This window comes from Rhodamnia argentea, chromosome 11, assembly GCF_020921035.1.
Source record: "Rhodamnia argentea isolate NSW1041297 chromosome 11, ASM2092103v1, whole genome shotgun sequence".
Taxonomy (NCBI): domain Eukaryota; kingdom Viridiplantae; phylum Streptophyta; class Magnoliopsida; order Myrtales; family Myrtaceae; genus Rhodamnia; species Rhodamnia argentea.
In genome coordinates, this window is record NC_063160.1 from 20824477 (window position 1) to 20944677 (window position 120201).

Here is a 120201-nt window from a genome sequence, read left to right on the forward strand (position 1 = left end):
ACTTATGATCTAAATGGATCCAGGCACGGGAGCCAAAGTCCCGAGGCTCGGTGTCGATATTACTGTGTATGAAGTCTCAAGCACGGGCACTAGTGTCCCGAGCCCGGCCTCGATGGACCCGAGCCTAGGCGCCGAAGATCCGTTCTCACTGTCAAGAGCAATGAGAACAAGCATTGGGATTTTCTTCCCCAAGCTCAAAGCTACTTGTCCAAGCCCGAAAAATGTTTTCCGCTTTTTAAAAAGAAATTCATTTTCCTAAATTTAAGCTTTGATAAGGAAACATTTTTCATCGGCCAGTAGAAAAGTATTTTCGGTCGACTCATTTTCTCAACCAATCGGAACGAGGGAGATGTTTTTCCAATAAAGATTTCTCCCGAAACAAATAAAAGAAAAACCGTAATTTCATGCATTTTCTCGGGATTTGGCCAATTAAGCAAGCGCCACGAAAAATATCCATAAATAAGGCGGTGCATCATGATGAACGGGTGCAAAGATGGCCCTTCAATAACATCGGGTCGAAATCAAGGGCCGAGGATGCAGGGGACGGGTGCGAATACTCGGGCGAGAAATCAAAAAGGGGGCCCCGACCCGACACCAACTCACGCGCCTGTCCCTACAATCCCATTAGATTTTGCTTTTCCCAACGTGATCGCGTCGCGTCACTGATTCAGTGTACGTCCCCTACGTTTTCGTTACCCAATTATTTTTACTTCCCCCCCTCCCCCCACACAAAAAAACAAGTGATCTCCGGATCTACTGCAGTTGCGGTGAAGCATACGAAGCGCTCCCGGCAACCATGTCCTTTCTCCTTTTACACTCTATTCTAAGCTATTAAACTAATTTGAAAACAAAACCTTATTAACAAAAATGTCCTAATTCCTAAAACACATTTATTAAAGGGTTAATATCGCGAAAACCTCTAAATTGATATACCCGTGAGAAATTTATCCTAAATTGATTCTTGACCATCAAAAATTCCCGTGTCGATATATCCGTGACAAATTTACTCCAAAACTAATTTTTTTCACCACGAATAATTCCAAATCGGTACATCTGCGACAAATTCGCCATTCGTTAAATTGGATTAATACCACGAAAAATTTCCAACCGATGCACCTCTATCCCAAACTAGTACGTCCGTGAACCGCCATGTGTCATCTAATTCAAGAATTTGACGTTAGATTTAACGAAAATAAACGGAGGGTAAATTTGTTATAAACGTACCAATTTGAGATTTTTTATATTCAAAAAATAATTCGGGATAAATTTATCACATGTGTATGGGGTTTTCCGTGGTAACCCTTCATTGAATGCCGCGTGAAAAGAATCCCATCTTTCCCTAACATCTTTGAAAAATGATACAAATGATTTCTAAACTTTGACTCAATATGCAATGTAATCTATGATTTTTAATTTGACAAATAGAATTTAAGAGCTTTAATCCAATATGCGATGTGATTCCTAAACTTTTCATTTGTTTAATGTGATCCTCGAATTTTTGGAACATATTCAACTAAGTCCCTAAACTATAAAAAAAAAGTGGTCAAAGTCTTCCCCGAACTTGAATTAGTGGAAGGACTACATTAAACATCTTTCTATGGTTTAGTGGCTAAATTGAACATGTTCTAAAAGTTCATGATCATATTAGCCAAATTGAAAGTTCATGTACTAAATTATATACCGGGGATAAAATTAAAAGTTCGGATACCACACCGCATAATAAATCAAAGTTGAATGACCATTTATATGATTATCCTCATTTTCTCATGTCGTGCATAGTATATGTAGATGTACCAAACTGAATTTCAAGATTTGATCTACATATTAGTCAGCTCCAATCAGCATAAGAGATTTGGCGTCTCGTTTCTATCAACGTAAAAGACTGATTTGGTCATAATGACGTCAAAATTGCGCACGTAACGTAAATTCTGTATGATTCATGATAGACCCACGAGAGGCTGTAGCATCTTAAAACTGCTTAACAAGACCAAACGAAAATCACATGTTAACCGCACATCCCTATGCTTTGTTATGAAAACAATGCTGTTTGGTTAGATAAGTTAAAGGAGGGTTACGTAAGTTCAGCCAAAATTTGAACTGTTTCTCGACAAGAAGCTGCAGACCCATTAAGTGAATGTGCGCATTGACATTTTTTTCCTCAAATCCATCATTTTGTACGTGCCCTAAATTATTTCTGTTCTTCTTTTTTTGTCGGAAGCCCTAAAGTATTCATACCATCTTCTTCTTTTTTTTTCCGTAGGCGTTCACAAGAACGGACGCCTAATTTCGAAACAGCCGAATTTAGACAAATTGCAGAGCGGGTCGCGCTTTGAAAACGACGTCAGTCGAAGTGACCATCTTTATGATTACTGTCGAGAAACCTAGGTAAGATAATTACTCCAAGTGCTTAATTAACATCGTCTTTCTCGGACCAAGAGGAAGAGACAGAGAGACAGAGAGACAGAGAGAGCGCTCTGCAATATCAATGAAAACGACGCAGTCAGTCAATAAAGATGAAAACTTTTACTCGCCAGTACCGTGCCGTCGAGACCTGGTACGGGGTTTAGCATCCGTTCTCGAACAAGAATCGCGAGAAACATATGGCGATGGAGATGGAGCTCTCGCAACCTTTTGTTTTTTTTTTTACAGTTTGGCTTTCTCCCGATCGACAGTTAAACCCAAGCTGCGATGGTGATCTGAGGAGAAGGGAAGGGGAGGGGGGGTGGCGTTTGTCGTTGTTGGTGACCAGCTGGATCTGGACGGTTGTGGAGTCTTCTCACCCCACCCAAACCTCACATGTCCCATCACCTTTTGCCAGCAACTTTTCCTTGCCATAGATTCCGAACTTCCTTCTCCTTTTTTTTCACCCCCATCATTTTCTCATTTTCACAAAAAGAATTCTCTCCCCCTCAATAATTTCATCCTGGTGACTAGTTGGCCTTGGCTTTGTCTATAAAATCCACACTCCAACGTGATGAGCCCTCCCCCGCTTTTCCCATTTCCCGAGTGATAATCTGCAGCATCGTCCCTCTGTTCCTCTCTGCTGCTCCTTCCACTGCCAGGAGGGCCCCCATCTTCTTCCTCTTCTTCGTTGTTCTCTCTGGTTCAGGGTCTCGACTCTGGTTTCTTGAATCAGATATCGGACTACCCGTTTGCTCCGTTAAGCTATTTAAACGTTCTTGGTTTCTGGGCAGTTCCAAATTCCTGGAGAGATATCGTTTCTCGACCCATGAAAGTTGAATCTTGAACTGATTTTCCATGCTGGGTTGAAGATTTCGAGCCCAGTCCGTGCCCCTACTACCCCACCTTTGTATTTCTTGGAAAAGTTGCGGTTCTTCTTCTTCTTCTGTCTTCATGCTTAACCTCTTGTTCTTGATGTTTGAGATCCATGTCTCCAGTTCTTTGTGAAATCCTCCTCTCCGGGTGTATGATAAGTTCCTTATTCAGGCGCAGGACCCACCTAGTTCAATCCTTCTCCGTCGTCTTCCTCTACTGGTTGTACTACGTTTCATAACGTCTGCAGAAATTCCCCATTAATCTAGCGACTCTATATCTATCTCCCTATTGTATCGCCATATCTATTTTCCCGAAATAATCCCAAATATTTGCATAACTAGTAGCTGGGTCCTGCTATAGGCCTTATAATTAATCTACCATCTGCTGGATATTGGGTCTCAAACAATCTGCTCAAAGCCACAAACTATTGGCAATCAATCTCATGGGTTCCTCGAGTGGGACATCTTCAGGATCAACCCTGATCCAGAACTCGGGATCAGAGGAGAACTTGCAAGCCTTGATGGATCAGAGGAAGAGGAAGAGGATGCTCTCCAACCGCGAATCGGCGAGGCGGTCTCGGATGAGGAAGCAGAAGCACCTGGACGAGCTGGTGGATCAGGTGGCCCAGCTCAGGAAAGAGAACCACCAGCTGGGGAACAACGTGAACATCGTGAGCCAGCATTACCTGAACCTGGAGACCGAGAACTCCATCTTGAGGGTCCAGAAGAACGAGCTCACCCACAGGTTGGAGTCTCTGAACGAGATTCTCGGTTTCCTGAATGCAGGAAATGGTGGGTTCGGATCATCTGAGGAAGTTGGTGGCGGCGTCGTGATAGATCAGCCCATCGATTGCTTCTTCAACCCAATGAGTTGTGCTTATGTGGCGAACCAGCCTATCTTGGCATCTGCAGACTTGTTTCAGTATTAATCTCAGACGAGAGAGAGAGAGAGAGACAAGTTGAGATCTGATCTATATTTTTCATGAAGCAGCTAGGCGGTGAATTTTAGCTTGTTTGGTAAGTAAGTGTGTGAGAGGATAAATGGGTTTTGGACTGTAAATGGGGGTGTTGCTTGCTATTGGTTGAAGAACTGTGCTCTGTAATTGGCCAGTTCAGTAATGATAACTACTAGATGTTAATCTTAATTTCTCGCTTAATTTAAGCTCAGTCCATGACCATGATGCCGCATCAAATCAATTTAGTGAAGGAGTGAAACTTCTATGGTTCTAGCATTATAGCTCTTCTCAGTCTATCCAGCATTCACCGGGGTGGGTGTTCCAGTTCCAACTAAATCAATTCTGAAATAAAGCCAAGAAAAGTCAAAGGTCAATAATCAACTCCATCTGAGAGATGAAACGTTTTTTTTTTTTTTTTTTTTGGCTATTCATGAAATACAATATAGGAGCAACTTAAAAGTAATAACCCCAGTTGAAAAATAGCGCGTGTAACCAATGAATTATTGTCCATACGAAACGTGCCACAACTGATCTCCATTAAGGTTTTTTTTTTTTTTTTTTGTCGACCGCACTAATGTTATGTTTATTTCGTGAAAAAATGAGATATGTTTATAAATTATTTTTGTGAAAGTTATTTCCCGTGAAATATACGGAATCTCAATTTCCTAGGACTCATCATATTAACATGTCAAGAGCAATGTGGTCAGTTCCTCTTATGGAGGTATTATTTGTCAAGTTGGAGTTATTCTCCTATGATCTTGTAGCCCGGAATTGATTTTTCCCTGCGGACTTTGGTATTGAGCTAATAAAACTTACTGTGTTGTTAGGAACTGGAAGGATGATCAACCATAGGAAGCATGCATGTTAGCTTATGTTTTGGTCTTGTCCGATTTTTGCTAGGAGAACTATTTAAAAAGTCATAAATTTATTATAATTGTGCCAATTCATGCCTTTTTTTTTTTTTTACCGATTAAGTCTCGCACATTTTACAATTGTACCAATTCAATCTATTTGACCGGTCGGCACCGGCGTGATCATTTTTAAATAATTTTTAGTAACTTTTGAATTTATGAATTATTTTTTAAATAATTTTTTTATCCTTTTTTCTTTTTTAGGGTTTGGGCCAGCAGGAGGCCGCCGATTGCGGAGAGAGTTCGTGACCCTCGCTAGCAGTTGGCAAGGGCCGTGACCCTCGCCCAGGGGCTACCGGCCCAAACCCTAGAAAAGACAAAATAAAATAAAAAAGATAGAAAAAATTATTAAAAAATTAAAAATAAAAATTAGAAAATTTAATAATATTATTAAAAATTGTCACGTCAAGATCAACCAACCAAATGGATTGAATTGGCACAATTGCAAAAATTTTAGGATCGAGTCGAGAAAAAAGAGTTTTAGGATTAAATTGGCATAATTGCAATAGATTTAGAATTTTTTTTTGATAATTTTCCCGATATTCGCTAATTAAAGCTAAAAGCCACGATTCAATGGGGACAAACGTTTGTTATCACCTCATCTCAAGATAGACATTGCTTAATTAATGTCTAACGATGAAAGGAAAGCTCACCACTTCATGTTGATCTCTCCTTCTTCTCAAGTCCTCCAATTCAACTTTTCACTGAGCAAAGAAAGGGCCTCATCACCATCCAGCAGGGAAAAAAAGCGAAAGGACATCACGAAATCGAAAGCTGAATAATCTACAAATCCATGCACGAAAGCTCCACATTAGTACAAGATAGAAAAGTAAAAAAGGAAAAAAAAAAAGATAAAAGAAAAGGTGCGTGAAACTGTAAATTGAGATAGATGAGATGTCACTTTCTTCATATAATGTAGCACCGATGGCCTTTCATGTTGGACCCCCAGTCTTCAATCCAAGTGGCCCGTCCTATCAATGCAACTATTTACCCCCATAAAAACACCTTTGTTACCCACCCAAACATCATAACTTCATAGTAATCACCTTTTTGAAATCAGACTTCTCATTTCTTCAAACTTCAGAGCGATTAAGATTAAGCTTCCGAGCGCGCGGCTGAGGCGTCGGTATTTCCGTCGTGGTGGTGGGGGGTTAAAATGCATTAGGAGGCGAACCTTTTTCCGTTGCATTACCAGTCGAAATAAGCGGGCGATGGCAGAATCATCGTTTCAAAGGCATTGTTTCGCCGTTGCCAATTAGATCTTACAATGCACCCTTAGGAGAACGTGTCTTCCCCACATGCTCATTAGTGAAATGGGGACAAACAATTTGGAAGATGCGCTCATAAACATGTGACTCTTAAAGAGGCAACAAAGCCATCAGCGACCAGATTTGGAAAAAGCAAGAGGACAAAGACAGAGCGCACACTTGGGTGCGGGAGTGACGAAAAAGCCAAAAGCGGGACATTTGCAAATGGGCTCCAACCAGATATTATCATACGCAACATTGGAGGCTCTTGGCCTTCTTAAGATTCCCTCGTTAGCTTTTTGTACTTCCCCATCTCATACGACCAAACAAAGGCAAAAATGACCACATGCTCCCAATTTTTTTTTCCTTTTTTTATATAACGTGTTGAATCCATATAAATAAGAATATTTCATGCGTTAATTTAAATTCCAAAATGGTTCCTCGAAATCAAAACCTCAAAATGGGTCTAACACCCATCTTTTATTTTAGGTTCTTTTGTCCTTTGACGCCGCCGTTTTTTCTCGCGTTAAACGAAACAGTTTTTGGATAACTGTGAGGGTAATTGCATATTATTGGCCACAAATTTTTGATGGAGCGGAGCGGACCTCGTAATAATTTTTAATTATTTTTTTAATTTGTGGTCCATAATAAATTATTAATCTCACAATGAATTAAGGACGGTCACATCACCATTTCGTCATCAATTGCCCGAGGCATGCGAATACAAAAAGGAAAAAGAAATAGAAAAATGTTAGATAACATATAAAAATGATAATCATAGGAAATATATTGAAAAAAACGAGAAAAGTAAGAACAATTGCCTGAGGCATGCGAATATTGTCCTTAAAGATAATTCTACCCTTTGAAGTACGAAACTCGGTGCGTAAGGTTTCGAACGGCTATCCTCTCAAGATACAACGTACCTTCTTCTATATTTCGCACTGAATATTAGAAAGAACAGGAACAACATTATGTGTATAACCCAATGAAGAAGAGAAACTAAAGAAGGGAAAATTCTCTCTTGTAATTTTTTTGAGACACACTTTTGTACTTGTAATTTGCGAATTTATATTCAAACAAAAAACAGCCGTTAAGAAAGAACAGTTAAGAAAATCATTACAAGACCATTAGTGAATGATTAGAACACTAACCGTCAGAAAGCCGTTGTACGTCCATTGGAAATCTGATCGTTATAAACTGTTATACGACCGTTGGAAATATTGATGGCTAATCATTATTGTCATAATTTTATTAAAATCATTATAAAATAATATTTTAAAATTAGTGAAATAGCCAACACTTTTCTCCTAAATCGTAGTTTCGTAAGCATTTAAAATATGCGATTGCTCCTCACTTTCCTCCCTTGTCTCGAGAGTCAAGAGTTCCACGCCAAACTTAGCCAGTCAAGTGGATGGATCAAGTGGATGGTCGCGTAAAAACAAAGTTGTCCAATCATGCAATGACAAGTTTGCCCTCGTTGCTTTCATTTTTGAAATTATAGCCTTTCTCGTACGTGCGATCTATATTCAGAAAATTGAAATATTTGCGTCCTAAAAATTATCAACGAGGAATCCTAATTTGATCCTCTGTCTCTCTCCATCGATACCGACAAATCTTCTTAACTAAAGTTCCGTGAATGGACTGATAAGTCCCGCTTGAAGACAGATGAAGTGTCGAGCCAAGAATGGAACACACACACTCTTTCTCTCTCTTGAAACAGCCGAAAGAGACTCAATTAAGCAATAAGCAATTAAGGACGCGCATGGTAACACTTCTCATAAAAGAATCAATTTCTAATTAACAGTTGATTTCTCTATTTCTCCTCAAAAGTAGAAGTTGATTTTTCTACTTTTGCTCCAGTTTAACTTCCGATTAGAAAAATTCATTTGGTAATGGTTGGAAATTTATACTTTTGAAACATTATTAACAAAATCTTCGGCAATGATGGTGGATGATAGCGATTAGCAGGCGGTGGCGACCGTGATAGGGCGGCGGTGGCGGTGGGGGCGGGCGGCGGTGGTCGACGGCAACGGTGGTCGGCGGTGGTCGGGCGGCGATGGCGATGGAGGTGGGCGGCGGCAGCGGTCGGCAGTTGAGCAGCAATGAGGGGGGGTGGGTGGTGGCGGCGGCGGTAGGCGACAACGGTGGTTAGCGATCGCGGTACACGGCAGAGGTGGTTGGCGGCAGTGGGTGGCCGGCGATCGGTGGCGGTGGGTGGGCGGTGGCCGGTAGTCGCAAGAACGGTGGTCGGCGGAGGCGAGTGTGGTTTAAGAAGTGATTCTGGAGCCGAGAAGTTAAAATTTTTTACTTCTCAAAATTGACTAAAAATCTTATCAGAAGCGAAAAATCTTACCAGAAGCGAAAAATCCTACCATAAGTCAATTTTTTTACCAAACATATTTCTACTTCGATCGGGTTTTTATCAAACGCATTTCTCTGTCAAATGGGCTTTTGGCGAGAAAAATGCAATTTCGAAGTGTTTTCATGCGGGCCCTAAGCATCGTCACAAGAATGAAAATCCTTCCCTGAGCACACGCATGCCCATATTGTAAAATGGTGAAAACCTTGAGGTTGCGTTTGGCAATCGGGATAAAATTTAAAATAAAATAAAATTTATCCTATACTATATTTGGTGCATGTCTAGGAAATATCATAGTGGGATATAAGAAGGATATAACTTGAATAAAATTATCCCAAGGGGAAAGGTGGAATAAATGTAGATATGATTTCTAATGACCCTAATACATAAGTTATTTTTTTTCGAATAACAATTTTCTCAAACTAATAAAATTAGAGTAGTGTTAGAATATAAACAATATTTGATTTCTACTATAAAATTTTCAAAATAAAAAAAATTCATTATTATTTATTCCCATTTTTGTTTATGTATTAGAATTTATTTCTATCTTATAATATAAATTATGCATATATATAGTTTTTTATATTAATTACATACTTTAGTTATTTTAGTAATTTATAATATTAGTATAGTTTGCTATTTAGTAAAATGTTATTAGAGAATGATGGAAGGGCAAAAATAAATAAAAAAAAGAAAAGGAAAAATAATTAAAAAATTAACAATAAAAATGAAGTAGGCAAGAGTGTCACAAGGGAGTCTTATCATTTTCGTTTGTGCAACTTTTATGTCCATTTATACTAATATGTCATTCATACCAAACAGTAGACAAAATACAAAGTGAAAATATCCGGCTTTATTATTGCCATGCACTAACCAATGGATAGGATATAGCAAAATCCTTGGATTCTTTAATCCTATCTTAAATAGAAATTCGACTATATTTGGTCGTCTGAATTTCTATTCAAGATAGAATTGGATAGGATAGGATAAAGAATCCAATGATTTTGTTATGTTTTATCTACTATTTGGTGAACTACAGATTTAAAATTGGATAAACAAAAGCAAGGCGCGACCGAGATCGACTCTATTTTGTTGAAACATCGGAATGCATTAGAAATTATTCAATGATGAATTCTGATGAGTGAGTGTTATTATTGAGTAGAGGATTGTGCCGTCCGAATTTGGGTCCAACATCAATGGAGCAAACCCCGTAGAATTGGGGGTCTTGATTTGGAGTCGAATCCTTTGAAAATGATCTACTACCCATAGGTTGCGTTTGATCGTCAGGATTTCTGGTCATGATAGGATTGGATATGATAGGATAAGAAATTCGGGGATTTGGTCATATCTTATCCACTGTTTGATGAACTGCGGATTTAAAGTCATATATCCTCATATCTTATTATATATTGCATTTGCTAGAAACTTTATATCAATATAAAGGACATATATGCTCCTACGTGATGTTCATGAAATATTTCGATCTTATTACTATAAAAATAACGTTCTCATACACAAATAAACTTGAAAATATGTACATTTTATTAGATTTTCAAACCTCTTTGCCAAAAAATAAATAAAATGAAAATAGAAACAAATGAAACAAGAAAGTTGTCATCATCGTTTTCATGTTTGCCCCATGAACTTGAAGCCTTTTCCATACACAATCAGGCAAAGGTTGCAATCTATGGAAAATAGAGCGCCCACCCGGAGGAAACCTTTTCACGTGTAACAGCACAAGATCCTTAAGAATAATGAATAAGTTTTTCTTGGCGTTATCTTAGCGAGCTGACCTTCTCCAATCTATACTAACTTTCACCGTTGATTCGATTAAGGGGATGCAATCAACAAAAAAAATAGAAGGCGATTTAGAGAGAAAAACAAAAGAACCAGAGAGCGAGTGAGAGAGAAAAGAGGAAGGAGAGAGAGCTCGGGGATGCCATTAACGCTCTACAACCCAAGAGCATCCAACTTCTGGCCGGGCATTTGAGGACGAATCGAGCTTCAAAGTTTAGCTCACAAGCTCCTTGAAGTCCTGTAAAGCTTTCCAAACCCACTCCGTCACCCCTACGACCTACTCGAAAGGGGAGCTCAATTTCACCCCTCTCGAGTTGGTTTTAATGGCATCTCACGATTTAGACTAGGTTTCTTCAAGATTTTTTTATTAATTATGCTCCTAGTGCTCCCCTAATCTCGAATCCCCGTTTATTTTGCATTTTGGTTGCGTGAAAATCACCGAGTCGACCCCAAGCCCAAAAACCTATCCCGAACTCGTGAGTCCGTTATTCACGAAATTGAACCTTGGCGATAATCGGGTAAGTCCCCTCTCACTCCTTGGATGTTGTTTGACGTGTTAGTGTAGAGATTTAACGTAGAAATTGCTCTGTTGTTTCTTCACCGGAGATTAACTCTCGGCCGAATCTAGTTAGTGTAGTTCAAGGTTGATTCAAGCTTCAAAATATTCTGATTTTCCAAAATTAAAAAACATTACAGAAGCAAGCTATAGCGTGGGTGAAGGAGTGCGTGAATAAAGGGGTAGGGTTTCTAAAAATTAGCTTTTATTTATGAGAGATAAGAGAAATATTATCCGACCTTATCATACCCCCTCCTCTCGAATTTTTTTTATCCTAGTTATGTCTCCTCTATATCCAACATTGTACTATCCGGGACACCTACCAAACACGGGATATAATAAAATATATCATATCTCGAGTTTTATACGGATGACCAAACGCAGCCATAGGGTTTGACTTCATGGGCATTAACTTGCTCCGTCTTCTTCTTCCTCCAAGAAAAATGACACAATTCTAATTCTAATTAGATCGATATCAAGACTCAAGAACCCATCACGAGCGTGCACGCTTAGTTAATCATTATGTACATGTTAGTGAAACGTTGCTAGGTAAGTATGATGATTCGATTGGCGTGGAACGATTACATATTGGAATAATTTCGAGATTTCAATATCCTATCTCGACAAGGACTTGCTTAATATATCAATAATTAGTCATAATCCAACTTGCAATCGATACCGACACGACTAGGTACCTACGACGTTAAACAAGTTAGAAGGGAATTGCAACTTTGATGCCCTTCTTTTCTTCCCCCCTTCGATGACTAATTAACCTTGTTTTTTGCTCTGTTTTACAGGATATCGACACCAACGAAAATGATTGAATCATCCGATTAGAATTATAGGAGTGGAAGGGTCTCGTGAATGCCATTATTGGGTCTCGCCAGTATATATATCAAGAGGCAACAAGGGAAATTAGTTTAGGCATGTAAATACAACATGTAATCCAATCGAAACTTTTTTGACCGATATTCAAGAAAAGAGTGTTCTAGAAAAATTCATAGAATTGGAAGAACTCTTACTATGACCGCCTGCCTGTTGAAGAATGAGCCGACCGATATCAAGAAAAGGGTGTTCTAGAAAAATTCACAGAATTGGAAGAACTCTTACTCTGATAGCGTGCCTATTGAAGAATGAGCCGGCGACTCATACGTACCGACTTGTATTATCGGCCGTTTTTTGCGTATATGAAGAAATCTTTCTCATTATCACAGTGGATCCTACAAAAAAAAAAAATTATACTGAATTGCTGTTCGTAAATTCGATTATTCGACTAGTTGAACTAGGCTGATGTAAGGGGACAGGAGTCCAGCAAAAAAAATGTTGTTCAGTGTGGGATTTTCATGATTCGAAAGGATCAATCAGCTGCTAATGAAAAAAGTCAAAGAGAAATAACAACAAAAGAATGTGATGCTATAGTCTAGATGCGCCCCAGCACAAAAGCACAAAGAAGACAGGTACTTACCCCTCTTGAGAAAAGTAAAAGGGTCGGTGCAAATTAGGTATGTGGTGGTTTCAAATCTAATTTTTGGGAAGCGTGCAAAAGTAATCTTATAATGTTTCTTGAAAATTCAAAAAGCGTTGTACTCAATTTAGTAGAGGAGTCATCACCACCAAAGGCCAATCATGATGACGAAATCACCCATCACACCTTTCTCTTTTCTTTTCTGTTTTTTTCACTTGCTTTTCTTTTTCCTTTTTGGATCCGATTGCATGCTGGAAAAGAACTCCTTATGTTTTTTTTTTTCAAAGAAAATATACATGTACATTCATATGCACGGATAAATAATTTAAGCGATGCTGTGTTCTGTTTCGTGAAAAGGAAGCTATTACTTAGTACATAAGGACGTCCATTACAACACTTCTAGAGTACAATTCATGTTTCACAAGTGTTTCTGGATCAGAAATCCATTTGATAACGCAACTATCGAAGCATAAATCTGTTTAGTTACGCAACTTTATTTTTGCATTTCAAGGGCAACTTGAAAAAGTTAAAAAAAAAATTATTTTTCTCCAAAAGTAGAAAAATTAATTTCTGCTCGGAATCAGAAATTGATTTCTCGGGCAAAGTGTTGCTATGCGCGCCCAAATTTTCTCCAAACTCTATAATACAAACTAGGAATCTAAATCTGATAAGTAAAGCATTGCTTTGAAGGTTTATGTCCTCGTCATGGCCCACCACCTTTTTTTTTTTCGATTGTATGTAGTGTTAATGGCGGAATGGCTTGCAGCTCCTTGAGGGTCTCTGATGGTTACTTGATCTGAAGACGATAACAGCGTCCCGAAGATGACGAGTTCAGTCGGCCAAGCCGGGTTAATTACGACCGTGCTTCTAAATTATTCGAAAAGAAAACCAATAATAACATGTTCCCATGCGTGCAATCTTCGATAGATGCTCCGGGCTACGAACAAAATTCGATCTATGGTAAATTTATCGAGCAAGTTAAGCTGCGTTTGCGCAAAAGTGACGAACTTTTCGTCAACCTAAAACACATTTGGGGGGCTTCACTGTGCTGTATCTAAACGTAACTTCATTCACTATCTTCAATAACCACCCTTTCCATCTACTTCCTTGGAGCGATTAGATAAGGAAAGGAATTACTATCAAATTCGGCCACTTACTTTAAAGACCACAAATGCTTCTCTTGATACAAAACCATCTCACTTCATGTTAGGGACATAGAGCATGCCTTTGCTCCGATCAATTTGAAATGACAGGTCGGGTCCGGTCGAATGAGTTCGAGAAACAAAGGGCGCCATGGCCAACTCGGGGAGTCGGGATGCAAGATCGCTCTCATTTAGGAGGAGGGAGCAACATGTCATCTTGAATCACCACGCGAAGACGCTCCTCCTACGTCGCTCAGAAATGACTGGCTAGATTAAAGGTTGGATGATCGCTGTATCATTGGTTTAGGAGCATTGTGACGGGGTAATTTAAGCATGGTTCAGCGGGCAAATCAGGTGAATTTTCACCCAGATTAAATGGGCTAGAATATTGGGCTGCAAAACTTCTGCCGTTGGCTCGAGCCATCAGCCACGAACCGTTCTAATTAGGCAGTGAACATTATTACTGGGTCCGGCCGGACCTCGCAATTGATAGCATATTGTCAACTTTTCTTGGGCCCGGTAAGGTTCCCCAATTCATGATCGTTAGCCGACAATTCATCTCTGCAATGAAGAAATGTTGTCAAAGAAGCAAGGAAAAGTTTCTGTCAAATTCATGTTTCACCCGCTAAGCTTTGGTGATTGTATGCTCTTGTGGCTGCACTGCAAGTCTGCAACACATCTCTTAAAATTCTGAAAGCAATGGCAAAATCGTTGAAGAGGAGGAATTCAGGAGCAGTCATCTACATGTGGTAGCCCAACCTATCCACATTCTCGGCTGCAAATATTTCCAAATCTCCTCCATCTCTAGTCAGTAGTCCCAGGAATACTCGAGATGGGTTCTTCGATTCTTTCCACTTTCCGATGTAACAGAAACGATACGTCATCACCAGCAGTCACCGCAAGAGCATTCCCCATGCCTGAAATAGTGGAAGCGTACGCGATCCCTCATTATTATCTCCCTCTGGTATATCTTGGACAGCAATTTCATGACTGCATGGCAGTCCTCACAAGACCGCAAGTTCTTCACTATCCGTATTTCGGAGTCCGGATTGGTCTTAATCAACCCGAATGCGACGGCAAGCTTTTCGCTGTGATGGCGCAACTGAAATGCTTTATCCTCGTCATCTATCTCGAGCAGTACCTGCGAAAGTTTAGGACTATACCTTTCTGCGATCAATTTCTCTTCAATCTCATCCAATTTCTCGTATATCTTCTCCGCTTCAGGGTGACTTGAATCTCCTGCCGCAAATTCATGAATTAACCCATCGACCTCAATCCTACTGGATCCTGGTGGTTTCCTGAGTCCCTTCTTATCCATCAATTCCCTAACCCTCGCCTTATCACACCATTTTCCGGCTGACGCATAGACATTGCTGATGAGCACATAGCTCCCGCAATCATCAGCATTTGTCTCAAACAATTGGAGATGCTTCATTAAGCGTTCGCCTCTTTCTATGTCTCCGTGAACTTTACAAGCCCAAATTAAGTTTCTCCACATCGCCGCATCTGGTTCAATAGGCATCTTCCTTATGAACTCTTCAGCTTCTTCCAATTGCCCTGCTCGGGCAAGAATGTCCACAATACATCCATAGTGATGAATTGTTGGTCTTACCCCGTATTTCCTTCTCATGTTCTTGAAGTACCGCAGACCTTCATTACCCAAGCCCTCATTTCGACACGCTGATAAAACTGCAGTCATTGTCCTTTCATCTGGTTTTATGCTCATTTTCCTCATCTCGAGGAATAAATTGATAGCATCCATGCACTTCCCATGACTGGCCAGGCTGGATATCATTGCAGTCCAAGCAAAAGCATCCTTTTCTGCAATGTCATCAAAAACTCGCCTTGCGCTGTTTAGATCCCCGCACTTTGCGTACATATCAATGAGTCCAGTGCTGACATTAGCCTTCGAATCAATCTCTATCTCCTTAGCAATCACATGTACCTTCTTCCCCATTCCCAATGCCCCGGTGTCAGCACATGCTCTCAAAACCGAGACCACCGTCGCATCGTTAATCCCTACTCCTTCCTTTCTCATCCTCTCGAACAACCTGATCGCCTCCACAGGACTATCATCTTCAACCATCCCATCGATCATGCAAGTCCACGAGACGACATCTCTCTGCGACATTCTATCGAACACCTTACACGCACAAGCCGACTCGCCGCAAGAAGAGTACATATGGATCAGGGCGTGCTCTATATACTGATCCGAAGCGAGACCCGACTTGGCAACCAACCCGTGCACTTGCTTTCCCAGGCGGGTCGACCTCGAGCGAGCGCAGAACTTGAAAATGAAAGGGTAAGTGAACTTGTCGGGTCCAGGGGTGAGGCAGGCCGGGTCGTGGAGCATGGAGAGGAAGAGGGAGAGAGCACGGGGAGGGTGGTCGGGGTCGGGGCTCTGGGAATAAGCGCGGATCATGGTGTTGAAGTAGTAGGAGTTTGGGGCGGAGAGCGAGTCGAGGATGAGGCGAGCGTAGCTGAGGTCGCCATGGGGAGAGAGAGCCGAGAAGGTGAAGAGCTTGGAGATATTGAGGTCAGGGCTGGTGGTGTTGGGCGATTTGAGGATCTGTGCATGGAGTTGCATGACCTGCGGCATCGTGGTGATCTCCATTGCGCATCTGTGAACGAATTACTCGGTTGCCGTCCGTCCGCTGCTGCTTCTCCTTCTTCCTCCTCTTCTTCTTGCAAAATCCGCTGAAACATATTCAGACAAAAAAAAACATGGATATCTGCTAGCCCAGCCCACTCGTGTTAGTTTATTGAGCTGGGCCATGGCCCATGGGCCATGTTGGTCAGAAATTGTGAATCGCACATGAACTGTCAAAGGTGCGAATTTGTTCAATCCAAAACCAAGCCTATATTTTTACAGCCGAGAAGGAAGAATGTTGCGTCCGGATCCATCCATTCTAACGAATAAGCCCATCATCAACTTGTGCGTTTCGCGGAAAATATAATATTCTTGATCAAGAAGTCATTTTTAAGGAAAATAATAATTTCTCTCGATTGTCAGTCGAAATCTGAAAATGAACTGAAAAATATTTTCGATGTTTGGTATGAAAAATTAGATTTGATTTTCCCTTATGCACTCCTTTAAATAATTTTTTTATTTTTTCTTTTTCTTTTCTTTCTAGTTATATTTAATTTTTATCTTTTAATTTTTTTTCTTTCTTTTTTGTTTTTCCTCCTTCCTCCAATCCGACTAGCCGACGACGATCGTTGATGAGCTTGAGAATCGCCGGGCAACAATCGCTGGCAAGCCCAAGGCTCATCGGGCCGTTAGCTGTAGTCAAGGTTCGGTGACCTGCGGAGGAAAAAAAAGAAATAGACATTAAAAATAATAACAATTAAAAAAATTATTAAAATATAATATTATTATAAAATAAAATAAAAAATATTGAAATTTAGAAGCATGTAGCTAAAGAGAAGTTAGAAGTTGGTCTCTACAGAAAATGATTTCCTCTTTTTGAAAAGAGGAAATTATTTTCTTCACTTTTTGAAGGTGTTTCTTCTATTAACGGAAATTTTTTTCCTCGACTCATTAATTTTCCATGAAACTAAAGTAAAAAAATTTGAAAGACATTTTCTGAAAGTTGCTTTTTGCTAAACGAATGGAGCCTAAAAGATAAAGAGAAATGAACATCTTCATCTGCAAAAATAAGACGACCTAAGGTCGCACAAGTGTGTTAATCTATTTCAAAATTCTCATTTCCCTCTCTATTTCTGATTTTTTGACATAATTTTTTAGGCCAAGTTTGAAATGTGCGCCGATATATAATATAAGAATTAATAAATGCGAAAATTTTAGTAATGTATTCATATAAAAGTTAGGAAGTTAGTACAAAAATCGATAATTTGTGAATTGCCTAGAAAAAGTTGATAATTTTGTAAAAGTGGTTTTAAGTACAAACAAATTGGAATCGGAGTAAAGTCCTGAAACGTAAAATTCGGGGTATTCTCTGGAATGAAGGGAAGAAAAATATTTTTTCTCAACTTAGGGGGTGATGGTGGAAAAGGTAGACTCCACGTCATTTTCGGATGGCTATCACAGTATAGTAGTGTCTCACACCTGGGTTGAATCATCAGAGCTTCGGCTCTTGCGTCGTCGACATGTACTTTGCACAATATCTTTGAACCGATTTATTAGTAAAAAGTTGATAATTTTGTAAAATCGGTTTTAAGTACAAACAAGTTATCCGGAAAAGAAGTCGGGTGTCGGGAGCAAATGAATGCTGCTTTGAAGAACGGTGGGAGCGCCGGTTCTCTTTGGCGTTTCAGATGGGTTCATGTCACAACTCCTCTAGTCCCACATTGCCTAGGAGGAGGTCTTGGGAAGCCTTTATAAGGCTTGGGTGCCCTTAGACTTGCAAGACGCGTTTTCCGGGCGTTATATGGGCGACGCTCGGAGGAACAAAACCGTGAGGACTGTGTGTCCAAAGCGGACAATATCTTGCAGAGTGGCGCAATGGAAGCGCGTGGGGCCCAAGGCCGTTACAATTGGTATCAGAGCCGACCTTCGACCGCGTGTGGGGCCACAGCGGGCGCTCGCCAGTGCTAGAGGGCACGGCGAGGACGCCGTGCCTTTGAGGGGGGAGTTTGTCACAACTCCTCTAGTCCCACATTGCCTAGGAGGAGGTCTTGGGAAGCCTTTATAAGGCTTGGGTGCCCTTAGACTTGCAAGACGCGTTTTCCGAGCGTAGTCTTGGGAAGCCTTTATAAGGCTTGGGTGCCCTTAGACTTGCAAGACGCGTTTTCCGGGCGTTGTATGGGCGACGCTCGGAGGAACAAAACCGTGAGGACTGTGTGTCCAAAGCGGACAATATCTTGCAGAGTGGCGCAATGGAAGCGCGTGGGGCCCAAGGCCGTTACAGTTCATGTCCGTCAAGTGTTTGCGATAAGTCCAACGTGCATGACCTATCTGTTCTCCATTCATTTCCTGCTCGTGTCCCGCAATTCATTGGCAAGATGACCCTGCCTGCAGCGAAAAAGATTGAAGAATGCTGTAGGGGGAGAGATAATAGAGGTTTCCCTTTTCCTTTTTTTCAATCTTTTCCTTTTCATATCTCCGTCTGCAAAAGGTGCCCGTGCCCATAAACTAACACCCCGCCGCTTGATCTTTCTCTAGGCAAAAGAGACGCCGGTATGAATAGTTTAAGCTCGGAGTTTCCATGGAAGTGCTCCTCTTTATTTCCCACCAATGTCCTTTCAGCGACGTTTGGTGCGTTGTCCTTGTCATGGAAGGAAGGATTATTGGAAGCACCCAGGTCGTCCACATTGGGCTTTTAGGACAACCTAATCGTCCCCTCTAACCAGCACGACTCCCGATGATTAATTCTATCTTAATGCTGATGCATTCTTCTTGGAAATCTCCAATCTTCTCCGTTCGTCTTGCAGTTGATATATGAATGAACTCCACATGAATTGTGATCTAAACCTAATCTCTCTCTCTCTCTCTCTCTCTCTCTCTCTCTCTCTCTCTCTCTCTCTCTCTACTTTGCTAGCATTTGGGTCATTGCAAAGATAAGGGCAAAAGCTTAGACAGAATTCACAGACACTTTCATTCTTAGCTTGATTCTTGAATAATCACCATGGTTTTGGGGGGGCAGGGGGAAGGATGTGTTTAAACCAGACTAATGGCCCACTTTAGGTATTATTAGACTTGAGGGGTCATCACGCTCAAGACTAGCTTCACGATAAATTAATGATGTAAATCAATCCACTAACTTCTTAGACTTTGTAGTGCTGGTTTTCCAAGAGAAAAGTGGTCTCTTTTCACCTTTTCGCTTTTAAGTTTTATAATCCAAAGCACTGACGACGACATTTGTAAAGGTAAATAAACTATTTATTTCCCGTTATCTCCATCCACTTCCACTAAGCGTTGTCTTAATGTTTCTCAAAGGTACAGAGCAAAAGAAACATTACTCTCTCTCTCTCTCTCTCTCTCTCTCTCTCTCTCTCTCTGAGTGAGTTTATACACTTGTGAGTGCCAAAAAGACTTGGGAATTTCACAAGAAAGGAAACATCAGACATGGGACTCATGCTCCTGAAGAAGATTAGTCTTCTGTTTCTCCTCCTCTCAGCTTCTCTTTTATCAACTTCTCTGGCAGGTTTGTCTTTTTTAAGTCTCTTTTTCGCGGCTTTCTTTTGCCAAAAACTACTTGTAGTCTCATTAATCTTTCATATAATAGAGGTGACCAACCACCATGAAAGTCAGGAGTTGGAAATTCTGCTAACATTCTGATAACTAGAGATGTCAATGTTCTAACGTGTCTGCATGCATGGGAAGCGAAAGCTTTGAAGCTCATCTTCATAGACTGTCTGCTTAGTGATCATTTTTTCTTCTTGTGAATTCTTCAGGCCGACGGTCCAAGATCATGTTGGCCGAGGGAGTGAATCAAAATGCTGCTCCTTATGAGGTTATCATTTGTTACCTTCTGGTTAATTTTTATGCGCGGCGAATAGGATCATCATGCGTGTTGCCTAGGCTTTTTCTACCTTCTTCCTGCTTATTTTCACTTGACCATTTGAGACGGTATCACCGAGCTTATTTTCTTTTTCTTTCTTCTCACCGAACTTTAGTTTGAAACTATATGCCGAATTGTTTGCTCCAAAAGCTTTAAAATGTTAGATGAAGGTGTAGTTTTATATTATAGTTTCAAAGAGAAACGGTGAGTAATTTCGTGCAAGTTACACGATTTCTCTCACTGATTTTTAGTTTGATGGTTTAGTGGGTGATGTTATTGTTAGGAGGGATCACAGGATGAAGATGAGGCAACTGCTGTTCATGGAAGGATTCTGAAAGTGAGCACCAACGACTATGGCAAGTACGATGCTGCGCCAGCACTTGTTAGGCCCCCTTACAAGCTCATTCCCAACTGAGAGCCGGCGCCTGTTTTGTGCAAAATCAATAAGCTGTGACGTGTAAGAATTTACCTAATTATGGATAATGTAAACCTTAATATCTATATATATACATATATATATATATACACATGTAATAGAGAATCTTGTACTATTGTATAATATGGTGGTCATAATGAGTGCGTAGTTAAATTTTGAATCTTCATTATATAGGGATCTGTCTTGTATTTGAAGGCTTCGTTTGTTTTGCGAAAATAAATAATTTAAAAAATATTATTCTCAAAATGACCGCTTGTATTGCTTGAAATAATTAGTCAATAATCTTTTTTTTTTCATTGTCATCTTTAAAATTGTTTATCTTTCGTGAAACAAACGAATCCGTAGATGTGTGCTCTCTTTGCCTGCCGACTTGATAAAGTCATAAGTGCAGCCACTTATACTAAAAAAGAGCACACAGGTTGCATGTCAAGAAGAAGAGGTGAAAAAAAGTGAGAGAACAAGATAGTATATAATTTCAATGATAAAACGAGATAATTACGTAATACTTAACCAGTATTTTGAATTCGAATTTACATTGCGTTTGTTTTAGTGAAAGTATTCTTTGAGAATTGATTTTTCGGACTTTCGCTTATTTGGTTCGTTGAAAATGATTTAATCAACAGAAAACACTATCTGGTCAATGAAACATTATTGCATAAAATAAGGAAAGTGAACTCCTAAATATAGCCGAAAGACATGCGGCCCAACTCATAAATGGATTGGGGTGGGGATGCTAGTATTATAAGTACATAGTTCAACTCCCGCACTCTGCAAAAAGGCCAAGCAAAAATCAGAGAGAGGAGAGTTAGATATAGGACAGACAAAAAAATCCTAAATATAAATTTAATTTCATAATTTTGTATTTCATATTATAATTTTTTTCTTCTTCCTCCTCCGCCCGTTGTTGAGCCTCAGCAACCAACCATAGGACGTGGGCCGGTGAGCTCAAGACTCGCTAGATCCCACTGAGCTTTGCTTGAGGGTTGCCAACGACCACAGGTGAGCTTGTAGTTGCCTCCAACCGATCACGGTGGAGGGAAAAGGAAATAAAATAATTTACAATTTTGATTTTTTTTAACATGAGATAAAGTCATGATATTGAAATTATTTTCTAAATGAGATTGAAATACCAAAAAATATTTTCGGTCACATATCACAAACATAGAAAAACTAACCATTTTCCTGGAAAATGATTTTTTCGAAAAATATTTTCCTTTTTCATGAAATCTTTCCCAACCAAATGTAGCCTTAGATGATAGTAATCTCCGCTGCTTATTACTTATTAGCCAGCTAGCATATAGTAAATTATGATGTTATTCCTGAGCGTTTGCTCTCTCTCTCTCTTTACTTTTTTATTCAAACGATATTTGATAAAAATGTCTGGAAATGATTTTGAATTTGAATATTATTTTAAGCTTCGAGCTTCGTTGGGCCTTAAATCACAGACTTCGGGCCGGACTAAAAGACCAGAAGCCCAAAGTCAAATCTTTTCATTTTAGTTGCGCGCTCTGATCTCCACTGTACTCGGTCATTAGTCGAGTACCCCGCACACTTCACTTCAATAGTCGTTTCCTATGATCTTTCGAACGGAACTTTTTCAATACGTGAGACTTTAAAAAAAATTCTTAAACATCACTTACTATTTAGCATCTGTTTGTTTCCGAAAAATGTGATATTTTAGAAACATTCTTTTCTATAAGTCATCTTTCTAGAAAATGACAATATTTAACAGGAAAATATTTTCCATCGTTTGATAAGGAATTTGATTTTTTGTGTCATCGTTTGTCCGGAAATTACTGACGTGGATGTTGGCTTTGCTACTTGGTATGGTAGGCGCTAACGTGGATAACTAACTTTTATGATATTTTTTAATGCGATTTTTTAAAATAATTTTGTATTTTATATATTGTTCTTTTTCCTTCTTTCGCCGCTACGACCGGTTGGCGACAGCCACAGGTGAGCTAGAGCCTCGCCGGCCCGCATCCGTGGCTGGTCGCCTGTCGTCTTCAAGGCCCAGCGATATGCAAGGGAAGAGGAGAAAGAAAAGAGAAAAAATAATAAAAATTAAAAAGAAAATAAAAATAAAATTTTGATTTCTTTTTTAAAAATAATTGGCCTCAATGGATCTGAGCACGGGGGCTGAAGACAAGAGACTTTTCCTCAATACTACCGAGCCTAATATCATCCCGGACATAAGCACTAGTGTCCCAGGCTCGACGTTCATGGACCCTAGCGTGGCAGCTGGGGTCTGGAGAGCGACCTAGATGGAATCAAGCTAGGGCATTGAAGTCTCTTGATCATGTCCTGGGGACCTGGCCCCACTACCATGGGTCCGAGAACGAGCATTTGAGTTCCTGTCCCCAAGTGCAGAGTTTTTGGTCCAAGCTCAGAAAATTATTTTCATTTTTTTAAAAGAGAAAATCAAATTTCTGAATTTAAGTTTTGGTAGGAAAACATTTATCGTTGACTCATTTTTCTAAGTAATCCAAACATTGGAAAATGAGGAAAATATTTTTCGTGAAACAAACGGAGCCTTAGGCTCCATTCGTTTCGAGGAAAATAATTTACAGGAAAATATTTTTTGCATTTTTCAGCATTTGATTCACGGAAAATAAACTAGTTAAGGAAAACATTATCGGTCGATAGAAAAAATAACTTCAAAAGTAGGGAAAAATGATTTCTTCTTTTCACATTCCTTTTCTTTTTAATTATTTTTAGATTCCTTTTATTTTTTCCTTTGCTAGTTGCCAGCTACGATGATGTTGGCGAGGCCGAGCCTCACCCGTGGTCGCAATGGAAGAAATAAACGAAAAAAAAAGACAGTAAAAAAAATAAATATAAAAAAATTACAAAATATTAAAAAGGACAAAAAAAAAATGATATGTTCACTAGAAGTCTCAAAACTCGTCACAAAAGTTCAATTGAATATAAAAACTTGCAAAAATTACAATCGAGTCTTGAAACTTGTCAAATCGGTGCAATCGAGTCCTTACGCTAACTCTATCCATTTGGCTAACGAAAATTGCAAACATGGCATGTTGTAATATTCTATCTCCATTGTGGCTATGACATGGCTAAAATGACATTATTTTAGTCCAAGTTAAATTTTTATTTAAAAATATTTAAAAAATAAGGTTAAAAGAAAATAGAACCAAGATCAAAACCAATGACAAGGCCTTTGACGCCGATTCAAAGCCCTCACCGCCGCCACCCAACCACCGTCAACAAGGTTGGTGATGGTGGGAAAGTGGTCGATGGGGGTTGCAAGGCTCCGGCTATGGGCCGGCGACCCTTCCCCAATACGGGAGAGGGTCGTAGCCGCGATCCTCACCCGGATCCGGATAAGGGCCAATTAGCCCTCGCCTACGATCGGCAACCTTGCCGACCACTTCCCCACTATTGCCAACCCTTCTCAGCAATGGTGGGGTGGTGGCAGCAAGCATTGTTGGTTCTTTTCTTTTTCTTTTTTTTTTAAATTTGGGCAGCGTGGAACTATAGATACATTCATTGCACTTTGTGTTATGAAACGAAGTTTCTAAGATTTTTATGTTAGAATAATAAATAATTAATCATGCATTCATCTAACAGTTAAAACTTTTTAAATAATCAATACTAATTCTACAAAATCTATCATGTTTTTAGAGTATGAGGCCATAAATTCAAGTAAGACCTCACTTACCTCCCTAGTTGAATATTTCTATGCTTAGTAGCAAAAAAGACCGGACTAAACTAAGCAAGAAAATAAATAAATATTAAATCACGTTTTCACCTTAAATTTTAAAAACAATCCGCAATTCATCACATCCGTTCCGATCGGATCCCTCTGAAACTTCTGCCTTATCTCATCATCGTGAATCTGTTAGCTCGACACCTCAGAGCTGGAAGAGAAGAAGAAACATACGAACCAGGCCGGTTCAGAGAAACTCGTGACTCGGTGAGCCGGACGGACACGGAAATGCGCCACGCACCCACGGTCCTGCCACGTGGAGGCATGTCATTTTGTCGCTTTCATCCCCCTCGACAACACGCGTGCAGCTTGCATGTGTCCACCGTCGTTGCATCTTCCTATTAATGGTAGGGGGGTCTGATGAAGAGCTTCTTGTGAGAGCTGGCTTTTATAGCTTCTGGTTTTTGCGGAGTGAACGAAAGGGAAATGGCTGATTTGAGAGACGAGCATGGGAATCCGGTACAGCTCACCGACGAGCGCGGCAACCCCGTGGAGCTGACCGACGAGTTTGGCAAGCCTGTGTGCCTCTCCGGCGTCGTCGGAGGCCAGAGCCACCCCCATGAGCAGCAGGAACGCGGCGAGGCCGAGGCCGAGGCCGGAGAGCACCGTCGCTCTAGCAGTTCCAGCTCCAGCTCGGTGAGTGTTGGGTTTTGGCAATCCCGGAGGAAAAAGAAAGCTCGCCCACTTTTCTCCCCCCTTCATTAACTATCAGCCGCTGCTATGAGCAGCCCTTTCTTCACTCTCGATTTTTGGGGGAATATTATGCGTTTTTCATGATCCTGTTTCCGTTAAAGAGTTGTTTAACAAGGGCTAAAGTCACCAGCAAGATAAACCAAAAGAGCGCAAAACCCTAATCGAACTACGTGGATTGCGATTCATAATGAAAATGCTTGCACAACCGTGCCGTTAAGGTAGAAATGAAAAGGGAGACTCGCTTAACAGGTTTTTTATGTTTTTGCACACATGAAAAGCCACGAGAAGAGAATGATAAACAAATCAAACTGATAATATTCAAATAATTTGCAATTTTTAGAACAGTGAATATTAGTCTTCGGCTAAAGAACAAAAAAAAGTTGGTAAATATTCTTTCCAAATAGAGGTTTTGTACGTATCTTGTGTATATTGAACTTTCAATTACTGCAAGGTGGTTTTGTAATCGATTAAATCAAGAAAGATTCGTTAACTTATTTGATTTTATATATATATAATGTTCAATTTTTTTTAATCTCGTTTAGATGGGTGGAGTTTCAAATTGAAAGCATTTTTACTGATGAAAATCATGGTCACTCTCGATGAAGACGAGATGAGCAATATTCATGGAATTAGTTGCAAATTGAAAATTGAACGATTCAAGTGTTTTTAATCTTTTGAATTCCATAGATCTTTATAATAACATTAAAGATGTCTTTTTAGGACTGAACTGCCTAATTGCAATACGACTATTTTTTTAGCAATTTTATCCTCTCTTTTTTTTCAGATGTAATTACTTGTATTGTGGTATCTAATTGCAGTCGGAGGACGATGGACAGGGTGGGAGGAGGAAGAAGAAGAAAGGCATGAAAGACAAGCTCAAGGAGAAAATCACCGGAGGGAAGCACGGGGACGAGCACTCGGAGGACGCCACGGAGACCGTCGCCACCACCGAGGGCGAGCAGCAGCAGCAGCAGCAGCACGAGAAGAAAAGCATGATGGAGAAGATCAAAGAGAAGCTGCCTGGCCACCATGGCCATTAAGAAGATTTGGCCTTCCGTCTTAAAGATATGTACGTAGCATATATGCAGATGCTTGTGGCTTGCATGGGGGTTTTGATTTGTCGCTTTGTTGCCCGCGGCGACTGGCGATAAGACTTGGATTTTATGTAAGTAGACGGTCGTGAGAGGGTTTGTGGTGTGTCTTGTAATAAGTCTGTGGAGGACAAGGTCGGATGGAATATTTAATTTGGTGCCGTTTTGCCCTCTTGTGTACCAAAGAGATTTTTTTTTTCTTTTTCCTTTTCGGTGATTTTATTAGTGCCGTTAGCCTAATGCGTGGCTCGGATCGCCGGGCTTTTTGGCAGAAAATAATTTCGAGTCGAGAAAAATATTTTCCGTTAATGAAAAAAAAATACTAAAAAAGAGGGAATCATTTTTCCTCAATTTTTTCTCCCTCCACTTTTTTTGCTTTCATTTTCTTTTAATTGTTTAAAGAGAACACATTTTTTTAAGTATTATTTATGTTTTTTATTTTTATTTTTTATTTTTTTCCCTTTTTTGTCAGTCGCATGCCGGCTAAGTAATTTGGAAAGAAATAAAAAATATTTAAAAATTTAAAAATTTAAAAATATAAACAATTATATAATAAAAGATTAAAAATATTTAAAAAGTTTCGGATGAGTAATTCTGGAAAGTATTTTCACATCTTTACATTTAAGAATTTACTTTTCTAATTTTGTGCATAAATTTTTGGGAAAAAAAAAGCCCCTAGTACCTTTATTTTTTCAAATAAAGATTTGGAGTGGATTTAAATAAGGGCCTCAAGTGTCATTATCGTCTCAAAAAAAGGCTTGAAGTGGCTATAGTTATTTCAAATAAGGGTTTGACTTCACCGATTGGTTGGCCGACCAAATTTTCTGGTCGATCAAGGACATTTTTGTAAAAAAATAAATTTAATATAATTTTTTGTTAAATTAAATTAAAATAAAAAATAAGAAAAAAGGGAAAAAATCAAGCGGGAGGTCAGACCTCCCACCCGTGGCCACCATTCCATAGCTGGTGGGGTGGTGGCGATGGCCGTCGGGATCGCCGAGAGAGGGTCATTAGGGTCCCCGCCGAGGCGAGGGCCACTGGTCGGCAGGGTTACCAACCACAAGCCGCCTGTGTTTTTCTTTTTTCTTTTTCAAAATCTCTTTAAAAAAGGAAAAAATAAAATAAAATGATAAATGACCAAAATGCCCTTAACTAAAGTGAGTCCGGTCCTTTTTTAAGACTAATATAGTCATTTCGGATCTTTTTTTGAAACAATGTGCACTTCAACTCTTATTCGACATAATAAATGAGGATACTTCAATCTCTTATTTAAGAAAATAATGACACTTAAGACTTTTTTTTTTTAATTTTCCCTACATTTTTCGTTGAATAAAAATTATTTTTCGGTGACCAAGTCATTTTTCACGAATCAAAAGGTGAAAGTTTAGAAAATTAATTTTCGAAAAACACTTCTACTCAAATAAAGTCAAACGCGCAGCGGGGAATTCTAACGCCGGCGAGGCTACAGAGTCCATGATTGGTCCAATTCTATATCCGGCAATGATTGCCCACATGGTCCCGCACGAATTGGCTGGAATTTGGACAAAAACATTCAAACCCCAATGTTCGGTTTTAGCGTACCGGAGGACGCATTCATGCCCGTCACGAGGAGAAGGATCGCTTCCCCAATCACAACCCCCATTCAAAGTTTCAACCCCAACATCCCCTCTGTTTTTTTCATTATTTCTGTACTAAGCTTGGCTTTGATTAGCCCTACTTATACAATTCCCAGTTCACATATTTAACAAATAGTGCGTGAAAATCTTTAATCTTTACAAATTTCACTAACCCTTCCACAAAAAAAATACAATATCATACAGACTTGTGTGCTGGTGCCACAATATATGTCATTTCCTAAGTTTCACGCCACGAAATCGTGTAACAAATGCGTGGAACCGAACCTCTGCTGTTGGTTCCCGATGTTGATGCTTTCGAATTCCGCCGTCCCGGGGCCTATAGAGGAAGCCGCCTGGTTGTAGAGGTCATCCCCTCTCATGGCCAGGAAGCCGCTATGGGCCCCAGCAGAGACGGGCAAGGCGCCCCCCTCGCAATGCTGCAGCCCCAGAGTAAGGGACACCCCGCTTCCTCCCCCGAACCTCCCCAGCTCGGCCATTTGGTAGGCAGCGGCAGCAGCCATGAACCTGTCGTTGTTGCTGCTGCCGGATTGGACCATGGGATTCTGGAAGAGACCGCAATCGTCGACACTGGGCGCTTGCTCTCCATTTAACTTGATGTGGCCATATTCGGCTTCGACATCTCCGTGTCTCCCATTTAGGTAGTTGAATCCCACTGGGTGGCCCGCCATTTCGACATCCGGAGTCCGGTCGAACGTTGAGTCCATGAGCTGGCCCGAGCCGCATCTCTGTGTAGCTGTTGAACTCTGTTGCACTTCTTCCACCCGGTCCTCCATGGAGGACTTGACGTCTCCTATTTTCAGCTTGGCTGTGTCGGAGGATGAGTTGGAGTCCATGTCCGCATCCCCAGTCTCTTCTTTGTACATTTCTTCAACCATGGGTTTCCAGAGACGCACTCTTGCATTGATGAACCAATTCGAGACCTGTGGCAAACAGCAAAACCCGGTCGATCAGTTAAATACACGACACAGCTACCGTATCTGCTACAATGTATCTTACACTATGGAAAGGAACTAATGTCATTCCGGTGTTGTAAATTCTATAATATAGTTGTTTGTCAATGCATAGGAGAAACTAATGTCTACTTTAATTGGAGAATCTGTGGATCTTTTCCTCTAAATGACAGGCTATGACACAATCAACAAAGCAAGCACCGCCACGGTTAATGAATAATGATAACAACGGGCATGGCAGGGAGAAGATGACTGTTCTCCTATAAAAACTGCCTCATCCATTAGCCTTGCGTTCAAGCATTTCCTTGTGAACAAGTGGTTTCATATCGGTTGGTCCTTGAGTCCAATTTTGTTTAATGTTAAACCACCCACCCATCCCAACCTAATCATTCTCAAACTGTAATAACATAATTGATGATATCAGACTGCTGGTTTGCCTCCAGCAATGTTTTTGAATAGAGCTCCAGGAATTAGGATGTCTCGATTAGCTCATGCTTTCACCCAGTTCATGTTTGGTCTCTGATTAAGCTAGAATTCATTTCTCACCTGACTTCTTGTCAACCCTGTCTGCCTTGCGAGCAGGATTTTGTCAGAGTCCTTTGGGTAACTGCAAAAGGCCAAGACTTAAATAAGATATGAGGCATGGAAAATACTCGATGACAAACAATGGGAAAAAAGAAAAGACATTTGAAGACATAAATGCAGTTGCCTTACGGATGAAGAAAATGCTCAAAAAGCCAGGCCCGAAGAATAGAAACAGAACTCTCAGGGAGTCCTCTTTGCGGCCTCCACGCATGCTGTTGCATCATCCCAAGCTGCTGTAGGGCCCGTTGCTGCCTGAGCTGCTGGTCCAAATAGCGAAGCCGAGGTATTCCCACTCCTTTACTGCTTCCGGAAGCATCTTGTTCCCCGAGACTCTTACGGGTTGCTTGAATTTGGGTGGTGATTGCATCTCGCAAGCATCGAAAGTGGCGTGATATAGTCTGAAGGGCAAGAGCAGTGTATGGTTTAGCAGCACCAGGTCCCGCTATCATGTCGAAGGATGACACTACAATCTGCATCTGATAGTAATACTGTTTGTACCTTCTATCAACCTGCATCCGTGAACGGTTCATTGATTCAAGATTGTGAAAAGAAGAGTTGCTCGTCGCACTATAACAGAAGATAAGGTTCAACAAGACAATGATATTAATGTCCCAGGATGTAGAAAAAGAAAGCATCGGAGTTACAGTAAGATTGTGCTTTGTGTAATTATTTTTCAGTTCCTTACTTGATCATTTAAGTAAAGAAGAAATTCTACAAAAGGAAACAGGTCCTGTCCAGAAAGAAAACAACCATCTGCAGCACATTAATGAAAGAAGACAGCAGGATATGGCACAATGATTACCAGTCCCCACATGATCAATATGAATATTTGCCAGTTGTATACTAGCATGGAAGCTCAACATGCATACAACATGTGTTTTACTGGTTACACAAGAGGCACAGAAGCATGTCAATCAATAATTTAGGTTAAACGGATACTAGATGACAACTTTAAAGTCAAGTATTGGCAAAAGTCCTATGACAGAAAACAGCGGGCATTAGATCTGCTCCCCCAAGTTTTTCTGTCACTGCAAAGAACTTCTACCAATGCATGAGAGGAAGATAATCAACTTGGCATCTTGACTAGAAAGAGGGATGCTTCACAGAAATCAACAGGATTTTGCATTAATCTCGCTAAATTTACTGAGTGAGTAGAGTCTCTATGTACTTCCATCTCGAATCAGCAAGCAGACCAAGGTCCCATGTTCCATTAACCATAAATTTCACCCTTGGCTACCTTTGATTTTGACCTTTTAAGTTCCTTGAGTAATCGAGTCTATTTTGCAATGCTAAATCTCTTGTGATCTAACATTCTTCATTTGGCTGTAATGTGGTCTATTCTTAATTCAAGATGACACCTCCATCTAATAGCATAGTAACATAATAAAGTGAAAGAAAGCAACAAAAACATACAAAGTGAACTGGAAGTTCTTCAGAGCAGAAACCACATTCAAGAGACATGGAATGAGGAAACAGCTCTAATGATAAGACAAACTTAGATTAACTAAAATGAGAGTATACACCAAAATGTAAGCAATACCAACAAACATACCGCATCCAACATTGACGAAAGTTTGGCCAACTTGCTCTGCAATTCTTGTCTTTCAGCCTGTGAAAGGTCGCCAGCGGAATTACCATCTGACTCTTGAGGATTTGAAGCAGCGTCTTTCTTGGAATCGTCATCTCCCTCTTCAGACCGCTTAATTTTCTCACTATCAGATTGCTTCAAAGCTTTCCGAACATTAACAACTTCATCAAGCAGCTGTTGAGCTGCCCTTAGGTATCTAGAATTCGGAATCATTCTTGACACACTTGCCATTCCATTTACAGAAAAGTTCGCAGTGTTCGGGTCTTGATTGGCTCCCACTAGACTCTGAGGGAAGAACTCAGCACTTCTTGGTTGTTCATCTACATTGGAGCCATTTCTGCTATTGCTTTCAGCCGATTTCGACGAATTAGGACTTAAGAATGCAGTTAAACCCAAGTTCTGAGTCCGATATTGACTCGAAGGAATGTGGATGCCTGAGGGAATATGCGTCCCGAGACTAAGTGAAAGTCCCTGTCCCTGCAAGTTCTGACCATCTTGAAGGACTGCCGAGTGGCTGGCCATTGGCTGCATAAAGAGCATCTCATTCCTCCCATCTCTCCACCCAGTCAAACCATGATCGCTCATTTGGGACCCACCGAGGCTAGAAAACATGGCTTGGTGCTGCGGCATAGAATCCAGACCTCCAACGGACGACATATCCATGCCGGTACTTTGCTGCTGAGGATTCCCGGCCAATGCACTCGAGAAGGATCCGGAACTTACATACATCATATTATGGCCAGGAAGAAGAGGTTCCTCAGCATGCGATGTGGGGGCGTGTTCTCGTAAGTATAGAACAGGTGCAGCATCTCTTTGATCGCTGGAACTGGTATAGTAAGTCGACATGCTACTTGCACCTGGTTATCCGAGTAAGCCTTTCATAATCACTGAGAGAGCTGAAAAATGGGAAAAAGAACATTTAGTTGAGTTTATGTAGATGCGCTAGTAACCCGAGATTCAATTCCTAAAGTTTTTGTATCACTATCGGCCATGTAGCTAATTGACAATATAACTACTCAAGACGAGTGATAACCCTGCCGTCTCCGATTGCATATGACTACTGCCGCAATTTATCATATGCTAACTACGTTTAGCTTTGGATGATTTGTCGGAGATGCCATCGCAAGAGTAGCTTAAAGTCAATGGGAAAACTGAAGGTCGCTCCTTACGAATCAAATAGGCAGCTCAACATAGAAGCTCAACAATCAGAAGACTACCTCCAGGCATGAGATGCCAACAGTGAAAGAATCAAATACTTAAGGACGATCCTTTGATAAATTTTAGACCAGTACCGTTTCGCCAATCAAACCAAGTAAGGAGAGAAGTCAAATCCAGCAAATAAACACGCCAAAACACCAACAAAATAAATCAGATGAGATAATCCAATCAAGTACGAGAAGACGTGCTATGTTGGACACAACAATCTCGAGAACAAGCTTGGTAGCAACAGGCAAGTAAGAGGTCTGCTTAGTTAGCCTCAGAGGATGAAGTAGCTCGCTCGATAAGGACTTGCTAGGATAGAAGGACAATTACAAGAGAAGTAGAATAAGTCGTTAGCTTCATCGTCTCCATTCCAGAGTTGGAGGAGCATATGCAGAGACGAATAAAACAAGAAAAGGAAAGAAAATTCCCCTCATCCACGGAAAAGGGTGGAGAAAAACAAGTGAAGAAGAAGAAAAGTCAAGATCATTGGAAACAAAGAGAATCTCTGAATCCTGTATCAGTAGAGGGTTTGCAACAGAACGGCCTAAAAACTCTTCCAACAAACAGACCAAAACTCCCTCCGATCCCAAGAATTCAGCAGAAAGAAAGACTCCAATTTGCGTTGAACTATCGAAGAGACCAGTTCACACCTAGAAGAACCCCAAAACCCAGATGAATTAAAAGCCGGAAAAGAAGAAGAAGAAGAAGAAGAGAGAAATAACTTCTTCATATTTCAGAGGAACGACAAAGTTTGAATTTTTTGTTGCCTGTTGAAATCATACTAGCATGCAACCATCATATCCAGCAATCCCCACCTGAGAACCACACAAGACCCTCTTTCTCTCTCGCTCTCTCTCTCCGCAAAGGTTGGTTCTTTCTTCCTTGACCCACACAAACACTCTCTCTTTCCGAAACGGTCGCTGCTCTTAAAGCTCCGAGGATTGCTTAGCTTTGGGTTCTTGCTTGAAACAGAGCAAGGCTGAACAGTAGTAGTTGGTGTTTAACCTGCAATGTTGCTTCTCCTCCTCCTTCCTCCCTCTAAATTCTTGGCTGGTGTTTGGTTAAGGTGCTCAATCTCTAACCACCAGTTGGTAGACCTAAACCCTCTCTTAAACCCCCCTTCTCTCTCTCTCTCACACCATCTCTCTCGCTCTCTACCTGTGGCTGTCTCTCTCATCCATGAGCCTGGAAGTTCTGTTCTCTCTCTCTCTCTCTATCTCTCTCCTTCTGTGTGGTTGCTTCAATATCCACCATATAAACCCATGAGCATATTCTATTCCCTTTTATCTATTGGTTTTATTTGTTTGTTGTGGTTAGTTGCCCAATTTTTTTTAATTCCCATTTGAAAATGTTTTTGTTCATGGAGGAGGTGCAACAGCAGGTGTCCATTTGGCTCCATATTTCTCATTTTTTGCTCAATTTCCCCCCTTTTTTTTCCTTTTTTTTTTTTTTTGCTCTCCGAGGATTTCGTCCGTAAAGTTCGTCCACGGAGAGTAAGTCAGGCTCTGAGATCAGGGTGAAAAGCATAGTCGATAGATAACAGATGAATATGCATGTACTACCTCTTATTGATCTCTCTCGAGAGATGTGTTTATTTATGTATTTGTACTTTTATTTAATTGTAATAAGAATTTTCGTGCGTGGATGTTAATGAACCTAAAGTACTGTAAATATTATGGCTCATGCGTCAGCATCAAGCATCAAACTCTTCTTCTTTTTTGCCTTTAGAGCAACCCATTGAGTCGGTGTCGTGCTCATACTCTTCAAGTACGCAGTTTCCTGCCGTCGTACCGGATGGATGTTGGAAGCTGCATGCTCCGTGGGACAATAAAAAGGAAGGAAGAAAGAAATCCACTTTATCCTTGGATAGATGACGTTGTTGGGAAAATAATACAAATAGTGCTTAATATTGACTCAATATATAATATGATTCTTAAATTTTTAACTTGTCTAATGTGATCTCTAAACTTTCACTCAATGTGTAATGTGGTCTATAAAATTTTGATACATGTTTGACTTAGTCTATGGCTTGTATGAAAACCTTAAATATTGACCTCCTATTGATTCAAGTTTAGATATAACATTGAACATTTTCACGCAGTTCGGGATCTAAGTTGAATATGTACCAAAAGTTCATAAACCACATCGAACGAATTAAAAATTCAGATACCGCATTGAACATTGAGCAAAAGTTCATGGACCATACTGAATAAATTAAAAGTTCACATATCACATTGCTCATTGAGTCAAATTATTGGGACCATCCGTATCATTTTCCCGATATCGTTAATTCAATTTAAATATATTTTCTAGCCTTTGATGAAATGCGTGCGTCGGATAACTTTTCAATGGGTAATAAGATGAAAATTGCAAGTCACGAAACTGAGCACAATCGCAGGGTAAGAGGCCTAGCTTATTTGAAAATCCCATCTTTCATATTGGTAATACAACAAAGTTGATTTAATGGCCTCTGCAATAAAGCAATAATAATCAACAACGTCCCCTTCTCTCTTTTCTTAACTGCATTTTTTCTCATCTGCGAAAGAGCGATTTTCATTGATACGAAGCGTTAACATAAGCGTTTTAAACAACTCGTCGTGTCTCGAAAAAAAAAACTCGCCTTCGAATTCGCCGCGAACTTCTACCAGTTCTCGTGTTCAACTGAATCATGTTGAGAAATTGGAACGACAATCGTTTTCATGTTTGTGAATGTGAAATTTCCACGGATTCCCCGATGATTGCCGAGCGGACATGATGGGAGTCCTTTTCTTTGCTTTTGTACACCTTCCCGTTCTAAAGTTCACAGATCGCTTCAAGCGAAAAAGGAGCGGGGCCCCCGAAATTTCCCCTCCCAAAAAAGAAAATTTACTTTCCCCTTTTGGGGGTTGTAATCAAATGGGGTTTGAGAAGATGGAGAAAGAACTGGTTGGCACGTGCGGATAGGTACGTTTTTTTTTTTTTTTTCGTGGAAATTGGGGCACGTGCCGAGTTCAGTAGGTAACAAAAGGCTTTTTAATTACGGAGGAAACCTCGATTCTTCAACTCGGTAGCCATCCTTAGCCAAAACGCATACATTAACCCTAACCAGATATCTGAGTAATGTCTCAAACAAGCACCAATGTAGTAGACCGTGTTCCACCATTAAATCGGGAAAATGAAATAGTCAATCATATTAGCCGCCGAAGGAGCGACAATTTCACCTAATTGGAAGCCGTTCAAAAAAAAAATTAACTCCGAAGTTGTAACTAGCATGCGGCCAACATTAGGGTATAGAATAAGCGCGTCGCATTTTCGGTATCCGGATACGCTAAGAGAGGCTTTTGGGACCAATTAATCTTACGTAGGCACTACCTTCTCCTTATTTGACAAATGAAAAGCTCTCATTCTAAGGCATCACCATCCGTTGCTTCCTAGGCATAATGAGAGGGGCAGTACGCTGTTCCTGCTTGCCCAAACGACATGCTTTTTGTATGGATGATGTGAAGTGTCGATGTAAGACTAACCTTTTGGATCCATGGACTCAATCAATCCGAAAAAAGATTACGCAATGTATTTCATTGGACGACGGTGACTTAGACCCTATCCGTCGAACCGATTCTCTATTTTTTGAAGCTTGAAATTTATCTTTATAACCCGAAATTTACTTTATTGTAGGTTCCAGGATTCAAATTCACATGTATTTTTAATTGAACACCCGTAATGATTGTTACCTTTAATGATCATTATTTGTTGCTCCTACGATCCACCGATCGTGACTTATATTTAACATATGAAAAATATGAAATATTAACAAAGTAAAAAATCTCAATCATGAATATCGCCAAAAAGAGAAGCTCGGACTGATGGTTCCATGTGATACACTCATCATAGAATGCCATAAAATATCCCAGGATCATGCGAAGATATAAAATAAAATAAAATACAATAAATTATTCTAGATTCCATCTCCTGAAAACTAGAACTTAATAGCCACTTGTCCGAATCGGTTTCCCAAATTTTAAAACCTGAAACCTACTCTGTATATCCTATAACCCACCATGTTTTCACCAGTGCTAATTATGATTTCTGGTTGTACCTTGAAATCACGCTTACCCTTATTTTGTATGGCGCCATTCATATTGAGCATGAACTGTCGCTCGGTATAAATAATTTTCTTTAAAGTTTTACATGCGCGGCTTCGATCGCCGCTCTTTCCGGCAGAAGATTAGACCCACAAACAAAGTGATGAAGATCGAGGAAGAAGAAAGTTCCGAGAATAGATGCAAGTCGAGTAGCTGTCGATGATGTTCACTACGCACGGCGGATGTCCCAGGTTTTGTCATTCTCTTTTGCCCTAAGAAGATCGTGCATGACTACTTCGATAGGGACATTTGTGATTTGCTGTTCCCACCGCTTCTTGTTGCGTTGCTTTCCCCTGGTGAGGTTAGTCATTTTTGTTTTTTAAATTAAACCCGTTTGCACAGTATTTCTATTTACTCCGGAAATGATTGATTTTTACAAAACATATGGTCGAATTGATCAATTAATAAAAATGATTGATCGATGTATTTTGAATATGTCGAACAAAATCATCTCGGGACTCATTAATTATGAGAAATTTTGAACCTTTTAATCACTTGATGAGTTTATCAAAGGATTAGGCATCTTCCTCTTTTTCTTTTTTCTGTTTTTAATTTTTTTAACTTTGCACCACGTGTTATAGATGCCTTCAAATTTCTTTTCAAAATGATATTGTAGGTGAAGATGACCATCAATTATGTGGTTATAGCTACCCTTAATCACACTATAATGATACGAAGCACCTAGAAAAGCCAATTTCCTAAATACAAGCCAGCGTCCATCGTCGTAATAAAACATAAAATGAAACATGAACAATTATCTAACTTGCTCAGGTATGTTAACATCGCACAATCATCGAAACTTAATATGTTATGATTATTCGGCCTATCAATTGCTCTTTTCTATCTGTGGACAACATAACGTTTTATTTCCCTTTCCAATTCACGGAATTGCAAGAAATCGCATTTTCCACAAGTTGTCTTTAAAAACAAAAAAAAAAAAAAAAAATTAGGTGGGGGCACGTAATACATGGCATTCGTCCTAATTGGGTTGCTTAAAAGACAAACCGAAGGTCCAATAATTGCAACGTAATCGGAATTCGTGGGGGCAATATCGGTAAATAGCGGCGGAAACGAAGGGCCAAAAGGAGCGTCGAAAAAAGCTGCCTAGGATCAGAGGAACAGAACAGGAAAACAGGAACAGGGAGCGAAATCTAACTGCGTTTGCAGAGGAGGGGTGCGGGGGGGGAAAAGATGACACACGGGGATTCGCGAAAAGGACAAATTTCGACGGCTTAGATTAATCGGAACGCGCTGCGATTGGTGGATAGGCGTGGAAAGCCAAAAGGGCGAATTTAAGGAGATTTTTTTATTATTGTTTTATTTTAAAGAGGAGAGGGGAAGGGGAAATAGGAAAATGTTTCTGACACGACAGACCTGAAACCTGCCCTGACTAGGCAATGCTACTGTCGTTAGCATTATCCCTGCGATCAGGTGGGTCATTTGGCTCGTAATGACCATAATTAATTGTGATAATCTTGTTTATGTGCGTTTCTTCCATGACTTTCACAAGTCATTTGATACTCCCCCTTTCTCTGTTTCGTAAAACATTTCTTTTTTCTTTTTTTTTTCTGGACGCTCTTGGAGAGGAATTCTTTTTTCGTAATTTTGAAGCTTTTTTAAGATTTGGTCAAACTTTTTTTGTTTTAAATTTCGACGATAAAGCACTTTTTTTTTTTGTTTTTGCCGAAGCGTAAATAAGCATTCCCTCGATGATTTCTTTTGCGAGTCTCAGTATTTCTTTTTTGTTTTTGAATTTGACGGGTTTTTCTCTAAAGAATACTTGGATATTTGCTCATTCTTGTGAGTTATTGTAATTATTTTTTTATCAAGGGCTTTCCACAAAAACCAACCATTGAGTAGATATGAAGAAAAGTTAATAAGCATCCAATACCACGAACAATATCAAGTTAGTTTCGTCAATTTTGGACAATGTTGGAGTTAAAAGTCAAAGAACCTATGTTTGCAATTTCGCATCATCTCTACTTGGCTACTCAAAAGATTTCTTTGAACTCGATTAATGTAAAGTCAATGCACATTACAGATCCAAAGGTGCTCTACACAAGCTAGATGCACGCGGCGGTTTTTGCAAAAGACTCTAAACCCTTCATTAATTTTTCGAGAAAAGAAATCATCCATATTATTTTACCTCGCCAGTTCACCTTTCCGAATCGTTGATCATTTGAGGATGCCTCTGCTCGACATACTACTATCGAACCTCTTCCAATTTCGTTCTACTTTCGATTTCTTCGACCATGAAAGAAGAAGTCTACGATTCTATTTTGTACACGCAAATATATAACAACAAACAATCCGTATGTGCAGTGAAATAGAAGGGAACATCAAGAAAACCCAGCATGGGACAATAAGTGCTGTTGAATAAAAAGACTAAAGGTATCTTTAAATTGTCGCCATTAGCAGTAGAAGAGGATATTAAAGAGTGTCATTGCGTTTTGTGAATTTCCAGACAACGAGATTTTTCACCATTCATTTTATGGCTAAACAAAGTAATAAACATTAAATCGAGATAGTAAGCGAATAGTCAAACCTTTCTCGAAAGTCCTTATGTCCCACAAAAGAGAACAAATCAAGAAGTCCAGGGAAGCAACGTTGTCCATATATTATACAACCCACATCAATATCAACCATTTTCAAAAGTTTGAAAAAATATGTTAGTTGAGCCAGCCTTTTACTCCAAACTCTCTGTAAGTTAATTGCCCATGGGGGCCAATTAGGTGCGCTCGGGGCCGGCACTTAGAATTAAGACAAAGCAAGAACAGCAATATCCCCGAAATACCATTTATTATTTAATTATACCTGTTTGCCAAAATTTATAAGCACACAACAAATCAGAACAAAACATAGTATAAGTGCGATGAGGTTGCCAGCTGTGAGTTAATACGCGTAGGCAGTCGGTAATGAAGAGATTAATAATTGGTTAGGGATCGACAAATCTTTTCTTAATCCGTCCAATGGATTAGCAGCACATGACGGAGGCGCGGGGGACACGTGGCGAGAGGTGATTGCTGGGATTGAGAAGGTTGGGGGTTCGAGACAGACCGAACAAACAAAAATAGCGTTTTTTTTTTGGGTTGTTTTTTGGCCTTTCGTGCGATTAATCAAACTTTGGCGGGACCCACACGTTGCGCTAAGGAAGATTTCAGGAACCAGCAGACGATAATAGGAAAGCTGATCCCGAGGGGAGGGTGTGGAAATGGAATGGAAATGCCCGTCTGGGACGCGTCATCGTGACGTGGGACGAGGAGGGGAGGGCCCCACAAAGGGCATCGCGGTTCGTGTCGCTGGATTGCTTGTGCAGAAACATGCCTCTCGCGGAGAGGGAAACGTTTGTGCAGACGTCAGGTAAGCGTTCGAGATTAATTCCCGAAAACAATACACTAAGTACGTTCAAATTTACAACATTACTTATTTATTCGATAAAGAAAAGGGAATTACGAATTATTATTATTTTTAAATGAAAGAGTCGTACTCAACAGTTAATAAGGCTTTATTTTATTACTCGATGTGTTGAAAATGTCTAACATATTGCCTGATAAAGTTTCGATTACGTAATTCGTTTTTAATACTCCAAATCTTGCATTACGAAATGCGAGTCTGACTTCAATCTGAGCAAAGGTAACTTTCTTAAGACCATTGTTAGCCGTGTCGGATTTATGTTTCTTTCGACTCTTTTACCCATCCAAATCGGAATATAGTTCTAATGCCGTTATAAGTCGTTTTATGTTTGGCTTAAAAAGCAAAAAAAAAGTTGGTACAGAGTTAGGATCGACTGAAGATGGGATTTATTTTAAGGGAATTGGCCTAAATTATCACATAGACTCGGATTCGTATAAATCGGATGGATCTCAATCGTCAATCAATCAAGTCCCGTCCAATCTCGATGATCCAACAATCGGACGGCTGGGATCAGAACAGCCCGTCCGAGTTTTAGTCCAGGCAAGTCCTTTTTCCCCAGGATGGGTTTCCACGTCCACGAGACGCTCGTGCTCTGGGTTGTTTGCTATTGCTATTGCTATTTAAAACACTTGTCCCATTCTAGGCTCCGCAACCATTTCCCGTGGGGCGCAGGCTTTTTCATATTTTGGAGAAGGAAAAGGACACTCAGACAAGGCTGCCAGGCCTATGTCTTCGGTTCCTGTTCTTTTGACCGCCTTCCATGCTGTGAAGCCTGGATTCCCTCGCAGATGATTCAGGGCAAAAAGGGGCAAAACCATTTAGTACTGGTATAATTCATTTCATGCACAGAGAGTTTTGATGCACATCGGATGCAGCAAAAGCCCAATACCTATCGTCGAGGGAAATCGCCAAGGAAAAGTTTTACTCCGAGCCGGTCAACGAATTCCGTTGTACCCGATTTTAATCGAAGGTTTAAGCCTTTGTAAGACAATTAAACCATATTAATCGTTTCACATCGAACAACAGGCAGGCATAACGTGGGATTTCTTTCATTCGACAGCCCACCACACGTCTAACTCAACCCTTGCATTACATTTTTTGGCTCATAAAAGGACACTGCAAGAGCCAGTTGTCTTTTCGCGAGCCATTCGAGCTTAACCATTTCTCGTTTCTCCTCCTATTGATCTAGCTTTTGGTTGTTGCGAGTTCGCCACATCGTTCTCCTAAGCCAGTTCTCCACTTTTAGGAAATTGCCCGGCCTAGAATCCAATCCAGCATATGTTGCACGACCCGTGTTTAAACCATTAAACAAACACCCGTCCACGAAGTGAAATCGTCCAAGAGGTAGGTTACATGATCCCAACATCCATTTGAAATCATCAATCCGCCGAATGCTACTTCATACATGTAACGCAAATTGAATTCATCTGATCGAATCCCGCAGACCCAATTGGCACATAGCACTCAATTCCCAGATCTCTTCCCGAAGAAGGACAGAATCTCAGCGCTGACTAGCTCAGCCCTCTCCTGCTGGATGAAATGGTGGCCATCAATGACCAGAACCTGAAGACCAGGTACAAGACCCTTGAGGAATTCACTCTCTATGTAACTTTTGGTCCCAAATGATTGGAACCCGACATCCTTATCCCCGGTAATGAGTTTCGTGGGGACGGTTATCTTTGCCCCCTGCCACGGCCCAAGCAGCTCCCAATTCCTGCATTCGATGCAGGTGTGAGTCTCCGCCGCTCTGAGAAATTAAAATCTGATCGGCAAGTAGTGAATTCAAAGGAGGAAATTGAAAAGAAACTCTGGGCAAGCGAGACCGTCACAAATTGTGCCTGCCAGTTCTTGCTGGGATCGATCGTGCTTGTCTTCACAGTCCGTAGGGCATGTTCTATTGTTCAGTCAAAGCAGATGAATGCATTTACTTGGCAATGGAATCTTCATAAATGAGAGAAACAACATGGTTCTGGCACGGCAGACATGTATTGTAAAGGACCATAATGAGGCATGTGTGCGAAAAAGCTTATCCTAGATATCGCTTTTCATAACCTTTTCCAATCGTCAAATCTCTGCTTTTTCGTTTCCAATATGGTTGTACTGACTGGCGGTTTTGATCCGAGTTACCTGTCCATGGCACGGTAGTAGTTCAATGCCCCGGTGAAACCAGAGCTCCGGAACTTCTCTGCCTTGTACTGGAGCTCCTCTTCGGTGGTCCACGATGGCCAAGAATCTGGGGTCTCCAGGAAATCGATGATCTCGATGCCCCGTGGAGCAGCCAGAAGATCGGGACCATTCACCAGTAAGAACTTCTTCAGTACCGTCAAACAGTCATACTTGGCAAACGACTTCTCAGCTCTCCCTGGTTCCTGCATTAACCGCAACAAAGAGAAACAAGAAATGCAAATTCTGAGTGCTGTACAACTTTGCCCAAACCATGCTTTAATAATCGGCGACTCCTCACTTCAGATACCATAGCGAAGCTCAATTTTAGACATTTTTACGTACCTGAAACTGAGTAATGTAGAACCCGTCGCCAAACTTTTCGGCCATGTATTCAACCGGCTTTGATTGCGGGGACCGTGGTCGATAAGGCACGCTCAAGTTAACGAGCGCTTTGACTTTATCCGGCCTGAGGAGGCAAAGGTGCCATGCTACTTCTGCGCCCCAGTCATGACCCACCACATACGCCTATTGAACAAACCAATTCTTATTTCATCAGCTTTTTTTGACAGAAGCATGAACACACCATAGAAGCATGAGCTTACAGGTTCAGAACCAAACGATTTAGGTTATGTCCGCATTTGCTGTGAAAAAAAAAGAAAAAAACATGTACTTGTAAACCTTAACAGTATACCTTCTGCAAACAAGAAGCTTTCCTGGCCGGGAATACCCTGCAGACTCATAATTACCTCACTCTGTAGCAAACCACATGAAGAGTACAAATACTAGTTCTCACCGAATTAGTACGCGATGGGACGCACCTGATCTTGACCGAGGGCGTCGATAAGGCCAACCAAGTCGCCGACCAGGTGGAGGATGGTGTACGATGCAGGGTCGGCGGGGCAGTCCGAGTCCCCGTAGCCCCTCATGTCGGGCGCAACGACGCGGTACCCGTGTTCGGCCAAGCGATGGATCTGGTGCTTCCATGTGGACCAGATCTCGGGGAAGCCATGGATGAGCAGAGCCAGAGGTCCATCTCCTTTCTCCGCTATGTGCATCCATATTCCATTCGTTCGGACTCTTCTGTGAGTTATGTCAGCCATGTCCGTGGCTTCGTGCTTTCTTTCCTGTGACCGGTTCCCTGCTGTATATGCATCATTGAAAGCGGTCAACTCTGGCGTTCGGATGTTTCGACCAATCGGTTAAGCCCAACCCAAACTTCTAATTCTTTTCTCCATCTCTATTCGGGTCGAATCGGCGGCCCAAATCCAAATTGCATAAAACCCGAACCCGCCTCGTTCATAACAATAACGAGGACATATAACCCGACCTCCCTCCCTCCATGTCCGGACGTTAAACCCTGGCACTTCGGGTGGGTTTGCTTTCCTCAACGAAGGAGAGAGATGGGGAAGAACAAGCGAACCAAAGATGGAGCTCCCGGCGCTCACTCTCCTTCCACCGTCTTCGTCTCCAACTTACCTTATTCCTTCACCAACGCTCAGGTACTCCCTCTCCCCTCTCGTCCCTCCGGGAAGATGTTTACTGTCGGTCCCTTTTCGTGCGTCATCGCGTGTTGTCGGAGTGAGGACCGCTTTTAATCGCGGCTCTCTGTTTCGATCTTTCAGCTCGAGGAGGCATTCAGCGAGGTCGGTCCGGTCAGGCGCTGTTTCATGGTGACCAAGAAAGGTGAGGGAATGCTATGTTTGCTTTGTGGCGTGCTTGCGTGAGCGCTTTCGTTTTTCGCGTGTTGAGTGTGTACTGGCGAGAGGATTTGGTGACTCGTTTCTCATTGCAGGTTCCAATGAGCATCGAGGTTTCGGCTTTGTTCAATTGTGAGTCCCCAGAGCGACCTTCCTTAGAAAGAGTTGATATATTGATTATTGGATGTTGACTGCGGCATAGTATGATAGCTGAATCTTCATGCCCTAGAATTTGTTGTGTTTCTTCAATTTATTCACGTGCTCTGTCGTTATCCTGTCATTTCCTTTATATATCTCCCGGATGTGGAAAGGATGCGGACTAGCATGATTTAGCAAGCTAACATGGTGTGGTAGCTTAGTTGAACACGAGGAATTTAAGATCCATTCTAATGCAATTACTGCACCGTTTTCTGTAATTCTGCATATTCGCATAGCTCTTGTGATTCTAAATGCTGATGAGCTCTCTTTGCAATTTAGTTACTCTTCCAGTCTGGGTTGCCAGTTTACCACTATCTTCCCTATTAAGTACAGTTCACAGATATGAAGTAATTATATTGGCTGATCTAAAGTTAAAAATTTCAAGTCTTGGACTTCAGAACTGGTTCGTGATTTGTGCTTGGTAAAATTTTGTATGATTTTGGCTGTCATACTATGATTGGCAACATGAATTGGGAACAAGAGAGATAGTTATTCTAAGGTTCAAATGAGAATCGTGACGTGTATATCAACTTTGTAAAGCTCAAACATAGGAAGAGATGAGACTTCGCTGCTTTATAATTGAAGAAAATGCATGTTGATATATTCATGTTTGAAAAAGAACTGTACAAAACCTGCCTAATGCTTCCAGACCAGAAAGTTTGCAGTTTTCTTTCATGCATGTATAGATAGCCCTGATTTATGTACAAACTGAACATGCCTTAAATAATGACGTGACTAGACATTTTGTAGTTTTAGTGCTCTTTGATGCACTTTGATAGTTTCTGATGCAGATTTGAAAACCTAATTGATAAAAATGTTAATGCAAAAATTACAAAATACTGCTTTACCATTTGCCAAATTGCCAGTGTCATGTCGTTACATCTATTACGAAATAGCAGTAGTTAATGTGCCGTGCTCTCTCTATTCTAGGGAGGATTTTTTGTTTGCAGACCATATTCTGGTAATTTAGTAACCATATGTTAATTTCATCTGGGCCATTTAGAATCGCAAATTCTTTGTTCGGATGGATTTCTGTTTATATGCTGGAATCATTACCTCTTTGTTTAACTTTTGTAATGTACATAAATTAATCAATTATTGCTCTACTCCGGTGCTGACTATTTCCCGAAGGCTGACATTGTCTACACGTATTATATGTTTATCACTGCCTTATTATAGTGCTGTTGCTGAAGACGCAAACCGTGCTATTGAGAGCAAGAATGGTTCGTTGATTGGGGGTCGTAAAATCGGAGTAAAACATGCTATGCATCGGGCTCCCCTCGAACAGCGTCGAGCGCAAGTCATTCAAGGTTGATGTGCTACTGCCCTTATTGTAATATAAGCACCCTGCATTTGATGTGCTCATTCCTATTCGTTGGTTTTCTCAGATGATGCTGTGGAATCAAAAAAAGCCAAGGATAGTAAATCTCACAGGACAATCGAGCCTGCTTTGGAGTTACAAGAAAAAGGTTTCATTCTCGATTATTCATTATTTACTGTATGCCATGTAACACATTATCATAGTTTCTATTAACCATATATTTTCCTTGAACTCAGATAGACTTGTTGTATCTCAAAAAGCAGCTACATTGTGCCGTAATTTATCTGATAGCGAGAAATGCTCAGAAAAGCAAAGGTACTGATTCTTATATTAAGCTTCTTGACCTTCTGTTGGATAAGATAGTGGTCTGTGTAGCTTTTGAGATCATTGATCATGTGGGAGAGGAACAAATTTGACTCACTAATTGGGGTCAATCTCATAAAATATTCCTTCCCTGGAATTTTGTGCAAAGAAATACTGTAATGATTATCAAGTTGCTAGATATTTTTTTGGACAAATCCTGATGGATGCTACTTGTCCCAAAGGCAATTATTAGTGTCCCTAGCATTAGTTCACTGGCATCCAACATCACGTTTTTCTGGGGTGAGTCACAGTTGTGAGTGCTTTCTGATACTTGTGAAAAGGCAGTGAGATGGGTTGACCTTTGTTGCGATAACATCTCCCAGAAGTTCAAGATGGAGATCTGCCATTGTGTATGGGTAAAGAACTTGAATATAGGTAGATCTCAAGTTTGAATTAGGGTGTGACCCATTCATTTGTTCTGGGAAAGACCATGTTATTTTAACTCGATTGTACCGGTGCAGTGGTCTTATGCAACTTCAATCAAATGATTGGTACATATGATCTTTTTGATAGTCTGTGTGGAGGAAACTTTATTAACTGTGTGAGAAATACTTTTAGGCTCTTTCATTTTATGTAATTACTGATCCAGAGAATTCTAGAATCTTGTGTGTTAACGCGAATGCAATGACATCAGTTTGTATGTTGGTGTTCTGAAGGGTTGCAAGGACTGTCATATTTGGTGGTCTTTTAAGTGCTGAAATGGCGGACCAGGTTCATGGTAAGGCAAAGGAGATCGGGACAGTGTGTTCTGTGTCTTATCCACTTCCTGAAAAGGATCTTGAACAACATGGTAAGTGCACCTTTGCTGCTGCACACTCTTTCTTATTGTCATGGTCTTACTCTTCATGTCTCTTGATGGTTGGTTTTCTCTCACCTTCTGGCCTTTTCCTTTCGTGTATTTCAGTTAAACATGTTGAATAGTAATATTTTAATGGGCCGGATGAGATCTCATGCCTTATCTGTACAGCTTTAAAGGAATGTCATCAATCAATGCGTCTGCAACTAACTTAGAAGAGTGAAGTAACTTGACAACTAAGTCCCCATGATATTTAAAAACTATTTGCCTGGTTTTCCTGATGGAGACAAATATAGGAGTGCCATTCACAACAAACAATGTGCCGGTACCTACTCTTCTTGTGCGTTCCGTATGTGTAGTGTTGTAAGTGCTCGCTATTCTTTCATCATTACAATCCATCAGAACCATCTCTGCAAGCCCTCTGTTGCCAGCACTTCTCACACCAGCAAGAATATCCCATGCTTTGTGACAACCTTGCTGGCAGTACCCCACTAGTGCTGGCAATCTAACCACTACTTAACAATGAACTGCGGTGCCACAGAGACCAGTTATAACAATCATCTTGACATAATGCCAATATTTACTACGGTGACAAAATGATAGATGTGTGCCTTCAAGAATGATGAAGCTAATGAACTTTGTTGGGGAAGAGGGGAGTTGTGAATATTACCTTGGGGCTCTGTTATTTGCTCGTTCAATATGATGTAAAGTGCATTCAGCAAGGAAATGCAGATTTACAATTGCTATTCTAGACTTAATTAGAATGAGTCATTACAATTTTTATACCTTGTGTTATAAGTTGTCTTGAAAGGGCATGCCTCTGAGAAGTATGGGCTATGTTGCCGGTGGGATTGACAATGTTTCTTGTCAAAGACGCCTAACTAATTGAAGTTGTGTTATGTTGTAGTTTGGAAAAATAACTTTCTTGAGTTGAGATAAGACACCTAAATAATTGAAGTTGTGTTATGTTGTAGTTTGGAAAAATAACTTTCTTGAGTTGAGATTCTAAACCGGTCGTTTGTAACATACTAGGCCTTGCACAAGATGGATGTAGAATGGATGCTTCTGCTGTTCTTTTTACAAGTGTTAAGTCAGCTCGAAGTGTTGTTGCGATGTTACATCAAAAAGAGATAAATGGAGTTTCTGTATGGGCACGACAGCTGGGTGGGGAGGTAAAGGCATAACCTTATATTATTCTATTGTTCGTAGTTTGCCCAATGAACACACTGGAGAAAAATTTGTTTATACTTCTTATTGATGCTGCAGCAATGTATTTGTTTTTATGTTGTAAAGAAATTTTTTGTGGTCAGAATGTTGTAAATAATTGGCTGAAGCTGTTCCAATCCCTCCTTTTTCATGAAGATGTGAATCTTGTCTATTTGTTTGGCAGGGCTCAAAAACTCAGAAATGGAAGCTCATTATTAGAAATCTTCCATTCAAGGTGATATTATATACATTATCCTAGCCCTGCTGCTGCTTTTCTGTTGGGCGGAGCTTGTCTTCTGAGCAAATCTCTATTGGTCAGTGCAGGTCAAAGACAATGACATAAAAGAGAAGTTTTCAGCGGCAGGGTTTGTTTGGGATGTCTTTGTCCCTCTAAATTCAGAGACGGGGTAAATTCTCATCACTTGTTATCAATATAACTAGGACTATGGTCTTTTGGTTGACTATGATTGGCTTTTGCAGGTTGTCTAAGGGTTTTGCGTTTGTGAAATTCACGTGCAAAAGTGACGCGGAAAATGTATGACTTCATGTTACCTCTTCTAAAATTTTTGAGGCTGACATTATACAATTCACATCTATTCTTTTTGGCAGGCCATCCTAAAGTTCAATGGGAATATGTTTGGCAAAAGAACTATAGCGGTTGATTGGGCTGTTCCGAAGAAGGTATATCATGGTGTCAGTGCTGTTATTGCTGCCCCTACTGATGGTAAGTCAGCATTTGATTATATAAAATTTGGTTATCAGATTTTTCTGTGCCTCATTTGAGACAATGGGACTAGTCTGGGATAAATTTCTTTTCAACATTGCTAAATAAGGAATAATGAAATTAGGCATTGCTTTGTCTGGCCAAGAAACTGTTAACTTGTCTTTTGCTGTATATTCTGGTTGTTCCGCTAAGTCATGGGAATTCTACGTAATTATTGCAGATGCCAGAAATTTTATTTCATTTGGGTTCTCCTTGTTCTCAATATGTCTCAGAAGTTGTGATACGAAGGTGTTTCTGAACTTGTTTTTTCAAGGCCTTGATGTCATGGTGGACATCCAAGAGCATGAAAATGTTCCACGGTAGAATTGCGTATGCTTGGTTTGCTCCGTGTAATGGAGTCTTTTTTGAGGAAATTGGCAATAACTTTAATTTGACTGATGAACATTTTTCCTTTACTTTTGTCCAGGTTATTCTTTGAGAAAACAAATTCAGAAAACTGGAACTTACAGAAATCTTTTTCTTAATATGTCTATTCAATGGCTCGTTCGTATGCGATCTTATGTTTTACTTTCCCACAGTTTAATGTGGTTGCTGGATTTTGCAGGACAGGAAAGAGAAACAGAAGAGGAAGGTGATAGTAGTAGTGAAGATCTCGAGGATGATGTTGCTGATGAAGGAAAAGGAACCTTGCTAGATGAGGATGATGTTCTGGTGGAGAATTCGGATGCAACTGGAAAAGAAGATATTCAGGCTGAGTTAAATTTTGATGACGAAGCTGACATTGCAAGGAAAGTTCTTAAAAACTTGATCTCATCTTCTGGTAGAGGAAGTCACCCTAACAGCGAGGTTTTGGATCAGCTTGAAAGAGAGGAAAATAGAAGCTCTAATGAGACCAGTGATGTTGCGACTAAGGTTGTCAATTGGTCATCTGTTAGTGAAGCTAAAAGTTCTGGAAAATATAAGGTGAAAGATGCGGAGCAAACAGACACGGATGATGATTTACCGAGAACAATTTTCATAAGCAACCTGCCTTTCGATGTTGACACTGAAGAAGTGAAGCAGCGTTTTTCTGGATTTGGAGATGTGCTATCATTTGTTCCTGTTCTTCACAAAATTACCCAGTATGGACTATAATTTTCTTCAATTTACTTCTATTTATCGTTTGTCTCTGGTTTCACCGAATTCTTTGCGGCAGGCGGCCGAAAGGCACGGGTTTTCTCAAATTTAAAATAGTGGATGCAGCTAATGATGCAATATCAGCAGCCAGTGTAACATCTGGAGTGGGGATATTTCTGAGGGGTAGACAATTAACTGTTTTGAGAGCCTTGGATAAGAAGTCAGCCCATCAGAAGGAGTTGGACAAGGCCAAACCTGAGGATCACGACCACCGCAACCTTTACCTGGCAAAGGTAGACGGCTCAACCAGTTGTCCAACTCCCCAATCTTGGTGTGCTCGTGTTAAAATGCTTATGTACCATATTTTCGAAAAGCTTGGCTAACAGATTGTTGTCAATTTGTAAACAGGAAGGACTTGTTGTTGAAGGAACGACCGCAGCTGAAGGTGTTTCAGAGAGTGATGTGGCGAAACGTAAAGCGTATGCGTCTTCCCTTCTGAATCAGGACTGCAGCTTTATTCTTTCTTTTGCTCGTCATATTTTCTGTTAAGGAAATGCTTGACCGTACTTTGGACCTTCACCTCCAACTTGTCTCTTTACCCCCTTCTTATTCCTCTTTTGTTTCTTCTTTCTTGAGTACATGGTTGATTACCAATTTGTGCAAACTATTATTTGTTAGAAGCGTCCCATAACTATCATAGCGACAATTTGACATATTTTCTTCAGCAAAGTTACTCCTTAATGATTGGATTCGACTGGAACATCTTTTATCACAGGTACTCAAAGATGTCTAAAAGTTAGGCTCTGAGTTTATTCTCATTGAAACTTGGATCTTCATTTGCATCATTTTTTTGGAGGATCTTCCACTATGTTTCTAATAACTGGTTTGTGATTTTTATTATGGGGTGCAACAATAGATATTACAGATTCGAATGCATGAAGACACGTGATTGCACCCATTTTACATCCTTCTGGTGTTAGTTGAATCTGTCACGTGCAACATCCATTTTATATCCCCTATGTTGTTTCATATAATTATTTCCCGAAGTATGTGTAAAAGAAGATGCTATGATGGTGAAACAATGGTACTTCTTAGTATATGCTAATGATGGTGACTCTTGTAGTATGTCTCTTCATCAATTTTGTTAGTGATATTCTGGTCCTTTCCAGGTTGGAGAGGGAGAAGATGACTAAGCTGCAATCTCCAAATTTTCACGTTGCAAGGACCAGACTTGTTATTTATAACTTACCAAAGTCAATGACTGAAAAAGAACTTAAAAAGCTGTGCTTGGAAGCAGTTATTTCACGAGCTACAAAGCAAAAGCCAGACATTAGACAGGTCAGTAAGGTCTGATTATTGAAGTGTTTCCCTTCGTTTGGCAAAACAACAAATAAATAATCAAGTAAGGACAGTTAGTCTGTTGTTGACATTTCTTGTCTACTAAATGTAGTTTGTACCCATATTTCTCATGCAGATAAAGTTCCTGAAGAACATCAAGAAAGGTAAAGTTGTCACGAAGGATCACTCACGTGGAGTTGCTTTCGTTGAATTTACAGAACACCAACACGCACTTGTGGCCCTGAGAGTATTGAATAATAATCCAGGTAAGGTCATCCTTAACTCCGATTTTGTTTGTAGGTTTCTGGATGTGTGCGGGTGCGGGTGTGGGTGCGTGAGTGAGAGAGAGAGAGAGAGAGAGAGAGAGGCGGCATCGACAACCTATAATATTTCTTCACTGATTCTTATGCTCTAGATCTGATGTTATTACCTGATGTGATGTGATTCATTCAGAAACTTTTGGACCCCAACATCGGCCAATTGTTGCATTCGCCCTTGAGAATGTGCAAACACTAAAGCAAAGGAAAGCCAAACTACAAGCTCTCCGACAAATCTTCCCCAATGATCCTGAAGGCATGGGTCGAGAGGATAATGACAATGGCCCTCCACCTAAGAAGTCTAGAAAACAGAAGTTGAGGGTTGAAGATAGATCACAGAAAGATTCGCAAGGGGCTTATCGGGATGAAAGTTTGCAACCTAGTGAAGCTGCTGCTAAAGCGCATACCTCTAGTAAGAAGCGGAATCGTAATCTGGCAAATAAGATGGAAAAGGCAATTCCATCCGAAGAAAAATTGGAGAATTCAAATGAGAACCGAGTGCAAGGATCAAAACGGAAACTGAAGGGTAAACTGGAACTGAAGCGAACTGATGGCAGACGATTGTTCAAAGGTGAGTTCCCACCTGGAGGGAACAGCAAACAGGAATCGCTTGAATCAAAGGCGGCACCAAGAAAGAGAAAGCTGCAAGATCAAATGGATGAACAAAATGGCAATACAAATTTGAAGACAGGTAGAAGGCCGAAGAAAATCAAGGAACTGCCTGGGAGAGAGGCGGTAGACAAACTCGATCGGTTAATTGAGCAATATAGAGCTAAGTTTTCGCAGCAAAGATCTGGTAAAGGCGATGGTTTGAAGGATGCTTCTAAGAAGCGAAGTAGGTGGTTCGAATCTTAATTTTGTTTTGAGGCTTTGTTAGCGATTCTTGTATTCTTTTCGTGTATTAGCATTCTCCTTTTTGCACAAAACTTTGTGCGGTAGAGTTGGATCTACTAGTGTGATGGTTCAGGGGATCAGGTGACTGTCTTTGTCCCTGGACGACTCCTATTATTTCATATCTACGAAAACCTCACTTGTCTGTTCTCGGACTGCCATATCAACTCCCGAGAAACATGGGGATGTAGGTTGAGTAAACTATACTTGAACTAAAAGTACGTTCGGTTCGTTGATGGATGGCAGTCGCCATGCACAATCGGAACACGAAGACCACCAAAATTCATCACTTTGGTCAATCTCTTCTACCTGTTGGAATCTAAGAGGTCGCAGCAGCTTGAGATCAGCAGTTAGATCCGTCATGGGACATTCTTGACCTAATCGAGGAGGCAATAATCAATCAACAGATGCTTTCTGGAATTGGCTGAATCCCTTCAAACCATCTCAAATGCAGTAAATTCCGTCTATTGCGAATTCCTTGGCGGCGATGCTTTGCGTCCTGCGTTCTGTGCTGAGGGCGTTCGCGCAATTTCGCTAATCATGTTGTCAAAGTTTAAGGACGGTTAGACTCTATTTCCCTTTTTGTTCTTGGATTTTCTTTCCTCCACAGGTTATTTTCTTCTTGGTAATTTGCGTGACAAGATGGAATTCAATGAAGGGCATGTCTATGTCATCAGAGGACCCCGAGGGTGTTACTTCCTCGTGACTCGTCCGTGCAAAGGATATTGCTTTAATTCAAGAACGTTTTTGTCGTTTTCAATTAGATGGAGCTTCTGAAAATCCTTGGTGAATCCTAAAATTGCACGATGGACTAGAGGTGGCCAAATGGACCCGTGGGCCCGGAACTGGCCCGGAACCGGAACCGGACCTCAAGGGCCGGTTCCGGTTTGTAAATTGTTGGAACCGGCCCGGAACCGCCAGTTCCGGGCCGGTTTCAACCCGGTTTTATAAAAAAAAAAAAAAAAGGAAGTAAGTTGGGTGAAAAAGAGCACTTGGGCTTTGGAACCGGCGGTTCCGAACCGGAACCGGAACCGGCCCTGAACCGGCGGTTCCGAACCGGAACCGGAACCGGCGGTTCCAAACCTGGAACCGGAACCGGCTCTTCAAGGGCCGGTTCCGGTTCCACCTTTTTTTGGAACCGGAACCGCCGGTTCCTGAACCGGAACCGGCGGTTCCATCGAACCGGCCATCACTACGATGGACCTCCTATACATTTTTAAAATTTAGGTGAAAGTTACACCGACCCTCTTCCCGGGCAAAAACTTGTGGCAATGCTTTTGAATTAGAATGGTCCATGAATTGCAGGCTCAGCCTTAGGAAAAGAATTCAAGAGGGGTGTCCTACCATCGGCAGAAAAAAGAGACGGCTCTTTCCTGTACGTCACATCGATCATTGTAGCCGCGCAGGACCAACAGGACACTTCATTTTCAAATGTTTCATGTGAGCTCCAGGCTCCGCCCGGAAACTTCCCATCAAATTAGGCTCAAACCCACTTTTGCGTGGAGCCACCCCTTCACTCGGGGGATTCAACCTCCCGGCTTCACTCCTAACGCTGACAACCGTCGTAAGCGAATCGTGAAAAAGCCTGAGCGAGCAAATCACAGAGCAAGTGCCGTGGAAGGATTTGATGTAGACTACACGAGAGCAAACCGACAGGGAGTGCTGATCAGTAGATTTAGTTAATCGAATTATTACCTCGTTTCTTGGTAAGAAAAATCGGGCAAAGCCCGAATGTGACACCGTGGCTTTCCTCATAAAAATTGATCTACTTTGATCTGACCTATCAAATGCCATAGTGCCATTTACAAAATCATAGGACGGACGTACCACATTTGCTAACCAATCCGACCATGAGTTTCCTTCCCTAAAAGTACGTACGATTTTGATACGTTGAAAATACTCTAATAACTTTCCGATTTAAGAAAGGGGGCTGTCATCAAAATCTAGAAATGAAATTGTTGATTTCTAAAGAAGATAAATGATCCACTTGCGAGTCCATCTCTATAATAAGTTTCCGAACGCCCAACGGGATGAACGATCGATTTCAGGATGCCCAACGGATTTCATTTAGATCGTCTGTTCTTTGGGGTTACTCCCTGCCTACTCTCGTCACGAGATTTGGAGAGAGTCGAACCGAAAAGGGAGAGGTCAACAAATTCGGCTCTTGGTCTGCGCCATGATGGTCCCGACCACTGACTGACCTGCTAATTTCTAGACGTTGGCAGAGAGGGAAAGAGATTCCAATTCTACATGGTTGCTCGCATCCCAATTGCAACGGGCCCCACATTTTGCTCCGTACAAGTCCTCACCCTCCACGTCACTGTCCATGTTCTTCTTCCCATGCTTCCACGTCTTAAGGGAAAGTTTCAAAGAAAAAATCCGAAGTGTGTTTATTTTTTTAAATAATAACCTAAAATTGATTTTATTTCAAATAAAGATCTGAAATACTCTTATTATCTTAAATAAAGACATGAAATAGATATTATTTCAAATAAAAACCTAAAGTGACATATCGATTTCAAAAAAAAAGCATGACTCACCAATTAATAGGGGCATTTTAGTATTTTAATAATTTTTTATTTTTTAAATTAAAAAAATTAAATTGAAAAAAAGGGATGAAAACATAGGTGAGAGGGGCTGCCCTCTTGCCTGTAGCCGCCGCCCCAACATCGATGGGGTAGCGACTACGGCCAGCAGGGTCACGCAATGCCTTGGCAAGGGCCGATGACCCCGTCGAGCAGAGGCAAGGGGCGACAGTCTGTCGCCTTAGCAGGGACAGGCCCTCGGGCGGTCCATGGCAATCGGTTAGGGTCCTCTCCTTGCTAAGGCGAGGGCCTAGCGCCCTTTGCCTTTGCTCGGTAGAGTAGTTAGCCCTTGCCGAGGTGTCGGCTACCCCACCGGCCAGATCCGCGGTCCCGTCGATATTAGGGCAGCGAGTCCTCTCGCTTGTGTTTTTTTTCCTTTTTCTTAATATTTTTTAATTTTAATTTAATTTAACTAAAATTAGGTTAAAAGTGTATTTTAACAAAAATACCCACGATCGGCTGAAATTTTTAGTCGATCGGTAAGGTGACACCCTTATTTGAAACGGTTATGGCAATTTCAAGCCTTTATTTGAGAAAATGAGAACACTTAAAGCCCTTGTTTGAAATTTTTCCTCGTCTTAATTTTAGATGACCTCAAGCAAATTGATAAATACTACTAATTTCGTGTGAAATAGCACGATCTAAAGTTGAGATCCAACATTTTGAACCAACAAAAAAAAAAAGGTTGAGAGTAAACCGCATCGGTTATGAATCGAATTAGGCAAGAATTTGCCATTTTTTTGGAGAAGGGATTCCCTCGATCTGATGTCATCTAGAGCGAATTATTTTTTCTTACTTTTTTTTTTTTTTTTTTTAAAGTTTTGGCCATGTTTAATGCTACACCTTCGTCAAAAGCCAATTCCCAACCACCAATGACCAAAACTTGCAAATGTTTAGCGAATTTATTGAGGAATCTTGTTCCCTTCTCTACCCGAATGTCTCTTTTTTTGTTTTTTCTTGTTTTTGTTTTTGTGGGCTTTGCTCAATATGAAACGACCATGGAGACGGACCATCTCCTGTGACATTGCCCAAAGGTATAAATTGTCTGCAACCTCTCTGATTTTTTCTCTCTCAATCCAATTAGTGTCCTCATCCGTAAGGTCCCCGCTTCTTATCTCTCATTTGCATTTTACGTGGTTTTGAGAGTGGGAAGTTTGGAGACACGGAACCCTCCATTAATTTTTGATTTCTTCATCAAATTCCCATCAATGAAGCTAAGCTCGGCTACTGGGTCAAGTGATAAGTAAATGTCTCTCGGGCTCTTACTCTTCTTCATTCTCCAATCTCTTTCAATTCAATTCGGTCATGCTCAGTCAAGGTTCATCGGATTTTTACACGTGCATGCGCGCGAACAAAAACGAGACTCTACGATCCATTGAATTCTATTTATCCCAAAAAACAACAGCAAATTTCTTTAATGATTTTCAAAGAAAAAAGATGTCGAATTGAGGCTTCTTGTATTTCGCGATAAATGAATGAGTTGAAAAATATTTTTCTAAAAGTTAACCATTTCTATTGCTTTGATCAATCAATTAATAAAATATATCTTCATTATTACTTATAATTTATGTCTAAATATTTTCGTGGTGAAAATATTTTTTTATTAATTAGTAATTCATTCTTGGCCGAGCCTGAACAATTAAAATTTTAATGAAGAATTAGGAGAGGAAAATTCAAACACTATCGAAGAAAACTAAAAGTCCGACATAAATTAGGGAAAAATTTCAAATAAAGGCCCGAAGTGCCCCGATTTTCTCAAATAAGGGCTTAAAGTGGATCTTGTTTCAAATAAAGGCCCAAAGTGCGCTTATTGTTTTATATAAGAGCCCGAAATAGATATTGTTTCAAATAAGAACCTCAAGTGACCATATCAATCTAAAAAAAAGGTTCTCTCACTAATTATTTATGGGCATTTTCATCATTTATCATTTTTTATTATTTTTCTCCTTTCTCTTAATTTTTTTTCCTCTTCCGTTTTTTAAAAATTTAAAAAAATCTGAAAAAAAGAAGAAGAACATGCGGGAGGCCGCCCTCCCACCTATGGAAACCACCCCACCACCGATGGCGTAGCGTTGGTGGCCGGTGCCTCCGTAGGGGCCGATGATCTTGTCGATCGGCGGCAAGGGCCGATAGGCCCTTGCCAAAGCCAAGAGAGAGTCGACCCTTGTAGATGTCCGAGGTAAGGCCGCGACCCTCGGAGGTACTAGAGGTAGGGTTGCCAACCCTTGCCTAGGTCCGGCCAAGGGCGGGCGACCTAGCTTAGGTCCCGTCGAGGGTCGCGGCCCTCCCTTGGACCCGGGTGAGGGCCGGTGACCCTTGCCTAGATCTAGGAGAGGGTCGTGGCCCTCTCTTGGCTCCAAGAATGGCTTGCTGGTCGCCGGCCTTGTCGAGGTGCCGACGACTTCGACAACCACCAATGTCGCTCCACCACTAGTGGGGCGGCTTCCACAAGCAGAAAGTTGCCCTCTTGCTTTTATTACTTTGTCTTTCTATTTTTTTTTCACTTTTATTTTTTTATTTAAATTAACTAAAAATTATGTTAAAATTATATTTTGACAAAAAATTTCCTTGATCGATCGGAATATTTGGTCGGTCAGTTGGCTAGTCAGGTTAGGCCCTTACTTGAAATAACAATGATTACTTCGGGCCTTTATTTGAAATAAAAATGACATTTCGGGCTCTTATATGAGAAAATTAGAGCATTTGGGGCTTTTATTTGAAATTTTTACTAAATTAGGATAGGAGGAAGTAGTCTCACGTGGACTCTCATCCCTCTCTTCTTGTTCATACGGGCCAGAAGCAATCTCGCAGCGTCATCCCATCCAGTCATTTCATTCCACGTAATCAGACCCGGATCTAAAAATCCCATCACGAACTTTGATTGAATCAATACTACCTCACACCGACCATACGCGTCGCACCGTATCACAGCCCAATCGTCAACATGAGATCAGCTATATCCTTTAAAAAAAAATAAAATAGAAAGCTGGGAAAAACACGAAAAATATATATTTATTTTTTAAGCCCCGTCTCTCTTTCTCTCTCGCTCAGTCCCTCTCCCTCTTTGTCCTATACCGTAATCCATGGCCAAGGCCAAAGCTCCGAGGCGCACTCTCGACTCCTACACAGTCAAGTCCATCAACAAAACCATCCGAGGTAAGCTTTCTCCTTCCCCTCCCTTTCCCGAGCAAATTTCGCTTCTCTGCTTCGCTCTCCTTCCGAGAAAGCACTCGCCGACCTCCCACCCTCATTGTTTTCCTGTTCGCCGATCAGCCGGCGACTGCGTCCTGATGCGGCCGTCGGATCCCTCGAAGCCTTCCTACGTCGCGAGGGTCGAGCGGATCGAGTCGGACGGCCGCGGGACCAACGTCAAGGTGCACGTGAGGTGGTATTACCGGCCCGAGGAGTCAATCGGGGGGAGGAGGCAGTTTCACGGCTCGAAGGAAGTGTTCCTCTCCGATCACTACGATATACAGAGCGCCGACACGATCGAAGCCAAGTGCACGGTGCACACCTTCAAGAGCTACACCAAGCTCGACGCCGTCGGGAATGAGGACTTCTTTTGCCGTTTCGAGTATAATTCATCTACTGGAGCGTTTAATCCCGACAGAGTAGCCGTGTAAGTTGCTATGAATGATTTCTTTAAGTAAAAATTTTGGTTTTTGAGCTCATGCCTCGTTTTTTTTTTTTTTTTCATCTGGTTGAATGAGTTTAGGTTTGCTTTTTCTTCGAATTGGTTTGGTTTTACCGGGCAATGTGCAGTCCTTTTTTATTTTATTTTATGACGATTGTCCCTTATCGGTGTAAGCTGAAATGGTTAAGCAAATATTGATCTCGGTGCAGATTACAAAAATGCTTGGTTTTTGTGTTTTATTATCTTCAGTGAAGGATGACTTTGCTCGGGATATATATGTTCATCAATCGAGTTCTCTTTAGTGATTCGAGTGTTAGTGCTGGACTGAGACGCGACCTTAAATTCTGGTTCATATTGACTTGGCAGGTATTGCAAGTGTGAAATGCCTTATAATCCAGACGATCTTATGGTTCAGTGTGAGGGCTGTACTGATTGGTAAGCTGGAAGCTTTTGGACATGTTTCTTGATCCATTGTAGATAGAACCAATAATTTTATAAGACTACTAGAAACATAGGGTTGATTTGGTTTTTCTCAATGGCTCAAGTTGGTGGTACTATTTACTTGGTCGATGAGGGCAGAGTTATATTAACACCGAGACTGATGACCCATAAAAAGAAAAAAAGGAGAAAAATAAGCACTGGGTGCTTGTATAATGGTATTGGCCTTTTGTCCTTGACAACTTTGCTTGAAAGTCTAAGTTGGGAATGCTTCTTCTCGTATTCTACCTCCTGCATCTGGAAACTTCCTCAGCTAGTATTAGCTTAGCAAACAAGAATTCAGAAGTTTGTCACGTGGACAAGTTTGTCCACGATCTATCTGTGGCGGGGATTGGAAAGTGGACTTCGTATAAAGAACGATAAATCTACCTTTCTTTTTTTTTTTTTTTGGTGTGTCTGGAATGGAATGTTACTGAAAGGTCTTGCATATCCTTGGGCAGGTTGTGTTGGAACCAGTCAAGTATCAGTTCATTGGAAATGTATTCCTCTTTGGTGAGAAGACAATTGTTAGAAAATCTAGTTATGCTATAACAATGCAAAAGACTTTTAAGAGTAGGAGACTATCATAATGATTGGGTATTACAGGTGCCACCTGACCTGGTTATAAGGTCTCATTTATGCCGTTTGTCAATCATCTAGATCGATAACCTAATAAAGCACACCTCCCAAGGCATAAAAGGGAATTGACATTTTGGTGGGATCTATATACGGGCTATATTTCAGACGCATTTCCATGAAGCTTCAGGGTTATTTCATGGATCATAGCACTTTGATTTTTTTTTTTTTTTGGGTGAAAAAGGGTGCAAGGTGAGATTACAAAACCAGCATGTACTAACAGAAAATCCTACTTTGTCTCCTAAGCATAAGACATTTTTTGCGGCAGTCAAGGAACTGTGACTATGTTTTGTCGGTTTCAGCAGTTATTTATAGCATGGGTTGATGAAGGTTAAGTTTCAGTCCTTAATAATATATTCTGCCCACCTTGACGCTCTCTTGCACAATATCCGGTGACATCTATGAATGCTTACGATTGCCAAAAGAGAAAAAGAAAGAAAGAAAGAAAGAAAAAAACATGCGAAGTAGATTTCTGCTTTTCACTTACTTTAGTACGTGACAGTAGGCTTCTCCAGAGGATATTAATTGTACCTTTATATTGACATTATCCCCACAAGCCCATTTTCTCCTTTTATCTTGCACAACATTATATACACTTGGGAAAGATGCTACAAGCTGGCAATATGCATCTTTTTGCATGTGCATGTGTCTCATTATCCATGCAAGGGGGAAGGATTAGTTGGAGGAATCTAAGGACAGGGGATGCAAACTTTAGTGGTTGTTCTTGTTACTACTAAAGTTTTTGGTCATTCTCACTGCATGTTTAATAAAGTTTGTCATGATATCAGTGTTAACCCTGACTGAGCTGCTCTAAGTGGTCACTAGTTCGTAGTTATTGTTGGGTAAGTATTAATCTTTACTGGTGCATATGCAATACACGTTTTGGAAGGTTGAATGGGTGGACAATGTTTCCATTAATTAGGATTATGTTAAGGTCTTGGATAAGACTATTTATGCAAAGGCTGATGGATGGAGAATTGGTTATTAAGCATGCTGTATCTGGTTTTTAGCGTAGTGTCCTACTCTTCTGTGGTTCAATACTTCTACAGAAGTTGTTTTGGTTTGTGGTATTGCCCACAGTTGCTATTTCTAAAAGTTAATCATATAGATAAGTTCAGAGCATCCACATATCTCTGTTGTAGTTGGAATGTGTGGATTCTTTTTATTATATAGGAGAAGCTCATGTTGGTGTAATTATGGTCAATTTCGGCACGATGAGTGATTAAGTGTCTTGAATATTGTATTTCTAATGCAATGGAAGGAGGAAAAAGGTACAGTTTCTTGAGCAAGTCTCAATAGTGATCTGTATGGATATTCAATATATTGCTGGTGATTCTACTATTAGAAGTCCAGTGTTTTATTCGGTCACTTTGCAATTTATAGCTAAGGAATTCAGCACCCATGTTGAAAATGACTGACCTCCCAATATCGTTGGAACTGGAACTGGTGTATAATCTCTTGATTTTTGTTAGTTTGGTCAGTGCCAGAGTGGACACTGCGATCATCTACTTGCAGTCATCAAAGTTCTGTAGACATTAGCAGATGAGATTGGAATATTATCTTTGAGTGCTAACGTTGTTCATTTATAACAAGCGGTCAATACATAAACCACTTCCCTATTAAGTGTGCAGGTTAAGAGCCTTTAGCGGCATTACCTTTTATAGTGAAAAATATCTTACGATCCAATCCAAGTAGGCATCCTTCATAGAATCCGTATTGGAAGAACTCATGTGTAAATTAAGATCGAGTTAAGTTCTTCAAAAAACATTTGGCCCCTTGTTTTCCCACTGGTCCATTAGATATTCATGTGAGCAGTTATAGTCTCTTGATATGGTTCAGAAGATAATACTGATAGTCGGTTTGATGGCTGGAGCCAAGTGAAATAGACGAAATGTGGAGTAGTGAGAGTAGTGACTCTCTCCTGTGCATCAGCTTTAGTAGTCTGCTGCATCTCTCCCCCCCACTCCCCCCCCTCTCTCTCTCTCTCTCTCTCTCTCTCTCTCTCTCCCGGATTGGATCTGGGTTCTCGTCCTTGAACACCCCTTCACTGCTGCACCATAAAAGTAAGCAAAGAAAGAAAGCCAAGTGGCTGCTTAACTATTATCACACAAAGCACTCACGGTGAATTAGCAATTTCACGACAAGGACATGTCAAGATGAAGTATGCATGTGACATTAAGAAAATGATCGGTGCAAACTTTAGCATGGTCTTCTTTTGATTCAGGTTTCATCCTACTTGTATAGACATGTCAGTAGACGAAGCCAAAAGACTTGACCACTTCTTCTGTGAAAGTTGCTCAGCAGAAGGAAAGAAGCTGCAAAATTCTCACTCTGCTTCCAGGCTTGTGGCTGATACGAAGGTTAGCTGAGTTATTTCTGCAATGGTCTGTTTACTTCTTTGGTTCATTATCGCCTGAACTAGTTGACTTCGGTGCCTTCCTGAACAAGTGATACCCTAGGATAGATTGATACTTGAGATAGGCTTTCTCCTATAATTTATTCTATCCTTGGGTGTCTATAATGAAGTTCTATTTTGCTTGGTTGTTCAAAGCATCCAAGCTAAAGTCCATTTTATTCTATTTCTGTTGCTGATTTTCAGGTGGATACGAAACGTCGGCGGAGGTGACGACTGTATAGAATGGGTAGATGCCTGCTAAGATTGGATTTTAAAGTACCCCATGACAAATTCTGCCGTTTTAGTTTGGAGTCTGTAGGAGGATAAACTGGGTGTGAAAATCTGTGGTCTGTACTTGGTTTGATTGGGAGTCAACCCTGTTTTGCTTAGGTCAAGAAAACATGTTGATCATCTGTAATTATTTAGATACCCTTTCTTCTGGTTTTCTTGTTTATATCTCACCTCGTAGCTCATGTGTATTCTGACAAGTAAACTTATCTCTATGTAAGAAACATCTGGGTTCTAGAGGTAATTGATGCCTCTAAAGTTTGAGTCACTCTTGGACTGAGGAATTCATGATATAATTATTGATTAGGTAAGAGTGCTAAGTCGTAAATGCACAGTATACCATTACTGAAAAATTGCTGCAGTAGTTCATTTTGTCCCTTTCTAGTTTTCGGATTAGGAACCGTGATAAATATAATGGTTCCCATAATATTAACATTCTGTGAAATGGATAGGATTTGATGACTTTCTAATTCCGAAAAGGAATATGAGCAACACAGATAGGAAATAGCTGACAGTTCGTGTCTCATTATAAGGACAAACTTGAGAATTACCAACTGATGAAAGATCTTTGACCAAAAAAAAAAAAAAAAAACAACTGATGAAGGATCTAACAGGAAAATGTAGGTTTGTTCTTCTCAAGGCCTTTGGTGGGATAATATATCCAAGAATTGCTCCTTTCTCTTACAGCCCTTAAGCTAACCTCTTTGTTCACTAATTGCAAGCTTAGGTTTCACATTGAGTATTAGTTTTCACTGGTCTATGAAGCGATTCTCTGTTTCTCACTTGTACTGTGAACTTCACCTATCAAATATGGGTACAGGGTAAAGGAGATTTATAAATTGAAAGCTTAATTTGAGCAAAAGAGGAGGCAATAATTTGCGCTGTGTCAGGACTTGGCTCAATGCAGAGGCAATACGATTGCGTCGACCTCAAGATAAGATTAAGCTCACACGGTTCTTTTTTTCGCCTCCATTTTGTATTAAACAAACACTCTCATGGTGCAAAAATCATAGATAGGTGATCGATCTCTTGAATTCAAATCTTGTTGTAGGCGTGCATTCCTGGAACAAAGCTGTGTAAAGGCGTTCCATCTCGCAAATTGTAGACAAGTAAATTTGTGAATATCATAGGGGTTGAGGCATGAGATGGTCTTGCGCTCACACTCAGAGAAATTTATATCTCGGCAATATAGAAAACTGAAAGTGGCAATATAGAAAACTGAAAGATTAGAGGAAAATGTGGCGTTTATTCTAACAAAAGCGGCCCTGAAAGAGACGATGATCTACATGTGGCGAGAGCCAACAAATGAAAGAGGAATTGAGCCAGAGAGAAACTTGAACTGGCCACCAAAAAGTAACCTGAATGCCTAGAGAAAAAGGTTTCATTATTCTAACAAAAAGCTGCCCTGAAAGAGATGATGATTCACATGTGAGAGAGCATAGAGGAATTGACGTTGCATTTAATTCTGAACATGAGAAACGAATGCAACCCTAGAGCAAGATTAAGAGAACGGAGCTCAGCTGGATTCTTTGACCGGATTCCAATACCGGTTGTGGAACCATCAGGAGTCGGCCTCTTTAGCAATTCCATCATTGTTGCGATTCCAAGCTTAGTATGCATGCGTACAGTTCTCGATGTCAAAAATACGGTAGGCAGAGTATTCTGGTTGTGGCCATGTCATGCTGCTCCACACAAAATCAGGCATTCAGTTTTCCCGAGCACAAAAAGCAGGCAAATATACTTTGGATTGGGAAAAAATCGGGTGATTCTATTACTTGTTTGCTATGCCTTCTATGTTCCCTCCGTCGCCAATGTTTATGTAGACAAGTGTGTTTGGATTAGACACTGGAGTAGTCAGGCCATTTGTAATGTTGTACGCTATGTTCAATATGCGTTGCTGCGGGTAGACAATGCATCATATCATATTTCATCAAATTACAAGGTAAAATCATTGCTTTACACAATGATGAAATGAAGCTTACGGTTCTTTCATAAGCATGCACATGACCGGTAAAGACGACGTCAATCTTGTGCTCTATAAACCACGGCTTAAAAACTACCCTCATAGCTTCTCCTTCCATGTAGTGGTAATTGTAGCTGTTGTACAATGGATTGTGCATGAGAACGATTAGCCACGAGCGAGACCTCGCTCTTGTTCACTTTTGGCTGGTACTGAGGAGTGTATATAGCTGAAAGGAACCGGCATCGAGCATTAAAGCCACAAGCAATTCAGTGCAATATACAATTGCTAACACTTCATCATCATAATCAACAAGATAGAGGCTTTCTTCTCATAAGTGATGAAAATATTCCAATATCACTAAGACGGCCTGTAAAGATCCTTACCAAATGCCGAATAAGAAGACAATGCTAAGAGATAAGCAGAAGCTCTCTTTATTGAGTACCACACAGGGCTGCTATTGTTTGACTCCTTGTATGGAACTTCGTACCGGTGCATATATGGTTTAAATGGTATATATTCCCCCTAAAACACAATTAACCCTCCTAAGTGATGATTTAGAATCCAATAGTTCACGATGTTAAAGAAGTGGGAGAATGAGAAACAGTAGAGATGTCTGCTTTTCAATTAAGTTTCAGATTGCTATGATAAAACTTACAATTTCAGGGCAATAATCAATCTCATGATTTCCTGAACACCAAATCCAATGCTGTTTCTCTCCACAAACCTCCCCCAACTATTCCACATTAAATTGTTGTGCAGTGGATGATCATCTGCGTAAGAGAGGTCCCCCATATACAACAACGCCTTTGGATTATATGGGTTTTTCTCATAATGAGAAAGCGTCATATTCGAATATGACGGCCACTTTTTTCTAATAAAAGGGCTTGTGTCTCCATCGCAGAACACAGCAACAATCAGGACACATGCAAGAACCGCCAAACAATGTGTCAAGGCGGATGAGCCAGGGGCGAACGAGTGTGAACTCATCACTTCTCAGTCTGTGATTCTTGGTTAATTTTCAGTCAAGACTCAAGTGCTCTTATATAGGTGATGAGTTCACCTGAATATGGGGGAATATGCTAACCTTCCCAGGAATTTCAGGGATATTTAGTTCACCTAAACTCCGGTTCATGTTGGCTTGGCAGGTATATCATGGATTGTATCGCTCTGATTTTCTCTTTTCTTGAGTGAAAAAGGGTGCAAGGGGAGATTACAAAACCAGCATTTACTAACAGAAAATCCTACTGTCTCCTAATAAAGCGGAAGACAGTTTTTGCGGCAGCCAAGGAGATCTGACTACGTTTTTGTCGGTTTCAGCAGTTATTTATAGCATGATATACTCATTCATTAAAGTTATCATATTATGTCGTGCCCACCTTGACGCTCTCTTGCACAATCTCTTCATTTTTGTTACTTTGGCCATTGCCAGAGTGGACACTGCGATCATCTACTCGCATTCATTCAAGTTCCGTGGATATTAGCGGATGAGCTTAGAATATTGTCTTTTGAGTGCTACCGTTATTCATAGTGAAAAATGTCTTATGATCCGATCCAGGTAGTCATCCATCACAATAACCGTCTTGGAAGGACTCATGTGTGAATTAAGATTAAGTTCTTCAAAAAACATTTGGCCCCTTGTTCTTCAAGGGCTTTGGTGGGATGGTACATACAGAATTGCTCCTTTCTCTTGTACCCCTGAAGCTAACATCTTTGTTCACTAACTGCAAGCTTAGAATTCAGATTGAGTATTAGTTTTAGCTGGTCTATGACGCAATTCTCAGTTTGTCACTTGTACCGTGAACTTCACCTATCAAATACAGGGTGAGGGAGTTTTATAAAAGGCAAAAATTTGCGCGATGTCGGAGTTGTTTCAAAACTCTCCATTTTGTGTTAACACACACTCTCATGGAGCAAAAAGCAAAGCATAGATAGGTGCTGATCTCTTGAATCTAAATCGTGTTGTAGGCGTGCATTGATGGTGAAAAGCGTGTAAAGACGTTCCGTCTAGCAAATTGTAGACAAGTAAATTGGCAAATATCGAAAACTGAAAGATTAGAGCAAAATGTGGCGTTTTATTCTAACTGAGAGAGATGATGATTTACATATGAGAAGAGCTAAAAAAACGAAAGAGGAATTGACGCCAGAGAGAAACTTGAACTGGCCAAAAAGATTACTCTAACAAAAAGCTGCCCTGAAAGAGATATCATTCACATATGACGCCACATGTAACTCCAATCATAAGAAGCCAATGCAACCCTGAAAAGTTCAAGAGAACGGAGCTCAGCTAGATTCCTTGACCGGATTCCAATACCGGTTATGGAACCATAAAGAGTCGGCCTCTTCAGCAATTCCATCATTGTTGCGGTTCCAAGCATAGTATGCATGCGTACGGTTCTTGATGTCGAAAATGCCGTGCCCGAAACTTGCTTCACGGTAGGCAGAGTACTCTGGCTGTGGCCATGTCATGCTGCTCCACAGAAAATCCACATTCAGTTTTCCCGAGCACAAAATGTAGGCAAATAAAATTTGGATTGGGAAAAAAATTGGGTGATTCTATTACTTGTTTGCTATGCCTTCTATGTTCCCTCCGTCACCAATAGTTACATAGACAGGGGCATTTGGATTAGACACCGGAGTAGCCATACCATTTGTAACGTTGTATGCTATGTTCGATATGCGTTGCTGCAAGTAGACAATGCATCATCATATCGTGCACATGATGAAATGAAAAGGTAAAATTATTACTTCACGCAATCATGAAATGAAGCTTACCGTTCTTTCATAAGCATGCACATGACCGGCAAATACGACGTCCACCTTGTGCTCAATAAACCACGGCTCGAAAACTACTCTCATGGCTTCTCCTTCCATGTAGTGGTAATTGTAGCTGTTGTACAATGGAGTGTGCATGAGAACAATCAGCCATGGCGTCTCGCTTCTATTCACTTTTGGCAGCTCGTCCTTAAGCCAATGGTACTGAGGAGTGTATATCGCTGAAAGGAAGCGGCATGGAGCATTAAAGCGACAAGCAATTGAGCGCAATATGCTAACAAGATAGAGGTTTTCTTCTCATAATCAACAAGATAGAGGTTTTCTCTCATAAGTGATGAAAATATTCCGATATCACTAAGACGACCTGTAAAGATGCTTACCAAATGCTGAATAAGAAGACAATACTATGATATATGCAGAAGCTCTCTTTATTGAGTACCACAAGGGGCTGGTGCTGTTTGACTCTCTGTATGGGACTTCATACCGGTGAAGATACGGTTTAAATGGCGTATATTCTCCCTGAAACACAATTAACCCCCTAAGTGGTGATTCAGAATCCAACAATTCACAATGTTGGAGAATGAGAAACAACAGAGATGCTTGCTTTTCGATTAAGGTTAAGACTTTTATGAAAAGCTTACAATTTGAGGGCAATAATCAATCTCATGATTTCCTGAGCACCAGATCCATTGCTGATAAGCCAAGCTTCTCTCCACGAATCTCCCCCAACTATCCCATCTCAAATTGTTGTGCAGTGGATGATCATCTGCGTAAGAGAGGTCCCCCATGAACAACAAAGCCTTTGGATTATACGGGTTTTTCTCGTAATGAGAAAGCGTCACATTCGAATCATGTGTCTGACCCAGATCCCCTGAAACGAGATGAACATAAATTAAGAGTTGATATCGAATTTCCAAAGAGAATCTTGAGAAGTGCTTATAGAGCTACATAGCCTTAAACCAGGAATTTATTGTAGCGTTGCGTTTTGTACAATAGTCCGACTGAAATTTTCCTATTTCACTACCAAATCATCATCACGTCTTGCTTCAAATATTGACATTTGACACAAGAACCAGCTCTTTAACCCATACTACAGAGAAACTTACCGATTAGACCGAAAGTGTACGGGACATCAGGGCCAACTTCAGGAGGAGTCACAAACCAAAATTGTCGACGTACGTGTCCAGACCCGACCACATAGTAATACTTCGTATCATGCTGCAATCACGTAATCATATAGATGGATTAAAAAGAAGCCGCCAAAGCTGGTATCGCTTCACTCAAACAAAAGTAGTGGAACGACAAGCTCTAATCAAGCAATCCCAAAAGAAGCTATTATTCACCTCTAAATCTTGGATAGTGCAATGGTGAATGTAACCAGAAGTGTAATTGTAGTACTTGTAAGAAGTGACTACGGTGTTCTCCGAGTGCTTCTTCTTGTGGGGGCTCTTTTCGCTCCAGTAATGCACTTTATTGGACCCGGGTTCATCAGGGGTCACCCACGACACAATCACTCCCTTGCCGACATGATCTCCTTGGGTAATGTGAACCTGAAACACATTGCTCGACGTGAGGTTAAACTAATCACCGACCCGCGGAACGTCAACCTCTTCCCTTTTGTCAAGAGGAAATGTGAAAAATCGAAATCTCACCTGTTGTGGTGCATTATGTCCTGGAGGCGCAGCGAAGACATCACTGTCAAAAGGCATATCCACCGACGGCCAGACTTTCCTAATAAAAGGACTTGTGTCTCCATCGCAGAACACAGCAACAATCAGGACAAATGCAAGGACCACCAAACAATGCGTCAAGGCGGATGAGCCAGGGGCGAACGAGCGCGATGCCATCACTTCTCAGCCTGTGATTCTTCGTTAACTTTTAGTCAAGGATTGAGTGCTCTTATACAGGTGAGTTCACGTGAATATATGGGGAATATTCTAACCTTCCCAGGAATTCTAGGGATATTATAGTTCATCTGAATTTGATAACTTAGAAACCGGATCCTATTCAACAGTGAACTTAACAGAAAAGATATTTTTTTGATTTGGTCTGTCCAGTTTTTCGTGAATCTCTCTCCGCGAGAAACAGAAAGCCAATGAATATCAACTCCAAGTATCTGTAACCTTAAAACTAAATGAAATTTCTGTGTATGGTTACATTCTGCAATGGAGTACAAATCTACAATCTCATATTGATAAACACGAGAACAGTGATAAACACGACAACTATCACTCACGCATTGTACTGCATGAACTCTAGGAAAAACGAAACATACTTATTTTCAGCCGAGCTCAACCCGGCTGTATCTTCGATGACAGTTTTTTGAAACTGAAGTTCTCAATTTGATCTGAAACTACACACACTCCTGCCCAGGACGACCTAACATGTGTTTGTTTTTTAATCTAAAAAATATTATGATTATGACCGGAAAAATATGTCCTTCGTGCGTATCTTTCTGGATATAACACATACTCATCGCTGCAACATGGGAATTGTACTGGGAAATCAAAATTATCATTTATTGGCAAAGTTTTACGGACACATTTATTAGGAATCTCAGCAATCAAAGATATCCAGTCTACCTTACCAAAAAAAAAAAAAAAAAAAAATATCCAGTCTACTGAAATTCCAGTATGAATCTTTCATTAAGATTAAAAAAAAAAAAAAACTACTGTGACAAAAAGATAGACAACAGACTCGGATAAGTCTAATTGCAGAACTTCTATTTGCTTGGAAATGTATTGAGGAAATCCAAAGAGAAAACTTGTCCTGTCTTGTGATAACCATTAAACGCTTGTGGAATCGTCAACTGGATGCCAGATTCTATTGAAGAACCACATTGAATCCGCCTCCACTGCATATCCATCCTGATTTCTGTGCCAATTATAATATGCGTGCGTTCGGTTCTTAATATCGAAAATCGCATGGCCAAAGCTGGCTTCGCGGTAGGCCGAGTATTTGGGCTGGGGTTCAGTCATGCTGCATAAAAAATCACATATTTACACGATCCAACGGCAACCCCAAATAGTCATGAATAAGTGAAGAAGTGTTTTGTGAGGCGGTTCATCTTACTTGGTGGCCAAACCTTCAAGATTGCCTCCATCGCCAATTGTTATGTACACTGGAGCTGATTGATCATCAACAGGAACGCACAAGCCGTTCACGATGTTGTATGCAATGTTGGATACACGTTCCTGTGACACTCATCAATCAGCCAGCGAGTTCTTACATTCAAACTAGACTAACAAATAAACAGAATATGGTTTCCTGCTTATCCTCACAACAGTTCGTTCATGGAAAAATAAATTTTTGTATTTTGATTTCCTTGGACAGAAATCACTATTGCTGTTGACGTGCTAATTTCATCGCCCCGGAGAACATTGAAATTGATAGTTTGATTGGACTAACTCATCAGAGTTTGCTTTATGCGTCTTCCTATGGAAATGCTATAAGCCAAAATAAAGCTGATAAATTAGATGATAAGGAAACTGAAGCATTTCAACTTACAGATCGTTCATAGGCGTGGACATGCCCTGCAAACACCACATCTACTTTGTATGTCACGAACCACTGTTCATACATCACTCTCATGGTTTCTCCTTCCATGTAGTGATAGTTGTAGCTATTGTACCACGGAGAGTGCATCAAAACAATCAGCCACGGTGTCTCGGTCCTGTTAACTTTTGGTAGCTCTTGTTCAAGCCATTTGTACTGGGGAGTATATTTACCTTAGGAGCAAATGGAGGTAAAAAGTAAATAAGTAGAAGTGAGCAGCGACATTTAATAAGAATTGGCATTTTGAGAGACATGCCTCTTGTTGTACTTCTTGGTACAACCATGCATGTCATAATAACATAAAAAATGATTGTAATGCCTAATGAAGTTTCATTCCCATTACTGGATGTTTGAGTTTATTGATGAAATATTTGCTCCTTTGAGTATGAGCAGTCTACTACATCAAACAAAATCTTGAAGAAGGGAACCATTTTCATCCGCAGATATCAAAATAGAATTTCTTCCATTTTCCACCTTGCACATAATTATTATTGTTGTTATGTCAACAAAATTTCCTCGAAAACATGGGAGGTTCCGTAGAGTAGCATCTCATTCTTGTCTATGTTGGCAGGATAGTTGAGGATGTAGAAATCATACCATATGCAGAGTATGACGACAAGACTATAATGTAGGCCGAAGCTCTCTTAATTGAGTACCAAAAAGGCGCGGTGCTGTTTGATGCTCTATAAGGCACATGGTATCTGTTCTTAAAGGGCTTGAAGGGTTGATTTTCGCCCTGCAGAAAAAAACAATGTAGAACATCATAAGTCGTGTCATTATATGACCTCATACATCCTGAAACTTCAGGATAAGAATGAAAGGGCGAGGACTCCGTCCCCTGCGTATTTCCTGTAACATCATAAACACTGATATTGAAAAGCGTCCATATGTTTTGTGAAATTACAATGGGGGACAGTATAAGTTCGTTGCCTTATGCAAACCTCAAGAACTGAATTTATTGCTTCCTTCAGTTCCCAACCTCCGATGAAGATGAATGATGCAATATAATGACATGGAACTCTGATAGTTATTAGCTACCAAAAGCAGCAGAGGATTGTTTAATCTAACAACCAGTATTGACGAAAATTACCAATTGGTCAGATAGTAGAGACTTTACGCTGCAACAAATTATCACAGAAATTAAGGGATTGAGGCTTATGTGACTCTGATTGTAAAATAGATATGTCTTGGTAGTAGTATAACGCTAGCACTCACAATTTCAGGAGCGAAGTCGATTTCGTGATTTCCTGCTGTCCATATCCAGGGTTGATAAGCTACACTTCTTTCGACAAACCTTCCCCATGTATCCCACCTAACATTGTCGTGGTTGGGATAGTTATCCGCATACGACAAGTCTCCAACAAACAATACAGTTTGTCCTTTCTGTGGATTATTCTCGTAATGGGTGAGTGTTCGGTTTGAATCGAAACTCTGACCAAGATCCCCTGCAATGTTCATCAGCATGCTGAGCACAGAAAGGAGTAGTTAACCATGGATGCATGTAAATTAACTGCAGAACTAAATTTGCTGCGACTCGCTCACGAACTTGATTATCAAAACCAAATGATTCTCAAAGATCGATAGTCCATACACAGGAATGAGGTTCTGGAGTTACTCTGAGTCATTGACTGTTTATGCATAACAACATGATTTAATTACCTATGAGACCGAAAGTGTATGGAACATCAGGGCCAACCTCCGGAGGAGTAATGAACCAGAACTGTCGGACAGTGTGTCCAGCTCCGACCTCGTAATAGTATTTGGTGTTGTACTGCCAGTAAACAGAGCAAACATCAGCAACACTTATCCAATTTTACAGACCAAGCACCAAAAAGTCAATATTTCAGGAGGAATTGAGAGATTTACCATCAAGTTGTTGATGGTGCAATGGTGGATGTAACCAGAAGTATAATTGTAGAACTTGTAACGATTAACTTTGCCCTTTGCCTTTTGCTTGTGCTCACTGTTCTCGCTCCAGTAGAGCACTTCGCTGGACCCAGGTTCATCCGGAGTCACCCATGACACGATCACTCCTTTTCCCACATGATCTCCTTGCGTTATATGTACCTAAAGACTCGCGCGGAAAGCCAATACCCAAATCAGAAACCACAAAGAAAAGAACGAAATCAACAGCAGTAACCTTCAACATTAATCAAATCAAATCTGAAACTGAATTAACTCAATTCAAGCTCGTCCCGTCACGTCTCTACACGTAGATGTCAACCATTTCACCGGTCACAAGTGAACAGAAGGAAAAGCTTGTGCTATACTGAGAGAAAGAGCAAGAACACAATCTCAGTTGAGAGACCTGTTGAGGGGCATTATAGCCAGGAGGCACTCGGAAAACATCGCTATCCGGAGGCATGTCCACAGTTTTCTCCACTTTACGGACGAAAGTGCTGGTCTTCCCTCCATTGCACAAATCAGCCCCATTCAAAACCAGAACAAGAACAAGAACGGCCCCAACAATGGCAACTGAACAACAAGAAGAAGAAGATCCCAGAACAACCATCTTGGTCTTATTCTAGGATACGGAAGAGCACGAGAACCTACGAGACACACCCCCCACAGAGTCTCACATCAATCGCACTACCCCTTATGTAGGTGAACGTAATACTGAGGAACACGCCCCTTCGATACAGAAGGAAGGAGGGATTTGCATAAATCTCGGGGAATATCCACTGGACTATACGCATATACAGGGTAAATGTCAACTCTAAAATAAGGATTTCGCAGCTCCCCAAATACGAAAAGAATCTGACCCAAAAAAAAAAAAAACAAAATGAAAACGTTAAAGCAAACGATTCTGTCTCTTTCTTTCCTTCCCTTCTCGATGAGGACGATTCAAAGTATGCAGTTGACGTAGAAACCATGGGAGATTTCGTAATAACTACGGCGAAAAGGCGCATCTTTTGACTCTTCTTCGGACATGGAGAGGGAGGCAATAATGGTTTGGACAAGAATTGGGTGTCGCCACTACCAGTTTGCTTTCGCGTGCAACTGGTTTGGACCATCGATTGATGCTGGGAAGAATCGGCCGCTGCTGAGTTCTGCAAAGAAATAAAATAACGAGAAATGACTGTGAAATTCGAACGGTTGGTAGTGACGTTAGTGGGAATTGGGTCTGTTATCTTGGCTTTGATGTGACTAACTGTTTAATTAACAATAAACACCCCTACGCAGCAAGGATGCATATGCTTTCCGGAAGGAAATCGCTCCAAAAAGTCCAAAGGTTCGTTTATCTCTTCTTCCACCACGAGGAACTTACGACATGTTTCTTAATCAGATCAAACTTCTTAATACACCAAGGGGAAAAAAATGCTTGTTTTACATTGCATTGATTGCCCCACATGTCCATGTTCCTGTTCTCTACTCGGACAAGTAACATATAACCTTTCCTCAAATCATAATTAATGACAAGGTGAATATGGTACATTTGACTATTTCGACAGATTGAACGAAAACTGTTATAGTTACGCTCTTAGGTGCTATTGTCTTCTTTAAACCCAGAGATTGAACTTGCATGATAAAACTTGAATCATAATTTGATTTATGTGAATTTTATACTTTATTATTCTCTTTTGTGAAAATTTATGCCAATACCGTAGACAAGAGAGGCCGGCCAAATGTGTGAAAGTGAGACAAAGCAACAGTGAGAATCCAAATATAACATAAAAAGACCAACTAGACTAGCACCTGTCCAATTCACATAAAGTCAAAAGCCACCGATAGAAGCTCCCCTAGATACGTTGGTCGCCATTTTTATGTCAATATGAAATCATGTGAATCCCATTATCTAATCCCGTTTTTAGATAAATACCAGATGAGAACGCAACCTTGGTGCTTTTGGCCCGACCTTGGACAGTACTAACAACCTTACTTTAAAACGTCACCAAGAAAGCATATCCTTTTACACATTATGGAAAGAACACTTTTAACAAGACATGTCGAATATCTTTAATAAAAAGAAGTACTATTTTATACTCGTGGGACAATGTTAGCACCCATTGAATTTCCCGTGAAAATTTGGCGTGGATGATAATTTGCAACATGTTTGGCGTTTCATAACCTCGGTGATTAAGATAACTGAATTGCTAATTTTACATCATTGATATCATGAAAGTCGGGAAGATTATCCAAAAAGTCTTAAACATATTGCACTTTTGTTAATTCAGTCATAAACTTTTTAATATCGCAAATCGAGTTTTAAACATTTTTCACGTTTTGCCAATTCAATATATTCGACCAATTTTTTACCCCAAACCGCTAACATAGAAGCTAGCCATCTTATGTGGCACGATCGGCATTGACGTGAATAATTTTTTAAAAATATCTTTTCTATTTTTTTATTATTTCTTTTCTTTTATTTATTTTTTTACTTAAAGTGGACAGCGAGAGCCCGGTGACCCTCGCCGGACAAAGCAAGAAAAGAAAATAAAAAATGAAAAGAAAGGAAATGAATAACAAAATTTAAAAAAATTGTCCAAGTCAAGATCGATCTTGCCACGAAGGACGGTCGAAGTTCATGTCAGCAATTTTCGATCAAAATTGGGAGGATAAACTCGATTGACGAAACGTGAAAAGGTTTAGGGATTGATAAAATTAAAATGGTTAGGGCTGGATACAAAGGTGCAAATAGGTTTAAGAATTTTTGAATAATTTTTTCCATGAAAATCAATAGTGTGTGATACTTATGTCATTGTTTCTCCAAACAAATCAATAATAGGAGATTTCGAATTTCTCCCCACACTGAGCTTGAGCCCATTTTTTTGTCATAAACAGACGCCCCAAATGATCACATTGATATAAGAAAAAGTATTAAAAATATCCTAAACCTATTACATTGGTATAAATTCAGTTCTAAATTATTTTACATTGGTACCAATTCAATCCATCCATCAATTTTGGCCGAAGATAGCTAATGTGGATGCCGACCATTATATGTGACACGGTCGGTGCTGACGTGAATATTTTTTTTTATAATTTTTTATTTTTTTCATTTCTCCTTTCTTTTTGCCGGTGGCCATCGGGCATGGCCAGTAAGGATTGGCCTCGCTGGGCTGTGCCTGGGTGAGGCCGACCCTCGCCCAGGCCTGGGCGGCATCGCTGGGCCTCGCAGCAGAGGTGCGAAGCCACTGATTCACGAGACAACAAAGTAAAGATCGAGCACTCGCTCGTAGGCTGTGGCCGAGGACTTATGATAATCCGCAACCGACCCCGAGGAATCTCTGTACCGAACGAATGAAGTGGAATTGTCATTCGGAATCGTGTGAATGCCTTGAGAGTTGACTGACCTGAAACTCTCCAAGCCATCATCAGTGCTCGTTGTAGTCCCCACTATTGACCAAAAAAGAACAAAGAAAAAAAGGTAGCAGTCCCCACCTTTCCCCTTTTTTTTTCAGTGGCCTTCTTATTTATTTTAAGTTTCATTTATTTCGCAAAATAAAAAACGAATAATTTAAATAAAAATTTCTTAAAAAATGATCGCATGTATAACTTAAAATAATTGATCAACGATTTTTTTTATCATATTAACAACAATTTATGTTAAATATTTTCATAAATCATAAAAATATTGTGAGTAATATAAGTAATTATTTTTAAAAAAATAAAAAAATATTTAATTTTGTGCAAAATAAAATGTCCTTAATTGATAAACGATTAATTTATGCACGGTATCATCACAAAAGCAGGTTCGTGCAATACGCGGCCTTGACTTTTCTCAGATTAGGAAATGAAAGTAGTCCACAATTTACGGCTTACTTTAAACAAGCCATGTCATCCGGGAAATTCTTACATGAAATTGGTCAACGTGATAAACTGAATCTCGGCCAACGAAAATGATGGGACCAAATTCATTTTATTCGTACATGTATTAAGTTTATCGGATAATATTGTCCTAAGAAGTCGGGCCACCACTCTCGAGTCGCATATCGTTCATGTTAAAAATATCACACGTCTAGATTTTTTAATACCGTTCATAGGTAGAGCGATAGAATAATTAAGTATTAAGCTATGATTTTATCTAATAGCTTAAAATTTTAGAACAGTTGATAGTGATCTCACAAAATCTCATATATATAGAGAGAGAGAACTATTTGCATGTTGACCATTTAAAGTTAAATCAATTGCAAATTGCAATGCCGTGTAAGTATTCCAACCTATTATTCGTATAATTACAGGAGTTTTCAAAATTAGGGCTTAAATTCGAAGTTTTGTGAAGTCCCGAGTCCTGATCTCAACAACTTAGGCTTGAATACTTGCACGGCGGTGCAATTGGCTGATTCGTCTTCGAATCTTGAACAGATTTTTCTCTCTCCTCTTTTCCCCGACTTTCCTTTTCGCGAGCGAGCCCCACTTTTCGTCTTCTCGTTTCGGTCGCCGCTTGCTGCTGCTTCTTTCCCCTTTCTACGCTTCAATAGGGTCGAAGCTGTTGAAGAAGAAAGAAATGAATGGGTTGGGCTTGGGCTCTAAGAGGCATGGGCTGGAAAGTGGCTTCATTTTCTAGTTATGGTCTTGCTTTTTGGGCCTGTGCATGGATCGCAGTCCCTGCATCAACTTCCGTGTTTTCGGCTTCCACTGCTCACTCTTAATAAAGTCTATTTAGAGCCATTTTGCTCACATATGAGATAAATTTCATTTGGAGCTGCTCAATTTTAGATTTGGACTTACTTTCGATGATCTTAAGATAAGCATTACGCATCTGTCTAGTGTTAAAAATAGCGTCGAGACTATGATTTGAGTCCAAGCATAATGCATAAACTCTGGGAAAACTTTGATCTGGAGTCCAAGTCGTATAATCATGTGATTACTTTGCGATTTATTCTCACATGTCCTAAAATCCTTATTTATTGTGAAAATGGGCTTGTCTGTCCTATCTTTTTATTTAATTTTAGGAAGTGTTTTGAGATCACTTGAATAAATGCAATAGAATAACTTTCCTGAGCTACTGTCTTTATACATGGAGAGATAAAATCATATATATATATATATATATATATATATATATATATATATATATATATAGACACACACATACATACATACATACTTGCCAAGAGTACAAGAATTGCTTGACTAGATTGAGAGCAATTTTTGGATTCCTTTGATGTAGGGAGATATTTTTTCCAATACGCCCCGCAAGAGAGACGTGTCATCGCGGATGCCGATCTTGGACTGTAAATGAATAGACCGTTGCTGTGCAAGACGATAATGGACATCGATAAATAAGAAAAAATCGAGGATACCTTCGGTAGTGTGTTTGCGAGTTGAACATGAGTGGACACAGGACATCCTCATGAGTCGTGATAGACATTTGTTAACCATGTTGATAATCAATGGCAATGTGTTTCATTTTGGAGTGAATAATAGGATTAACGCACACATATATGGCACCAATGTCATCGCAATAAATGCTAGGTATAGTTGAAGAAGATAGTCCAAGTTGATGCAGGAGAGATTGAATCCATGTGAGCTCGGGAGCTGTTATAGCAACAGCGGGATATTTAGCTTTGGTTGATCGTTGCTTTCGAGAACACCACAATAGAGTCTAATCGATATAAACCATTTTTTTTGGTCGAACAATATCAACTATGTTTAAGTAGGGAAGTTTTATTTTTACTTTTATTAAATGTTTGATGTTGATTTTGAAATTGGTGTTCTCCCCCAAAGTTGCAAGGCCGTTCAAATGTTGATCTAGAACCATTTCAACAGTTGAACTTGAAAGACTTGTTTTAATTAGAAAGAAGCCGACCATATAGTGATACTTTGTATCAGGCTGCAATTATGTAGATGAATTAAAATAAAAAGCCGCTAAAGATGGCATGGCTTCACTACATGCTTCAAACAAAAGTAACGAAAAAGTAACGAGGTCTAATTAAGCAAACCTCAAAAAAGCTATTATTCACCTCCAAATCTTTGATAGTACAATGGTGAATGTAATCAGAAGTGAAGTTCTTTGTCGTACTTGTAAGAAGTGACAAGGATGTCTTTTCAGTGCAGTAGCTCGAGCCGGGTTTATCATGAGTCACCCATGGCACAATCATGTAATGTGAGCCTAAAACTCATTGTTGGAGGCGTCGTTAAACGTATCCTGCGAAACACGAACTCTTTTCTTTTGTCAAGAAAAAAAGCACAAATTGAAATCACACCTGTTGCGTCACATTATATCCGAGAGGCACAACAAAGACATCGCTGTCGAAAGCCATACCTACTGATGGACAAACTTTCCTAACAAAAGGACTTGTTGTTCCTCCATCAGAGATCACAACGACGATCAGGAGTTCATGCTCGTGCTTTGGCTTGTGGATTTTGGTTGGATCTCTATGTGTCACTGTCCAAAGGCTTCCACCGTGCAAAGTACCGTGAATGATCCAAAAGACCAGCCAGTCTCCTAGATTTTGTGAGTTCTCTGCAATATAATGGACAATATGGTAAATGTACCATATTTTGGAGTGTTCCTGTATTAATGCAGGCAGTTGGGAGATGGACAAATATTTTGTATTAGAGGCTTGCTCTATGAATATTTAGAGCACAAGAGAAGGCTTGGTGGATCTATATATCGTATTAGAGGCTTGCTATATGAATATTTTGCTCTAATATAAGTATTTTTCGTCCATGGATATCTTTCTAGACCGAAGAAAAATGAACATTCGTGTCATAGATGCCAAAATAAAATCAGACTTCTCGTGTTTGATATTTGAAAACCAAAATATGTCACTGCCATAACAAATGGGTAACATTCTATCTTAAAAAATTCAACAACCCATAACATTTGTCACAAATTATCTAGTAAATCAAGTATGCCAGCTTAGAAAAACTAAATTTTGTTATGACTCCGTTAAATAAGATATTTGAATGTTTGAGTATGGAAGTTTGTTTTGCTCTTTTGAAATGTTTGACCTTTATTTTTAAATTTCCAATTATATTCTGTTGTGGTTATGTTAATGAAGTCGATATATCAAGCTAACACGTCAATGGAGCATGATGACATGAGTCCGATCACGAGAATGCGACAAACGACAAATAAGGCAAACAAGATACCCAGTTCATGTCTTCCTCTTCGTAAAAAGGAATATATATCTGAAAGAGAAACCTAAAATTCACTTTAAAAAAATAATGATTATTCTAACAAAAGCTGCCCTACACATGTCTTCTCTTTATTGAGTACCACAAAGCGATGAGCTGAAAGGACGAGGCATGAAGCATTAAAGCGATAAGCTGCTAACGCCTTTCTTCTTAGAATTTCACACCATGCCATGTTTGAGGTGAAATATTCCGACATCACTAATACGTACGGTAAAGATCTTACCATATGCCGAATAAGAAGACAATACTATGATATAAGCAGAAGCTCTCTTTATTGAGTACCACAAAGGGCTGCTACCGTTTGACTCCTTGTATGGTGTATGGGACTTCGTACCGATGCATATGCGGTTTAAATGGGGTATATTCTCCCTAAAACACAAATAAATGATCATTCAGAATCAAACAATTCACAATAATCAATTTCAGAGACTTCTATGAAAAAAAAGCTTACAATTTCAGGACAATAATCAATCTCATGATTTCCTGCAACCCAAATCCAAGGCTGATAAGCCACGCTTCTCTCAATGAACCTCCCCCAACTATCCCACCTCAAACTGTTGTGAAGTGGATGATCATCTGCATAGGAGAGGTCCCCGATGAACAATAATGCCTTTGGATTATATGGATTTTGCTCATATGAGGCAACACATTCGACTCATGTGTCTGACCTAGATCTCCTGCAATGAATAGATAAACAGAAATTAAGAGTTAGATTTTGAATTGCCAAAGAGAATCTTGGGAATTGTGTAGAGCGCTATTTAGCCTTAAATCGGGAATTTATTGTAGCATTCAATTGAGTAATACAATTTAGTCTACCGAATTTTCTTTTTCACGAATGATCATGTCTTGCTTTGAAAGTGACATTGGACGCCAGAACCAACTCTTTAACCTATCTATCAGGTATTCTACTTTTCTACAGAAAAACTTACCGATAAGGCCGAAAGTGTACGGGACATCAGGGCCAACTTCAGGAGGGGTCACAAACCAGAATTGTCGCCGTACGTGTCCAGACCCGACTTCATAGTGATACTTCGTATCAGGCTGCAATCATGTAATCATGTAGATGGATTAAAAAGAAGCTGCCAAAGCTGGTATCGCTTCACTCAAACAAAAGTAGCTGAGCAATCCAAAATTCACCTCTAAATCTTTGATAGTGCAATGGTGAATGTAACCAGAAGTGTAGTTGTAGTACTTGCAAGAAGTGACAACAGTGTCTTCCGACTGCTTCTTCTTCTGGCTCTTTTGCACTTTATTGGAGCCGGGCTCATCAGGTGTTACCCACTGCACAATGACTGCCTTGCTGACATGATCTTCTTGTGTTATGTAAACCTGAAACACAATGTTCGAGGCGAGGTTAGACATAATCACCCATTCTACAGAACGTGAACTTTTTTTTTTTTGCTTTCTTTTGTCGGAAAAAGCAGAAGAATTGAAATTTTATTGTACCTGTTGCGGCGCATTATATCCAGGGGTGTAGCAAAGACATCACTGTCAAAAGGCATGGCCGCAGATGGCCAATGTTCCCTAACAAAAGGACTCGTCATTCCTCCATCGCACAACACAGCATAAACCAGCATACACGCAACACACGCAAAAACCGCCAAGGCGGATGAGCCAGGCACGAACGAATGCGAACCCATCACTTAATCTTTCTTTTAACTTTTGAGTCAAGATTAAGTGCTCCAGTTCACCTAAATATAGTGGATATTCTGACCTTCTCAAGAATTTCAGGGAAATTTAGTTGATCTGAGTTTGATGAACTTAACGGGAAAGATCTTTTTTGATTGAGTCCATCCAGATTTTCCACGAGTTCAAAAATCTGTACTTGGATAACGGTGAAATAGAAGGTTTTTCTGTGAATCTCTCCATGAGAAACCGGAAGCTTAATAGATATGAACTTCAAGCGTAACCTTAAAACTACATTTAATCAACTTTCTTAGATCAATCTACAATGTCATGTTGATCAGCACGACAACTATTACAGATTTGATAAACATGGCAACTACAACGCACGCATTGTATGGCATGCTCTCTTGGATAAACGAAACACACTCATTCTTACCCTAGAGCTCAACCGGATTCTGTCTTCAATTTGACTCTCGGTTCAGTGAACCATAGATATCTGTTTACTGGGTCTGGTAAAAGCATACATCTTTGTCCATTCGAAGGATTTTATTTGAAGATTATTTGCATGTTAATCTGAAAAACTGGATTATGATTATAACCTGAGAAGGACATACTCAAAGATTGTTTGCATGTTAATCTAAAAAACTGGATTATGATTATGATCTGAGAAGTATGTCCTTCTCGTGCATCTCTTTAGATATGACAAACACTCATCACCGCAATATAGGAATTGTATTGAGAAATCAAAATTAGTATTTATCAGCAAAAGTTTTACAGACATGTTTACTAGGAACTTCAACAGTCAAAATAACATCTACTGAAATTCCAGTATGAACCTTTCACTCACGAAAAAAAAAAAAAAAACTCTCTTGCAGAAACATAGTGCAGCAAATTCAAATGAGCCTAATTTCAGAACTTTCATTGTGAATGTATTGAGGAAATCCAAAGAGAACTTGTCCTGTCCTGTGTTATAACCACTAAACACTTGTAGAATCATCAACTGGATGCCAGATCCTATTGAAGAACCACATAGAATCAGCTTCCACCGCGTAGCCATCCTGATTTCTGTGCCAGTTATAATATGCATGTGTTCGATTCTTAATATCGAACATCGCGTGGCCAAAGCTGACTTCTCGATATGCCGAGTATTTTGGCTGGGGTTCTGTCATGCTGCATGACAAAATCAGATATTTACATGATGAGACGGCAAGCAGAATAGTTATAAATAAATTAAGCAGTGATTTGTGAAGTAATTCATCTTACTTGGTAGCCAAACCTTCAAGATTCCCTCCATCGCCAATCGTTATGTACACTGGAGCTGATTGATCATGAACGGGGATGCACATGCCATTCACGATGTTGTATGCAATGTTGGAAACACGTTCCTGTGACACTCATCAATCAGCCAGCAGTTCTTACATTCAAACTAGACAAACAAATAAACAGGATTTCTGGTTTCCTGATCATCCTCACGAATGATGTGAAAAATAAATTGTGTACTATGATTTCATTGGACAGAAATCGCTGTTGCTGTCGACATGCTAATTTCATCTTCTCGGAGTACATTGAAATTGATGGTTTGATTGGACTAACTCATCAGAGTTGGCTTTATGCATCTTCCGATGGAAAGGCTATAACCGAAATAAAGCTGATGAATAAGTTAATAAGCAAAGGGAAACATTTCGACTTACAGATCGTTCATAGGCGTGGACATGCCCAGCAAACACAACATCTACTTTGTATTTCACGAACCACGGTTCGAACATCACTCTCATGGTTTCACCTTCCATGTAGTGATAGTTGTAGCTATTGTACCACGGAGAGTGCATCATAACAATCAGCCACGGTGTCTCGCTCCTGTTAACTTTCGGTAGCTCTTCTTCAAGCCATTTGTACTGGGGAGTATATTTACCTTAGAAGCGAACAGAGGTAAAAGGAAATAAGCAGCAAGTGAGCTGCGATATCCAATAAGAATTGGCATTCTGAGAGACATGCCTCTATTTTACCTCTTGATATAACTCTACGTGTCATGATTACATCAAATCCAAACGATTTTAAAGCCTAAGGAACTTTCATTTCCATTACTTGACGTTTGAAATTATCGAGGCCTTTTTGCTCCCACGAGTATGAGCAGTGTAATACATCAAAAGAAATATTGAAAGAAGGGATCCGTTTTCATCCACAGATATTAAAATAAATTTTCCTATTAATTCTTCATCTAATTTCCACTATGCAGATAAATCAATATCTTATTATGTCATCGAACTTTTCTCAAAAACATGGAGGTTCCATAGAGTAGCATCTCATTCTCATCTATGTTAGCTGGACAGTCAAGGACGTAGAAATCTTACCATATGCAGAGTATGACGACAAGACTATGATGTAAGCCGAAGCTCTCTTGATCGAGTACCAAAAAGGCGCAGTGCTGTTTGATGCTCTATAAGGGGTGTGGTATCTGTTCGTAAAGGGCTTGAAGGGTTTATTTTCGCCCTGCAAAAAAAAAAGAATGTACAACATCATCAGTGGTGTCGTTTGTATGAGTTCATACATCCTGAAACTCCCTCGGTAACGAAAGGGAAATGGTGGTTAGAAAACGAAAGGGCAAGGACTTACACCCCCTCCATATTTCTTGTAACACCATAAACACTGATATTGTAAAGCGTTCATATGTTTAGTGAAACTACACTGGGTGACAGTCTAAGTTCTGCCAGTGTCTCGCCTTATATAAACCTCCAGATTAAATTTATTGCTTCCTTCAGTACCCCAAGTTTCTGATGAAGAGAAATAATGCAATATGAAGACACGGAACTTGGTTAGAGTTCTTAGCTACCAAAAGTGGCAGAGAATCGTTTGATCTAGTAACCACTATCAAAGCAAATTAACAATTAGTCGGATCGTAGAGATTTTTTTTTTTCTGTACCGTGTTATCACAGCAATAAAGTTATTAAGGCTTATGTGACTGTGAATGTGAAATAGATATGTCTCGTGGAAGTATAATGCTAGCACTCACGAGTTCAGGAGCGAAGTCGAGTTCGTGATTTCCTGCTGTCCATATCCAGGGTTGATAAGCTACGCTTCTTTCAGCAAACCTTCCCCATGTATCCCACCTCACATTGTCGTGGTTGGGATATTGATCCGCGTAACACAAGTCTCCAACAAACAATACAGTCTGCCCTTTCTGTGGATTATTTTCGTAATGGGTGAGCGTTAAGTTTGAATCAAAACTCTGACCAAGATCCCCTGCAATGTTCATCAGCATGCTGAGCATAGAAAGGAGTAGAACCACGGAGGCATATAAATTAACTGCAGAAATAAATTTGCTGCGACTTGCTGATGAACTTGACTATCAAAACTAAATGAGCAAAGACCAATTACAAAGGCAGGAATGAACTTTTGAAGTTACTGAGTCATTGACATATGTATGCATGATAATATGCTTTACTTACCTATGAGACCGAAAGTGTATGGAACATCAGGGCCAACCTCTGGAGGAGTAGTGAACCAGAACTGTCGGACCGTTTGTCCAATTCCGACCTCATAACAGTATTTGGTGTTGTACTGCAATTAAAGGAAACAAACGTCAGTTATATTTACCAAATTTTACGCACTAAGCCCAAAAGATTAAAGTTTCCGGAGGAATCAAGAGATTTACCATCAAGTTGTTGATGGTGCAATGGTGGATGTAACCAGAAGTATAATTGTAGAATTTATAACGATTAACTTTGCCCTTTGCCTTTTGCTTGTGCTCACTGTTCTCGCTCCAGTAGAGCACTTCGCTGGACCCAGGTTCATCCGGAGTCACCCATGACACGATCACTCCTTTTCCCACACGATCTCCTTGTGTTATGTGTACCTAAAGACTCGCGCGGAAAGCCAATACCCAAATCAGAAACCACAAAGAATAGGACGAAATCAACAGCAGTAACCTCTACCAAAACCGAATTAACTTGATTCAAGCTCGTCTCAGCGTCTCTCCACAAGCAGATGTCAACCATTTCACGAGTCACAAAAGAACAGGAGGAAAAGCTTGTGCTATGCTAAGAGAAAGAGCAAGAACACAAGCTCAGTTGAGACCTGTTGAGGGGCATTATAGCCAGGAGGCACTCGGAAAACGTCGCTATCCAGAGGCATGTCCACAGTTTTCTCCACTTTACGGACGAAAGCGCTGGTCTTCCCTCCATTGCACAAACCAGCCCCATTCAAAACCAGAACAATGACAAGAACAGCCCCAACAACAGCAACGGAACAAGAAGAAGAAGATCCCAGAACAGCCATCTTGGTCTTTATCCTGGGATAAGGAAGAGCACAAGAACCTACGCGACACACCCCCCACAACGTCTCACGTCAACCGCACTCCCCCTTATATAGGTTCATTGTAATACCGAGGAACACGCCCCTGCAACATATAAAGAAGGAGGGATTTGCATAAAACTCGGGGAATATCCACGGGACTATACGCATGTACAGGGCCTTTCGAAGGCTAAAATAAGAATTTCGCATCTCCTCGATTAAGGAAAGAGGCTTAGCTTTTTTTGAGGGAACATGCAAAATGATTCTGTCTATTTCTTTCCTTCCCTTCTTGATGAGGACTATTCTAAGTACGCAGAGATTTCGTAATGGCAATGGCCAAAAAAGGAGAGAGGAAGGCAATAATGTTTTGGACAACAATTGGGTGTTGCCCGACACTGCCAATTTCTTCCGCGGGCAACTGGTTTGGACTATCCATAGATGCCGGAGAAGAATCGACCACTGCCAAGTTCTACCACATGTCCATTATCTATGTTCTTGTTCTCGACTCGGACAACTAGATTATAAGCTCCTGAATTCATAATTGACTAATAAGTTGGGCTCACGCTACATCCACTCATTTATTGGCTCCTAACACCTCATATCACATTGATTTGATTACATTAATCCTTGAGGCTTCAGGGTCCCGCTCTTAACTTAAGATTATTTCTTAACTTTTTTTTCTCTCTTTTTTTTTTGTTTCAATTTTGTTAGAGACGAAATTACCTATGCTCCTCTCAAACAAAATTTGTTAAGGTTAAATGTGGGGTCCGCTCTTGATTTAATGTTATTTTTTGCCTTCTTTTCTTCTCCTTTTGGAGCAAAATTGGTGTCCTCATCTTTCAAATAGCTAACGAATTATTGTGTTAATGAGTTGATATTTCTCTTGTTTTTTGTACTAAGAAACTACATAAAAAAACCTAAGCATAAGCAGAAGTGAAAAGAACCATGTACCAATTTTTGTTCGCATGTCATTCAATTACAACATTAATATGTATCATTAAGTTGTAATCCGTGTACTTCAATTGCTCAACTTTCATTTTATTAGGTGAATGCAGTAGTACCATAGCCATTTATTTTTCATGCCCCTCGTTGCATGATGTTTTAAAAGATACGTTCAAAAAAATTAAAAATATGACAAAGTTAAGCACATAAAAAAGTCTAAACATCCATTATTATCATACAAATGCATAAGAAAATACCCCCTAAACATTATTACATAGAATACTATCTTTGCCTTGAGTATAATTAGCTGTTGATAAATTGAAGATTATCTAATATGTTTTAACGTTTCGACAGACCAGAGGAAAATTATCATGAGATGGAGGGAACTACGTACTTCTTTTTGGGCTATAATTTACGTACTCTTTTTGGGTCGGATTTTTACGTACTTATTTGTGCTATTTTTTGTCTTGTTGATTCGTGTTTCAAGGTATTGCGTGTGCTCATGTTTAGTATTTAACGAATATTGCAATTTTATGTGTAGTGGTTTTTTTTGTGGTAAAAGTAAGTATTGTAATAGCTTTAACCAAACGCAAACTTTACAAAGGCGAAACCCGACACCAACAAAGAAGCTTGCACTCAAGGTGAAACTTCATGTAAACTTTGGCAAAAAGTTCAATTAATACAAATGTTTACTCTTTTCTTCTTCTTTTTATTATTTTTCTTTGTGAAAATTTATGCCGATTCCATCATCGAGAGTAATATAATAAAAATGATATTAGCTAGGATAAGAGGCCGGCCAAATGTGTGAAAGTAGAGACAAAGGTCGCGAATAGTTTCTCTGTTTTTCTTTTTTTCCATTCCCAAGAAAAGGTTTGGAATAAAAAAATGTTTGGTAAAATAAATTTATTTTTCTATTTTTGGGACAAATTTTTAGCCCAGAAATAGGTTTAGAACATAAATGAGAAGTATAAATTTTCAACATTTCTGTTTCTGTTTCTGAAAGAAGAATTCTTCTCATTGCTCACTTCTTTTGTTTGACGTGTAGTCTTCTTCTCTCTTCTGTCCCTGTCGTTGGCCGTTGATCACCATCAACCGGTCACCGGCCACCGATCAAGGCCCAACAGCTAATAACTGCAGAAATTTTATGTTGTTACCGGACGATTTTCTATTCGGGAATTTAAATTTTTCGTCATTGTCAAAGCGTTTCTTTGCTCAAAAACTTGTCCGGAGAATAAAAATAGAAAAATCTATTTATGGCTAGAAGTAACTCCCGGGAATAGAACCGTTTTCATTTGCTTCCAGTAACCCTAAGAATCCAAATGACAATAAAAGGCCAACTAGCACCTGTCCAATTTACAATCCGGATGGTGCACATGACGTGCCCAAGGGACTAATTTTCTTTTAGTACAGTCAAAAGCCACCAATTCAAGCTCCAAATTTGATCGTTAACCACCATTTTTATGTCAGCGTCAAATCATTTGAATTCCAATATTTAATCCCTTTTCAACATAATACCAGATAAGAACACCAAAGCCCGCCCTTTGAAACGTTTTAAAAAAGTACAACCTTACATTAAAAAGTCTCAAAGAAAGTATAGCCTTTTGTACATTAGAAAAAAACACTCAACATCACAAATCATGTATATTTAGAAAAAAAGACCTATTTTACACTTGTGGACCATTTTAGCAACCGTTAAATTTCCCGTGAAAATTTGCTGTCTACCGTCGTACGTGGTGGCCAACGTCGATGATAATTTGTGACACTTTGTCGCGTCCTTTCATAACCTGCCTGTTTAAGATAATTGAATTGCTAATTTTACCTGACTTGACACGACCAAAAGCAATAAGGTGTGATACTTATGTCATTATTTCTCCAAGAAAGAGAGGGGGTGCGAGAAAAAAGATTCGGTCGGGAACACAAACTTTCAAAATGTGGAAGAATAATGTAGAAAGGAAGATCCACTAGATTCTGTATGATCATGATTCACTTCCAACTGCTAACTAATAGTCAATCTAACTTGATCACATTAGTAGATTGCTTCCACACTCTATTAAGGAAGTATCCAAAACAAGAGTAACTCCTCACCCTCGTCCTAACAACAGAAACCACGTAAGAAGTTATGATTACTCGTTAAAAGTGATCATTCCATGATGATTCAAAATGGATGAGAGAATTGGCCATATCAAAGAAAAGTAGAGATTTCGAATTCCTTCCCTGACTACGCTTGAGCCCATTATCGCTCATAAACAGAAGCCTCGAATGATCACATTGGCACAGGACGAACGCACAAACCGTAAGCCAATATCAAGCTAAGGATCGGGCTTCCTACGTGCGAACCATCGCGACCGCAATCTCTACCCTTTTGCATGACTAGAAAAGACAACAATCAGATACATACGTGCACGCGAAAACACCTCACGTTTGACGTGCCTCTACTTTGTTCTATTCCATAAATTATCTTGCTTAACTGATAAAATTCACGTCATAAATTCTTCGGAAGCCGATTACATGTGTATCGATGAAACAAACCACAAAGTAAAGACCGAGCAACACGCCGGTAGACTCTGGACACTGATGACTATTTACTTTCTTACATCCTTATTTGCGTGCCCAGCTTGTTATTGGTGGTCGATTGTCAAATTGGGTAACTAATGAAATTCAAAGAACAATCCAAACAATGCATTAAGTACTCTCATTTCTCAAATAAAAGCTTAAGTGCCCTCTTTGTTTCAAAGAACGGCTTGACCAAGGAACATTTGTCATTTTTATTTTTTGATTTTTTTTATTTTTCTCATTTCTTTTTTTTTTCTTTGTTTTGAGCGGCGATCCTTGGCCAAGCCTAGCCACGGTGAGGTGAACCTCGCCCGGATCCGGGTGAGCCAACCTTGCCAGATCGGGCCTTGCCTCGTTGGCCACGAGCAAGGCTGCTCTTGTGGCTGTCGAGACAAGGGCGGTGACCCTCGTTGACCACGAATTAAAAAAAAAAGGAAAATAGAAAAAAGATAAGATAAGATAAAATAAAAAATAATGAAAATACTTACCGCCTTTATTTAGATTTTTCCTTGAAATTTGTGCAAAAGGTACCCGTTCTACAACTGAGATATGCCCGATAAGAGCTGCTCCATATCAGCATGGGAGGCTAGAGGCCAGGGGACTTCAGCGCCAGAGAACTGTGTCCCCCGTGACCATGACGTTTCTATGCACTCACTACCAGTTCAGGAGCAAACTGATTTCTTGATTTCCTGCCGTCCAAATCCAGGGGATAGGAGCTGCTCTTCATTCAGGAAATCTTCCCCATGCATCCCACCTCACGTTACCGTGCTTATAATCACCTTAAGTATGGACTTAAGTAAAATCTTAAACTGTTTCATCTTAAATCTCGTTCGGATCTCGAGATTCCTCAAATGTAAAGCAACAAGAGGGTACTTCCCGCCAACATGGAAGAAAAAGATATGCCCATCATCAAGGGAATCACGATGGGAAAGGTAGACTCCATGTCGGCTTTGATCGGCTACGGTTGGGTAGAGTCGTATAATAGCGTTCTACGTCCGGAGTGAGTCATCGGAGTTTCAGCTCTTATATTGTCGACTTGTGCTTTGCACGGTGTCTTTCAACATACTTATCTGCAGCATACCCCTAGTTGAAAGACACTGTGTGAGACACCGACACGCGACACGTGGTACGACACGACGTAACACGATACGTCGACACGTCATTTCTAAAAAAGTAAAGAATTTCGATATAGTAAAACACGTCGTATATTAAAAGTATATTCTTATATATATGTGTATGTAAATATATCAATAGTGATTTTTTTCTTTTTCTTTTTCTTTTTTGTTAGAAATTCACAATTAGGTTTATTTGTGAGTGGCGGGGTATATTACTTAAGTATACATATTTTTGATAAATTTACATTTTAACTCATAATTTATTGAAAATGCTTAAAATTAATCTCATGCGTGTTGAAATGGCATGTTGGAATATTGGACTCATGAGTCACCGGCTTGTCTAGAGCGTTGGTCACGTATCGGATGTATGACGCTTGTTTACCACGTGCCGGTTGAGTGTCGAACAAGTATCGATATCCGAAACACATTCAATACGACAAGGAGGCCCCGGAGAGTGTCGGTGGTTCCTAGTAATCATTTGTACAAGACAAGTCTCGATACCATTTGTCCTTTCTGCGAATTTTATTCGGAATGTGGTTGTGTCACCCGTTATCGAAACTCTAGCCAAGATCCCCTCAATGATGTCCACGGATCTCAAAAGTCTTTGGCGAAATGCAAAGGATTTTAACCTAAAAGATTGTGGGGAAATTTCATAAATCTTGATACTTGTCTATCCAAAGTGCTAAAAGTAGGCTTTTAGCTTTAGCTTTCCCAAGGCTCAAGGTTCGTCAAAAAGGATTCACCAAACGCCTCGACCTTTTTTCAAGGAACTTTAAAGGGCCAAAGTACTTTTGAGAAAACTAAACCAAACACGTCCTAAGAAATTTCCGAAAGACCAGGTAAAGTCGGATTCCTTGTGGCCTCTTGGAAGGGGATCTATCTCCTTGTGTTGCTTTTTGGGCATGCGCGTGGATCTCAGTCCCCGCATCACCTCACATCCTTTATGTTTCCAATGACCTCTCTTGATGAGCAGTGGTGTTGTAGAACTTGTATCAAAATTCCTCTCGATCATCACGTCTCTCAATTCTGCTCACGTACGACAGAAACTTCGTTTGGAGCTGCTTAATTTTAGATTTGAACTGATTTTAAGACATGCATTACCTCCGTCGAGTGGTTCGTGCATCACCTAGGCTATGATTTGAATCGGATCACGGATGCATATGCTCCGACGAAGACATGATCTTGATTCCGAGACATGTTGGTGCGACTACTCCAAACATTAACTCTTGCATGTCTCAGAATCCTTATTTTTTGTGAAGTTATGTTTGGCTATCCTTTCTTCTTCTTCTTTTTTAATTTGAAAAATTCCTTGCAATAAGTACTTTATTGATATGAGAAAGCAATTGATCACTACAAAGTAAGTTGACTGTGCGCTGTAGTTAAAAAAAAATGTATTTTCAAATTAAATAATTTATAAAATTAGTCCTCCTTATATTAAAATCTAAAAATTCATATTATAGACGAAAAAGAAAAGAAAAATTACGACGAGTGATGGCCATTATCTTGCCCAGGCAAATAACAAAAGTGAAGGACAAAGACGCTCAAAACTAGGAAGCAACCCCCAATCACCACTCAAAAAACTTGCCACTTGTCATTCGCTGATTGGCTCGTACTTTCCCCTTCGCTACAAGCAATCCCCCACTCTCTCTCGCTTGAAGGAACCATCTACGCTCACACACGTGTATATAACCGCGCCTCTGCTCCCCTCTCTATCACTCCCAATCTTCTTCTTCTTCTTCGCTCTCTCTCTCTCCCTCAAACATGAATCGCTTTCTCTCTCTCCTCGCTCTTTTCCCTCTCGTCTTCGTCTCGGCCTGCGCTTCCTCGGAGGTCGACGAAGATCCGTTGATCAGGCAGGTCGTAGGCGCCGCAGACGGCGGCCTCTCGACCGATCATCGCCACTTCTCTCTCTTCAAGAGACGTTTCGGCAAGTCGTACTCCTCTCAGGAGGAGCACGATCACCGATTCAAGGTGTTTAGGGCTAATCTGCGCCGGGCGAGGAGGCACCAGCAGCTCGATCCTTCGGCGATCCACGGCGTCACTCAGTTCTCCGACCTGACGCCCTCCGAGTTCAGGAGGAGTTATTTGGGGATTAGAAGTGGGCTTTGGTTGCCGAAGGATGCGAATCAGGCTCCGCTTCTGCCGACCGATGATCTGCCCGAGGATTTCGATTGGAGAGATCACGGAGCTGTCACCGCTGTCAAAAATCAAGTGAGTTTTTTTCCCCGAATTTGTTGGATCGTCGACGTCAATTGGAGTTATAATATGGATTTGTAGTTTGTTCTTAACTCGTAAGAACAATGCATCTACATCGGTTTTCTGAGAAGTAACCTAGGCAATGCTAATTGATAGTTGTTTTTCATTTTGTTTGATTGATTAGGTATTTTGGATCGCTCTATGCTCATCCTCTATGATTTTCCTTAGAATATTCTTTCATTGGTTTTCCTCTGATAAAGCGCCGACTCTGCTGTTTATTTTGCTGATATCAGGGTATGTGTGGATCATGCTGGAGTTTCAGCACGACAGGAGCGCTGGAAGGTGCGCACTACCTTGCTACTGGAGAACTAGTTAGCCTCAGCGAGCAACAACTTGTGGATTGTGATCATGAGGTAATGCCATTGTGTCTTCTTTTGGTTGCTTCATTTGCATTTGGCATTGCACCGTTTGTTAATCTTCTTTCATCAATGAGAAGGATTAAAAAATTTATATGGAAAAACTTTGTGCGGAATACAAAAAAAAAATGAGTTATATTAGGGATTAATCTTGTGGAATTAAAAGAGGATGTGCATTCCTTCACTCTTGAAAGGGGATGAGCATTTTGCAGAATTCTGTTCCAATGTAAAAAGTTGGACCAGGCATAGGAATGTGAGTGGGAGCTGGAACCGGATTTCGTTTTAATCTATTCCTAACATGGCATCATCTGCATTCTGAATGATCATGTGTAGAGATGCTTTAATCCATAGTTATTTTTCAGATGGGCAATTTGATTCTTCCATTAAGCCAGAAGTCCTATTCGTTAGATATCTCATCACTCAGATTCCGTGCAATTCATTGTGCTCGTGTTTAGGATATGAACACTAAATTTTTGTGACCTTAAGGTAATTCCAAGGGGGTAATAGCAACAAGTTAGATTCCCTGGAAACCATAATTATCGCGCTATACTTTGACAACTACTAAGGCAACTCTTCACATCATACATTAGGTAAGTTGGACTAGAACAGTGGTGACCCATGTTAATTATTTTTAATGCTTCATAGGCATGTATTGCTTTTTTCCCCTTAAATTTTACAACCGAGATTCTCAGTTATGCATAGCATTATTTTGTAAGCTCTGACAACATAGTGTAGCATCCGTGATAAGTGAGTTTGGTTAACAGACAATTTAGATCCTGTGGATATCAATGTTGTGCTATGGCAGACCCAGGATTCAGAGGGAGTGGGGAGCATTTCTTTGCAGAAATAATTAAAAAATTTGAATAGAAATATTGGACTTACTGAGTAATCAAAAGCTTTCAGGTACGACCATACTGAATATATCTTTTTTAAGCTTTTGTTTCTCTAAATGTTTCAGTTAATCAATCCTAATGTAAATCTCTGACAACCCCTCCCCCCCTCCCCGGCCCAAAAAAAAAAAATCCTATTGTAAATCGAATATTGCTGAAAATCCAATTGAACAACTATTATACCAACTGGTGTGAAATATTTACAGTGATGAATCACTTATTCTTTTTTTGGCCGTTGATGAACCACTTACTTATTTGGAAAGTAATTATCCGCGTGAACAGAAGAAAGATAGAAAAAGACTTATAGCTTTCATGTATGCTTTTATGTAACTCAACTGGGAGTTATACATGTGTGCATACATTTTGGAACTGGTAAGAGAACTGATACTGTATAAATAGCTATGGAATTGTTGATTTTTTTTAATAGCAGAATAATTTCTGCTTTGACCCTTCATATCCCATAGGACTTTTCATGAAGTTTCACATTCTTAGATTTATCTTTGATGTTAAGGTTGATCTTGATTATGATTTCTACATGAGGTTGAAAAGTTCATTGATTTTGTCTAACTATCTCTGAGCAGTTGATAATCAATTATCACATAATTCATTACATGAGGTCGTTCTATTTGATTATGCAATAAGTTTGAACTCATTATCACGTTAACTTGTTATGTCGTAGTGTTTTTATTGTAATGTATGACAATACGCTAGGAGCAATAGATCTCTCACCACCCTTAAGAGCATGTGAGGGGGGAGGGGGGCAACTTCCATCACCGCCACTCTGTGTCGGCCATTGGAGTAGAATGTAGTTGGGTGTTGTGTGCTATCTTATCTCTTCACTCCCTCTTGGATTGTATGAAACTGAAAGTTGACACAATTTGTGCGGCGAGTTATGAAAGCTTGATTCTTTCATGAAAACTGGCCTATAATATTTCCCTCGTAAGAGTACCTTATTCTTCCCTAGCATCAAAAGGCCTAATACTCTGTTCAGTGTGCTTGCCTCGTTAAATGACTCTTCAATTTTCCTTATGTTTTAACTTATGATGTCATATTTTGACAAAAAAAAAAACCTTATGATATTATATCAAATGGAGGTTCTACTTTTGTGCAGTGTGATCCAGATGAACCTGGATCGTGTGACTCTGGATGCAATGGGGGATTGATGAACAGTGCTCTTGAGTACACTCTTAAAGCGGGTGGGCTCATGCGAGAGGGTGACTACCCCTATACTGGCACTGATCGTGGAACTTGCAAATTTGACAAGTCCAAGATTGCTGCATCAGTGGCCAACTTCAGTGTTGTTTCCCTTGATGAAGATCAAATTGCAGCAAATCTTGTGAAGAATGGGCCTCTTGCCGGTACATGACACATGACCCCGATCTAGACTTTATTATTATTATTTTTTTGTTCCTTTTCATTTTCGATTCGCATAATGTGCATGCTGCTTATATCACGGTAATGGTAATTAACGTAACTCTTCCTTGCTTGAAACAGTGGCCATCAATGCCGTTTTCATGCAGACATACATCGGTGGGGTTTCATGCCCCTTCGTATGCTCCAAGAGATTGGACCATGGGGTGTTGTTGGTTGGATATGGTTCAGCAGGTTATGCTCCCATTAGGATGAAGGAAAAGCCGTACTGGATCATAAAGAACTCATGGGGAGAGAACTGGGGACAGAATGGATACTATAAAATCTGCAGGGGCCGCAATATCTGTGGAGTAGACTCATTGGTATCTACCGTGGCTGCCACCCCTGGCTCCCACTAGACTCTGAGCTAGAGGTAATTGTCCTGTATATAAGGGTGGCAAATACTACATTTGTGAAGCTGTAGTAGTTTCTAAGTATGGTGTGCCAATCTGATGTTTAGGAAGAAGAAAACATTACTTTATAGTTCTAGGGGTGGTCTGATTTGAAGTCTGAAAGCGTGAGTGTCAAAATGTTATAAAATTTAGCTTTATGACCTGCTCTACCAAATTTGTATCGGACGGAATTGGATACCTCTCATGCAGCATTCGGCCTGGTTTGATTAGGTCCCTTAGGTTTTGTTGTTTTACATTGTAAAGCAAGCTTGGAATTACAAAGTTTCTAAGTCCAATTGATGAACTGGATAGATTTAAGAAAGCCTCCTTGAATTTGGCCCAATTAACCCGCTGTAAATCAGTTAGAAATAAACACGCAAGTGGGCTCACTTGGGGAAGCGATAATATGGGATAAGAAACATAAAATAACAGGAAGAATAATGACGTCTTAAACGCCTGAAATCTTCAACAAAAGTGGCCTGGGACTTCTAGCAAAATTGCGGAGTTCTCGCGGGCCTTTGGGCCTTCGAGGCAGACTTAGTGGGCCACATAAATGGGCCGAACTTGTTGCAAATGTTCCCCGATGGGGCCGAACTTTGAGCCTTGTTAACGCCCAGACTTTGGATAGTGGATCCTGATCGAGCCTATTTTGGCCTGGGCCTACGTAAATGGTCCTCAATCCAACGAGTACTCCCAATATTATGCCTTCGTATGCCCCTCCACAAGCAACAAGGAGCGAAAGAAAAAAGACCCCGGTAAGAGGCTGGTCCAATCGGGGACCTGATCTAGTAAATGGGTCGTGCTTAGGGATAATGAGCCCATTATGAGCAGGATTAATACGCCTTTTGGGCCGCATAATGGGCCGAATTAATATGGCCCTGGTTGGGCCAAAAATGGGCCGTGCTTCTGTCCTGGGCCTGTTTACATTTAAAATGGGCCAGATTGGATCTGTTGGGCTTTAGTTAGGGCCGCAGTTTAGGGTAATGGACTTTGGGCCGAACAATAGGCCTGACTTTGGGCCCGGCATGCCTTCGAATGGGTTGTACTTTTGCCTCTTTGGGCCTGTGACCTTTTGTGTCCCTAGTTAAGGAGCCGTACGTTTGGCCCTGTATAGTGGTTACAGGTTGGACCCGACAGGCCGGGCCTAGAAATGGGCACTATAGGTCTGCTCGGCCCAGGAAACGGGATTTATTCTGCCAACGAACATATAAGCCATTGTAACCATGAGGCCCAGCTAGGTGGCAATACTGAGCCATTTAGCCGGTAGATTGACATGCATGCTGTTAAGACTACCGTTGGGTCTTTTGAGCCACAGGTCCAGCTTTTATTGGGGCCAGAGATTAGGCTTGCTGCCGCTGCGCCAGATAGTCGTTTAGCCGTCTCCACTGAATACCTAAACGAGCTCCGCCATGACTTTGCCGCCTGATAAGAAGCTAATACTGCACACCAACAGTTTACCAAGTACATTCCAGGTTTCTGAGTACCTAAAATAAATACATACAAATAATTTACCGACGGTGATGACAATCATCATTACATTAATCAGCCCGATCATAACTTATTTCTTAAATAATATATGAACCAAGAAGGGGAGGCTCGTGATGTAAAGGTGGTTCATCCCATCTCTTTCAATAAAAGAATCGATGCAGACCCAACCGAACACGCAAGATGCATGTGACACACCAATCCATCATTTATATTGGGTAAATATACAGTAGGAATCAGAAATCATCCTCGTCACTGGCCAATGCAAACGAGAATGGATGGAACTTATAACCATTTCCCTCGTAAAACTTGTTTTGGAACTCCACCCAGTGAAGTCTCAGGGCATGCAAGAAAGCACTGAGGGTCTCCATCACCAGCAACACGCCGACAGTTGCAAAGATAAAGATGATGATGCCAACAATGAGAATGATCACATTGTTGAACCTGCAACACATCATACCAGCTTCCAAATATCACAAATCTGATGCAATAACTCAACAGAAATTCTTCATTCAAGCACCCATTATTTCAGCTACAGCTACTGCTTTCGTCGCATGTAGCATGTTATCCCCTTGTGTTCCAAGGGGCGTGGAAGCTCTTTTCCAAGGTAATTAATGCCCCCAAGATCTTTAAAATACCATGTATAGAGTTTCCAGCAAAAAACTATCTTAAAGACCAGTGCAGAAAGTCAAATGGGCAGGAACAAGTCCACACGCGGCATAAACCCATGTCACTTGCCTATGTATTCCGTAAACATCCCAAGTGAACCTCATAACAAACTATGACTAGCAAGATGAGAAGGCAAAACGAATGAGCAAGCTTACCCCCAAGCAAGCAGCAGAACCTTCTCATAGAACACGCTTGACAACTCTGAGTGGGCGAGACTAAACAAATATTGTAAAGTAAGAAGTCAAATTAGCCACTATTTTGTCTGCAGGAAAATATACATTAATGCGACAGAACAGAGGTTCAGAATATTGCTAGATGGAGACTGAGAATTGACACAGGTCCAAGCAGCATACCTAAGTGCCCACAGACGAAGATATGAAGCTGTATTGGAGACTGCCCCAAGTACAAATTCAATGGTATGTATAAGCTGGTGGACAAAGATTTCACTAAATTCGAATTCTTCATGATCCCCATGGGCATCAGGGGTTGTTTCCAACTGAAAGCTGTGCTCTGTGGTCTCCAGTGGCATGTACGAATTTCCTCGGTGCCTCTGCAAGATGAAAATCAGGACCAATTAGAATATGTGCAGAGTCCAAATATCAAATAAATATAATTAGTTGGCTAAGGTGAAAAGAAAAACAGACCTCTTCATGTTGCTTTTTCAGAAGAAAGGGCTTTGGAAGCAGCATCCATGGCACGGAAATGAGTGCCAGCAATAGCAGCACAAGCTGGCAATAAACCAATATAAATGAGGATATTCACATCTGATAAATCTGATAGGTCGATTATTGTGACATGATAGGTGCCAGTCGGAACAAAGATTACCTGCACCGTTTTCTGGCCAGGGAAAAGCTGATTCTCACCCAAGTCATCAGTAGGGCTTAGGAACATGTAAATCATTATGTGGTATAGATCAGCTTGTGAACCAGTGCACCATTTCACGATGACTAGGATGGATAGGTACCCAAACAAACTATTTAGAAATATCATCTGGGGAATAAATTGGAACCTGAGACAATGCATTAACAAAGCATCATTTCATTTATATCGAAAACTTTAAAGAGAGATGTATCAGAGCTAAAATAGCTCAAAAAAGATTTTAAAAAGAGATCAAGCCTGAAGCTTGCAATATCAAAGACTACAATTACCAGATATTGATGCAATTGCCAAAGAATTTAGCATTGAAATAGCTCAATATGATTCCAAGATTCATTTGGGCCACACCAAGCAGAATCGACATTTTCATCTTCAAAGAATTAAGAAATGGCAGCTCGCTTCTTGTGCCATGCCAGGCAGGATCCACACCAAACGGGTATGTGTCACGAACTTTAATTAAGCCCACTGTCGTAGCATCCCTGTGAAACAACACTAGATGTGAAAAAGCAAATATGCTGTAGAAGCAAGACGAACAATTTATGATATTACTGGATGTCAAAAGATACATCCACAAACCTGCAAGACAAATCACGGCATGCATATGCCGACGGACCAAATAGTTCAAATGGAACTGAAAAGAACTCATTGTAGATCAAACCGGTGTAGATTGAGAAGATTGCCATCATCAGAATAACATAACGGCCACCAAAGGTCATCTCTGTGATGTCTCCAAGTTTCTGTTATTGCCAATATAAGTGAAATCATTAACTTCATGCAATACAATTAACGACAAGTACCAACCGGAACACGAAAAGCACCACTTCAGCTGCTATTTCACGATTTTAATGGCGTCCTTGATGGGCAAACTAATGAAGGCTTAATTTGATATAAAATAACAAATTTGGGCATCTCCTTTCAACATGGTATTCTTATGGAGAGCATTTAGTTTGTGTTTTTTTGGGGATATTTAACGAAAATAGACGAACACGAGAAAAGTATCATTTGGGATTTTGTTCTGAAATTTTGTCATGGCTCTATCCAAAAAGGCAACAATGCATATAGATAAACGACTCTCGCATAAGCTTTAAAAACTAGTGGACTTCAGAATAGAAGACACAAAGTTCACAAAAGAAAATGTTTTCAATTCATCTATTTGTTTGGCTCATCACTAACAAGTGGATAGTCTCCAAATCTGAAACTTTTGATTGTATTTTCCATAACATGTAAAACAGACAATATTGAAAATGAGCATTAGTCCCAGGTCACATGAAGACATTATGCTCACTACATGATGATTTAACCAAACAAACAGTCCTTGAGCAAGTTTAAATTATCAGACAATCAAGCTTAAGGATCTTATCTCAAATTTAAGGAACCTGCCTTGCCATTGTTGATAAAGGATATAAAAGAAGGTTCAACGAGTTCCCACACGAGGCACCTTTCTATAATTCTCCAGAAAAGCAAAGACAAGGAACATTTTTGAAAATTTGTTGGAACTAAGATACAAGATATAATGTGAATTTGAATATTACCTGACCAGAAAGCTTCTTTTCCCTAAATATGAACATTAATGATGCAAGTAATAGGCAAATTCCATGTCCCCAGTCACCAAACATGACAGCAAATAGAAAAGGGAATGTAACTATGGTGTATACTCCAGGATTTGCTTCCTGATATCTAGCCACCCTGCATAATCAAGAGAAGAAGCAACCTTATCAGCATGCAACTGAATTTCACAGAGCATATCAGACAAATGGAGAGACACGAGACTTCAACTAGCAAAAAACAACAAATGAGAATACTACCACACGATTCTATTAGTCAGATAACATTTAAGACTTCAGAAATGCCATACGTTAATCCCTGTGTAGTTCAAAGTTTTTGAAAACTCACCCATATGCGTCAACAATTTCCTGGAATGCTGAAGTAAATTTGTTTGTCCGGAAGTATGTCGGCGGCAACTCCTTCGTCTGCAAAACCTGGAAAATGGCTCCAACTTGAGCATTGGAGTCAAATGCAGCTCGCTGCAATGCATCCTGAATCTGCAACAAGTCCAAAGTTTGCCCAGCACCAATATTAAGATGATTACCTTCTTTATCACCCCCTACTAATAGACATATTAGAGTGCCACAAAAACCTGTTTTGTCGCAAATACAGGACACCAGCCCTCTGCAACAAGACATTTCTTTGTCACATCAAGGCTAAGCATATTTAATGTGTGATAGATAGCCTTCTCCTTCCGCACCTTCAGGATTAAAAAGAAATATTAGGCAACGGACCCATCTGTCCATCCTAAAGAACAAAACTTTTCTTAAAGATCTGAAATAATTGTGCCAATGTAAAATTGGGAGACAAATCAAAATAGAAATTGTCAGTCAGTAAACTGTGACCCATTTATAACAAGATACTTTCGATACAATATTGTTAAGCTTGCTAATAACATAATTAAGCATATCTCTGTTGTAATAATTACGCCTACCAAGCGGCTCCACTGCTCATATTGATCTCCAATGGTCTGCAACAAGTTGCCACGATGTGCAAGTCCAGCATCAATAGTGGTCTTCAGTTCTGAAAGCCTCCCCATAACCTAATCAAGATCACACTTGAATGTGAACAACTGTATGCTTGGAGCTAATGCTCAAGAAGGAGATGATGTTTCAATCTTCAACAATCTCACAAAGCCATATTTACAACACAAAATCAATCAACAGAAGGCATTAGACAACCATCATAAATAGAAATAGTATCATTAGCAAGATGGATGTCATTCTGGCAGTGGCGCCCTAGTAAAACTGACCATAAATGGCAGTGCAGAGAATAGGACAAAATGGAGGAAAGAGAGGAGGAGATGATTCTAATTAATAAATATATAAAACAATATGAGCACTCAGAATACCTCTGTAATCATTTGAGCTTGTTTTCCTAAGTCCTCACTGAAAGGGTAGCGATTAGCTCCGAAAGCTTCACATATTTTCAGGATCTTATTCTTCGCTCTTTCTCCAGAATAGAAAACCAAAAAAATATTCTTCTCAACCTGAAAATTGACATCTCGAGTCAGGGGAAAGAAACGCCATCAAACCAGAAATATGCCCATAAGGACATGACTTAAATCGTCCATTAATTCAATATAACACAGGGACACAGCATCATGCAAGCATATAAAGTAAAATCCTCCCCGAACATTGTAAAAACTAAGTTTGAAACAAAAGCCCGCACTATATGCCATAAGATACAGGAACATATGTCTACTCCATAGTCCATAAACCCCCAAACCAAATTAAATGTTCAGAGATTTATTTATCTAACTGATCGACTTGTAAATCAATCGCTTCATAACGCGATCAAACATCTACCCTCAATTGGAGTGAAAGCAAGCCACTACCATCCTCGAGCAAGGCATGGTTTTCCCTTCTTAGATATATACTATGGATGACCCACAATTAGGACATAATAGAAGTATAAAATCAACACAATAGCACTTGATACCATCAGATTAGTTCTCTGTTTGGGACATTGGGGAAATGGGGAGATTGATTGTAATTACATAAATTTTAAAAATTCTGGGGAGGGGAATGGAGGGAAATTTAAAATCTTTAGGCATTTTTTCTTCATTTTCATCTCTTAGGCATCTTCCAAACATAGCCCGATGGTTTTGGGAATCAGATGGCATAAACTCAGTTTATGACCAGCATCTGCAACATCCAGAATCCTATTATGTCATGTCTCTCTCCCCCTCTCTCTCCCCAACAACCAAAAAAAAGCAAAATAGAAGTAACAGAACGCAAAAAACGAACGGCTTACAGAAATTAGCGGAAAAAACGGTGAAGTCAGAACTGGAAACATTGGATAATACTACTGCTGCCAATAGTTTACATCTCACAGATCAGTACAACCTCACCTTTTCACCTGAAGCAGGATCCATAACGGGCTCTTCAATCTCTGCCTGCTTCAAGAACACATTACCCCTGGTAGCACGAAATAAGATCCTCTCAAATGCCATGGATTTTTCTCGAGGGACAAGTCCACAGAGAAACCCCAACTTCATTTGCTTCGACGCATCGGTTGCCATTTCCTTCAAAACGGTTTAACGAATTATTAAAGGAAGAGTAAGTTTAATTACTTAGATGGCTCCAAGAACTCCTAACTGAGCTTTATATACCTGATCACGTAATAAAGGTGTGTCTACGGATTCTTCACCGGTATGCTGCGATTCTATCTCTCTATGCTGTGCTGTGGCAATGCTATGAGCTGAGTGAAAAAATTCACCAACCTAGAAGAAACAGAATTACAACTCCTGTAATTTCAGATTAATATCAATTTTATACACACATAAAAAAATAGACCCTAATCTCCATATATAGTCAGGAAAGAATCTACAGCAACAAAAAGAATTTGACACCATATCTATGTCCACGCAAGCGTGCTTGTCATGCAGGCAGCTGTAAAATATGAATATTTTAGGAGAAGTCAGGACAGGTTGATAGTTTCTCCTCCATGCACATCAATAAGGAACACTAAAGTATGTAAGATTCATCAGTAAATCTGCACAATTTGCATTTTCTCTTAGGAGGGGAAACTCAAAATTCACAAGTAACAGCACAAACACAGTCTAACTTTTATAGTAGGACGAAGCAATACCTTCTGCAGGACAAGCTTATACTCCACCATCTCACTATAAGCACGTTGCAGCTTTTCACCATTTGCATTAATTTCAACCAGCTCTGCCTCAAGTTCTCCAAGTTTTGTCTACCAAAAACAAACTACCATTGTGAGTAATAATGGCAGATTCATAGTTAACCAGACCAAGGAAAATCCAATATACCTCCAGATCATCCACATTGCTATCAGCTAGGGTAGTAGATTTGATAGAAGGCACCACACCTGCCTTTGACATTTGCTCCTTGAAAAAGCGTAATTTGCGTGCCATCTCTCCACATCTTTTAATCTTCATCAATATTTTGTGAACAACAAACAACTCGCCGTGAGAGAAAGGAATACACAAATCTTAGACCGTAATTAATACGTAGGATCAGAATCTTAGACCAAAGTTTCTAACAGCTTGACCCAGAACTTTTAAATTTAACAGACGACAATCGCTAGAAAACAGAAGACGAAGTGAAGGAAATCAGAGTTGGCAACAATGATATTAAGCTGTAAATGACGAAGGCTTCTGTACCTGAGCAGCATAAGTCCTTTGGAAGGGGCTTTTGTCTGCATTGAGCTGAAAAGGACAATTTTATCAAAATACTCAGCCACAGATCATATAACACATCTAACTGAAAAGTTGCAAATAGAACATGAAAAGGAGAGATCATATGTCTTCCCTAAACATTGTGATCACATTTGCTTGTCCGGCACTATAATGAATCAAAGATGACAGTTGATATGTAACTCATGTAACATAAGCTTGATATGTCATATCATCTGACAAGTAAAGGAAATAATTCTCCTGCAGAATTCTCGCCACAAATGAGAATCCATTTTCGAAAATTTGGAGCCACGTGGTATAAATAACCGAGACACAATGATCAATAGTTACATACCAGAGCTCATGTGTGATATCCCCAACGTTCATTGTTTCATATCATCATTTCTGAATCACACATGGAAGATGTACCAACTTTTCTAGCTTCTATTTGTTTTCCTTGTTCTCCTTCACTTATTAAGTAAGTACCAGATACAGATCTCCATATCAAGTAGTGCGCCATCCAGAAACTCTTTACAAATTTCCAGAAACTCTACACAACTAAGATGCCGATACTCAGATATTACGCCAATAGTTTCTCTGAGTACGACTAGATTACTACCAGCATAAGGAATTCCTAGAACAGCTCAATTAAACGGCCTCAGCCACACAAAAGATACCGCACCAAATGAACTAGCAATTCAATTGAAGCAAATCAAGCGCATCAATCCGACTCCACGCAAACAATTAGCAATTCCTAAAACTGAATCAACTGAAGTGTCCGAAAGCCTAAAATTCACCCTCGAAACCTAACATGTCCACAAATGACAGAAGGCGACAGCAAAAACCCTCGCCGATCGCGAAAGCCATCCATCAGCAGCAAGGACGGGGAAAAACAAATGGAATCCAAATGGCGGCGAAGCGAGAAAAGGAGCGGTCGAGCAATCCCAAAGAGAACAAACAATCGAATCGGAGACGAGGAACAGAAGCAGGAAGAGGAGGAAGAAGAAGAAGAAGAAGAAGAAGAGAAGTACGGACATCCTTCAATTGGAGGAGGCCGAGGTCGCCGAGGTAGGAGACGGTGAGGTGAGCGGACTCCACGGGGATGACGACCTGGACCAACTGCATCGGCTCCGACCTGAATAGATCCATCGGAGGACAACATCCTCCGCCGCCGCGCCTCTCTCCCATTACCGCGAATCCTCAACCCTCGGCCCTTCTCGATTCCTCTCTCGCCTCAATCTACGGCTCTCTACGCACACCGCGCCAGCGTAAATATCAACCCCGTCCTGTACACAAGCAGGCAGAGAGAGAGAGAGAGGCAATGGATCGATCTCAGTGTCGCGAGGAACTGAGATGGCTTGGAGTCTAGCACCACACGACGTTTCTTCCCTGGCTCTCTCCTTGATTCATATCTTATTATTTATTTTGTCTGTCGGATTTTATTTTTTTTATTTTTTATTTTTCCCTCTTTATTGTCCGCTCTTACGTGTTGTTTTTCTCTTTGGTCTTGGACTGGGCCGCGACCGAGGTTTTGTTTCGTGTTGCCCGGGGCTAGTAAATTTGTGTCCCCATTATCATGATTCGGCCATGCGGTTCGTATCCAAGGTAAAGGTAATTACAACATCAAGGTAATTACAACATCGTTTTAATCTCAGTCGTGTCTATAAAGAAATCAAGCTATAATTTTTTCCTTAATTTTATCGCATCCTAAATAATTTTTTTCTTTCTTTTTGGTCGGAGATAATTTTTTCTTAATGAGGGCGTTTTATGTACCGAAACTGTAATGTGCTTTGTTTATAAATGAATAATAGGATTAATCTTAAATACATGGCTTGCGTGATCTTCCTGTGCACAGCCCACATCCATCCATGACATATAATTGCTTAAGGAAAATCCCCTGCTATCATTTTTATAGGTGGTGAATAGCAGTAATTACAAGGCTAAGGATTGCAAGAAAAAAAGAGGCTCCTTACTAACCTAATAATTCACGGAAAATATACCTCAAGTTGAGGCACCCCACTTTACAACTATGCAGTGCCAATGCTGACACGCGATAGGTCATTTCTCAAAAAATAGAGAATTCCGACAAGTTTGGGACATGTTGTGTATTAAATGTATATTTTTTTCACTATCAGTCACAATTAGGTTTTTATTTTGGGTTAGCTGGGTATATTAATTTCGGAATGACCGGATATCTGACTTAAGCAAATATGCTTTTGATAAATTGATATTTTGATCCATAATTTATTGATAATGTTTAAAATTAACCCCCTGTTTGAAGAAAGAACGTGTCGAAATGCTGGACTCGAGTGTAGCTGGCGTGTCGGGAGCTCTGACCACGTGTCGGTCGCATGTAAAAGAGTGTCGAAATGTCGGAGAGAATCGAATATGACACAATACGAAGGCCCTCGAAGAGTGTTAGTGCTTCGTAACTTTATAAGGAGGAAAATAACTTTTATTGTTTTTTTTTTTTGATAATCGAGGTGTCCGCGCGGCCGGCGAGCTTGCGCTCAAACCAGCGGTGAAGCACGACTAGTCCTCGGGGGCAACTGCAGAACCCCACCACCACGGTGCCCGGGTAAAACACTGGCATCACGAAGTTTTGAACCCGTAACCTCTCGTGAAAGGAACCGAGCGCAAACCATCGCGGCTACCAGCCGGTGGGTAATAACTTTTATTGTTAATAATATAGAAATGAAAAAAAAGAAAAAAAAATCATTGGAATTACGAAATGGCTTATGGAAAATTTGTCTGTATTGAATTGAATCCACAATAATTAAAAAGGATGGATCCATGGGGGCGTCTCGATTAGCACCGGCCTTATCTTCCCGGGGACAAAGCGAAGCGGGTGGAAACTTCAAATGATGAAGACATGTCGGGAATATGAATGGCCTCAAGGAAAATGCCTCGCCCAGTCTCTTGTTTTCTTCTTTACCCTTTTTCTTTTTCGTTATAAGGTTATTGCTTCTCGTTTTGAGACTCTTGAAACAATGTCATGCCAACTTAACATCAACTTTAGATGCGTTTATTTTACAAGAAATAAAATAATTCGATTCTTAAAAGTAATCGATCGCATTGCTTGAGATAATTAATTAATAAAAAATATTTTTACGAACGAATAAGATGCCTCATAAGTGTTGAGAAGTCCAATACCTTCACCCGGATAAATTATCAAAATAGAGCCAAGTCTAAGTCCACGGAAGCCAATGAATTATGACCAACTAGGATATATTAACCGTTCTACATCATATTAATTTTCCGATATGGGACTCTTACGTGATACAAATCACGTGTGTAACTCAACAATAAGTTGGAAGGTGAATATGAAAAAGGCAAGATCACGGTCAATCCAAACTTCCACGCTACGCTCGTGAATTTATCGTGCATTGTCAGTTTTTCTATTGGCCAAAAAGGATAAAAACCTATTCTTAGCTGCAATCAGATAAGATCAAAAGCATTCTTGCTCCCCTTGCACCGAGAGGAGAGATCACTTATCTAGTCTATCAGATTAATTGTTGGAGGAGACCAACACAAGCGGTACTAGCTTCCGCAATGACCATGATTCGTTAGCCTTCTTCGCTCTAGTAAGAGCTCTCGAAACCATAGAATCGAAGAGAGGGGCGAAAAAATGTATAATGGTCTTGTTAACAAGTGTCTTGGTGAAAAGTGCACGAGAAAATGGAAATTGCAGCATTTCCCTAATTATTCAAAGGGTCTTGTTAACGAATGTCTCGATTACATTGGTGAAAAGTGGACAAGAAAATGGAAATTGCAGCATTTCCCTAATTATTCAAAGGGTCTTGTTAACGAATGTCTTGATTACATTGGTGAAAAGTGCACAAGAAAATGGAAATTGCAGCATTTCCCTAATTATTCACTTAAACAAGTGTCCTACAAGTGGCATCGGGGCACTATTTAACAGATTCCATCTTACACGGCTTGCATGCTCTTTTTTGCACATAGCCTATGTTTATTGCCGCTGATATGGACATCGGTCATGTACCAAAATAGAAGAATACACAATCAATAACAATGTCCTGATCAATAAGTGGAGATGCAAATACATACCGTCTTTCCATGATACTGGGCAAATTAGCAAATATTTCGTTCGGATTAATTAGGCGTTCTAGTATTTTACATAACAATGTCCTGATCAACACGGCTCAAAATCAGCGTTGCGGTCCCAAACGTTACAGCAAGAGTCGGTAGATATGCTTATCAGATATCCTTTAGGGAATACGAAATTCAAGAGACCGACAATTGTGTTAATTAGGCAAAAAAAGGGAGGAAAAATATGCACAAACACACGGATCAATATAATGCCTATTGGATTCCATCAAATAGCCCCTAGCATCCGAGCCGAAAACCGGTAAGTACTCAAAAATATAAAGTTTCCAAACACTTTCACGCTAATCATTTGTCCCATTAACACTCCGTTCACAAATCGCCACTCGTTTCTTTAAAATTATCAATATTAGGGTCACTTAAAGATTCATTGTTAAAACCTTGTATCGTCGTCAACGCTCTTGCATTCGTATGGAATAGCATCCGCCTTCTATTGTTGACGATTTCTAAGAAACCAGTGGCGATTTTTGGACAAAAGGATAATTGGAGCAAATTTAGGAGTAAAGTAAAAGTTGGCGAGTTATTTTCAGACAAACGCAAGTTTGGCTCCGAAAATTCAACTTGAAGTTTGAAGTCTTTTCAATGAATTGGGCCCCCTCAATTTCTTGCATGGATTTCTCAAGGGGCAACCCCGTTTTCCCACTAGATGCAGTAGAAAGAATAGAACCACTGCAAACAATGGCTTTTGTACTTGGTATATTTCTTTCAAGTACAGGGGTATATATTCCAGCTGGTTCTATTTTCATACTCGGGGCATCTATCTTTTTTCTATTTTAGCATGCACGTCTCTTTATCAACAAAAGGGACTAGAAAACTATGAATCATATGCAATAGCTTTTCGTTTTAATGCAATCATCATGTAAAAATCCACAAGATGCCCACCTGCCTAAGGTTCTCTCTCTATTCCAGTTTCCAGTTAAACTAATCAGGTTTAGGGTTTTAGCTTCTGCTTTATAGTCATAGGGTGATTCCCCTCGGCTTCTCAACACACCAATAAAATATTTATGGTGTGGTTCTATCGACACGCATGTGCTGCTAAGAGATGGGAAAAGAGAAGCTTCGCATTTGCATGAGAGGAAAGCGTGTAAGCCATACAATATAATAAGCAAACAAAACCGGTTTCCTCTTTCCTTCAATTGGAGTGGGCAAACCGACTAATTTGAATCTTTGTCGTGTTCAGACAAAGTTCATGTCCTGGAAATCGATGCAGGCAACTTGGTGACAAGGAAAGATCTACATGTATGTCTTCCTTCAGTAATGGGGTTTCGGCAGAGACAACGGAGCATTAGACTTGCCTACAGATGCAACCCTGAGACGCTCATGTTAGGTGAGCTTATGATTAAACTAGTTTGCATTTTTCAAGCCCGAGCAGGCAAAGAAGCGGATTATAGGGAACAAAGCAGCTTTGAAGTTCATAAACAACAAGAACTTAGAAGCGAACTTGAACTAAAACTCACAAGAGAAGATCATTAAAATATGGACAATGGGACAAATTGTGGAACTTATCCAAAACATGCGCCGCATCTGAAGGGATTTATATGTATCTCAGAACAACAAATGGGTTGATCAAAGAGAAGTAAGGATGTACAATTTACACTCTGCCAACAACGACGATGTGCAGGAGCGACATGAAGGGATCTTCTACTGACCTCCCCTAATACTTCTCCAATGAAAATCAGTCAATCATGATGGCATTGATCGCCGGAGCTACTTCCAGGCCCGTTACTTCTGTATCTGCTCTCCCTGTCCAAGAACTTAGCTGCACGAGGGCTAAGATTTCGGGAAAATGTAGTGCGTGCCCGAGATCGAAGCGCCTAGAGGAAACGGATACAAGCAAGGATAGATTGAATCCGCCGGAGCTGAAGATGAAGTCAAAGTGCATACGGCGGGGTTATTATCATCGTTATTAGCAGGTAGGGTGGCGGGTTCACGACAAGAGCTCTCGCCACCGGCAGCACCATAATGGCTCTCGGGACCTTGATCATAGAGAATGCCCTTGAAGACATGCCCTCCGATGTTCACGGATGTCTGATACGCATAATGCTCGGCTGCATCATCATCTTCAGTGCTCATCCTCACGCACTGGAATGTGGCTGTTGAGCTCACCGCTGCAGGGAAATTCCCTTCAGCGTCCAAACCTAGATTTTCGAAAGATAAAAATCTCAGAAAAATTTCAAAAAAAAATTCAGATTAAATGCTATTTTCGCCCCAGTAATAAGTAAAAGCTGCTTGGTTGCTATTAGAAAATAAACGTTCATCACAAGCAAACGATTCGTTCGCCGTGTGACACTAAGATCTTGAGCAGTGCTTTGAATTGTACTCTCCGAGAAAAGAGAGAGTCTACCTGGGAATGTGGAAGTGTCTCTGTGCCTTTTAGGGTTTTGGGCTTGGAGGGAGCGCTGTTGGTGAACAGGAACGTTGTTTAGGAGATGTTGCTGTTGCTGTTGCTGTTGCTGTTGATGTCTCTGGTGTCTCCTGTAGGCAGGAACCCAAGTGCTTTTGATGTGAGTTTGGCAGTGAAAGCCTTTGCTTTTGCAACAAGTCCTGCACCTCCTGTACACACAGTCCCTTTTGGCTTGGTTCCCACAGTCTTGACACCTTGACGAGCTCGCGCTCATCCCAGATTGCCCTCCTCTCATCATCATCATCTTCTCCCACCCGGGAATGATACAAAGTTCTATATATAACAGCGGGAAAAAAACAAAGACACTGGACTAGAACCACAATCCACAAAACTCTGTTGATGTGTTCTTGTTCTTGCTCCTCTTGGTTCAGATCTTCATCCGTGTGTGCCGTGGGTGGAGAAGAGTTACGATTCACTGAGTCGGGCACCGGAAAAACAAGAACGCAAGTTGAGCACCAAGAAGAAGAAAGTATATATGATTGAGAGTGGTGAGGCGCGTGTTAAGGATTCGATGCAGCTTTTAAAAGATTTAGGCTTTAGGGAGGGGTGATCTGCTTGTTACGGCAAGTGACCCCATTATTGGGTTGGTGTTATACTAATGTTCTTTCCTCAAAGAAAGGTTCTCTTCTCGCCTCTTCTCTTCTATTCTCTCCGAGCTTTTTCTTTTTCTTCTTTGTTTCCAGAGGATCGTGATGCACCTGAGACAAGCGGAGATCTTTCCTATCCTGATCATGCTGGAGATCATGGCAGCATTTCGTTTCCCATCTTGCAGAACAGAGAACGCTGCCCAGTATCCAGCATGGAGTCCATAACTGGAATTTGCACTTCCCTCGCGTTCATTCATCAACTCTGTGGCCCCACCAAGCTGGCGATCCCTTAAGGCAAAGTGGATCCGATTGGCAAGATCAGCTTGTTTTACTACAGAAACTGAGAATTAAGGGGTTAAGTAGTGATAGTAGAAGTGTGGTAGAGAACATGAAAAGAAAGGAAAAGAGAGAAGAAAAAGAGAAGATAAGATAAGGAGATGGTCAATAACTCACATCAAAGCCCTCACACCGCGAAAATTTACAGCGAAGCCCCGTAAATGCGTTCTGACAGCCTCTCTTTATTCGTCCTTGTGCCGAAAGACCCGCGCTTCTTTCTCCCTCCTTTCTGTCGGACGTCAAGTGGGGTTGGGATTGTTAACCGTATTCTATCTTTCTTTAATGATTTGATCCCTCCACTTGATTCCCCACGGAGTAAAACTCCGACCGCTGCCGTTAAAGCATCACTTCGATAGAGGATGGACACTCAAAGCCACCTTGACCTTGTAGTCCATTCGTGCGAGTCAATTCATTTGCTATCGAGCCCATCTTGAAATTCTTCTTCTTATTAAGGGGGCGGGAAAATTGTCCAAAAGCCCTAACCCCATTACATTTTTGTTAATTTAGTCTTAAATTTTTTAATGTTATCAATTGAGTTAATGATATTTTCACGTTTTATCAATTAAGTCCATTCGGCCAATTTAAATCGAAAATCGTAGACATAGACATTAATCGTCTTACGTGACATGGCGGCGCTAATGCGGACATTTTTAAAAATGTTTTAGTACTTTTTCCAAAAAAATTATCATTTTTCTTTTCTTTTTCCCTTTTTTCTTTTCTTAAAGTGGCCAGCGAGGACGACCCTCACCGGCCAAGGCCATGATGGTCTACGTAGGCTTGGGGGTGGGGTGGGGGAGGGGAGGCTGTGGCCCTCGTTGGCCACTTGGCAAAAAAAATAAAGAATGTAAGAAAAAAAAGAAAAGATAAATAAAATATTAAAATATCATTAACAATTATCTATGTCAATACCGACCATGTCAAATAAGATGGTCGGCGTCACAATAGCTTTTTCGACCAAAATTGATCAAATGGACACAATTGACAAAAAATGAAAATGTTTATAATTTATTTAGCAAAATTAGAAGATTTAGAACTAAATTGACAAAAGTATAATAAATTATATGTTTTTGTAGACAATAAAAACATTTTTCAATATTCATCTTTATAAGCAATGAAGACAATCATTTTTAAGAAAGTATATTTCAAATCATTCATTTTTCGCAAAACAACGTATTCTAATTTATATAGCAACGCAAGAATTTTTAAATGTTTCATTTGTTTAGTTATCATAGAGATGCTTGTAACGTCACTTCATTAGTTACATCGATTGCAAATCAATGTTCATTGCACCCATAAAAGTTCGATTTTTTTTAGACAGACGCTTGGATAAGTACCTTGAAGAAGGCCACTCTGAACAATATACGCATGCCCGATTGGTATGAATCTATCAACATGATGATTGTCGCATGAGGTTTTTCGGTTCCAAACAGGACTCGTGCGTCTGATTACGGCGCGACTTCTGTGTACTGGACACACAGGAAAATAATTACTCAAAAGATCGATACATCTATTTTCCTGAATGGAATATCTCTGTTAATAGAGACTTGACGATAAAGCTGTAAGCTTTACCGGTGACTATGTAGAGTTGTGAGCTTTTCGGATTCTTCAGTTTAGATAGATTGCGAATGGCAGACCTGCTCGCGAACCTGTGTCCACATACATGTACATCGAAACTTTCTGACCAAGGATCGTTCCAACAGATTCATCTGGATTTGCACTTTTTACAGCCGAACACGTGAAGTTTCATCTATCTCAAGCCCTTAGACGAGAAAAGGGGAAAAAGAAAATGCAGCGGATTTCATCCGATGGCGATCATGCAACAAACAAAGAACCGGACTTTGGGAAGTTACGCTGGAAAAGGAAGAAGCAACTCCTTTCAACCAAAGGAGAGAAGCTCCCAGAAGGAACTCGTCAGTTGTCCTTAGAAGATACAGGAGCTCGAATTATGTCCTTATAAGCAAAGTCTTGCACAATCAATCACCAAATTATAGTAATGCGCAGACATCTGCGAACCAGAAGTATCTCCAACCATAAATCTTTCCTACAATGAGTGGCCCATACTGTCATCAATTCGTTTTTATTATTAACTCACGAAGCATCCGAACAACTTTTTCCTCCATGACTGCTAAATCCAGAAGTTAGCTAAAGAAGCATCACTTGGAACAAGGAAGCAGATCCTATTCCTTACTCAAAGTCACGCAGTGGAAGCTTCATGCTACATGCATACCCATACATTTGCAGGATACAAATATGAGGAGTAACTAGAGATATGGCTATCGTCAGTGAATGTGATATCTGAGAGAGAGAGGGAGAGAGAGAGATGATGGCCAAAACGAAGCTGTTAATAATCTATATTGACATCAACAAATCCCAGGTTTTGAGAAAGGTAAGGCAGCAAGCAGAAAAAACAGCTCTCCTCTCAATCTGAACAGGGAAGCAGACCATACTCAATAATACCATTTTTGCATTTCTATGGAACAATCAAACCAAACGATATGGAAGGAAAACCACATATATATCTGCTTTGATCCCACTAACTATAAAAAGGCAAAATTAAGGCACGATAAAAGCTGCGGATGTTCTATAAACCTCCTCCACATTGACTAAGTTGCAAATACCCATTCAAATATGCTGAGAAAAGGGACCACTGCGATGTTCAACAAACCAACACCTCCACTACTGATGTTCAAGTTATCTAATTAACTGACAATTGATCCATGCTTTGGAAGTTTGCCATACAGGGTAAAACTCCAAACAATGATAGGAGACAATGTGAAATTAATCTAACCTGAGATCCCCTATAGCACACATTTCTTTCAATTTTTTTATCAACATTTTCAGTTGAAAACAAGATTTCATTTGCAACCAGGAAACTTCATGGGAGTCAGGTTTTAGAGCTTCAAGGGCCTCTGTCAACAGAATGAGCTCTGTGACCAAGTAATGTCCCTTCTTAAAGGCCAGCACCCGCCGCAAATTGCAAAAGCGAGGCATAGTGATTGACCTGCTTCATTCTAATGCTCCCATTCCTACATTGTGCACCATTTACCCCACTTCCAAAAGCAGTCAAACTCGATTTACATTTCACCACAAATCAAGATCTATCAATGATCTATCGTTCTTGATGAAAGATCTCTTGTTCCACCATTAGCAGACACGGGCAATATAGTGGATCTTGTATGTATATCGACCCAAGGGAAAATTTAGAATGTACAGAAAATGCGATGCAAATTTTAAAACCATCGAAAACAATGAAAATGGCAAATTGGAACACTAAAAAGAAAATATTAAAAAGGGACGGGCAAGAGAAAGATCAAAGAAACCAACTAGATCAGTCTTAAAAGATCTATTAACAAGATATCAACAAGTAAAACTAGCCCCAATCTACTATTACCGGAGCGCCAAATCCACCCTGATCAATCAAAGTACTTACATTCTAACCCAAACCCAATAAGCGACCACCTCTTTAGATCTCCCAAAGTTACCTCCAATCAAAGACTGTGCTTTAACCCCAACCCGTGCTTCCCATGCAGACAGCCAGGCTTTACAAAAAGATGAGGCGACCTCTTCGAGTAATTCATCTTCGAGCAGGCCCTCTTCCCCAACTTCCTTATTCTCTGCCTTCCAAACTTGCCGCTCAGGTGACGTGGCACAAGCTCGTCGTCCAGCCCGTCGTCGTCAATTTCTTCTTCTTCATCGTCGTCTCCATCATCATCAGGATCATCCCGGCGCCAATCGCCCCCGACGTTCGCTTTCACAATGTAATTGTCCGCACGGAATTCTAGGGTTTCAGGAAGGGGAATCGGACAAGAAACGAGAGAGTCGCCATCTCGGCTCGAACCACCCCGCGCGTCAAGATCATCTATGCGAGCGACCCCGCTTTGAAGACTGAGATTATCCACAGACCCGTCGAGGACGGGGCTATCAGGAGCATCGGAATCGGAGAGATCCGAATCGGAATCGGAGGCATTGACGAGCTCCCAGTGAGCGGAAATGGTGTCTTCAACCTCCGACTCAACGTGGAAGAAACCGAAGTCGAGTTCTTCTTCGAAGTACGAGAGCGACCCCATCTTCATCTCCATGATCAAACGATTCGAATTCCTCTCTCTCTCTCTGTGTTTGGCAGAGAACTCAGTTATGCAGTTCGGAATAGGGGTTGCGAGAACAGAAATGATCGTGATGCGAGTCCCTCGCGAAGAAGTTTGCTCCACGTGAATTGCCCCAATCCGTTCTCGACACGTCAGCGTTTCCGTCTTTCGTCACACTTTTTCTTTTTTTTTTTGGTCGAAATCTTTTCGTCGCACCTTTAATGCGAGCCAATTCGCTTTCCTTTTCCCATTTTTCGTTTTCCTTTCTGCCCGCCTTGGTTTTGGCTATTTCGATTGGCGATATTAGTAAACATACAATATCTCTCGAATTTTCAAAATTTAATCAAGAACAATATTTATTTTCACAACTAAGAAAGAAATTATTATTTTTAAAATTTCAATTTAGTAGGCGCATTGTCAATATGAAATTTATTTTGCACTTTCACTAATTAAATACATGATAAATGGAAGGATTCGGTTCAAAAGATAAACTCCACACCACATATACATGTCACCTATTCCATGGCAATCGAGTAATTTTCTTTTTTTTACCCCGATGATGGATTCGGTAATAATCTCTAAAGAATGATTTACTTGATCATTTTACATCGATGCAACACGATGTGACATGCACACACGATTCGGGGAAAATTACAAAAAAAAAAAGTCATAAACTTATTGTAATTATGCCAATTCGATCCTAATTTTTTTTCTTTTTGCCGATTCAGTCCGAAACTTTTTATAATTATGCCAATTCAATTTATCCGGTGAGTGATTGGTCATTGAAGTTTTACAAATATGTTCTCGAGAGATGAGTATGTGCTTTTAGCCGTAGATTGTGCTTTGTAATTTGCTTTCTGGCTTTTATTTTGTTCAAAATTCATATGGAATTTGCTAAATTTAGAAGATGAAATTTTCGAACTATTATTATGATATGAATGACATCTTTCTTTCTAAAAATAAAAAGTAAAAAAAATAAAGCCCCTCAACCACTCCTCCCCATTTGGAGTGTCCATGGGCCGGGTTTTTGGGCTCTGCCTATATTGGAGTTTAGGCCTGACCCTCCAAATTAGTCATGATTCAGAGATAGATACAGCCTTCGGATTAGGCGTCTAATCATGTTAACCCAATCAATAGGCAGTAACAAAAAGGAGTATAAAAAGTATGTACATCAACAACCCGAGCAAATACACATTAATGCATTACAGTACGTTTTATTCAACTTTCTCAAGAAATGAAAAAAAGTTGCGTTTGGTAAAAAAAAAAAAAATTAACTGCTTTAGAGAAATGACAGCAGTTGCAAAGTTGAAAACCTTTGGATTAGCCATCTAATCATATTAACCCAAGCAATAGGTAGTAACAAAAAGGAGTATAAAAAGTATGTACATCAACAACCCGAGCAAATACACAGTGGTCATTATTTCAAATAAATGCATGAAATGGTCATGTTAGTCTCAAAGAAAGGTTTGACCTCATCAGCTGGTCAAGGGCATTTTTTTCATTTAGTTTTTATCTTTTCCTTTTCTTTTTTTTTGTTTTATTATTTCCCATTTTTGCTTTTTTTTTTTTTTGCTGCAGCCAGTGAGCACCCAACGACCCTCGCCTAGCCCTCTCTGGTGGCCAAACATTGCCTAAGACTAGAGATCGGTGAGAAGGAAGGGAAAAAAAAGAAGAAAAATTTGAAAAATTTGAAAGATTTAAGAAAATATAAGGGTGAAAATGCCCTTGACGAGCCTGAAGATTTGGATGGCTGGTGAGTTCAGACCTTTCTTTAAGATTGACAAGGCAATTTTAAGCCTTAACATAATGTCTGCCTTCTTTTCCTTCGATTACATTTCTCAATTTCCCATTTCCCTCATGGAACTTGAGGGAAAAAATTATTCAGAATTTGGCCAATTTTAATCGGAAATTGCTCACTTAGAAGCGGTCCGTCCTACGTTGCACAACTAGTCCACGTTAGCAATTTTCGACCGAGATTAACCTGATGGACTTTATTAGTAAAACGTGAAAACTTAACGGGTTTACGACTGAATTTGCAAAAACAAAATAAATTTAAAATTTTTTGGACAATTTTTCCGAATTCGCGGATGATGTTCAAACTTAAATCGTTTGATCTTACTCCTTTCTTTGTTTCACGCCATTTCACGTTTCAAAAACGCATACGATAACATAGATGGGATGCATTAGTATTGAACCGCCTTTCTAATTCCCTTGCATCATTGTATGACTTAGCAGCTCAGAGTTGCAGATGACTTTGGGACGACAAACCTAAAAAGAATGAAGTGCTTAAATTATTTACAACGCTTAAGCATAAGTAAATTGTAGGGGAGAAATGGCTCTAATTATAGTCCGTTTATGGATTTAACAAATCAAATTATCTAGAAATCCCCATCTAATTTTTCTTTTTGTCAGAAAGAAACTTTTATTTCACATAAAAGAAAGGTACAAGATATCAAGACTAAACCAATCATAAAATGTTACAATCAAGTGTAAATCTGAAAAATAGATCAACTTGGTATAGCCTACAACATCTCCCTCGTTCAACAAGAACAAATTTGTCATAACATCATAGTACGATCGGTGGCTGATCACCAAAACTCGTATCGTCATCGGTGGTGAGCACACACTGAAATCTTCATCTATAGTAACGGTTTTGCCAAAAGGCGGTACGCACCTATGTTCGGCGTCTCCAGCACTATCACCGTACAGAGATAACAACATTAATATGTTGAAAAAATACAAATAACGCCTTGTAAACCTCATATCTATATCTAGATTAAAAAGATAGAGAGATAGACAAGGATATATAGAGAGGAAAAGAGAAAAGGGGAGAGGGAGGAAGGGAGGGAGAGAGAGTCTCCCTCTTGAGGTTCTTTAATGTGGGTATACTTCAAAAACCCTCGTATGTCCAAGAACAAATTTGTACAACTCAATCTTGAGACTTCTATAACTACAAATATTTAGAATTACAACATTTCTCCTTTCCAATTTGATGTGTTGCTGAACTTTTCTTGTAGCTAGCCCTCGAGATGCTTTGCGATCAAGTTGTTGGTGCACGAAAATTGCACGTGCTGGTTAAGTTGTTGGTGTAGGTAAACTGGACATGCTGGGTATCTACATGCAAAAATCATGCATCATCACTTGCATCATAGCCTTGCTTCTAACTCCTGTCTATATCTTTGTATCACCAATAATTCAAATCCTTTGTCAAGACAAGCATATTTCTGAAGGAAGTACTCTGTGTGAGAGTCCCCCTCTTGAGGTTCTTCAATGTGGGTATACTTCAAAATCTCTCGGATGTCCAAGAACAAATTTGTACAACTCAATCTTGAGACTTCTATAACTACAAATATTTAGAATTACAACATTTCTCCTTTCCAATTTGATGTGTTGCTAAACTTTTCTTGTAGCTAGCCCTCGAGATGCTTTGCGATCAAGTTGTTGGTGCACGGAAATTGCACGTGCTGGTTAAGTTGTTGGTGTAGGGAAACTGCACATGCTGGGTATCTACATGCAAAAATCATGTATCATCACTAGCATCACAGCCTTGCTTCTAACTCCAGTCTATATCTTTGTATCACCAATACTTCAAATCCTTTGTCAAGACAAGCATATTTCTGAAGGAAGTACTCTGTGTGAGAGTCTCCCTCTTGAGGTTCTTCAATGTAGGTATACTTCAAAATCTCTCGGATGTCCAAGAACAAATTTGTAAAACTCAATCTTGAGACTTCTATAACTACAAATATTTAGAATTACAACATTTGTCCTTTCCAATTTGATGTGTTGCTGAACTTCTCTTGTAGCTAGCCCTCGAGATGCTTTGCGATCAAGTTGTTGGTGCACGGAAATTGCACGTGCTGGTTAAGTTGTTGGTGTAGGGAAACTGTACATGCTGGTATATACATGCAAAAATCATGCATCATCACTAGCATCACAGCCTTGCTTCTAACTCCTGTCTATATCTTTGTATCACCAATACTTCAAATCCTTTGTCAAGACAAGCATATTTCTGAAGGAAGTACTCTGTGTGGGTAATTTCACAATTATATGCTCATGCCTTAAACATTCCTCTTCAAAAGTTTATGCAATATCAAAGTAAAGTTTGGGTCATGACCATCATCTTGACTCTAGCATTTCATGGTCTTATGGCTTCAATATGGCATTTAGGTGCTGCGCTGGAAATATATCGTGGTGTCTTGATCATGCCTCAAACAATATATGTGGCCGGCGGTTACTTCCTAGTGGTGTGGACTAGTTTCTCTATACTTGCTTTCAAGCCCGTCGGGCAAGGAAATGCTCTGTGTAGGTAATTCCACAATTATATTGTTTTTCCCTTTTCTTTTCTAATCTCTCGCAGCAGCTTTTACTTTGCTTTAGAGATGAGAAATTGTGGGCAGCCTTTTCTTCTATACTCCCTCTTTTGCCTCGTCAAGAATAATGCGGAAAAGAAAGTTAGAGAATTTATGTATCATTTGATGTGTATATTAATGAACAATACACCAACTTATTTATAGACTTCATCGTATGAGATTAAATAATATCTCAATCAAGATATGCACAATGAAAGGAAAATATGTGTGCAATATACGTGCAATTTTGAGAGATATGCTATTAAAATATCTCTAACATAAGAAATTATATTAGAAAAATCCCTAATTATCCCGAACATTTCCTCATGTTCAAGATGACCAGTTTGAGTTTGTAATCAAGTAATACTCAAGTTGAAGAGGGTGTTGTCGGGTGCACTAATTTCCCAGCGAAGAGGCTGAGAGAAGATGAAAAGAAAAGTCAATCCTTCTTGTATACTATTGAGAGAAGAAAGCCTAAATTTACTGTTTTTGAGAGAATTAATCTCTTCATTGCTGTAGCCTTATCATGTCAGCTTGTATCTCATCATACATGTACTGGATATTATTTATTTTTGGCCCGAAAGAAAAGTCAACAATGAGATTCCTATAAATACAAATATTTTGAATAATAATGTTTCTCTTGTAAAAAATAATGTAATTCTTTATGCAGAAATTTTAAATTGAAGAATTTTGGATCTTCATGATTTATTCGAGATAAGAGGAATGAAGACATATCTTGATCCATAGTAATAATCATCTCTTTCTTAACGCAGTTTTAAGTTATAATACAATTTTTCATTATATTGGATAAAGAGAGGTCCGGACTCTGCGATTCTTATAAGGGATGTTGTGAAAATTTTGATACGCTTCCATATGCTATCGACTTTTAGAAGATATAATTGGAGAGGACTCATATGACATGTGACGTTCTAGAACGTCGCACCAGGCAACCATGGCCACCAGAACAAGAGCAGCCGCCACCATTGCCTTTAAACCCGGAAGGAAAATATAGGCGAAAGTAAACTAAAAAAGGAGACTTATAAAGAAGACACCTTTAGAGAAAGAAACAACAAAAGTTGTCGAAATCAATCATTAAGGCTTCGTTTGTTTTACGAAAAATGTAAC

At 40.1% G+C, this 120201-nt stretch overlaps 14 protein-coding genes, 1 long non-coding RNA gene and 2 pseudogenes across 27 annotated transcripts; 6 read left to right on the forward strand and 11 right to left on the reverse strand.

The window, feature by feature from the left end:
- Nucleotides 1-2964: 2964 nt before the first annotated feature.
- LOC115735811 (bZIP transcription factor 11-like) lies at nt 2965-4420 on the forward strand. Its single transcript, XM_048272527.1, has 2 exons — nt 2965-4211; nt 4262-4420. Exon 1 carries the CDS (start codon nt 3719-3721, stop codon nt 4202-4204), a length of 486 nt encoding a protein of 161 aa, XP_048128484.1. The 5' UTR covers nt 2965-3718; the 3' UTR covers nt 4205-4211; nt 4262-4420.
- A 5399-nt stretch (nt 4421-9819) lies between these two features.
- Nucleotides 9820-33094, reverse strand: LOC125312861. The gene is made up of 3 exons (XR_007196916.1): nt 32909-33094; nt 13654-13665; nt 9820-9830 (listed from the first exon to the last, which is right to left on the reverse strand). It is a non-coding gene; the product is annotated as an uncharacterized LOC125312861 (long non-coding RNA).
- LOC115735810 (pentatricopeptide repeat-containing protein At4g21065-like) lies at nt 13897-16611 on the reverse strand. The gene is made up of 2 exons (XM_048272526.1): nt 14540-16611; nt 13897-14466 (listed from the first exon to the last, which is right to left on the reverse strand). The coding sequence occupies exon 1, from the start codon at nt 16320-16322 to the stop codon at nt 14592-14594; it is 1731 nt and encodes a 576-aa protein (XP_048128483.1). The 5' UTR covers nt 16323-16611; the 3' UTR covers nt 13897-14466; nt 14540-14591.
- On the forward strand, nt 19333-20792 carry LOC115735812 (protein CASPARIAN STRIP INTEGRITY FACTOR 1-like). Of its 3 annotated transcripts, XM_048272528.1 has the most exons (4): nt 19333-19537; nt 19677-19815; nt 20066-20124; nt 20456-20783. In XM_048272528.1, exons 2-4 carry the CDS (start codon nt 19737-19739, stop codon nt 20585-20587), a joined length of 270 nt encoding a protein of 89 aa, XP_048128485.1. In that variant the 5' UTR covers nt 19333-19537; nt 19677-19736; the 3' UTR covers nt 20588-20783. The 3 variants fall into 3 exon arrangements, with proteins under 3 accessions (XP_048128485.1, XP_030523090.1, XP_030523089.1); XM_030667230.2 differs by lacking the exon at nt 19333-19537 and having other exon boundaries at nt 19592-19815; nt 20468-20792; XM_030667229.2 differs by lacking the exon at nt 19333-19537 and having other exon boundaries at nt 19615-19815.
- LOC115735913 (embryogenic cell protein 40) lies at nt 24715-26132 on the forward strand. The gene is made up of 2 exons (XM_030667352.2): nt 24715-24971; nt 25847-26132. The coding sequence occupies exons 1-2, from the start codon at nt 24762-24764 to the stop codon at nt 26066-26068; spliced, it is 432 nt and encodes a 143-aa protein (XP_030523212.1). The 5' UTR covers nt 24715-24761; the 3' UTR covers nt 26069-26132.
- LOC115735890 (BEL1-like homeodomain protein 6) lies at nt 27761-33230 on the reverse strand. 5 transcript variants are annotated; one of them, XM_030667320.2, is made up of 6 exons: nt 32898-33052; nt 32586-32732; nt 30844-31775; nt 29421-29800; nt 29253-29313; nt 27761-28676 (listed from the first exon to the last, which is right to left on the reverse strand). In XM_030667320.2, the coding sequence occupies exons 3-6, from the start codon at nt 31723-31725 to the stop codon at nt 27981-27983; spliced, it is 2019 nt and encodes a 672-aa protein (XP_030523180.1). In that variant the 5' UTR covers nt 31726-31775; nt 32586-32732; nt 32898-33052; the 3' UTR covers nt 27761-27980. The 5 variants fall into 5 exon arrangements, with proteins under 5 accessions (XP_030523180.1, XP_030523183.1, XP_030523182.1 ...); XM_030667323.2 differs by lacking the exons at nt 32586-32732; nt 32898-33052 and adding an exon at nt 33088-33230; XM_030667322.2 differs by lacking the exon at nt 32586-32732 and having other exon boundaries at nt 32898-33045.
- A 7680-nt stretch (nt 33231-40910) lies between these two features.
- On the reverse strand, nt 40911-42940 carry LOC115735891 (epoxide hydrolase A-like). The gene is made up of 4 exons (XM_030667325.2): nt 42602-42940; nt 42126-42308; nt 41745-41986; nt 40911-41331 (listed from the first exon to the last, which is right to left on the reverse strand). The coding sequence occupies exons 1-4, from the start codon at nt 42881-42883 to the stop codon at nt 41082-41084; spliced, it is 957 nt and encodes a 318-aa protein (XP_030523185.1). The 5' UTR covers nt 42884-42940; the 3' UTR covers nt 40911-41081.
- Nucleotides 42941-43104: 164 nt separating this feature from the next.
- On the forward strand, nt 43105-51986 carry LOC115735888 (RNA-binding protein 28). The gene is made up of 18 exons (XM_030667318.2): nt 43105-43282; nt 43406-43466; nt 43576-43612; nt 44858-44988; nt 45067-45147; nt 45236-45314; nt 46019-46152; nt 47191-47330; nt 47549-47599; nt 47689-47771; nt 47845-47899; nt 47974-48088; nt 48693-49209; nt 49284-49497; nt 49613-49683; nt 50374-50542; nt 50679-50808; nt 50996-51986. Exons 1-18 carry the CDS (start codon nt 43184-43186, stop codon nt 51712-51714), a joined length of 2886 nt encoding a protein of 961 aa, XP_030523178.1. The 5' UTR covers nt 43105-43183; the 3' UTR covers nt 51715-51986.
- A 5345-nt stretch (nt 51987-57331) lies between these two features.
- Nucleotides 57332-62033, forward strand: LOC115735892 (chromatin remodeling protein SHL). 4 transcript variants are annotated; one of them, XR_004014821.2, is made up of 5 exons: nt 57332-57491; nt 57609-57954; nt 58336-58404; nt 61327-61442; nt 61682-61764. XR_004014821.2 is itself a non-coding variant. In XM_030667326.2 (5 exons), the coding sequence occupies exons 1-5, from the start codon at nt 57419-57421 to the stop codon at nt 61706-61708; spliced, it is 651 nt and encodes a 216-aa protein (XP_030523186.1). In that variant the 5' UTR covers nt 57332-57418; the 3' UTR covers nt 61709-62033. The 4 variants fall into 4 exon arrangements, 3 of the variants coding, with proteins under 3 accessions (XP_030523186.1, XP_048128001.1, XP_048128000.1); XM_030667326.2 differs by having other exon boundaries at nt 61307-61442; nt 61682-62033; XM_048272044.1 differs by lacking the exons at nt 61327-61442; nt 61682-61764 and adding exons at nt 58796-58824; nt 58906-59349.
- A 981-nt stretch (nt 62034-63014) lies between these two features.
- Nucleotides 63015-64777, reverse strand: LOC115735742 (annotated as a pseudogene).
- A 1171-nt stretch (nt 64778-65948) lies between these two features.
- On the reverse strand, nt 65949-80782 carry LOC115735741 (annotated as a pseudogene).
- On the reverse strand, nt 68999-73084 carry LOC115735791 (purple acid phosphatase 2-like). Its single transcript, XM_030667190.2, has 10 exons — nt 72877-73084; nt 72364-72686; nt 71922-72122; nt 71715-71826; nt 71271-71500; nt 70653-70791; nt 70008-70228; nt 69573-69694; nt 69122-69479; nt 68999-69082 (listed from the first exon to the last, which is right to left on the reverse strand). Exons 2-9 carry the CDS (start codon nt 72565-72567, stop codon nt 69287-69289), a joined length of 1422 nt encoding a protein of 473 aa, XP_030523050.1. The 5' UTR covers nt 72568-72686; nt 72877-73084; the 3' UTR covers nt 68999-69082; nt 69122-69286.
- A 731-nt stretch (nt 80783-81513) lies between the features above and the next one.
- On the reverse strand, nt 81514-85232 carry LOC115735792 (purple acid phosphatase 2-like). 2 transcript variants are annotated; one of them, XM_030667191.2, is made up of 8 exons: nt 84843-85065; nt 84421-84621; nt 84215-84326; nt 83779-84008; nt 83120-83258; nt 82460-82680; nt 82032-82153; nt 81514-81938 (listed from the first exon to the last, which is right to left on the reverse strand). In XM_030667191.2, exons 1-8 carry the CDS (start codon nt 85041-85043, stop codon nt 81746-81748), a joined length of 1419 nt encoding a protein of 472 aa, XP_030523051.1. In that variant the 5' UTR covers nt 85044-85065; the 3' UTR covers nt 81514-81745. The 2 variants fall into 2 exon arrangements, with proteins under 2 accessions (XP_030523051.1, XP_030523052.1); XM_030667192.2 differs by lacking the exons at nt 81514-81938; nt 82032-82153 and having other exon boundaries at nt 82538-82723; nt 84843-85232.
- Nucleotides 85233-91383: 6151 nt separating this feature from the next.
- LOC115735882 (cysteine protease RD19A-like) lies at nt 91384-95177 on the forward strand. Its single transcript, XM_030667311.2, has 4 exons — nt 91384-91879; nt 92158-92277; nt 94282-94528; nt 94665-95177. The coding sequence occupies exons 1-4, from the start codon at nt 91430-91432 to the stop codon at nt 94937-94939; spliced, it is 1092 nt and encodes a 363-aa protein (XP_030523171.1). The 5' UTR covers nt 91384-91429; the 3' UTR covers nt 94940-95177.
- A 1394-nt stretch (nt 95178-96571) lies between these two features.
- LOC115735881 (V-type proton ATPase subunit a3) lies at nt 96572-104582 on the reverse strand. Its single transcript, XM_030667310.2, has 18 exons — nt 104226-104582; nt 103179-103223; nt 102825-102947; nt 102641-102748; nt 102162-102272; nt 101901-102074; nt 100899-101036; nt 100482-100589; nt 100140-100247; nt 99896-100044; nt 99535-99688; nt 98579-98739; nt 98275-98481; nt 97952-98135; nt 97771-97854; nt 97480-97676; nt 97282-97341; nt 96572-96901 (listed from the first exon to the last, which is right to left on the reverse strand). The coding sequence occupies exons 1-18, from the start codon at nt 104376-104378 to the stop codon at nt 96694-96696; spliced, it is 2472 nt and encodes an 823-aa protein (XP_030523170.1). The 5' UTR covers nt 104379-104582; the 3' UTR covers nt 96572-96693.
- A 4146-nt stretch (nt 104583-108728) lies between these two features.
- On the reverse strand, nt 108729-110760 carry LOC115735884 (protein SHI RELATED SEQUENCE 3). The gene is made up of 2 exons (XM_048271979.1): nt 109660-110760; nt 108729-109453 (listed from the first exon to the last, which is right to left on the reverse strand). Exons 1-2 carry the CDS (start codon nt 109961-109963, stop codon nt 109086-109088), a joined length of 672 nt encoding a protein of 223 aa, XP_048127936.1. The 5' UTR covers nt 109964-110760; the 3' UTR covers nt 108729-109085.
- A 1830-nt stretch (nt 110761-112590) lies between these two features.
- LOC115735885 (calsequestrin-2-like) lies at nt 112591-114721 on the reverse strand. Of its 3 annotated transcripts, XM_048272728.1 has the most exons (3): nt 114125-114721; nt 112915-112937; nt 112591-112856 (listed from the first exon to the last, which is right to left on the reverse strand). In XM_048272728.1, the coding sequence occupies exon 1, from the start codon at nt 114719-114721 to the stop codon at nt 114131-114133; it is 591 nt and encodes a 196-aa protein (XP_048128685.1). In that variant the 3' UTR covers nt 112591-112856; nt 112915-112937; nt 114125-114130. The 3 variants fall into 3 exon arrangements, with proteins under 3 accessions (XP_048128685.1, XP_030523174.1, XP_048128686.1); XM_030667314.2 differs by lacking the exons at nt 112591-112856; nt 112915-112937 and adding an exon at nt 112944-113066; XM_048272729.1 differs by lacking the exons at nt 112591-112856; nt 112915-112937 and adding an exon at nt 113323-113643.
- Nucleotides 114722-120201: the final 5480 nt, after the last annotated feature.

Excerpts from the sequence above, each read along its gene's own strand:
- LOC115735791 (XM_030667190.2), bottom strand. The coding sequence starts at position 72,567 with ATGGTTGTTCTGGGATCTTCTTCTTCTTGTTGTTCAGTTGCCATTGTT. Across the intron at positions 71,501-71,714 it reads ATACACTTTCGGTCTCATAG|GGGATCTTGGTCAGAGTTTC; the intron begins GTAATTAAATCA and ends TGAACATTGCAG. Across the intron at positions 70,229-70,652 it reads GTCGTCATACTCTGCATATG|GTAAATATACTCCCCAGTAC; the intron begins GTATGATTTCTA and ends TTTGCTCCTAAG.
- LOC115735913 (XM_030667352.2), top strand. The coding sequence starts at position 24,762 with ATGGCTGATTTGAGAGACGAGCATGGGAATCCGGTACAGCTCACCGAC. Across the intron at positions 24,972-25,846 it reads GCAGTTCCAGCTCCAGCTCG|TCGGAGGACGATGGACAGGG; the intron begins GTGAGTGTTGGG and ends ATCTAATTGCAG.
- LOC115735888 (XM_030667318.2), top strand. The coding sequence starts at position 43,184 with ATGGGGAAGAACAAGCGAACCAAAGATGGAGCTCCCGGCGCTCACTCT. Across the intron at positions 49,210-49,283 it reads GTTCTTCACAAAATTACCCA|GCGGCCGAAAGGCACGGGTT; the intron begins GTATGGACTATA and ends TCTTTGCGGCAG. Across the intron at positions 50,543-50,678 it reads AAAAGCCAGACATTAGACAG|ATAAAGTTCCTGAAGAACAT; the intron begins GTCAGTAAGGTC and ends TTTCTCATGCAG.
- LOC115735892 (XM_030667326.2), top strand. The coding sequence starts at position 57,419 with ATGGCCAAGGCCAAAGCTCCGAGGCGCACTCTCGACTCCTACACAGTC. Across the intron at positions 57,492-57,608 it reads CATCAACAAAACCATCCGAG|CCGGCGACTGCGTCCTGATG; the intron begins GTAAGCTTTCTC and ends TTCGCCGATCAG. Across the intron at positions 57,955-58,335 it reads AATCCCGACAGAGTAGCCGT|GTATTGCAAGTGTGAAATGC; the intron begins GTAAGTTGCTAT and ends TTGACTTGGCAG.
- LOC115735811 (XM_048272527.1), top strand. The coding sequence starts at position 3,719 with ATGGGTTCCTCGAGTGGGACATCTTCAGGATCAACCCTGATCCAGAAC.
- LOC115735890 (XM_030667323.2), bottom strand. The coding sequence starts at position 31,725 with ATGTCGACTTACTATACCAGTTCCAGCGATCAAAGAGATGCTGCACCT. Across the intron at positions 29,314-29,420 it reads TTTGAGCATTTTCTTCATCC|TTACCCAAAGGACTCTGACA; the intron begins GTAAGGCAACTG and ends GGCCTTTTGCAG. Across the intron at positions 28,677-29,252 it reads CAGGGTTGACAAGAAGTCAG|GTCTCGAATTGGTTCATCAA; the intron begins GTGAGAAATGAA and ends TGTTTGCCACAG.
- LOC115735885 (XM_048272728.1), bottom strand. The coding sequence starts at position 114,721 with ATGGAGATGAAGATGGGGTCGCTCTCGTACTTCGAAGAAGAACTCGAC.
- LOC115735812 (XM_048272528.1), top strand. The coding sequence starts at position 19,737 with ATGGGACTCATGCTCCTGAAGAAGATTAGTCTTCTGTTTCTCCTCCTC. Across the intron at positions 19,816-20,065 it reads TTTATCAACTTCTCTGGCAG|GCCGACGGTCCAAGATCATG; the intron begins GTTTGTCTTTTT and ends TGAATTCTTCAG. Across the intron at positions 20,125-20,455 it reads AAAATGCTGCTCCTTATGAG|GAGGGATCACAGGATGAAGA; the intron begins GTTATCATTTGT and ends TGTTATTGTTAG.
- LOC115735792 (XM_030667191.2), bottom strand. The coding sequence starts at position 85,043 with ATGGCTGTTCTGGGATCTTCTTCTTCTTGTTCCGTTGCTGTTGTTGGG. Across the intron at positions 84,009-84,214 it reads ATACACTTTCGGTCTCATAG|GGGATCTTGGTCAGAGTTTT; the intron begins GTAAGTAAAGCA and ends TGAACATTGCAG. Across the intron at positions 83,259-83,778 it reads TCGACTTCGCTCCTGAACTC|GGCGAAAATAAACCCTTCAA; the intron begins GTGAGTGCTAGC and ends TTTTTTTTGCAG.
- LOC115735884 (XM_048271979.1), bottom strand. The coding sequence starts at position 109,963 with ATGATGATGATGAGAGGAGGGCAATCTGGGATGAGCGCGAGCTCGTCA. Across the intron at positions 109,454-109,659 it reads AGACACTTCCACATTCCCAG|GTTTGGACGCTGAAGGGAAT; the intron begins GTAGACTCTCTC and ends TCGAAAATCTAG.
- LOC115735881 (XM_030667310.2), bottom strand. The coding sequence starts at position 104,378 with ATGGGAGAGAGGCGCGGCGGCGGAGGATGTTGTCCTCCGATGGATCTA. Across the intron at positions 103,224-104,225 it reads GCCTCCTCCAATTGAAGGAT|CTCAATGCAGACAAAAGCCC; the intron begins GTCCGTACTTCT and ends TGTCCTTTTCAG. Across the intron at positions 96,902-97,281 it reads GTTCTGCTGCTTGCTTGGGG|GTTCAACAATGTGATCATTC; the intron begins GTAAGCTTGCTC and ends GATGTGTTGCAG.
- LOC115735891 (XM_030667325.2), bottom strand. The coding sequence starts at position 42,883 with ATGGCTGACATAACTCACAGAAGAGTCCGAACGAATGGAATATGGATG. Across the intron at positions 41,987-42,125 it reads TCTACATTACTCAGTTTCAG|GAACCAGGGAGAGCTGAGAA; the intron begins GTACGTAAAAAT and ends CGGTTAATGCAG. Across the intron at positions 41,332-41,744 it reads TACTACCGTGCCATGGACAG|GAATTGGGAGCTGCTTGGGC; the intron begins GTAACTCGGATC and ends CATCGAATGCAG.
- LOC115735882 (XM_030667311.2), top strand. The coding sequence starts at position 91,430 with ATGAATCGCTTTCTCTCTCTCCTCGCTCTTTTCCCTCTCGTCTTCGTC. Across the intron at positions 91,880-92,157 it reads TCACCGCTGTCAAAAATCAA|GGTATGTGTGGATCATGCTG; the intron begins GTGAGTTTTTTT and ends TGCTGATATCAG. Across the intron at positions 92,278-94,281 it reads TTGTGGATTGTGATCATGAG|TGTGATCCAGATGAACCTGG; the intron begins GTAATGCCATTG and ends ACTTTTGTGCAG.
- LOC115735810 (XM_048272526.1), bottom strand. The coding sequence starts at position 16,322 with ATGGAGATCACCACGATGCCGCAGGTCATGCAACTCCATGCACAGATC.